General features: G+C 47.6%; 6 protein-coding genes and 1 long non-coding RNA gene across 10 annotated transcripts; 3 read left to right on the top strand and 4 right to left on the bottom strand.

The window, feature by feature from the left end:
• Window positions 1-7,661: 7,661 nt before the first annotated feature.
• LOC125748086 (uncharacterized) lies at window positions 7,662-10,036 on the top strand. The gene is made up of 3 exons (XR_007399461.1): window positions 7,662-7,702; window positions 9,430-9,601; window positions 9,948-10,036. It is a non-coding gene; the product is annotated as an uncharacterized LOC125748086 (long non-coding RNA).
• Window positions 10,037-10,112: 76 nt separating this feature from the next.
• On the bottom strand, window positions 10,113-21,090 carry LOC125748062 (PARP1 binding protein). Its single transcript, XM_049023873.1, has 10 exons — window positions 20,720-21,090; window positions 19,763-19,996; window positions 19,557-19,676; window positions 18,416-18,586; window positions 17,676-17,830; window positions 15,205-15,382; window positions 14,938-15,119; window positions 14,303-14,375; window positions 11,794-11,923; window positions 10,113-11,228 (listed from the first exon to the last, which is right to left on the bottom strand). The coding sequence occupies exons 1-10, from the start codon at window positions 20,867-20,869 to the stop codon at window positions 10,915-10,917; spliced, it is 1,707 nt and encodes a 568-aa protein (XP_048879830.1). The 5' UTR covers window positions 20,870-21,090; the 3' UTR covers window positions 10,113-10,914.
• Window position 21,091: 1 nt separating this feature from the next.
• On the top strand, window positions 21,092-35,869 carry nup37 (nucleoporin 37). Of its 2 annotated transcripts, none has more exons than XM_049023882.1 (10): window positions 21,092-21,223; window positions 23,003-23,198; window positions 23,346-23,470; window positions 27,226-27,298; window positions 28,189-28,283; window positions 32,085-32,175; window positions 35,012-35,193; window positions 35,328-35,378; window positions 35,501-35,594; window positions 35,683-35,869. In XM_049023882.1, exons 2-10 carry the CDS (start codon window positions 23,043-23,045, stop codon window positions 35,794-35,796), a joined length of 981 nt encoding a protein of 326 aa, XP_048879839.1. In that variant the 5' UTR covers window positions 21,092-21,223; window positions 23,003-23,042; the 3' UTR covers window positions 35,797-35,869. The 2 variants fall into 2 exon arrangements, with proteins under 2 accessions (XP_048879839.1, XP_048879847.1); XM_049023890.1 differs by having other exon boundaries at window positions 21,132-21,219.
• A 2,950-nt stretch (window positions 35,870-38,819) lies between these two features.
• On the bottom strand, window positions 38,820-47,215 carry th2 (tyrosine hydroxylase 2). Of its 2 annotated transcripts, none has more exons than XM_049013405.1 (12): window positions 46,765-47,215; window positions 46,472-46,643; window positions 46,210-46,298; window positions 45,966-46,033; window positions 45,655-45,705; window positions 45,165-45,310; window positions 44,512-44,647; window positions 44,086-44,155; window positions 43,936-43,992; window positions 41,316-41,411; window positions 40,628-40,761; window positions 38,820-39,557 (listed from the first exon to the last, which is right to left on the bottom strand). In XM_049013405.1, exons 1-12 carry the CDS (start codon window positions 46,990-46,992, stop codon window positions 39,398-39,400), a joined length of 1,407 nt encoding a protein of 468 aa, XP_048869362.1. In that variant the 5' UTR covers window positions 46,993-47,215; the 3' UTR covers window positions 38,820-39,397. The 2 variants fall into 2 exon arrangements, with proteins under 2 accessions (XP_048869362.1, XP_048869371.1); XM_049013414.1 differs by having other exon boundaries at window positions 45,165-45,259.
• Window positions 47,216-48,651: 1,436 nt separating this feature from the next.
• Window positions 48,652-62,274, bottom strand: pah (phenylalanine hydroxylase). The gene is made up of 13 exons (XM_049007095.1): window positions 62,115-62,274; window positions 60,252-60,359; window positions 56,747-56,930; window positions 54,890-54,978; window positions 53,977-54,044; window positions 52,821-53,017; window positions 52,541-52,676; window positions 51,735-51,804; window positions 51,319-51,375; window positions 51,149-51,244; window positions 50,558-50,691; window positions 50,026-50,141; window positions 48,652-49,808 (listed from the first exon to the last, which is right to left on the bottom strand). Exons 1-13 carry the CDS (start codon window positions 62,157-62,159, stop codon window positions 49,765-49,767), a joined length of 1,344 nt encoding a protein of 447 aa, XP_048863052.1. The 5' UTR covers window positions 62,160-62,274; the 3' UTR covers window positions 48,652-49,764.
• Window positions 62,275-66,727: 4,453 nt separating this feature from the next.
• On the top strand, window positions 66,728-68,556 carry ascl1a (achaete-scute family bHLH transcription factor 1a). The gene is made up of 2 exons (XM_049016079.1): window positions 66,728-67,523; window positions 67,674-68,556. The coding sequence occupies exon 1, from the start codon at window positions 66,920-66,922 to the stop codon at window positions 67,496-67,498; it is 579 nt and encodes a 192-aa protein (XP_048872036.1). The 5' UTR covers window positions 66,728-66,919; the 3' UTR covers window positions 67,499-67,523; window positions 67,674-68,556.
• A 2,611-nt stretch (window positions 68,557-71,167) lies between these two features.
• On the bottom strand, window positions 71,168-115,447 carry LOC125751726 (uncharacterized). Of its 2 annotated transcripts, none has more exons than XM_049030916.1 (15): window positions 115,230-115,447; window positions 110,466-110,534; window positions 102,557-102,740; window positions 99,138-99,551; window positions 98,554-98,883; window positions 96,279-96,431; window positions 92,477-92,692; window positions 90,439-90,542; window positions 89,390-89,480; window positions 83,294-83,521; window positions 78,863-78,933; window positions 78,655-78,765; window positions 78,234-78,331; window positions 74,851-74,920; window positions 71,168-73,460 (listed from the first exon to the last, which is right to left on the bottom strand). In XM_049030916.1, the coding sequence occupies exons 1-15, from the start codon at window positions 115,404-115,406 to the stop codon at window positions 73,230-73,232; spliced, it is 2,547 nt and encodes an 848-aa protein (XP_048886873.1). In that variant the 5' UTR covers window positions 115,407-115,447; the 3' UTR covers window positions 71,168-73,229. The 2 variants fall into 2 exon arrangements, with proteins under 2 accessions (XP_048886873.1, XP_048886881.1); XM_049030924.1 differs by having other exon boundaries at window positions 71,168-73,457.
• Between the last annotated feature and the right edge of the window lie 469 nt (window positions 115,448-115,916).

The following is a 115,916-nucleotide window of genomic DNA, read 5'->3' as shown; positions in this document are numbered from 1 at the left end:
ATAGCATTTTTAAATAACTGTTAAGGTGCAGGGTGGCAAATGACCGCGTCGGCATCTACATTCGCATTTATTTATGTGCCATGTATGCACACACATGTGACTGCGTGGTCACTGGACTGGCCATCTATGACCCACAGGGGCCCCGTAAATCCAGGCCTGGGTTCTGTTCCCCAGGCAGCAAACGGGCCGGAGCTGCATGATAAAGTGATACTTCCTGAACAATGGCGTGTACCGCCAAGGCAAACAGGGCGCTGTGCGGGTTCACCGAGGGGAGAGTTGCATGTTCAGCTTTCAGTGGGATCGCCGCAGTGACAGGACGGGGCCTTTCACCCACCGTCAGCACATTTTAATGAATATATAGCGGAACAATCAAGCCCTTTTAAAAGACGGATTGGCCACCTGGCCCAGCGTCAGTGGAGATTACCGCTATGACCGTAGAGTAGGGATTTGGCAGCTTCCCACTGCAGCTCTCCCGATGCTCATTCCATTCAGCTGCCTCTAAGACTTATTATAGGACCAATTATTAGGCTCAATTAGTCCAAATTACTGTGTAAAAAATATTCAGCCATCAAGTGTTTAGGGGGACTTGCAAAGATGTTGGCCAACCATAAATCGCCATTGGTTTCTCTACCTGGAGATTGGGTTTGGATGAGGGCTGAGGAAATCCCCTGAGCGGGTCGTGTCCCCACATGGAGTTCAGAGGGTGCTGGTCACCGCAGCTGAACTCGAACTGCGTCAACCTGGCAGTGACCCGGCTCCAGGACCACTGACTGCCCCCGACACATCGCACGCACAAACGCCGCCGTGAACCACAACGACCACGATGTGAAGCACACCATTAAAACAAAAAACAATCATTTTTCACCCGATACAGTAGTTTTTTTGTTACTTGCCAAGTAATACACACTGGTTACGGGAATTACATAAGCATTATTTTGCTAGAGTTTGCTATGGTTTTATATTGAAGCCCAAAAAAATAATTACTTGCAAGAAACCGCAAAATGCAAAAAAATAAAAGATTACATGATTGCTTGTGGGGAAAAAATGTGACACTCGTAGAAATACTGTTAATTCATTCAGAAAAACGTATATATCATGGCGAATATAATGTGAAAAACCGGGGCAACCATCAAAACACTGTGCATTTCATAAGTAAGTTATGGCGGTTCGGGGAGCATCCAAGGTCAGCCTGACTCTAGCATCCTCATTTGCTCTCCTGGAGATTCTGGAAGGCGGCAGGTTCCAGCGCCCCCTCTGGTGGGAAGCGAGTAGGGCAAGCTGGTGTGTTCATTTGTACTCTGGGTTGAGTGCACGTGAGGACACTGCATCTGGACCTGGGTCATGTTATAAAAGCTCTGGGCCTCGCTGCTTACGTTTGCTATTGTCTTTTAAACAACCTTGCGGTCGACCTGACGCTCTTCATCGCGGCATCTTCTTTACCTGGGCGGTTTGAGGGGAAAAGGGAATCGGCCGCGAGGCTGGCTCACTCAGTGTTGTGAACAGGGGATCGTATCCTTGTGACTGATGGGCACTCAGGTTACCACCTAAGAGACTGGCACAGCACTCTAAGGCAACGCGAACTTGTAAGTGCCCTGCTGGTCCCAGGTCAGATTTATGAGCTATATAGATACCTCACTGATGCTTAGAGCATGCACTGGACATATAAACTGTATTTGTTGGTATACATATTTTAAGAACATTCTAGAAACATCTCCTTCACGTCAGCTGTTCACAATAAACAGGTTTTGGCATTGGAATGGCCATCTAATATTCTGAGTGTGGGTTTGTACATTTTTGATGAGCAGAACATTTTCTGGTAAATGTACGTATATTTTTTAAGTGTGCTTTGAGAGAAACTTCTTGAAGTGTACTTTCCATCTCAACATCCTTTCCGTCAACAGTTCTGCCAATTTTGTGTATTTTTTTTTTCTTGCGATAACTTCTCAAAGTCTCTCAGTTTGCCGTATGGTCAGAACACAGTTCATGGAACGTGGTTCAGATGGCTCCTGTCTGCCGTAGAGACTTGGCGCAAATCGGGTGGTTTTTCAACTGGGACGTGGGCGTGGTCACCCCACAAGTGCCTGTTGACAGACATGAAGCTTGCAGCTCAGAACACACAGTTTCCTGTAGACAGATACAAGCTGATGATCAGCTCTTTCAAAGCATTTGCTGTCAGTCTCTGTAATCGGACCCATTTATGACCGTAATGTTAATAAATAATAATATACAGTATCTTACTTTCACATAAAAATTGCCAGATTGGAAAAGGAGTTTTGTGTCTTTAACCAGTTGATCTTTGACTACTCAGTGCCAGATGTTCTTCCATAGACCAGAACTTACAAAAGTAAACACTTTTTGTATGTCAAATGTTCCCAATAGTTAAAACTGCACTGCAAAGAGCTGGAACACCATCAATGTTGTGTGGATCTTGAGCAAATCCCACTGCACAGTGCTCTCAGGTATATGCGCCCTTCAGCATCATTGGCTTAGCTGATTGACGTAAGGGATAGAGTGGTTTTGGACAGCCTTTGGAGGGCTCTGACCTCAGAGTCATTTCGGGTCGGCACCAGCAGAAGCAGTAGCACCTCTCTCTTCTCACTCACCATTTTTCACACGGAGGCCCCCCCTCCCCCGCCGCTCCCCTCCCCAACCCTTTTCTCTACACGGCGTTCACTCTGCAGTGGAAATTCACTGAAAGCTGATTGTGGCAGGAGACTGTTGGCGCAGCTGCAAGCTTTACGAACCCATGATGTCAGAGTCATGTTTTTCTTGGAGAGTCTCTCATCGGCGGCATTGTTCCTGGAAACCGTGGTCTGTTCTCTGGGCAACAAAAAGAGCCGGGCCCCAAACTCGAGCGGCTGCCCCCACTCCATGCCCCTCACTACCACCCCATTATTAAATGGAGGCACTGGCAGACCCCACACTCCCATCAAATGCAGTTATCACTAGTGTCATACCACAGAAGTAGCTTCTAATAGGGACTATAATCTGTCCTCAAAGGTCAAGGGTTTGGTTGGTGCAGTAAATGGTGTTGAGATTTTAAGGCATATCATTGGCCGGAGGTCACTTAAGCTGATTCAGTACGCTCAATCATTCTTGCCCGTCTCTCACCAATGGGAGGACAGTGTCCTTGTCTAAAGGGTGGTCCTTGCACTGCTCGGCTCCAAGGCTCCCATCTACAGAAGATGGGTGATTTCCCATCAGTGCCCAGAAACCTGGTACAACAGCGGATCTCTACTTTCAGCTACAGCTTCTCATAACCAAGTCAATGATTAGAGCAGAAGCAGCATCTTACTCTAAAGAAAAAAGCAGCCCTATAGACTCAACAACAATCCAACAGCACCCAGCAACCCTAAAGGAGCCGGTGAGAGTCAGGAAGTTCCGAAAAACTCATGCTCATGCCACGACGACGGACGATGGGCTGTTACCGATCCAGAATTCTGGGGCATCTTGGTTCGCGTTCACCTCCGGGCTGGATGCCAAGCCTTGCTCAGCCTCGGCTATTCTGTATTGCAAGGTGAGAAGACCTTGCAATCCTCAATTACAAGAAGACACCTTCCTCTGTGAGTAATTTGGGAACAGTATACTTTTTTTGCATGATTCATTTGTACCCTGCTAGGGGTTTCACTTCATTTTTTTTTTACTTTCAGTCAGCAGTAGACTCTTAAAAACAATTTTGATCATTGCAAAGAGAAGAACCGTTTCTGAAGAAAGACAGGAGTCAATATCGCCGTCAATCACGGTCACTGCAAAGTAATGAGAGAGAACATGGAGAAAGTTTTAAAGAGAACATTTCAGAGTCAATGTCATTTGATCCTGTGAGTAGAGCTCATGCAGGGTTAGTGGCATGAAACAGCTCAGTCTGAATGTCTACGTTTCAGGTGGTATGGGTTGGAGGGCACTGGGAATGGTAAAAGCGGACCCTCCTTAATATGGGCTGGAACATCACATGACTTGGGCAGGACCAGACAAAACAACACAGATGGTGATAATAATTTGATGGTCAGTCCAGGTCAGGGGATGGTTCTGCTGAAGTTTTCATTTGGGGGGATGGAGATTCTCACAGTCAGCTGGCCGGCAGCCAAGAGAAACACACTATGAGAACTTGCTAACACGCTAACTTTCGAATCTCCTCCTCACTTCAAAGAGGATCCAGCAAATATGATCTGCAGGCATGATGAAATCACATCTGGCTCTTTTAAGATTATTTTACACATTTCTTCTCTGCCCTAATGTTCTTTGTTTGGGAATTATGGTAATGTTTTTCCTAGAAATTTATCTCAGGGAAAAATGGAAACCACAAGATAAGAGCTTCGTCTTTCTTGAGGGTTCAGAGCGGGAGAAGGACCCTGTCCAAATTTCATCTGCAATCGAGGCACAGACGTAGCTGTGGAGGAGAAAACAATAAGCAAATTCTGAAGGCTTGGCTTGGTGTGAGGCTTGCAAATGAGTGGGAGGACTGTGGTGCAAAAGGGGTGGTGTGTGGGGTGGCTCAATGAATTGGGATCTTGTGCCTGTGACCAGAATGTTGTGGGTTTAAATCCCAAGGTCAGCAGAATGATTAGGCCCTTGAGCAAGGTTCAAAATCCCCACTTGTTTAATGAACTGGCTGACCCTAATTTCTCCATTGTGTAATGCATTGGGTAAAAGCATCTGCAAAGTAAATGACATGGAAACTACATACACTTGATGACAAAAAATAAAAATTACAAGCCGCCACAGTTTGGGTGGGTCATGTTGACATACTTTTCTGCAGATTATATCAAATGTCATTTTATTGGGGCCAGTGGGAGTGGTGGCACAGCTCAGCAAACATAAGACACCGAACTTTTTAAGAAAAACATGTGCCACCCCCCAAAGGAACAGGGCTATGGTGGCTGGGTGCCACTTGGTGTACAGTTAGATCTACCACCCTGGGATCATGTAGTCCAGGGGTGAGCAATCTTATCCAGAAAGGGCTGTTGTGTGTGCAGGTTTTTACTGTATCTCCCTAATTAGATTACTAATTAGAGGACTGATTGGCTGAAGAGTCCTCACATCTGGGTTTGAGCAGCTGACCTAGAAGTTATCCCAAAAACCTGCATACACACTTGTTCTTTGAGGATAAGAGGAGGATTAGCCCACCCCTGGTCTAATCGGTCACACATGAATTCCTCTACACTGGCCTCCACAACTGTCACCCCACTAAGTTGCATTAGAAAGGTGGTATCAGCAGAGAAAATCCATTTATGTAACAGATGCTTTTGTCCAAAGTGATGTACAGTTGAGAAAATTGAAAACTGAGCAATTGAAGTCAAAAGCCTTGTTCAGGGGCCCAAAGGTAAAATCACTCAGCCAACTCAGGGATTTGAACCAGTAACCTTCTGGTCAGTTTTAACCCACTGAACCGCACACCGCCACACCACACAGGAGCCACAATTTCTGTTGTGAATATCTGTTATGAAAAGCGGAGAGGGAACTTACCAAACAAACATCCATTTTTGGAGAAGGTTAGAGATTGAGTGCATACCGATGGAACAATATGGGAAAGTTAAAGAGAATAAAAAGCCATAATGGAGAAGTTAGAATAAAAGCCTTCAAAAGCTGGACACTCATCTGAGAGAGAAATGAAAGGATGGATGGAGGTCGGGAACGGACTGGTAACATGAGTGAAAATCAACCGGATCATTGAAGCCAAGCTTATCGGCGATGGAATGGGAAAGAGACGATGGACCCAGAAAACAAGAGTGCGGTGATACAAAAATAAAGGGATAAAACAGCATTTGCTGGTGCAACAGATTGGAAAGATGGCGGGTGAATATGGAATGCAGGAAAAAAGCAAATAATAAAGATGTTACAGCAACAGGGACTTGTAGCGCAGATTTGGAGTTGAAAGAAGAGAGAATGTTGGTAAGATGGATGGAGAGAACAAGAATGGAGGGAGAGAGAGAGAGGTTAGATCAACAGTGGTAGGGGCCCAGAGGTTGCACCGCTCAGTTGCTGGCACAGAAGTCTCCCAGGTGACTGGTCCAGCCCTTCAGCAGAGCCCCTCTCTCTCCAACACAAACACTCAGAGAATAAAAGCAGAGCAGTCCAAGGAAAATCACTTCGGTCCAGTTTGATGGCAATTATTCACATCTCACCTTTCTTTGCTGCCACTGCAGCTTCTGTGGTGTTAATACGGCTGGGTCTCATTTCATGTTCCCCCGTGAGCAGCTGCGGGTAAGTCATGGTGATAAAGGGCCATAGTCTCCTTAATAATAATGCCTGGCAGGTCATTCTACTAACTGATGGTCATCGTGCCTCTGACTGCAGGAATCAAGCGAGATTTGGGATAAGGGGAAAGGTGCCAGCTATCATGTCAAGGATAGGCAGGACATCTTTAGAAGTCTGTCCTGTTTGCTATAATTGCTGAGAAGCATAAAGCCTCTCAGACTGGAATGAAATAATGATGGAAATAATGATTGTACCCGGTGTTGGCGGACAACACCAAAACAGGCCATGAAGAAGACCATGAGTAAGGCTACAAGAAGAAGTGGCAACTGACAAGGATTAGTATAAGGGCCTGCTAAGCAAGTACAGCAGTGAGTAGGAGCTTGAATCTCTATTGCACCAGACCAGAGCAAAAAGACATGAGAATGGGAAATACTTCTGAATTCGCACCTTAAACTACACAAAAGGCCCAGTACACAGCTGGAGAACTGGCTTTAGACTCGCAGGACGGTGCATTTCCTATGGATCACAGAGATGATATATGTGAAACGAGCAGATTTCTGGCTCTCGTTCCAAAAACCCAAAGAGCTTTTGCTTGAAAGGGTCATAGGTCAAGCCTTTGTTCTTGCTGCTAGTCCCATCGTACCTCAGGTTCTGAAGCACGTCCAGCATTACTTGTAGGAGCTCCTTCTACAATGCAAGTCATTCATCTTCACAGCACGAGCCCTTTATCTTGTAAAGGTGAAGATATCCTCTTCAAACAATGTAAGTTTCATATAAACCCCTACACTGTTTATGTTCTTTTCATACCTAGGACATAAAAACTGCCTGGCCACGTAACCCCCCCCACCTCCCACCAACAGAACCTGAAATAGGTTTGTGATGAACCCATCTTAGAATAGCACTGTGGAAACACCTTGCAGATATACCGCGTCATCACTCACCAGGGGGTGAGCCAATCACGCCAGCCTGCCTCTTTATCACAAAGCTACACCTCAAGTACGAGACCTACTGCACACATAATCTAGATGAGATCTGTTCCTTCATTGTCATCCTCAATAGGCCCCTGCAGAGCCAACCCTCCTAAATCCATTTGACTATCTCCGTTCCCTTTCAACCTGCCCCGTTTCACAAAAGCACAAACACTTATAATACACTCTTCTCTGCTCCTTCTCTTCCTCCACAGCCAACGGTATATAAAGTCTGACCCAACCCACGATAATAAAAATCCAGGCATAACTTCCTTGGCATCGTCTTTATGTTTCAAAGTCATCACCCGTGCACAGCAAAAATGACAGTTTGTTCTTTCTGCCTTTTTTTAATGGTGGCTCTGTTCTCCATGTGCTACGCACATTCTGCATCTTGGACAGAGGCGGACGAGACTGCTGGCTCTATGCAGACTGCCAAGACTGTGATGGATAATGTCCTTGATGGCATTTCCTCAAGTCAGTGGTCTATCCCAGCGAGCAGCTTATGGGACGAAGGGAACACAGAGGTTCTTATCTTCACAGTAAGTATTCCCTGTTCAGGGGTCTGCAACTGTTTTTCTGGGGAACCTTAACTGTGAATGTGAGTGTTCTCTGCTACAATCTATTATTTCCTACTGTCAGGATAGATATCAAGATGGGTATCGAGCATAAAGCAAGGACAATGGTTTGGTTCCAACATTCTTAGGGACCAATCGACTGTATCACGAAATGAGATTTGTTGCTTGTTCAATTTAAGGTGCTCCAGTTTAAATGGATTTCATCTTCGTTCACTTACATTTAGCTTGGACTACCTTAGATCCAACAATTTATTGGGCTAAGCAAGAAATTGCTCTCCCTAAACACACATGATATGTGCACAATATCACTTCGGGACATGTAGATACTGTCCATACTCAAATCTACACCCTTGGTATAAAGTAGGATGATAATTCCTGAGTAAATGATGGACCTGTCATTCTGTCCAACCTTTTTCGCTGTGCTACCTGGGATAGGCTCCAGGCACCCCAGGAAGAAATGGTTAGAAGACAGATGGATTAATGAATAGAATACTATAGTAGCTAAATCAAGTTAATTACATTCAATTGTGTCATCTTAATCCTAAACAAGGAGTGACTGGCTTACTTAGCGATTGTTCTGAGTAGCACCTAAAACCACCTGGATTTCAGCTGTTCCAGACTAGATTTAGAGTCTCCAGCTGCACTCAGCCATTATTTTGATGACGACGTAATACAGGCAGAGCAGACTGAAGCACCTGGTCCAGAACCCTAACTGCAATGTCATCCATCGGTTCAGCTAGTTTTTGTTTCAAAACTGCAAATTTGTCTAAATACTGTCAACAAACCAAAATAAGATCAAACTGACCAAGACAGTTCACAAATGCATTTATTTTTGGATCGGATTGATAAATCGAGATATTTTTTTCAACATTCTTACGTAATTGACTTCCTACAAGACAAATGGGGTTTTTATGTAATTTTTATTCTCAGCGGCTGGATAAGATGACTGAACAGATTTTGGCTTAATTATTTAGCATATAATAGACTATTCTATAAAAAAACACTCTAAAAACAGCTCCGTTTTTGATTGCAGTTCCTACCTTATGACCCAGAAGCTTATCACAAGGCTACAGCTGTCAGGGCAAATAATCGAAACGGCTCGACAGCAAGTGAAGTGAGGCATCGCAAGACGGGAGGGTGAGGTGCAGTCGCTTTTGGGATCTTGTAAAAAGTGGCAAGCGTTATGGAAAACTCCGTCGCTGTTAGACAAATTTCTTCCATGCAGCCTTTCATTAGAACGGACACCAGAGGTTCAGACATGGCAGCTGCGATTCGTTCCAGTCACATGACCACAGCTAGTTAGGCTTTTAATGCAAGAGTGGGACTCCTCATTAAAGCCAGGATTTGGACAGCAAACTGCCTCAATCTGGTGCTCCCCGTCCTCGTCCCTTAATCTAGCAGCTACTAGGATATCACTGATGACTCAACCAGCAACTTCCAGCTGAGTTTGCCCACAACTTGAAGGCAGTAGATGAAATCTAGCTGTGTTCACTGTTGTCTTACCAGGTCTATGAGAATGGGAAAAAAAACAGCCAGTGGACTAATGGCCTTGAGCATAACCACTGATGTCTCCCAGCTTGAACAACCAGGAGGGCATTTTCAGATGTGACCGGGATCTGGGCCTTGCAGGCACGACTCGCATCGCAGTGAATGCGACGCATGGATGAGCAATACCATTTCCTATCCCACAGGACCGCGGTCGCCAAGGCGACCCTCGGGACGTGTCCCTAAGAACAAGCCGACCCAGAATGTTTACTTCCAGCAAGTTCCAGGAGGCAGACAATGGCGAGCCCGAACGGGCGAAGGATAAAGAGCAGAGAGACACTGGCGAGGTTTTCTCGGTCGTCGGAGGAGACTTTGATGGTAGGATGAATGGGGGGGGGTGAGGTTGGGGGGGTGGCTAGCAACAAATATATGCTGCTCTGGCAATATGTGCCAAAAACTGTCCGTTAAAAGCATTGAGACTGAATTAAGGTCAGTTAAGGTCCGTGAAACAGACTCCACAGTCAGGATGTTTTGTTACTAGGATAATAAAATGTGCAGAATTGGAAAAATACGATGAATTCCATACCAATAAACAGCCCACGCCTTTGCCTCTAAAAAGGAAAGAAAATACGAAGCTTTCTTGACCCTGATATCAACACTAACAAATTTCATTTTCCGTCCAATAATTTGCTAATTGCTTCTCTTGTCATTCTTTTCACCCTAGTGCTCAGATGCATGGTGGGACGGGTCTATAGACCCTGCTGGCAAGCGTGACCCAGAAGGGGCAAAGAACACAATGCGACACCCCCCCCCCTTCTATTGACACGCCTTCCCGTCCACTGGAAGGACTTCCACCCCCCAGTTTTTTCTCACTATTAAAAGACACGTGTGACAAAGAATAAAAGCGTTTATTAAAAAGGCGTGAAAACCTGCAAACACAGTGGCACAGGCTTGTTTTGTAGATCAAAAAATGGCCGAAATCACCATTTTAATGTTGGCACGCTCTACGGAAAGACAAAAAGCTAGAACTTTTCTGGCAGAGGACTTAGGGGAGGGGGGACACAGCTTTTTTGGATGGGTATCTGAAAGTCGGAGGGGGGGGGCTGGGTTGCCCTGTACCACCCCTTTCACTGATGTGGCATCAAACAGATCCACTTGGATCCCGAGCACATAAGCAATTACACTTTCCAGATTGCCTCTCGGACAAAGACGTGGGGAGATCACGCCAATCTACACGCCATCACAACCTCACCCATTGCCACAGCAACGTCGGCACAGATGCACTCCATGGCACAGACAGCAACCTAAAAACCATAATTTATGCAGTACTTTCTTTTAAGAAAAGAAAATACACATGTCTAATATCAGTTAAACCAGGATTGATCTAACACAGAATATCCATTTTCCGCTCAACAAGCGCTTCCAGAAGTCCTTGCAAAACAAGGCTGGAGAGAGGATGAGAAAATGGCTCCCTTTCAGTCTCGGAGACCGTTGTGTCACTCGGGGTAAAAGGCAATCAGGGAAAGACATCACATGTTTTACAACGTCCGGCTTCAATGTCACGCCACCTTGTTGTGTGGGGCTGAGGTCACCGGCATCGAGCGGGACAGCATGGGCCCGTCACCGATCGCCTGTGGGGAACCGGGCGGAGGCAAGGCGGGATGTGTGGGGGGTGGGGGGTGGGGGAAACCCTATACCCTGAAGAAACTGGTCAGCTTGCTCTGTCCAGATATCAACTTCTGCTTGCCAGGGGCGGCTCTGTCACCGCTCTTCCCTGGGCGTTTGGGGGGCCGGGCTGCTCTGGGGACACCGGTACCCAGGGTACGCTTCTTCTGGGGCTGCTTCTCCACCTCGTCTTCCTCCTCTGCCCTCCTCCTTTTGCACGCCTCGCCAACGTCCCCGGCACCCTCTCCGGCTGTCCCAGGTCGGAAGTTGGCCCCCCGCGACCCCAGCGGCACCCTCTTTCCGACGAGGCTGCTTGCCGACGAGCCTTTTTCACACTCGGCTGAAAAGTGGAGAAGGAAAAAATGTTAAAAAAAAAAAAGAAATTAAAGAAAAGGAAAAAAAAAAAAAAAAAAAACTTGGGTTAAGGAATATGACGAAATTGCTGACGTTCTCCTCCGGTTTAACAGGCAGTCTGTTTATTTTAAAGATCTGAAACAGAGCATTTGTCATATACTCTGATGGATGAGAGCTGGGGTTCCCACAGAAAGAAAGCAAGCGCAAGCACGTGTGATCTCTGGGTTTTTACTACGGCGGTGGGGGCAGCCAAGGTTTACAGGATGGGGAATTGTTTAAAGGTTGATCTTAAGTATCAGTCCCAAAACGGAGCCCGGCCTGGGTACCTGCCGAGCGTGTGGCGTCAAAGGAAAGGGGCGGGCCTTGTCTAAGCCTCGGGGGAGGGGGTGTGAGCTGGCGGGGAAGTAAGGGGGAGATCTTTGTGGTAAGATTTCCAGTCGGCAGGGTCATAGAGTATAGAAAGTAAAACATAACATAATTGAGGGTGTGGGGGTGTGTGATTAGCATAGGTGCCGCCTCATCAGACGAAGCGCCGATGAGGTCGGACGTACCTGTGGTGGAGGGCGCCGCCCCCTCACCCTCCCGGCACCCACGGGTGGGAAATCGCAGCACGCGGCTGAGATGCGGCTCCTCCTCGCCGTAGGTGCAGGCAAACTGGGAACGGATGACGTGCCCACTCACCTGTGAGCCAGAAACGGAATAGTGCGCTGTAACGTCAGCTCGCAGACCCCCTTCCGACCGAGAACACGCCGTCCTGGCTGGATCTGACTCAGCGCAATGCCTCGTTCGGAAACCTGCCCCCCCAACGTGCTCCGGAATTAATTATCATTATTCTTACTGGAAGGCTGTTCTAGACTCAGAGGCAATCAATTTTATAAATTTTTAGAAAACGTCATTGACTGTGCCCTACACACAGACCCACACAAGCAAAGGTGCGCTGATGCAGCCTTTTGCAGAGCCCCGCTGACACCCCTTCTGATATCCGAAGGTTATCAAACCCCCCCCCCATCCTAACATTTCCCAATCTGTCCAAACAAGGGTGCCCATCACGCCCCCCCCCCTTTTGGGAGGAGCGTCCTCCATCCCAGAGCCCTAAGGGCACACGGCTGCCTACTCTTTATCCCTACGTTTGATCTGGGCCTGCTCAGAATTATGGGGGTTCTCGGGTCCCCCCCCCTCCGGGCCCCTCAGAAGCAGGGGTATCACGGGGGGGCAGGGAATCACATAGCTGGGATTGGGTGTGGAGCGGTAGGATCAAAGGCCGGGAGGGAGATTGTTCAGGCTGCTCTCCTCAAAGGGCCAGCTAAAATAACAGCGACCAGCGGGCTGTCCTGCTCAGTGCCCGAGAAAAGGAAACACACAAGCTGCCGCTGCCGCACCCGCCACTGTCCGCCGCCTCGCCACTGTCCGCCGCACCCGCCACTGTCCGCCGCACCCGCCACTGTCCGCCGCCTCGCCACTGTCCGCCGCCCCCGCCACTGTCCGCCGCCTCGCCACTGTCCGCCGCACCCGCCACTGTCCGCCGCCTCGCCACTGTCCGCCGCCTCGCCACTGTCCGCCGCACCCGCCACTGTCCGCCGCACCCGCCACTGTCCGCCGCACCCGCCACTGTCCCCCGCCTCGCCACTGTCCCCCGCGCCCGCCACTGTCCGCCACTGCCCGCCGCCTCGCCACTGCCCGCCGCCTCGCCACTGTCCGCCACTGTCCGCCGCACCCGCCACTGTCCGCCGCACCCGCCACTGTCCGCCGCACCCGCCACTGTCCGCCGCACCCGCCACTGTCCGCCGCACCCGCCACTGTCCGCCGCACCCGGGACATTCAGGGAAGACACCACACCAGTTCCACTATACATTCCTGGTGTGCAGTTCACACCTAATCCAATTACAGCCAGAATCAGCGGGAGGGTACAGCTCCGGTCTGGGGGGGGGGGGATGGGGGGTCGCGTCCTCGAGTGAACCCTGCGGATCAGGTGTTCCGAGTCAGACAAGGTAACAGCGCCCGTGAGTGTGTGTAGGTGTGTGCGTGCATGTGCAGAGTCCTCCCCCACTTGCAGATCAGGTCCCAATAACAGCAGGTGCCGTCCATTACCCTGTAACCGTGGAGCGTACGCACACGCACGCACGCACACACACACACACACACACACACACACACACACACACACACACACACACACACACACAGCCTGGCAGCCACATCAAAGTGAGCGCTGCGGCTACGGGAGATGTGGAGACAGGTGCATCCTGTTGTCTGCACATGGGCAGAAAGAAAGAAAAGGGGAAAGAGGAGAGCAGGAAGGCAGGGTACAGGGGACCAGAGCATGGGTGCATTTCAAAAGCCTCAAGGATTGCCATTTAAATGCTTCTTCAGTCGTGGCGAGGGACGATGTCACCTCCCGGCCCAGAAGCCACACTGACGTCACTGTGCTGGGGTTACAGTGACACACCAGCTATCTCTCCCCTCAATGCGTCAGCTGGCGAATCGCGGAAGGAGCGAACTGGCAGTGCCGCACCGCAGCACGCCCAACACGCCCGGACAGGCAGCCAGCCAGAGGTCAGGGGGCACGGTCAACATCTGTCACTGCAACCAGGCGCGGCCCCAACCCAGACGCCGGCTCACCCCAGCCGCCTCTCACTGGAAACATCCCAGCAAATTATTTCTCATGTAAAAAAAAAAAGAAAAAAAGAAAATACAATTTATTTCTTAATTAATCGAGGCAGCTTGCGAACGGGGAGAGGGGCTGCATGTAAATCAGTGGTGGCAGTTTTAGTTTCAGCCTTAATTCGTTGATGAATGGCGGCCATTTCAGATTGAGGCTCATTTAAAATTCTTTTACAACTTGGCAATAAACGCCATGCACAGCGGCAGGCCAGACTGGGGGTGCTGGGCTGCCGGCAGGAACGGCGCGACTTCACAAAGCATCAATTTTTATGGAGTTCGCTGCCACAACACCATGACATTGCAACCCCGTCTGACAGGAAGTAGTGGGCGGGCAGACAATCACACCAGTCAGTATTGGGGGCGGAGCATCGCGGGCGTGACTTTGGGCTATGACGGTACCTTGGGTTTGGCCCTCTTTTGCACCCGCTGCCTGAGAGCCTGCGGAGAACATCCAGTCGCAGCTTCTGGGGATCTGGGGAGACCAACAAGGTCAGCGCCAGTACATCACATCAACGAGGCCCGTCACAAGAGCAGCTGTTCCTGTCTGGTTCTGCTGGGCCATGGTCCGCGGGCTTCTGATCTGCCCAGGCACACGCATACTTTCCCGAGTGATCCAATGTAAAAGCGTGTAAAAATCCAAGGAGGAATGTCACAAACCCAGCAGTATAAATGGAAAATACGTAGAACTGATATATCTAACATATAGATATTATAATATATACCCATTAACAGCCTGCGGCAAGCTTTCGCTCAAGGGAGTTTTACTTACACAAAAATGGAGGGCAGAAGAAAAATGATTGGTCCAGATTGTGAAGGAGGTGGGTCCAAGGAACTAGAGGAAGCAGGATCAAGATATCTGATTGACTGGTGCCATCTCCTCTAGTTACTTGGACTCTCTTCCTCAACAATCTGATTGGTTCAGAGAGATAACCAATCATTTTTCTTCTGAACATTTTTGTGTAAGCAAAACTCCCACGGGCCAAGCTTTCCTGGAGGGCAGGCATGGTGGTTTAAGCTTGCACACTCAGGCATACCGGAAAAGAGTGAGGATGCAGGTTTCTCCAATGGCGTCAATGGGCGCTTGGTCTCTGTACAGAAGTTCTGCCTTGTTCCTACAGGGTGCCGACAGTGCCTCCTCATCCAGCAGAGCCTTCAGCACTTTCACTGTAGCCCGGCCACCGTAGGCGGTGGCATGGTTGATGGCGTGTACTTTGGGCTGGAGAAAGCATACATAAGGAAAAGGTGTGCACGAGAGCTAGAGATGGAGAAGATCCCACTGGCCATGGAAGTAGCTTTTTTACCCGGGCGGGGCTGATGCCCGAGTCACAGGCTGCCCCACGTTGAGCATCATAGATCTGGCACATCCTCCTCTTCAGGTCACATGCCACCACCTCAGCCACCGCCGGCACGGGATGCTCGCTGCTCAAGCCCTTCACCAGCGTCGCCCTGATGACAGATACTAGCTTCTCCCCTGCAACACTGACCAAACAAGACATAGGGGAGAGAGGGAAAAGATCAGAGTGAAAAGGGAGCCGCCGACTGAGGCCCCAGGGCAGAGGAGTCAAATGAAAACACTCAGCGTTAGAAAACAGACAGGAGGCCGAAAGCAGCCAGACCGCCACAAATCTGTTAGCGCGATCTAAGCGACCGCGAATTCCTCAGGACACTCCGGACCCTGCCATCCACTTCCTGGCTGCCCCAGTCCCTGGACTCAGAACCACTGCCTTCCCAATATAAAGACTGGTCAGCAGCTTTCCTTCCACTATGCTGGGAGTAAAAACAGGTTGGGGAGTAAACTGTCAGAACATTTAAATGTAGCTGACAAGTGGGGTGGGGCGGGGGGTGTAAACTTTTAATGGACCAGCTGCTCTTTAATAAACTGATGATATCCAGGCGTAAAATCATAAGGGCCATGCTGAAATCATAATCAGTGGCCTCTACAAGATCACTGTGAAAGCTCTCTATAAGGGCCATGCTGAAATCATAATCAGTGGCCCCTACAAGATCACTGTGAAAGCTCTCTATAAGGGCCATGCTGAAATCATAATCAGTGGCCCCTACAAGATCACTGTGAAAGCTCTCTATAAGGGCCATGCTGAAATCATAATCAGTGGCCTCTACAAGATCACTGTGAAAGCTCTCTATAAGGGCCATGCTGAAATCATAATCAGTGGCCTCTACAAGATCACTGTGAAAGCTCTCTATAAGGGCCATCCTGAAATCATAATCAGTGGCCTCTACAAGATCACTGTGAAAGCTCTCTATAAGGGCCATGCTGAAATCATAATCAGTGGCCTCTACAAGATCACTGTGAAAGCTCTCTATAAGGGCCATGCTGAAATCATAATCAGTGGCCTCTACAAGATCACTGTGAAAGCTCTCTATAAGGGCCATGCTGAAATCATAATCAGTGGCCTCTACAAGATCACTGTGAAAGCTCTCTATAAGGGCCATGCTGAAATCATAATCAGTGGCCTCTACAAGATCACTGTGAAAGCTCTCTATAAGGGCCATCCTGAAATCATAATCAGTGGCCTCTACAAGATCACTGTGAAAGCTCTCTATAAGGGCCATCCTGAAATCATAATCAGTGGCCTCTACAAGATCACTGTGAAAGCTCTCTATAAGGGCCATCCTGAAATCATAATCAGTGGCCTCTACAAGATCACTGTGAAAGCTCTCTATAAGGGCCATGCTGAAATCATAATCAGTGGCCCCTACAAGATCACTGTGAAAGCTCTCTATAAGGGCCATGCTGAAATCATAATCAGTGGCCTCTACAAGATCACTGTGAAAGCTCTCTATAAGGGCCATCCTGAAATCATAATCAGTGGCCTCTACAAGATCACTGTGAAAGCTCTCCACACACAACGCAAGTCAGCCCTTCCAAGCGAGAAATCGGGATGAGGTCTTGTTATCCAGCACGTCCAGCTTATCATCAAAGCTGCAAGAAACATAAGCACTCGTGGATGGGGTGGGGCAGCTATCACAAAGTGTTTAGAACTTTGAATTGTGGGATGTTCTCTCCGGCAGCCGCCTGGCTTTGGGAGTAGAGGCTTACAGCTGCAGCTTACCAGGCTGTTAGACAGACACGAGTTGGAGGGAATCTTTCTGGATGAAAAGGCATCAGACTCCAGCAGAACAGCGCCAGGCCCCCTATCCACCCCCACAGAGTGTCTGCGGCATCCTGGCAGCACGACCTCTCATAACAGCTGATCGGGTTACACACCCATTTCACCTTCATCATCCGCACTTCCTATTGTTGGGCCGAGAACGCGGTGGGCGGTCCAGCCCTCGCACGGCATTCTCTCACCGTTTTACCAGCAGGCCGACAGCATTGCAGCCTCAGGCCTGGCATCACAGTCTAATCCCAAGACTAACGTTTACATTCACGGAGATCATGCGAGCCCAGAAGGGCACGAGGGGGTAAGAATCAAAGGAACAACATAGAACGTCCAATAACTGACATCATTTGGAGAAAAATAAAACAAAAAATTGCACTTTCCTGGTTCTCCATGACCACTAAAGGATGAGTATAAACCTTTTGAACAAGAGACAAAGCAAATGAATGGAGGACAGAAAGCCCACATTGCTGCACAGCATGTTCCTTGATGCAGTTTAGATAGCACTTCAATTGTTCCAACGTGTCTTTAGTTATCCAAGTACTAAATATGTCTAGTTATCTAAAGCCAGGAAAAATGGCAGCCAAGGGGTAAACTGGGGGGTGGGGGGGGGAGTCCAGCACAAGGGCACAGGGTTCAGTAAGGAGTACCTGGGATCTGGGGTCTCTCCCATGAGCTCCTGCAGGTGGTCTGTGAAACGGACGAAGTCTGACAGGCCCTTGAGGTGCCCCCTGAGCGGGTGAGAATCGGGGGGTGCATAGCCCTTCCCGCCAAGCTGGATCGCCCGCACAAACGACAAAGCAGCCTGCGGCGAAAACACACGACTCAATTACGTCTCTGATGTCAGACCTACAAAGGCAGGTGTCCTGCTTAATACCTAAATGTGTTACACTAACACTGAGGTCATGAAAGATGGATGGACTGATTAGTTAAGCTCAGCGTTTCCCAACCTGGTCCATGTTTTTGCTTCCCCCCAGCTCCCTGTTAGACAGTCCACATTTTTGCTCCCTACCAGGAGCCGGGGGGCATCAAGACTGTGGACTGTCTGTGGGCCTCCAAGGACTGAGTTAGGAAACACTGCTGCAGCTCATCCATAAGAATCCTCATAGTTTATTGGAGTACTTCATATTAAATACCTCAACCAATGGTTGTAGAGCAAGGCCTATGCTAGCTTTTAATTCTGCTACCTTGAGATTATAGGCTCATCGTACTACTGTAATTGTTAAAGGATCCAGCAGTTTGGGTTCTGAAACTTCCATTTGACATTTTACACAGCCCACCACTCCCAGCCCCCACACCCACTCCCCATCGCAACAGGCTCACTGAAGCGGACAGATTAAAAAGCACTGGCTGTGAAGTGCTGTGACGTCGATGCTCGCCGTTCCCCCACCAGAAAGAGGGAGGTGCCGCTGGCGCGGGCCTGCCGCTTCAGGTCGGTGAACGCCACACAGCCGAGCCCCCTGCAGGGGGCGTCGAGCACCTGCGCCAAGGCCAGGTCGTTCCTGGTGTTCACCAGCAGCTCAAGGTAGGAGCAGAACAGCCTCCGCAGCGCCCCCTGTACCTGCGGGAGAGAAAATGCACCCGAGCCCCATCAGGACTGCACACACAGATAACGCCAACATCAGCTTCCTGTTTCCGCAGTACTAAAACTTTCACCAAGTGAACATACCAGCTCTGTCCTATTATGGGTGTAATTCATCTATCTTGCCGTCACCCAGGGGGCCAAAGGGGAAGAAAATCAAGTGGCTCATGAAGTTCTTCTCATCAGCAGCCACGTTACACGTTTTTAATGAAGCTCCTCTTCCAGCAGTATCGTGTACAACGGATGAAACACACACACATTTGCCCAACACCTGCACTCACCCCCCCTCCCCCCACCCGATATAAATCACACTCCTGCCTGGGGCCCCTCCCGTTTCAAACACATTGCACTTTAAAGCATCCGCCCAGTAACCGAAATCACATTTCACTCTTAAATCCTAGTGCCGTGATTTAATGTTCCAGCTAACAGAGGTGAGACATTTCTGTAAAAGTGAAAACTGAGTAAAGGAGATGCTTAAAGATTTAGGGGTGGGACTCAGGGTGGAGGGGGGGGGATACCATTTCTGGGGAGCATTTAAAATGGCCATCGCTAATATAATTACAACATTAAGTTGAGTGCCCTTAATCGACATACAAAGCTGAAGAAAAAGAAGCCTCAGGAGAGTGAGCGAGTTAGCAGTTATTAGTTATGACATTGAAGCACTTCTTCTCTGAAGGGCAACACCGACATAAAATATACACATTAACCAGGAACGATTATAATGAAAAGTTATTGAACCACAAAAGGAGAAACGAAGAGCAGGGGAGAGTGTGGACCTGCTGTTACAACCAGAAGGTTCGGATGCTGTGAAAAATGTCAACCATAAAAATGTAAAAAAGTAACATTAGGTACTGTACCTGTGATAACAGCATTTATAGCAATGCCAGAATTGGGTAGTAAGAGAAACACCTGTAACATTCAGTTAGTAACATAAAAGTGGATTAATGACCTGTAAACTATATTGGCTGGTGCTCCTGGATGGAGTCTGAGGGCAGTCATGGCTGGAGGGGGTTTGGAGACAGTCTGTGCTGCTCTCCACGCTGCCTGACAGGAACTGCAGCAGCTCCACCTGGATGAGGCAGGGGTGAGGTGAGGTCAGGTGACATCCCATAACAAGAGATGCGAGACTCGATGCGGGCCCGCAGAATTACTCACGGAACTCAGCGGTTCGTCTGGGTCAGACTCTGCCCTCAGCTGCTGGTACATCCTGGACACATCAATCAGGTCCAGCGTGTTGGTGCGCTTTAGGAACGAGTCGTATTCTCTACGGATGATGTCATAGTTTTCCGGGTGAGCGGAGTCGGAGAGGGGCAGGTGGAGTTTCTCCCTCAGCAAGCGTTGCCAGGTGACGATGACATCACTCAGAGCCACAGTAAACTCTCCAGTCTCCTGCCAAAGGGCAAGTGCATCAGTATTGACTCCAAAATGGCACTAAAGAAGAGAAATCCTATTAAATATTAAATATGAATAACAGTGGTAACCTCCCGTCCTTGAGAACTGCGGAATATTTCAGCTTATTCTACCGCTTAATTCAAGTTATTTCTGAACCAGCGGCATTCACATATATCAGGTGAAAATGAATTAAACCTGCAAACATGGGAGCTTCTCTGGCTATCGAGTTTCACCCGCCCTGTTTTTGAAGGTGATGCTGACATCTCATCTAATGTCATCCTCTTAACATCTCGCCGATATTAGCTTGCATCCAATCAAACTCCCTCTAGAAAACGTTTTCTACAGAGATAAACGGTTTCCTTATATTTGGGGCAGGATCGGATCGTCACACCCTCTAGCGTTTAAATATGACAGTTCAAAAATGCATCCCTACCTTAAGAATCTATACAAGAACTACGCGAATAAAATTGAGAGGAAGCTATTTTGTGCTACACACTTAAGTGTAAGGGGCAGATCCCACTTACACATTCAAGCAAAAATTAAAACAAAGCTGAGGCGTGTTACTATAATGAAAAATAATGCACTGATTAGTGGACAATTAAAATACTTTGTGACCGCTTTCATGTCATTCCGATCACATGAACCCGAAATAAATTCATAGGAAAAGCACGGCACTATTGCCGGTATTTTGTGGTAGAAGTAAGCGCTGACAGAAGCTACCGTCTTGTTAGCCTCGGCCATGACGAGCTGCAAAGCAATGAGCATGCTGTCCGCCCCTCTGATCGTGGTCATCTCGGACTCCAGGACCCTGTGACATTCCCTCCTAAAAACCTTAACCACTGTTTTCAGGCTGTTCTCCACGCTAGCCATGGTCACTCCTTACGTTTTACATCCAATGGATTTATAAATCAGCGTGAGTCATCGGCAAACGACAATTTCAGTTAGACAGACACAATAGATCGCCCTAGCTTAATTCAAAATAACCTAAGGGAAAATAGGAATTTCAGAAACATTTAAAATAGATATGACTACATTTGAACCAGCTACCCGAACAAACAACCGAATCGAACCAGCTGCCCAATTGGACTGCAGTGTTTGAATTTTTAAAAGCCCCCGCGTGCTCATGCTTTGACCAATAAGCACGAAAAGACCTTTAACCCGGAAGTGAACCCGTGCACCAATGAGAATTTGACCATTTCCAGTCTGAACCCTAGGCGCGTGTAGGTATGGTAATATTGTTTTGAAAGTGGCATGTATGTTATTTGAATTTAACCTAGTGGTATAATTCGCAGTGGAAAAATATTACTATGGAATCGAGTAACGAAATGATCTAACTGCTGTTACTGTTTAGCTACCCCATGTTTTAGGTTTATTGTCTCGTTAGCAACTTGGTTCAATGCGATACGTTCAGTACTAAAGGAATAAAACTTTTATATCACTGTCCAAGTTTTCCACGATACCGCACACCCATATGGTTAAATTTTTGTGTCTGGGGGATACCCAAGCGATTTAAATGGTTTGTGTGAGTTTTGCCATTGAAAGTTATCTACTAAGTCTGTTAGCAAACCAGCTAACTCCGAAATGTGTTCTAGGTAACGCTATGATAATATTATACATTATACATTACAGGAAGGATATAGACGTCAGAATATATTAAATATAAACCACTGTGTATCGTACTGTTACTTTGTATGACAGGTTTACTGACAGATATATGCCCCCCCCCCCCCCAAAAAAAAGAAATAGGAATGGAAAAGAAATTCAGTTAGACTCCTATTGGAAATTTCCATCAAAAGCAACAAGAATTTTTGAAAGTTGGCTTATGTATAAGTAAAAGTAGCTTTGCCTGTTTATAGTGTTTGCTGCGTTTGTAAGGATCCGTATTGCCTATTTTTTTCAGTAATCATGACCTATGCGTGCACAACCCATTTTATATATATTCCACCGGACTGATCTTTGTCTTTCGAGAAATTGTTAGCTTTAGTGCGCAACAGAGTTAAAGACGTCTTTTGAAATATTTGAAAGTCACATTAAGTACGTGTTTATAATAGGAATATCTCGAATCATTGTCCAGTAAGTGTTTGTCTACGTATGTGTGTATAATATATATGTATGGGCGTGCGAGTGAATGTTACCGTCACTGTTTCTCCTCCATGTGTCAGGGAGGGTATATTACTGTACAGAGTTAACCTTGGAGTCTGATTTTTCCGCGGTGTGATGTCACGTTTTAAAGCCGTGTGACAGACTTAGATTAGTGCCGTTTTACAATTTTTTTTTACACTTCTTAAAAGCTTCCATGTGTGTGACTTCTGGACCCCAGGGAGCGCAGTGACGCAACACACGTGTGCTTGGAAAAACAACTGCTCTGGCCAGGTTCAGTGAGTGCTGGGACAGTCCCACTCACACTGCTGAGGTGGCCATAGCTATACAACTAGTATATGGATGTTTATGTGGACAAGAAAGGACCAGTCCTGTTAATTTTTTTTCCTCCCATTACTGTGGACACCAACATGGTTCTATGCAGAGAACATATGGACAAGGCAGAACGTAATGCAGAGCATTGCTGTAATGGTTTGTTTGACATCTGGAGCCAATGTCAGATAATTGTGTTGCACTGATTTCCCAAATGGTGTTGTAAAGTCATTAACTCCTGCCTCGTTATGAGCTTCAAACTTTGCTAGACCGACCGACCGCAACCGTGACCCTCAGCAGAACACGTTATGTTTCCATACGGACTCATTGTTGACTGGCTCTGATGCAGTTGGACTTCCGCTGTTTGCTGTTTGTGAGGGTTTTCCAGCTTGGTTGGGGGAGGGGGGGATCTATCTATCTCACTTGTGCATTTACAGTACTCGAGGTACACTTAGCAGGTTAAGGGATGTGTGAGCGAACCTGCACTTTGGGATTGTCTCAGTCGGGCTTCCTCAGCATGGCTGGGGTCCTATCCTGGGTAAGACTTTGCGGGAGATCCCATTGAAAGATGTGTGTCTCGTATGTCTGCAGGTGATCTGGGACTGAGAGAGCCCTGGAGCCCGGAAGCAGGATGAAGCAGGAAGGGGCACGCAGTGCCAGCTACACGGTGCCGTGCGAGGACTACGTGAGCGTGGTGGAGTTCAGTCCCTTCCAGAGCGGCGTGGCCGGCAACCTACTGGCTTATGGGGGGAGCCAGCACGTGGTGGTGGGCACTTGCCGCTTTCAGGTGGGTGGCAGGGATGTCCCGTTCCAATCAGCAGAGTGGCAAACATGGCTGCTTGCAGGGGGTGCAGTTGATGTTTTCCACCTGTGAGTGATCTGTTAATTCCTCAGTTTTTTTTCTTTCCCGGTGTGTGTGCGTAACCGGGCGCAGGAGGAAGACGCAGAAGTGGAGGGGGTAGAGTTCACCACACTGCGCGTGTTTCATCATGGGGTGCCTGTGGATGGTCTCGCCTGGAGCCCCGAATCCCGATTGGACCTTTTGCCCCAGCTGATCAGGTGATTGGCCTTCTGTCTCTCTGTATGATGTGCCTTTGCAGAGTATACATGTTGGTGTTGTAGTACTCGAGTCCGATCTTGACACCACTTTTTCATGTGCCTGGTCTTGTCACGAAATTGAAAGCATTTCTACTCTGTCTTGAATCAGTCTCTGACTACAACATTTATATTTCAGACTCTTAATTTAAGAGCGAGACATGAGTTTTTTTTCTCACCACAGTGACAAACTTTTGGAATTTATTGTGAGTTACTCGGGTATAAGGTTAACTGCTGTTTTTAGACCTTTCGTATGAGTTCTTTGATTGGCTCGCCTTATCATTACATGATCAGCTTTGCATTCAGTGCTGAAAATTTGTGAACCTTTCATCCATCCATTTTCCAAACCGTTTAGCCTACTGGGTCGTGGGGGGTCCGGAGCCTATCCCGGAAGCAATGGGCACGAGGCAGGGAACAATCCTGGATGGGGGGCCAGCCCATCGCAGGGCACACTCACACACCAATCACTCTCACACACACACCTACGGGCAATTTAGCAACTCCAATTAGCCTCAGCATGTTTTTGGACTGTGGGGGGAAACCGGAGTACCCGGAGGAAACCCCGCGACGACATGGGGAGAACATGCAAACTCCACACACATGTGACCCAGGCGGAGACTCGAACCCGGGTCCCAGAGGTGTGAGGCAACAGTGCTAACCACTGCACCACCATGCCGCCTCGTGAACCTTTCAGAATTTTCTATATTTCTGCATATATATTCGAACATCATCAGATCTTCACGCAAGCCCTAAAAGTAGGAGAGCAAGATTGAACAACCAAGAGAAATTCCATACTTGGTCATTTATTTGTTGAGGAAACGATCCAATCTAACAAATCTGTGAGTGGCGAAAGTTTGTGAACCTAGTAGGTAAGTTGAAGGTGAGATTAGAGTCAGGTGTCGTCAATCAATGTCATGGGTGTCGATCGATGTGATGACAGTCATTTGTTAATGGGCAAAAAAAGCAGGTTTCTGTCAAGGGGTTCATCTTCAGACACGTTTGTGCCATTATCAGTGTTTCATGCCACGGACAAAGAACATTTCAGAGGACTTCAGAAAAACATTTGTTGATGGTCATCATGCTGGGAGAGAGTATGGACTGCGCCAATCCACAAACAGACGGTGTGCAAATGGTGGAAGTTTAAGACTGTTAATCTCCCCAAGAGTGGTCGACCAACAAAGTTCACTCTAAGGGCAAGTCGTCTAATAGTCTGTGAGGTCACAAAGGAACCGAGGGTAACTTCTAAGCAAGTTAAAAGCCTCTCTCACATTTGTTAATGTTCATGAATCCACTTTCAGAAGAGCACTCAATAACAGTGATGCGCATGACAGGGTTGCAAGTAGAATGTGACTGCTTTCCAAAAAAGCATTGCTTCCTGTCTGCAGTTTGCTGATGGGTGTGTAGACAAGCCTGAAAGTGAATGGGGTAATGTTGTATGGACAGATGAGACCAAAATAGAACTTTTTGGTTCAAATAAGAAGTGTTATGTTTGGAGAAAGGAAAGCACTGCATTCCAGCTCGAGAGCCTCATCCCGTCTGTGAAACATGGCGCGGTCGTATCGCGCTTTGGGCCTATTTTGCTGCATCTGAGCCAGAACAGCTTGCCATTGTGAATGGGACAATGAATATAACAGCGAGTTCTAAAGGCAAATTTCAGGACATCTGTCCGTGGACTGCATCTCAAGAGAAACTGCATCATGCAAGCAAGACAACCAGCCCAAGCACATAAGTCGTTCTACCTAAGACTGGTTAGGGAAGAATAAAATGAAGGTTTTGGAGCAACCAAGTCACACATTTGACCGTAACCCAATGGGAATGGTGTGGAAGGACCTGAAGCAGGCAGTTCATGTTCAAAATTCCTCCAAGCTAATGTGCAGGACTGATGAAGACCTATTGGATACGTTTATTCACAGTTATTGCTGCAAAAGGGGGACAAAGGTTCACATACTTTTGCCACTCAGATGTATGACATTGGATCATTATCTTCAATAAATGAATGACAAAATGTGATATTTTTGTCTGATTTGATTAATTTTGTTCTCTCCACCTACTTTTAGGACTTCCGTGAATATCTGATGATGTTTTAAAGTAATTTATGCAGGAATGTGGAAAATTCCGAAGGGCTCACTAACTTTCAAGCAACAAGTTCCTCTCGTAGAAAAAAAACAGACACACCGCAACTCGTTTCTCTTTTTTGTTTTTCATACATCACTGAGCTTATAAAAATGAAGGGGGTGAATGACTGTTCTGTTCTGAATAGAGTTGCCACCCGTCTCATATATTACAGGATTGTTCCATGTTAAAAAAAATAACATACTGTGTTCCTTTCTAAAGCAACTTAGGACTCGATGTGTCTCTTACTATACAAATGTGCGGATGATCCTCCCCCCTTGCTTTCAGGACCTGATTTGTGCATACTTAAGCACCTTGGGACCCTAATTACAGTATGTGCTAGTCATGTTGTTTGTTTCAAATAAACAGTCAAAATAACCAATAAGATTAGAACTCGCATATCTCTTACCCTGCAAGGAAATTTGATCAGGTTAGCAAGGTTTAGTGTTGGGTATTTGTAATTGAATAATAATGTTTGAGATAAAAGGATTATAATGCATAAATAAAATTTCACTTTTAATTACTAGGTGTGATGGTGACAGTAAATAAGTATAAGTAAAACCATGGTCTCAAAAAGGGACTTGATTTTTTAAATTATTATTATTATTATTTTTGGTCTTGACTATGTCTTTCAAGGTCTTGGTCTTGACTATGTCTTTCAAGGTCTTGGTCTTGTATCGCACTGGATATCTGTGACCTTGTCCTCATTTGTAATATATAAATTACAGTCTTTGTTTTATGGGGGCAGTGTGTAGCACAGTGGGTTACGACACTGTCGCTTTTGTTCAGACGGATGCAGGTTCAAATCCCATAGTCAGCAGCCCCCTTCCCAACCAACCCTCTTGCATATAGAGGGATGGTGAGGAATGGTAGACATGTAGGCCAGACTAGGCATCCATAAGCATTGCTGCCCTTTCTTCCTGGGGCACTTTTCCATTTCATTCCCAGATGCTGCGTTAGTGTCCAGTTGCAGTGCATATGCAGTGTGGTGTGTTTTGATGTTAATAGCCTAACAGGCCTCGTCCACCTGTTTACCACCATTGGCGTTTCTTATTTGGACAGAGTTTAAAGGGTTGCGCGTAATCCAGGAATCCATGCGGCGATTCTACCCAGCGTCGTGCGGAGCGCGTCGTCTGCGGGTCTGCATGCAATCACGCGAGGCCGAAGCTGTCCCTTTGCCGAGCGCGTCGCGCATGGAGTATGTGTTTTCCTTGTCAGAAGCGCGTTGGGTGTAATCGTGTGAGTGATTGCAGTCGCCGGTGTGCGCGGGGCCTGATTACCCAGAGTGCACTCCCTGCGGCGGCCCCTTCCAGAGTGCTTTCCCGGTGTTTATCTTTGTAATTAAATTCTCACAGGCAGCCGGTTCGTCACTGCGAGCATGCAGCACACTCGCACACGCTAGCAGGGTTGCTCTGCGGGGGAGCGATAGCAGGTCCGCAGTGTTCATGAACCAGAGATTTGCACACGTGGATCTCATGACTGGGCTGCGAATATGACATCAGGAACAGTCCTCCGTTTTCACAACTGCCCTGATAGTTTTCTTTTCTTTTTTTTTCTTTCTTTAGCCTTTTTTTCTGAGCTGTTCTTTTCTCTCCCTCTTGTGGCAGATTTTGCACAGCGGCGGTGGATTGGAAGCTCAGGCTGTTGACGTCAGACCTTCAAGACAGACACGAAATACAGGTACTAGTTCCGTCCCACGGTCCTTTGGCTGGTGGCTGTTGGCCTATAGAGATCTATATCGTTAATTGAAAATTACAAGCAACTCCAGCGTCTCATTAGGGTTAGCTGTGGCCCTGTAAGTGTGTAGAACACATGAGTTGTCCATTAATCGAGTGTTTCCCAATCTAGTCCTCAGGGGACCCTGGACAGTCCACGTTTTTACTTCCTCCCAGTGCTCCTGTACCAGGTATTCGGTGTTTCTGATTGGTTGGGAGCTGGGAGGGAGCAAAAATGTGGAATGTCCGGGGTTCCACGAGGACTGGGATGGGAAATGCTCCAACCACTTACCATGAGCAGGGTTGTGGGCCATCAGTTTTGCATGAATGAATTTGTTTTATTTACTTATATGTCCAGGGTCTTGTAGAGTGGTGCGGTGCCACGGTGGGCAGCACTGTTGTCTCATACCTTCAGGTTTGCGGTTCGAGTTCCACCTCTCTGCATGTGTGGAGTTTACATGCTCTGTCTGGGTTTGGTGAAATTGCTCTGGCTACTGTGATCTAAAGCAGGTCTAAAACCTGGCAGCTGGGAATCCCTAAGCCTTGGGGTTCCTAAGTAATGGGGCGACACGCACTGGTCTAAGGACATGCAGGTAGCTTAAATGGCTTCTCTAAATTGCCCATAGTAGTGATTGTGGCACGTGTGTGTGTCCTGCGATGGACTGGCATTCCCCTGCCGTGGGTCACATGCTACCTGGGGTAGGTGTCAGTGCACCCCTCCCCAATGTCCTGGGCTGGTTAAATGGATGGAAGCCTGATGGATGGATAGGTATTAATAACACGGCAACAACACTGACATTCCTCTTAATGCAGAACAGTATTTGTGTTCAGATGCTTCTTCCCCTGCTGGCCTAGGTGATGGAAGGTCACACCGACTACATTAATGGCCTGGTGTTCGAGCCCTCGGAGGGAAAGCAGCTCGCCTCTGTCAGCGATGATCTCACCTGCAGGTTGGTCCCACCTGCCGCTGTGCACTCGCTCTCTCTCTCTCTCTCTCTCTCTCTCTCTCTCTCTCTCTCTCTCTCTCTCTCTCTATCCATCCTTTTCTCGCGCTCTGTCGAAGGGTGTGGTAGTAAACCTGAGCCCACATAGTGAGTGTGAGCTCTGTTCTGTGTTAATGGTGCAGAAAAGTCCGACGCCGGGCTCCCATAGCGAAACCGGAGGCTCAGCACAACAAGGCTGAGCCGCACCGAGCTGCATCCCCCACGCCGCTCCGCTTCTCTGGCTAATTGCTTAAACGTGGAAAGGCTCTGAGGCGGCAGTTGGGTCTTCCTCTGGGGTAAATTGCTAACATGCCGGCTCGCACGTCGAGGCGGCAGGAGGAAAAAACCCGGGAAGTCCGCACCGCATGTCATTCTGCTTCTTGTGTGCGGGGTGGTTTTTGCAGCTGTGCCAGCAGCTCATGCCTCAGCATCGCCCCCTGGGGGACCGGAGGACACCTGCATGCATCTTAAGGAAACAGGATTAGAGGAAGGGGGAAGGGTGGGTCCTGATTTCAGCAGTTTACTTAAGACTGTCCCACTGAGCTTTGCATTTCCTGCTCCTAGCACCTGCGACACACATTAGTGATACGGAGTTAAAAACTCTGACTGGGCTCTGACTGTCTGTGAACATGCAGCAGCTGAGAGCCCAAGAGGGCGGTTGGTTCACACGGGTTGCGACCCCTGACCTTGTGCAATGAGGTCACCTGTTCCTGCCTGTATCACAGCGTGAAGCAGCTTATCTGGAGGCAGTTGGCTGCCGGTCTCCCGTTGTCCCAGTCTAGGTACGGGAAGTGTGGAGTTCCCAGGAAAGTCCAGGAGAATTAGGGGAGGTGTCATGGGGGAGTTTCTGTAGTGTGGCCAGGAAAAACAGAAGAAAGGCGAAGGAGCATGTGGGAGACCAGAGCCGTTTTATGTGAATGTGAGCTGTAGGTGTGCATGAGAAGGCGGAGCCTGACGTGTCTGAAGTGTGACGCTGCTCTCAGGAGATCCTGCTAATGGTTAGGAAGCACACTTGTTATTCGGAGGTCACTTGTCTCCGACTAGCAAGGTGCCGCCCCCAAGCGCTGCTCCCTGGGCTCTGAATTAGCTGCCCCCTGCTGTGTCTCATATGGGTTAAACGCAGAGGACACATTTACACATTTTGTTGTTGTGCACTGTGTGCTGTTGTGTGTCAACAATGACAATGAATCACATTCACTTTACTTTCGCTTTTGTGGTGGGGAGCCGGGATGGAGCATTCTGGAAGTGGGTTGGTGTAAGAAGACTCTGAAGTTCAGCAAGTTTGGTAGAGCGGACAAGGATGGAGCGGGAGGGGGGAGGCGGGCTGAGCCAGCTGCAGTGTGCTTGGGTCAGTATCCTCCCACACATGGTCCCCCGCTGATGGGCGGAGTCAGATCGGTACCCCAGCTGCTTCCTCCGCCACACACATCACACAGCCCCCCCACCCGCATCAAGACCCCGGCACAAACCTGGCTGTGCTTCTCAGCTTTGCTTCCCAAGAAGGGCTCTTTGTCTTGAGAGTTTACTGGATGTGAGAGAGTCACTTCATCAGTTCCTAGACAGCGCTCAGATGTCGAAAGAGGCCACGGAGTGTCGATCTCACATATACACTGCTGCTTACTCAAGCTCTTTGGTTCCTCTGATTCAGCAACAAGAACCTGATTGGTTCTCCCTATGCAGCTGATGTCTGATTGGTCTTCCCCGAGACAGAGAGGTGACTGGTTAGCAGTCCCATTTGTTTTTTTCCTGCTGACATTTTTTTTCTGGGTTGCATGACAGAAGGGTGATTTGTTGGAGGAGGTAGAAAGCTGGTCCAATGAAAATTATTATTGTTAAAGACGATGGATGTTTGGCCAATCACGTTGCTTAACGTTAAAGATGATGAATGGCTTCCCAGTGCACATGGTCACTGTTTGCACTGCATGATGGATAATAAATATTATTAATCTTGTGCTCTCGGGTCCGTCGGCGGGTAATACGGCTTATTGAACAAATTCCCACGTCCTCCGCTTTTGGAAAAAAAGCGTTCTGCAATCCCAACACTCTCGCAGCCTGTTTCCTCTCTCGGTATCCTGGATGCCGGCTGTATTCTGTGCGTAAGCCGCACTCAATGATGGCCATGCATGAGTTATAGCCAAGGCCTGCTTCGGTGGTCTGCATCTACTGCCCCACCATCCATCTCTGGTGGTATGGGGAGGGGGGGGGTGTGTTCTTTTATGGCAGCTGTGTGAAGGTCTGGAGGACAGGGGTCTCGGCTTTGTCTTTGTCAGCGGGAGTGACAGTGTCCCGGAGTGTAGGCTTAGGTTAAATGTGTTTGCTTCCTGTGTGTGTGTGTGTGTCTGATTATGAGAGAATACACCACTCACCTTTTTCCAGCGTGTGTGATTCTCCTCTTTGTCTTAACAGCCATGTCGGGAGCCATTTAAAATGCAAGACTGTGCCATGAGATGTTTCTGGGTCTCTCTCTTCGATGGAAGCGCGGTTGTTTACGGGAGGCCCATCCAGCTCACGGTGCCCGGCGGCAGAAACCCGGGATTAGAAGGCCGGCGTTTCCATGCGCTCTGGGATGCCGCCCGCGGGCCTCATTGGAAGCAGCCCTCCGCCTAATCACTACATGCTCTGGAGATCACTCCCAATTAGCCAGAGGCTTGTTTTTTCCCAGAATCCCCAGAAGCCCCGCGGCTTGTTCGGCAGCCCCTTGGGCTCGGCACGTGGATGCACCGCGGTCACATGCGGTCGGAGCCGTCTGATGTGGTGAACATTCAGAGTTTTTCTTTTTTTTTTTTAATCCTACTTTCCCTGGAAGATTTCCTTGTCACGGTTTGATTTATGTCTCTGCGTAGACTTCTGAAAAGCACATCCTAGACTCCCCCCACCAAACAGCCCAGTACTCTTCCAAGACATCAGATTAAGAGAAAATCCTTTTTTTTTTTTTTTTTTTTTGGGAGGGGTGGGGACTGGAGGCATGGAGAGTTCAGGGGATGGCTCGGCCCTCCCAAAGCTAGATGGAGGGTCTAGCTGGCACTGCGGAGCTTGGAACTGCATGGAACATTCTGGAAAGTATGACCGGGGGCCGGGGCCATTAAAGCGTCCGAAAACCTGGCTATCGAGTGCAGGGGGTGCGAAAGTGCCTCTCTGATTGGCTGTCGTTATTTTTAGTCTTTGTTAATCTCAATAATCCTTCGTTTTCTGTGCCGTCAGCTGTTCACATCACCGCACACTTCCGCCGCACCGGCGACGGGCCCTGCCTTGTGATGCCATCTTGTCTCTCGAGGCTATTTTTAGCTTTGTGTTGCCAGACCACCAGCCGCCCCCCCCCCCCCGGTCTCTATCCATACGGCTAATTCAATCTCGGTTCGCTTTTCTTTTCATTTGATTTGTGTTGTGCTTTCTGACGGCTTCGCCATCTGTATTTATATAATTTATGTTGGATTTGATTAAAAGTGGGCGGCCATTATCAGCCGGCCCGAAGCTCATTGCAGTCTCGCTGGAGTGCAACAGTCAAAGACCGTAGTGCAAGACGGGCATTCACTAGTGAATCAGTTCGGAACGTGGGTCCGCGTTCTTTTGCTTCTCAAGTCTGAGACGGTTCCGTAAAATCTGAAGGAGCTGGAATGGCTATCATGTGGATCTTCTCACCTGAGCGCAGGTGCAGATCGATGTCGTTCTGAGACCCGCCGACAAGCTCCATCCTCCTACCCACAGAGGAAACGTACCTCTGAGCCTCCCCTCTTTCTGACCTGTCTGCCATCTTCCACTGGTCCTCAGACTCTGGGATCTGGAAGGAAACCAGACGGCCTCGTTCCTCCTGCGCTCCCCAGGGATGAGTGTGTGCTGGCACCCAGAGGAGGTCTACAAGGTGACTGTCTCCTCTCATCATGCATTTCTTCACCCTTCCTTCTTCATTTTCCCTCTTTCCATCATCCTCCTCTCTCCCTACCCTCTTCCTTCTCCCCCTTTCCATCATCCTCCTCTCCCTGCCCTCTCTCTTCTCCCCTTTCCCACCATCCTCTTCTCTCCCTGCCCTCTCCCTTCTCCCCCTTTCCATCATCCTCCTCTCTCCCTGCCCTCTTTATCCTCCTCTCTCCCTGCCCTCTTTATCCTCCTCTCTCCCTGCCATCTCCCTTCTCCCCTTTCTCATCATCCTCCTCTCTCCCTACCTTCTCCCCTTTCCCTCCATCCTCTTCTCTCCCTGCCCTCTTCCTTCTCCCCCTTTCCCATCATCCTCCTCTCTCCCTGCCCTCTTCCTTCTCCCCCTTTCCCATCATCCTCCTCTCTCCCTACCCTCTTCCTTCTCCCCCTTTCCCATCATCCTCCTCTCTCCCTGCCCTCTTTATCCTCCTCTCTCCCTACCTTCTCCCCCTTTCCAACATCCTCCTCTCCCTGCCCTCTTTATCCTCCTCTCTCCCTACCTTCTCCCCTTTCCCATCATCCTCTTCTCTCCCTACCCTCTTCCTTCTCCCCCTTTCCATCATCTTCCTCTCTCCCTGCCCTCTTTATCCTCCTCTCTCCCTACCTTCTCCCCCTTTCCAACATCCTCCTCTCCCTGCCCTCTTTATCCTCCTCTCTCCCTGCCCTCTCTCTTCTCCCCTTTCCCACCATCCTCCTCTCTCCCTACCCCCTTCCTTCTCCCCCTTTCCATCGTCCTCCTCTCCCTGCCCGCTTTATCCTCTTCTCTTCCTGCCCTCTCTCTTCTCCCCTTTCCCACCGTCCTCCTCTCTCCCTACCTTCTCCCCTTTCCCATCATCCTCTTCTCTCCCTACCCTCTTCCTTCTCCCCCTTTCCATCATCCTCCTCTCTCCCTGACCTCTTTATCCTCCTCTCTCCCTGCCATCTCCCTTCTCCCCTTTCTCATCATCCTCCTCTCTCCCTACCTTCTCCCCTTTCCCTCCATCCTCTTCTCTCCCTGCCCTCTTCCTTCTCCCCCTTTCCCATCATCCTCCTCTCTCCCTACCCTCTTCCTTCTCCCCCTTTCCCATCATCCTCCTCTCTCCCTACCCTCTTCCTTCTCCCCCTTTCCCATCATCCTCCTCTCTCCCTGCCCTCTTTATCCTCCTCTCTCCCTACCTTCTCCCCCTTTCCAACATCCTCCTCTCCCTGCCCTCTTTATCCTCCTCTCTCCCTACCTTCTCCCCTTTCCCATCATCCTCTTCTCTCCCTACCCTCTTCCTTCTCCCCCTTTCCATCATCTTCCTCTCTCCCTGCCCTCTTTATCCTCCTCTCTCCCTGCCCTCTCTCTTCTCCCCTTTCCCACCATCCTCCTCTCTCCCTACCCCCTTCCTTCTCCCCCTTTCCATCGTCCTCCTCTCCCTGCCCTCTTTATCCTCTTCTCTCCCTGCCCTCTCTCTTCTCCCCTTTCCCACCATCCTCCTCTCTCCCTACCCTCTTCCTTCTCCCCCTTTCCGTCATCCTCCTCTCCCTGCCCTCTTTATCCTCTTCTCTCCCTGCCCTCTCTCTTCTCCCCTTTCCCACCATCCTCCTCTCTCCCTATCCTCTTCCTTCTCCCCCTTTCCATCATCCTCCTCTCTCCCTGCCCTCTTTATCCTCTTCTCTCCCTGCCCTCTCTCTTCTCCCCTTTCCCACCGTCCTCCTCTCTCCCTACCTTCTCCCCTTTCCCATCATCCTCCTCTCTCCCTACCCTCTTCCTTCTCCCCCTTTCCATCATCCTCCTCTCTCCCTACCTTCTCCCCTTTCCCACCATCCTCTCCTCTCCCTTCCCTCTTCCTTCTCCCCCTTTCCCATCATCCTCCTCTCTCCCTACCTTCTCCCCTTTCCCATCATCCTCCTCTCTCCCTACCCTCTTCCTTCTCCCCCTTTCCATCATCCTCCTCTCTCCCTACCCTCTTCCTTCTCCCCCTTTCCATCATCTTCCTCTCTCCCTGCCCTCTTTATCCTCCTCTCTCCCTGCCATCTCCCTTCTCCCCTTTGCCATCATCCTCCTCTCTCCCTGCCATCTCCCTTCTCCCCTTTCTCATCATCCTCCTCTCTCCCTACCCTCTATCTTCTCCCCCTTTCCATCATCCTCTTCTCTCCCTACCTTCTCCCCTTTCCCCATCATCCTCCTCTCTCCCTACCCTCTATCTTCTCCCCCTTTCCATCATCCTCTTCTCTCCCTACCTTCTCCCCTTTCCCCATCATCCTCCTCTCTCCCTACCCTCTATCTTCTCCCCTTTCCCATCATCCTCCTCTCTCCCTACCCTCTTCCTTCTCCCCCTTTCCATCATCCTCCTCTCTCCCTGCCCTCTTTATCCTCCTCTCTCCCTGCCATCTCCCTTCTCCCCTTTCTCATCATCCTCCTCTCTCCCTACCTTCTCCCCTTTCCCACCATCCTCTCCTCTCCCTTCCCTCTTCCTTCTCCCCCTTTCCCATCATCCTCCTCTCTCCCTACCTTCTCCCCTTTCCCATCATCCTCCTCTCTCCCTACCCTCTTCCTTCTCCCCCTTTCCATCATCCTCCTCTCTCCCTACCCTCTTCCTTCTCCCCCTTTCCATCATCTTCCTCTCTCCCTGCCCTCTTTATCCTCCTCTCTCCCTGCCATCTCCCTTCTCCCCTTTCTCATCATCCTCCTCTCTCCCTGCCTTCTTCCTTCTCCCCATCTTATGCTGTGTGATTATTGCTATGAGCTTCATTTCGATCATCTCCTTATTGCTGCCCACATTCTCCATCTCAGGCTGTTTTCCGTTCATCTTTTCCAGTTGATGGTGGCAGAGAAGAGTGGGGTGGTGCGCTTCTACGACCTGCTTAACCAGCAAGCCATTCTCTCCCTGGACAGTGGGCACACTCCTCTCATGTCTGCTGACTGGTGCCTCACCAACACTATCAAGGTGGGAGCTGTGGTCGGTAACGACTGGGTCATCTGGGACATCACCCGCTCCAGGTAACTGTGCAGTTTTAGAAATCACGATTGGCAGTGGGAACTTGATGATGTGTGGGAGTGACTGATTGGCTGTTGGTGACAGCTGTGCCGAATTGTCATTGGTACAAATGATCATTTGCCTTTTTATTCCACAGTTACCCCCAAGAGAAGAGGCCGGCCCATGTTGACAAGGCCCGACTCTTTAGGTAAAGGATCCTTTCTGTTTCTTTCAGGTCTTCTGTAAAGAATGGATGTGATCACATGCAGACAAGATCATTAAACACTTCTGCCTTACAGCTCCACATGCTTGGTCATTGTTCTCCCTCAGGTGGTCCAAGGCCAATGAGAATCTATTTGCCACCACGGGATGCCCTGGAAAGATCAACAGCCAGCTGCTGGTGCATCACTTGGGTCACCCACAGGTTAATTGCCTTTTAATGACACATTGCTGCATATGTGTACTGTATGTTTGACTTAACTGTTTTAACACCTTTCTCATCTGTTTTTCAGCCTGTGATGATTGGCTCCTCAGTGGTTGGGGCGGGGCTAAGTTGGCATAGAACCCTCCCACTCTGCGTGATTGGGGGAGACAGGAAGCTGTCCTTTTGGCTGACGGAAATGTAGAATAACCTGTCGTATAATGTCTTTGTTCATAAAAAAAAAAAAAACAAATCAATAAAGTATTATTTTGTATGTACCGCATGGCAAATTGTATACATGACAAGATAATTCTGAGGTTAACCTTGTTTTTGCTGGATATATCGTTAACGCTAACTCCAGGCTCGGGGTAAACATTCAGGTGAGGTGTGTCCACAAGCAGGAAAATGCTCACGCAAGACAAGCCATGGGGGGACGTGTGCGCGCGCGCACACACACACACACACACACACACAACCACACAAAGCCAGCTTTGGTGTTTTTCCTAGAATGATGGCTCCCGGCACTTCCCCGCTTCACCGAGCCAAGCGGGCGTGGGGTTGTCTGCGGGTCAGGGGGGTGTGTGAGCTCGCCACTGCCAGCACGCTGCTCTGCCGGTCAGCAGGAAAAGCCGTTAGTCATGCGAAGGCACGCGGTGTCTGCCAATCCCCCCTCCCTTATGCAGCACAGCTCCCCCTACAGGCAGGCCTGCACACAGGCCACGTAGCATAAGCATATGTACATCTGGAATCAACTTTTTTTATATGTAGCTCATCCCTGACAAACACAGACATACAGGGAAAACGCATACATGTGTGTGATCCACTCAGCCGCCTGCTTCCCCTTGGCTGCGGTGTGTTTCTTGGTAATCCCCTCCTGTCTGCTCATCTCAGCATAGGTAAAACACCTCCGGTATCTCCCATGGTTTGCATGACTACATTTCCCCAGAGCAAGTGGTCAGACTTAATCCTAATTTCATGCTTAACAGTGGAGTTGCTCTTGTAATTGGACAGTATGGCTGAATTTCGTCTCCCTTCTGTCTGCCTGTGCACATTTTATGTCAAAGACACAGCACTCTGTGTGCATCCTGGGGCACTTTGACACTGGAGGAGTCTGACTGGGGCACAGGGTCTGATCCAGGGCTGAATCCTCTTCTACGAAGATCTCAGAAAACTGGGAATTGGGATTCTCTGAAGTCAGATCCCACTAGGTGGTGGAAGAGCCTGCAAGAATTAGGCTTTTCGGAGAAGGGGGGAGCTGGAGTGGGTTCCTGGTGGCTGGGCCTGCGTGAGTGACACCAGCCCCAAGGTTCAGTCACCCGGCTGCGTGACTGACGAGTCGGAGGGCAGCCAGTACCCAGAACGAGCCGGGACAGGGCAGCACTAAGACAAACAAACAAGCAGCATGGGACCTTTGACCTGCGGCTTTGAACGTGCCTTTATGCACGTATGACCCATGTTCCGAGTGTTATAGTCCAGTCCCCCAAAGTGTATACATAAGGATGGCCAACTGGCCAATACTCTCACTGAAATTATGGGAAAGTGTCTAAACACGCTTTATGTGTTTGACCTCTACGGCAGCGCTGCATGCGTACACCAGGTTCCCGGTTTGTTCACATTGTCCAGTCCAGTTGAACAGCACCCACCCCCCCTCCCCACAAACCCAGCATGCAAGTGGGAGTTGAAACATTTGCGTGCGGAGAAGGAATCAACGTCAAGCGCGACCAAATTAACCGGAGTGTGCAGAAAGCGGTTTCCAAGGCCGCATAGTAACATCTTTTACGGAGACTTAAAATGAGGAGAAGAAGGAGGTTTTCTTAGAAATATGAGTCATCAAGTATCTGTCTTGATCAATATTGCAACTCTGCTGTAACCCACGAGCTCCCTCTGGTGGCAGATATACCAACCTGCTAAATTAGACAGCGATATTTGCCTTTTGATACACAGTTACCACTTTTGCCTATTATTCCTCCCCATTTCTAACAAAAGCATCTTCGGGGAGGCATTTTAGTTTTCTGTTCAACTGAAGGTGGGTCATCAGCATCAAATGGATCTGTGTTGTCAGTGACACTCGTTCGAGTACAGCACTTGCACCACCCAAACTCATGTGCAGTAAATACAAGGAGGTCTTGTGTTGTCCTGGGCTATGTAGTAAATATAGGAAGGACGTCCCGTGTCCTGGGCTATGTGGTAATTACAGGAATAAGGTCCCATGTCCTGGGCTATGCAGGAAATACAGGAGGAAGGTCCTGTGCACTGGGCTATTTAGTAAATGCAGGAAGGAGGCCCCGTGTCCTGGGCTATGCAGTAAATACAGGAAGAAGGACCTGTGTTCTGAGCTATGCAGTAAATACAGGAAGAAGGACCTGTGTTCTGGGCTATGCAGTAAACACAGGAAGAAGGACCTGTGTTCTGGGCTATGAACATCTCTTAATCGTATAAACTGTTGCTTCAGTTTCTTTTTACTTTCACATGGCACTGTTCAGTCGACCAGTTAAATCCTCTGTCCTTCAGCCATTGACTGAACATTTTGAAAACTTGCATGTTCTGTAAGTAAGTCTGCTTGAAGAGGAATGAATCGAAGAGCTTAATGATGCCAGGTGTGAGGGAATGGATGTCAAAGGATTGGCTCAATTTGACTAAAATCCTCCTGATGTATATTTAGCTGGATATCAGGTTAATGACTGTTTATGTCTAGTCTTTCTTCTCCAAAGGGGAATGTTTGATAGAGATCATAAAGCATGTTTTTCTGTGATCTTACAGAAAAACGACTGGTCACAAGCACCATGTCAGGGTGAAGTCCTGTTAGAGGTTCCAGTGGACCTGCTAAATGCTGTAAAACATGGATAAGCTAGGTGGGGGCGGGGGGGGGGGGGGGGTCCATCTGCGAAATAATACTTTGTTTACCGTTGAGGCGCAAAAAAGATAACACTCCCTTTCTCTGTCACACACACATGCAAATGCTAGCATGTGCAAAAAAAAGGAAGAATTATTTTTACCAAATGCAGAAATTCACATACTAAAGGTGGACACAGAGAGAACAAAAATACTGTAGTAAGTGATCTTTCAGAAAAGATGGAGAAAGCCGTCCTGTCCGGGGTGTACCCCTGGTGCCTCTCCCATAACCCGAACCAGGATTAGCAATCGGAAGATGGACAGATGGAGGGATGGATGGATGAAGAAAGTCAAACAGAAAGGAATTTCATCAGAGCATTTCTTTTAATTCATAAATATTTTTCCGTGGCATGTACAGGCGTGTAGCGTGTGTGTAAAGCGTGACTATGCTAGGTGTGTAGCGTGTCTGTAAAGCTTGACTATGCCAAGCGTGTGTGTAAAGCATGACCATGCCAGGTGTGTAGCGTGTGTGTAAAGCATGACCATGCCAGGGGTGTAACGTGTGTGTAAAGCTTGACTATGCCAAGCGTGTGTGTAAAGCATGACCATGCCAGGGGTGTAACGTGTGTGTAAAGCATGACCATGCTGGGGGTGTAACGTGTGTGTAAAGCATGACCATGCTGGGCGTGTAACGTGTGTGTAAAGCATGACCATGCCGGGTGTGTAGCGTGTGTGTAAAGCATGACCATGCCAGGCGTGTAACGTGTGTGTAAAGCATGACCATGCCAGGCGTGTAACGTGTGTGTAAAGCATGACCATGCCAGGCGTGTAACGTGTGTGTAAAGCATGACCATGCCACCACTGACTAGTTAAGGCTCGACATACTACACAGGAACTTATATCTCACAAGGAACATCTGTGGCAGCTGATCATTGCTGACTTGAAACATACATTTCCCAGGTTGGTGGTCTCCCTTAGCCCAGTTTACCCAGGGCACAGTGCAGGATCTTCAGCTCCTCCCTCATCTGCTTCAAGGCCTCCTGGATCTTTCTGGGCTGGTCTAGGACCTCCACGGTGCAAGTGAAGGGGTCGTAGCGGACAGAGTAGGCCTTGTGGATTGTTGACGAGAACTGACTGCAGGACAAACAGCTTAGTTAGCAGACAGATCTGTGCATGCCTGCAGGTTTAGGGGCCACTGTTGGCCACTAACTATTACTATGTAATAGTAGGGGGGGGACAGGAGGCCCTGAACTGACATGTATGCATGTTTTCACTGGACAGGCTATCATGTGCATCCCATCATAAGCACACTAAGATGTTTAGCTACATGATTTGCATACAAACACACAAACATAAATAGAAAACATGGCAAAACACACCCAACCACACAGGCATAGGTGCTTTTAGTGGGGATGTAGGAGGTGAAATTGCACCCCCTACTGGTCAGATGAAAATGCTATTTGAACATATTAAGTTCAATATACAGACACTTCTCTATTTACGAACTTTCAACTTCCAAACTTTCAGACATACGAATGAAGAGGACTGTAAGTCCAAATTATGTTCATTGGACTCCTGTTTCCTGTCCGTAACAATTTTTTTTCCTGTGCGCCAATTCCGCCTGGCACGACTTCTGGCTGTTACTCCCGCCGCTCAGCAGCGTAGCATGCGAACTCCCAGCATACTAGTTCTTAGTACTTGCGTATACCCTTAAAATGATGTTAATAATAATAAACACTCTATTGATCCTTGTGGGGAAATTGTCTTTTATGCCTCCCTCAACTTGCTCTTTTTGTAGAGTAAGTTGCCCGTGAAGGACAGCCACCATGGGGGTTAACCAGGAGCCTTGCTCAAGGACCATCAGATGTGCTGAGGCTGGGTTTGAACCAACGACCTTCTGATTACAGGCATACCAGCTGAGCCACACGCTGCCCCACTGAATAATGACTTACGAATATGTCAAGTCACGAACAGCCATTCAGAACGTAACTCGAGTGTCTGTAATTAAATGACATTATAAAGTTATATTTGAAAATGTGGCTTGTGTTAGTCATATCATTGTGTAATAATAATTTATTGCAAGAGTATTGTTTTATTACAAATGTATTTATCGAGATGAATGACTGGTTGTGCTCTCTCACTTTGCACCCCCTAGGAGAAAAGACTAGAGTCGCCTGTGCACACAGGTGTCCATCTGCCCTCACCGGAGCTTCATCTTGGCGTCCTCGAAGCTCTCTGACACGAAGTAGACGGGCTGGTACGTCTGGTCCTGGTACGGCTGGACTGCACACTCCTCAGGCGTAAAGGGCCTGTACTCTGGCTCATTGGAGAGGGCGTACTGTGGGCATAAGAGAGTGCTAGTCAGGGGTGCAGCAGGGAGGAACTCTGACTTTTTTTAACAGATGCTTTTATCCAAACCAACATATATTTTACAAAAGCAGGGTCAGGCAGTCCCAGGAGCAATTTGCAGTTAAGGGCCGCGCTCAAGGGCCCAATGGTGACATCACTGTGCCGACCCCGGGGTTTGAACCAACAACCTTCTGGTCACAAACACAACATCCTGACCCATTAAGCCACACATTTTCATAAATGGACTAAGAATCAATAAACTCACCAATAAGTTTGTCAGTAAGACCACAATAGGTAATTCTGCTGAACAATATGTCTTATATTAGCCAAAGGCCAGAGGTGGGGAACCTGACCCATGGAGAGCCGGCGTGAGTGCTGGTTTTTGGGATGACCTCTCAATCAGCCAATAACAGAGGGTCATGGATCAGGTTCTCCACTCCTGCCAATGGTAAGCAGGAGATATTTAGTGCCAGGGCTGCCCATTGGCAGAAAAAGACAAGCAAACACTGCATGTTAATGATATGATAGATGTCGGTATCTCACCTCGAGCTCCCCGTAGGAGGACAGAAGGCCGGCTCCAAACGCCTTTATAGCCCCATTCTGTTTGCAGAGGCCGAACTCCACCGTGAACCAGTACAGCTGGGAGGCAGAAGTACAGCAAATCGCACCAGCATGAAAATGACGACACAGGACGCATCCAAGGCAGAAATGCAAAAATGCACATAGAAAACAGCATATTATACTGCATCAAGACCATGGACACATACGAATGACTGCAGGGCGAACCTGGGACATAGAGGGAAGCACTAAATGTCAGGCCCTCTCTGATATGGAGGACTGTCTCCCTAGGCATGCTTTATGAATCCAGTGTAGCCATTGTCATGTTCTTCACTTTTTTCCTGGAGGTGCTGGGGGAGAGATAGTATCACTTCTTCGCGAATGGTATTGAGGAAGTGAAAAATGTTGTCCAAACTGTTCTACTTCTGAATGAGGTCCATCATTTAAGGGGCTTGAGGAGCACCTTCAGCCAGCAGCTCATCTCCTGAAAATGCACAGCTGAGGTCTTCAGCTGCTTCTTTTTTCAATGCTCTCAGTCCACCACACCCCCACCCCCCAGGCTTGGAGGACTGTTGCATCGCATTACGTAATAACTCAACAAAAGCTTACAAATAGACAGACTACATGATAATTTTATATTGCTACATTACCCTATTATTATTGTTGTTATTATTCAATTAGTTACATTCTACTGAGTTCTTACATAATGCAGCATTATTACATAATGACTTGTTACAAGGACGCTAATTAAGCTCTCTATCTGTTTTGCTCCATCTGCCCTGGGTTACACCCCTTCAGCTTTTTTCAGGGGGGGTTCATGGCCCGGTACTTATTCATGTTACCTCATACCTCCAGGACTGGACATTCCTCTCACAGATCAAAGACAGGCAGCTAAGCTAATTGATAAGTGGCCACTGCTGATGTTTTCTGTATGTGGGTGCATGTATGTACGCGCTCTGTGAAGGACATGCACGCATTACCTGCCCTGTGAAGGACATGCACGCATTACCTGCCCTGTGAAGGACATGCACGCATTACCTGCCCTGTGAAGGACATGCACGCATTACCTGCCCTGTGAAGGACACGCATGCATTACCTGCCCTGTGAAGGACATGCACGCATTACCTGCCCTGTGAAGGACATGCACGCATTACCTGCCCTGTGAAGGACACGCATGCATTACCTGCCCTGTGAAGGACACGCATGCATTACCTGCCCTGTGAAGGACATGCACGCATTACCTGCCCTGTGAAGGACATGCACGCATTACCTGCCCTGTGAAGGACATGCACGCATTACCTGCCCTGTGAAGGACATGCATGCCACCCGGGGCTCCATGCATCCCTCCTATAGCCATAACTAGGGCATGTGCTTAAAAGATAGATGGATTTTGTACTTCACTTGTACCGCCTACACTATACTATACTATACTATACTACACTATACTATACTATACTATACAATACATTCATGCTCCAACTCATATTCCAGTCACCACATAACTGGGGTACATGCAATGGACAGGATGCCAGTCCACTGCAGGGCACATACACACTATTTATAGATGCAAATTAGCATAAATGCATGGAGCAAACTCACATGGATTGAGAAGAAAATGCCGACTCCAAACACAAGGCTGAGACTGATTCAATCTGCTACCTGCTAAGCCATTATGTCACCACCGTACTAAGTGCTTACTGGTTATTACTTATTATTATTAACTATTGTTCTGGGAGTGATTTATTCTGTTCTGCTGCTGGACATTAAAAATTCCCCCCAAGCCCCCAGGATCAATAAAGACTTTAACGTCTTTTAAGTATAAACCAGAAGGTGACTTTACTAGAGGTTACTCTAGTACTGGCACTAGAGGGCAGTAACACGTAGTGTTTGTCTGTCTAACAAACTCCTAGGGTTTTACCAAGCCTCACACAGACCCGCTAAACCAGGGCTCCCCCATTCCAGTCCTGGAGGGCCAGTCTGCAACACAGTTTGCAGATTTCCCTGCTGAAACACACCTAATAAAACTGGTAATTAGCTGATATCTGAGCAAGATAATCTGTACAACGTGTGGCAGACTGGCCCTCCAGGCCCGGAATGGGGGAGCCCTGCATTAAACAGTCCACTGTTTGCCTCAGGGGCGTCAGAAGCATTTTGAATGTGGGAGGGACACACAGGCATAAAACTAATATTTTATGTTAAATGTGGGGGGGTGTCATTACCTGCGCATCCAGCCCTCGTGTGTGCCACGCCCCCTGACCATCCACATGTGCTTCCCCGATTGTGCCCAGCTGTTTCCTGTCATTTCGGCTTGTCTGGTGTATTTAGTCCACATCTAAGTCCGTATTCCCCAGATCCGTCATTGATGTCAGTCGCTGTCATCCCTGTCTCCCCCAATAAACCTTCGTTTCCCTCAACCTCGCATGCCTGCTTCCTCCTTCCCCGCGTCTCGCCTGCTCACCTGATCCCGGCGCATAACAGGGGGGGGTCCAAACCAATAATTATGAAATGTGTGGAGGACACGTCCCCCTCAGATTTAATGGCGGCCATGCTTTGCCTATACGGACTTCATCACTGCCAATATTTGTTAAAAAACTACGTGACTCACTGTTGACAGTTTTTCAATGTCCTCATCAGAAGCTCCCAAAGAAGCGAGACCAATTTCCTGGGAAAGAAAAACAATGTTCTCAATCTCAAAGTTACTTTTGTCCAGCATTCATTACCACTGAAACCTTCAATTAGTATATAAATATTTTACCTGGGAAAACTGAGCAAATTCTTTATCAGCCAGCATGGGGACGTGGCCTAATAACTCATGACAGCAATCTCTGCGGGCAGAGAACAGCGTCTTAAAGCAACCGTCAGCACAAATTCAAAGGCAAATGCAGGAAATTTCAGGTCCATAGAAAGCAAATACAGACCATCATTTTGTTTCAACCAATCAGTTGAGCATAAAGAGTCACAGTCACAGAGTACTCAGCTGGTTGGTCGAAACAAAATCTTGGTCTAGATTTGTACTCTCTGGACCAGAAATCTCCACCTCTGCAATTACAAAAAGGTTGTGCAGATTAGACAATGAGTAAAGACATAACGCTTGAGCGAACTAAACTATACTAACTACTTGTATTTTTTAATATGCCACCACTGCTTATAACAATTACGATAATAATAACAGTAAACGTACGGTTCCGGGGAGTGCATCGGGGTGGATGAATGGCGGATGTACTGCGTGCACTGAAACACTCTGAATGCCAGGCTGGCCAGAAAATCTCTGGCAGACAGCAGACCGGCAACTGGCCGGAGCTGGAACCCCGTCCTCTCTGCAGAGACATCATAAACCTGAGACCACGGGCAGTGACATCATCACAAGGAGACGCATATTCGGGACGCTGAATAAAAAAAAAAAACACTTCGAATTGCGTACAAGCATTGTGTAGCTACATCGTCTGGTCATCTGGTTATTATGCAAAGTCACACTTCCTAATAAAATGGGCATCACTAAATGATATGGGAAATTATTTTAAGAAGAAGATCACAATTACTGGTTGATAGTCAGTATAGGTGAGGTCAAGGGTAAGTTTTAGGTTGAGCATTGGTGGGGCTGAGGTCTCTACCCATTTAAGGGGTCCATGTGGTTGTACTGGCTGGTTTTGATTATTGGGGGGATTATAACCCCCCATAATTTATGCCCATGGGTGAGGATCCTGTGGAATGACCTACTAAATAGGCGGACTACTTCAAGCACAGTAGAGGTCTTGGAGATATTGTAATCTTCCTGTGGCTGGGAAGTGCGCAAGTCCAGGGTCGAGTTCTCTATCCCGAGAGGGGTGAAGGTACCTCTGAGGAAGTCAGAAACCTCTCTCAGCTGTGGGATGCTGCTCTCTCCATATCCACACTGCTTCTCTAGCTCCTGCAGGTTCTCCAGGTGCTGCCTGCACGCATGCATGGGGTAAATGCCGCTCAGAGTGCGGTACACCTCCTTCCTGTCGAGAAGCATTACTGTGACCAGCACCACTTCATAAATACTCAATAATATTCATATCATTATGATTTACATTAGTGTTTTAACCGCTACAATTGTCATCATTGTCATTACAATTTTTATAATTGTGGTCAGGGGCATAGGAACCATTAATGGGCATCATCAAAATCATCATCTCCGATATTGTGATCAGTGTAATCATTATTAATTTAATATGATTACCATTGCCAAAAATGACTGGCACTACCGTCAAAATGACCATCATTAGCACAATCGTCATCATCATCATCTGATTAGCATTAGCAACATCTTGTTAGACTTAACCATCATAATACGAAAACGGACCAAGTGGCGACTTCCTCTAGAGTGTACTCCACCCTGGGTAACGGCTCTCCCCTAAATATAAGGAGTAAAAATATGTGAAACACCGAGCAAACAAACAACATATAGATAAATAGCAATTAAGCAATGCATGGGGACGGTGCAGCTAACAATTATACGATTTAAATTGTAAACTGCAGTTTAAAGACCGAGTCTCCAAGTTCACTAAAATTTATCGGTATAAAAACACAGTATCGATATTTTTTATGAATTTGCAGTTAGGTTATAGTTCATGTAGCTTTCGCGCATTAAAACCAATCCTAACGCAAACTTACTGTTTGTAGGAAAAAGCCAGTTCAGAAATGGCGGCCCTTCTTTTTCTGTATTCTGGATCGTTATAACCCTGATTTCAAGAAGGGAAAAAAACTCAGCGTGTTTACAACAGAAATAATTAGGAATTTAATAGCCTATTAGTTCTCCAATACATTCCAAAAATTCTAAAGGTTTAGCATCAATGAGTTAATAATATATGTTTATATGAATGAATTTATCACATTTAAAACGGTTAGATATACGTACAGGGTGCTCCTGGTCTAGATCCGGATCATATTTTGTAATTAAGTGATTACATTTATCAAGATCCCAAATCTTCCGTGGAAACCAGGGAACTAAAGAACAAATAAAAACATGCAAGTTAAAATGTATTTGAAAATCTAAATGGAACGTGTACTGAAATTATTTGTAGCATAAATGAACAAAAATGCTTAAACAATGATTGTGGCTATAATTGGCTAATAATCATTATAATAATGATAGCAGTCAAATATATACGCATAAATACCCTTTTCCTCTGCTATCGTGCGCACGTCGTCTGCGACTTTTTTCAGGGAGTTTATTAGGACATCAGTGTCGGAACTGTGAACTTCACACCTCACGAAGAATTCAAGGTCCTCCACGTTCTTCGACTTACGAGCCGGGCGAGTTTCGATGTGATGAATGTTGGCTCCAAATGTCTAAAGAAAAAACGGGTGGAAAAGCACATTTTGGGCAATAAAAATGTTAGATTTCTATAACATCTGATGCGGCAGTTGTACGGTTCTGGACGCAGGAAAAATGCCGAGTTATCTCATATACCTCGAAAACCTTGGTGGTCTTGGACAGGCCCGCATTTTTCTCGTGGTTGAGAGCGAAAAGGATGCTGAGGGTCACCTTGCCGTCCTTTTCCTCGAACACAAAGTTGTCTGCGCAGCGCGACGGACCCGGGGAGGGGGCGCCGCTCTCACGCTCTTTCCGGGCGTCTTCTATGAGGCTCCGTTTTCTACCGGAAAACGGAACGTTTTGAACCCCACTTTCGGTCTTCATCGAGCTTCTGTTGCTGCTCAGACTTTTAATATTCCCTATAAATAATGCAAGCAATAAATGCAGCGATGACAAGCAGACTCAGTGGTGATAGTCAGATATACCTTAACTCCTTAAAACATGAAATAAGAGAAAGCTTTTCTTTTATTTCATGCCTTTACAAACGTCTGTCCAAAATAAAATAACTTGTTGCTTGTCAGTACCGCTACTTAGATAGCTGATATTTATTAGGTCCTCTTAGCTATATATGTAAATGAATTACGTAAATTACGCGTGATTTACAGGTTAAGTGCGTCATTATATTGTACGACACAGCGCTGCCACACAGCTTTGATTTAAATTAAAATAATCCTTTGATAGAATGGCACTAGCTGAGGTCTAGTTTTGAATTTATGGAAAAACAAACTCAACAAATTTCAGCAGTATAATATTCACTTCTCGCGATTAATTCATGCTGGGAGGGTATATTATTTATTTAGAATTGACACAGGCTCGCATTAGTTTACATTTTTAAATTGTATTATTTGTTTTTATATCACAATCTTACATTTTTTACCTCCTGCAACCTTATCATCCACGCAGACTACTGAGATCAGCGGACCACCTACATTAGTATAGTTACGAAATCTAAACCGAAGCAAAGAAGTGATCGGGCGTTTGCAGTCATTTGCCCCCCAAGCTCTGGAACGAATTACCCCTCCATGTAAGGCAGCCCCTTAGATGACGTTGTCATCTTTTAAATCTCACCTCAAAGCATATTTTTATTCCTTTGCTTTTAATTCAGCTTGGAAGCCTTCTCGTCATCCATGTAACAATTGTCCAATTATAAATTTCGTTTATGAATTACTCATTTACATCTCCAGATTTAATTTTATGTGTTTGTTTCAGCTCCATTTCATTTGACCCCGCTTAGATCCCAGGAGTTACTTGCTCTTGGCGATGTGGTTATTTTTTTATCGGGCCACATCCTTCTATTTATGTTATTATGTATTTGTTTCGCCTCGTGCCCATTGCTTCCGGACCCCCTACCCCCCCCGCGACCCAGTAGGATAAGCGGTTTGGAAAATGGATGGATGGATGTATTTGTGTCTTATTGTCGTGTTGGCATGTGACACACGAATCATATTGTTGAGCATTTTGGTCGACTGCGGATGTTTGAAATGTGCTTTATAAATAAGCTTGAAGTCGAATTTGAACTTGAATAAATACATATGTGAAATAAATACATATCGGCCAAACGATACCCCTGAATATATGGAAGAAGCCTTATAACTTAATGCAACAGACATTTTAATGAATTGGTCTGGTATGAACATATCAGCCCCGAACGTACTTGCCTGGTTTCCACGGTTCTGAAACTGTTCCAAATTTCCATATAGCGCATTAAACGGTGACTTTTCAAAATTTCACTTTCAGTATATGTATGATTTATACTGATAAAGCACCGTCAGCATCCTATAATAATCTTGTCGCTCAATTATCTCCATAAAAGCAACATCATTTTACAATAACTCACTATTAAGAATTGCCAATCACCAAACATGAGACGCACCTAAAACGTAACTTTATAAAATGGGCATATATTTCAGTGTGACGTCAAATTATCGTGGATTTTAAGAAGTGTTCATTTTTATAAATCACAATGGAAAAGAAAGATCACAATGACAATATTTCGATTTTTTTTATTGTATGGCATTACATTTCATGCAAATATTATACAAGCTATAAAGATTTGTGATTTAAAACATAAGCCTCCCATTTGTAAACCTGTTTGATGCCATTTAAAGACTAGAAAATCAAATATTTAAAATCTTCCATTGTTGCTTTCACCTAAACACTAATTATCCCCAAATTATATATACGCCATTTTATGGAAACGAAATTCAAAAAGGCCTACAATGATATATAAAATTTCTGTTTTTCTGAAACTCTGATATCAGGATTGCCCAGTTTATAACTCAACACGAATGGTATTTTAACTAAAGGTTTATGTGTTGCATAATCTAACTGCTCTAAAATCGTCGACTGAGTTATAGACAGGCCTACATCACCCCAAAAGCAGAATTTCACGCTGAAATAGAGTATACAGAGTACCTCCAAACCATCATATCTGATAGCTCTATCTCGAGCACCCTTAGGATCTAAAGAGACCTCGGCTGGATTTACAAAATTACTGCTATTATGTGCCAGAACAGCCATACTGTCGTCTGCGCGCGAAGAAAAGGTGAATCAATTCGAATTAAATGCGAATAGCAACATTGCACTATTTTAAAGTCTTTCCAGACAAGAAGCGAAAATGATCCGATGTTATCAGCGATTACTCACCTTCAACCCATATTTTTACTAAAAAAATATAAATGCCACGTTGCTTGTTGACTGGTGAGTATTATATTTTTAGCCCTGTGTTTTCCGAAACGGCTATCCCTATAAATGATATTGCATTTCATATAAAATTAAATAATGCTATGCATTAGATTGTAATCTTATACAAATTTTAAAATAAGGTGTTCTGTATTATACTGGCATTTATGATTATATTCGTTACAGAATTTAAGGGCATAAAAGTAAAGTTAAGAGAGGAACAAACTAAATTTCTTAAGAGGTTACCTAAGAAGTGTGAGCTATATAACGTCGGTTATAGCATAGATTCACGGAAAAAGCCCTGCAGGTCAGTTTGTCTAGCATTTTAGCGATTGACAGATAAGCGGTAGGTTGAGTACTGCAGAGATCGAAAATCCACAGTCGGAGATCTGCTGAGGGACGTCACAGAAATTTTCATTTCATTTTGCGAAAGGCATTACACAAGACGCCCATCTCACCTGAAACGAGAAAAGGGCAAATATGTTACGGACATTTCCAAAAAGGCAATGATAGCACTAATAATAATAATAATAACACTAATACTAATAATAATAATGCCAAGAAAATTATAGTAAATAGGACTAATAATTATAGTCGTATTCTATTCCCTGTAGTGTGTTTTTAAATGAATCAGCTTGTGTATATTTATGTGCGTGGCATTCGCTGTGTGCGCACCGTTGATGCTCTCTGCCAGGTTGCGGAGTTGCTGCATGCTGTCCAGCACCTCGATACTCTGGGTGTAAGGGTTGTATCGCAGCGAAAAGGGCTTGGGTATGGTCGCGGCGAACTTCCTGCGGGAGCAGCCGGAAGACACAAAAGGTAAAGAGAGTAATGAAAGGTGAAGAGATGGACGGTTATATAAATTTCTATAGTAGGGTGACCGTATTTTGCTTTGGGAAAAAGACCGCAAATCGCGTCAAAGCAACGCAAATATACAAGCTGAAAGTATTCTGGCTGTAGAAATCAAATATTACTGTCAAACAAAGAGAAATCCAGGGCATTGCAGACATTTTTTAGGTCTCCAAAGAGAAAACAAGTCGGGGGAAAAGACGTAATGCATGGTCACCCTATACTATGGATAGTATGGATGGTGTCGTACTCTACAATTACTGTGATATTTAGTGATGCGATCGCTTATTAGTATAAATGACTGCAGCTATAATTGTCCAGTTTGTACCGCACAAATTTAAAGCGCAATTATATATACCTGACTTTCTCTTTGGCGTCCTCAAAGCTCTCGGCCACAAAGTACAAAGGCTGGAACTCGGTGATGGGATATTTCTGAACGCTCGTCTTCTCCGGTTCAAATGGGAGCAGTTGTGGTTTGTCCGTCAAGCAGTACTGATAGACGAAGCACATGTATACTTTATTTTGCGATTCTGGTTGCTAAACAAATACATAAACTAAATCAATTTATTAAACCGTTTAAGGTTCTTTTGCATATTACAAAGCTAGATTACCGAAATTTCTATGCTACATGACCCTTTTCCTTATCGCAGTCTGACACATAACTGAGTCAGTAAGCTTCACTGAGAATTTACGTTTTGCGTAGCAACATGTCTTCTCAAATTCCTCCTATGTGTAACATTTTTCTCTGAACAGAAAGGGTCAGTTAGGTTATGTGAATGGACTCTATCTTCCGTGTTCGTCTCGACACCATCAGTGTGATGTATTCCATCCACACCACACAGTGAGTCTTGGTGCAAAGACCTGAGATACTGAACACAGTAGCCTGCAACCCAGCCTGCAACACAATGAGACCAAATCCACACTTTTGCCCCCAAGAGCCGGTGCTCACTTGCAGCTCTCCAAATGACGACAGCAGTCCAGCCCCGTAGGCCTTGATCACAGAATCTTGCTTGCACAGACCGAACTCCACTGTGAACCAGTACACCTGCGGGTCGAGGCAGGCTGTCAGGAGCAGGGAAGCTTTGGTGGAGGAGGATGTTAAAGGTCATTCATACTCACGGTCGCAAGCTTCTCAATGTACTCATCAGGAGCTCCCAGAGAGGCAAGACCAATTTCCTGCAGAGGTGAAAATCAGATAACTCCATCAGATGCTGTTAAAGTGATGAGGTCATCAGCGATGCTGTTCTGTATCGATTATATACCTCAGTGACATGAAGTAGTGATGGTATAGTCATGCTGATCTATATCGACTGTTTTCTATGCTGGTGGCCCACTGATGGTATTCAATATGAAATGTAGATTTAGTGTCTGTAGTAGAAGTGCTCTACACCAGTGTTTCCCAGCCCAGTCATCAGGCACCCACAGAAGGTCCACGTTTTTGTTTGTCTGTAGGTCCCCGAGGATCGGATTGGAAAACACTGCGCTACACTGACACTTATCCACGGTGATTGTGCATATAGTTCTGCTTATTATACCTGTGAGAACTGGGCGAAACCAGGGTCCGCAAACAGGGGGACGTGTCCCAAGAGCTCGTGACAGATGTCACTGTGGGGAGAGAAGCACATTTGGGTCAAAGCTCTCATGCTCTTTTCTTCATGGTACAAACAAGTGTAGCTTTATACTGCATGTGAAACGTTTCCACATCTATTCATAGTCTAATAGATCGGCACAATGTACAATATTATTATCAACGTCGCATGTTATGCATGTGCAATTGTCACATCCCAAAGACCACGACAGTCGGCTGGTTTGAGACCATCAATAAATTATCCAATAAATCTGCCATACACAACAAAACTTGGCAAGCTTTGCAATTTTAATGATTGTTCCTTTTCAAGATTATGCAGTGTATGCTAAAAAAGTCAGCGTACAGTTTGCTCGCACTGCTTTCACACGAGCTCTGCATGTACTCTCCCAAGCCAATGAAAATCATGTGAGTCCTTGCTGTCAGACTCACTGGGAATCCATAGTGATAATACTGCCAAAAGCGAGTGATTTGTGTGCACTACTCTGCGTCTATTGGTACAACTCACAGCAACACCACCAACTTATTTGAGAGACACTGTTTGGCTATATTTAGAATGAATTTCAACTCCTTTTTTGTCTTATATATATTGTGACACTAATCTTAAAAAATTCAAACTTCGCAATATGGATTTTTTTTCCAAAATTGTGCAGCTCTATAGTTTACGCTAAAGTTGTTCTTAAGTTCTATGGTCTAGTTTAGTGTGAGACATCAGTACTGACGTAAATGGACCAGCAAGACGGTGGAGATACTCACGGCTCCGGGGTGTACATGGGCTTGGACGAGTGGCGGATATACTGCGTGGAATGGAACACCCGGAATGCCAGGCCGGCGAGAAAGTCACGGGACGAGAGGAGCCCGGCCACGGGACGGAGCCGAAATCCTGTGCATGCTGGGTGACAGAGAGAGGGATTATGGGTATGAGCGCGTTTGTGTTTACGGGTGACACAGAACGCAACACAAGATCCAGCAGGTGCTTAGACTTTCAAACGTGTGACTATATGACGTGACAGCCTGAAGCTTCCGGTTCCCCTACACTGCAGGAAGTTGGAGATGTCCTCCAGCTGTGGGATGTTTTCCTGCCTGCACCCGCAGTACTTCTCCAGCAAGGGGAAGACGCGGTTGTGTTCCCGACAGGCGTGTGTTGGGTACAGGGTCTTCAGCTCCTTGAACACCTTCCCCCATGTGACCTTCTCCTCCTCCGTGTACTCCACCCTGGGGATGACCTGACCGCTGCACACAGATAGAAGAGCATGGCTACAAATTCTGGGCCCCCTAACAAAATGTCACCTTGTACCCCCCATTAGGATCGCCACTTTCAGTATGAAGATATACGAGTCCGCCACGGTAGATAAATTATCATTTTTTGTATTCAGGGGCCCCTATAAAGTGCCGGCCCCCCTGAATCTGCCAGGGTGTCCACACACACACACACACACACACACACACACACACACACACACACACATACACACAGATTTGTATTCATACATTTATGGGGACTCTCCATTAATTCCTAATCCCAACTATGATGACCGTAACCCCTACCCAGCCCTAACCATAAGTCACGAAACAAAATACAAGTCTTAGCATTTTTAGTTTTTCGATTGCAGTTGCAGATTTTTATAAAACTTAATTTCTCCCTGTGGGGGGAATGGTCTCCACAATGTCAAAATAATAGGTTTTTCCTCACATTGTGGGGACATCAGTTACACACGGACACACAGCCACATAATTACACATGTGCACACAGCACACAACCGCACGCACATGCAAACACCTTCGCAGTGGGCGAGGACTAGGAAGCACTTCATTATTCTATTAGGTGGCGGAAGAGGCCCACTGCTATGTAAATGTGCACTGCTCCAGTGCCGCTTTGTACTGACGCAGCATAATACCCCACCATTATGATAACAAAGCCCGTAGCATTAAACCGCCCCCCCCCCTCACTGTCTGCAATTTGTTCTCCTTTTGTTTAGGGGGGGTAATTTTTCATAAGCAGGCTCAGCCGAGCGTGAACGTGAATGGGGAGGGGAAATCGTTGAGGGTGGGTACCTAGGGATGAAAGATCAAACAGCAATGATCGCTTCTCAACCCCTGTGTGGACATCAATGGGGGGAAAGAGGGAGGAAACAGAAGGAGGAGACAAAAAGAGCGTGGTGCCCATAGTCTGACTCGGGTTTGATAGTTACTGTCTGTAGTTATAGGCGATGTCGGCAAACTCTTTCCTCCTGGCTCTGTATATGGGGTCTGTAAAGCCCTGAAATTCAGACAAAAGCAATCAATGCCCACTTTCGGTATCCATACCTGCACACCTCCAGCAGACTGGCAAACCGCCTGTCATTTGATAAGGCAGAATTTCGTGTCTCCTGCCACCACGGGGGAGATGAAACGCGTTCAGAAGGGGACCTTTTGTGGTACCCTCTCCTGCCTGTGTTGAATGATGTTTTTTTTTCTGTTTAGCGACGGCGGGAACGGGAGCAATCATCTTTAATTATAGGGTCGTGATTAAAGTAATGGAATCAATTTGCACGCTTGTTAACATAAGAATGGAGAGCGGGTGAAGGGCTGTGATCGCAGCGTGAGTCACGCAACATGCAACGCGACACCCCCGCCGACCAGCGGTGGGGTGCCTGTAGAGGTGGGTGCGAGCAACAGGAAGTGACGGGACGCGCAGCAGGAAGTAGCCTTCAGCTGCTGCCTACCGTAAGCCTGCCTTATGAATGTGACTGTCACCTTTCCACTGGTGCCTAAGATCCAGTTGTCAGATTCTTAAGCTCTGCGCAACATCGAGTCTTTAGCGTCTTTCGGAACACAATGATGGGAAGGCAATTAGATCTAATAATTGAGGCAGCCAAAAGCTGCAGAGAAATGGAGAACATTCTCAACTTTAGGATCCTGCCTCGTTAAATTAACTTTGATCCTGTGGGTTTTAGAGTTATTTAACGATCTATCAGCACCGGATACATCAGCAATTAGGTGATGAGGCTAAGATTCACCCAATGGTTTGCACATTCCTTGGCATTGTATTCAAATCAGGTAAACGCTTTAAATTTGTAAGGGGTCTTGGGGAAGGAAAATCCAATCTAGCATCCTCTTCCTTACAGGATGATCAGCGTCGAGCTCCGAACCGTAGCTCAGGATCTGATTGGCGAAACGGTCCAGGTCTTGGATGGTAACGGGGAACCAGGGCACTGCGAAGACAAAGGATGCCGCATTCCTGAGTTTCACACTGCCGGCGTAATAACATCATGGTTGACGATGAGACGTCATTCACTCAGGCTTCAAGATGAAAATAAATCGATTGAGAAATGCTTAAATAAGCTGGTCCAGGAGAGGTCAGTGTTGCACAAGTGATGCTGTTTAACCACTACGTTACAATACAGTCTCCTTACGTAATTAAACATATTTATTCTGAAACGGTTAACAAAATCAACAACAGCTTTGTAAATAGCAGGTTATTTTGACATCAACACCACACCTTCGAATTCATTCCACTTAACAGGTTTGGTCACGGTGGAATTTTTGAAGCAACCAAAGTTTATAGTTGAGCCTAAAATATTTATACCTCAACAATCGCTTTCAAGAAAATAAGCTAAGAGGGGCAGCATGTGGTTCTGTGGGTCGGGCCTCTGCCTGTGATCAGGAGGCCACTGGTTCAAAACCAGCCTCAGCATATCGGCGTCGATCAAGTTTCATTTCATTAAGTGGCATGATAATGTGATGGAGCACAACATGTTTTCCAGTCGTTCATAAGCCAATATGAGATTTTCCCTTTTTGTTTATTTCTGCACTCAAAATAATGGTATGGTACTAGATCTAGTTTCCCTCAATTTATCCTACTTCCATCCATCCATATTTACCCATAATATCATTTATTCAGTTTAGCACCACGGTGAGTGCAGTGTGACTGATTTCTGTGCTATACAGTTACAGTAACTTTCCATTTTACAGATAAAGCCCCCCCCCCTACATACACCCCTGCTGGAGGGTCCATCTCCTTATGGCCAGTGTAAGGTCACATCCCTGAGAATGACTGTCACCCCCCTTGCCCCACTGGCCCAGGAGTCTCCAAACTGAGAGGGGGTAGGATTTACTGGGGGCTCAGCTGATATCCAGCTACATTTGTGCAACACTGCACACAGACCCCGTCTAGCATGCGCCTGGGGGCAGACGCCCAGAGCAGGAGGGTTTACAGCCTGTAAGCTCCCTCACGTCTAGCTTCCGACACACACTTCACTGGCAAAGGCCACCTGGCAGCTCTGCGGACAAAAGCAGCCCCAATAAGAGGCTTCTCCACAATCATAAATGCATTTTATTTGATCGCATAAAACAGCAGATTAGGCTGCATGTAAACTCACTGGGGTCCTGCCCAGTGTGGAGCTGCTCTGAGGAGACGCTTGTCTGTTCCCTGGGGTCGGCAGCGACCCCGTCATGGCTCCTTTACTTTGGGACACTGGTACTCTGTTCATCTCCATGGGGCCTGTTTGTCCTCAGTAGCTAAACTAATGTCATTAATGGAAACAACCAATAATCTGTGAATAAGCCCACTGGACAGCCTAAGTCCCCTCGGGGACATTTATCTCCCAGCCTGAAATTCTTGGTGTCTGGCCTGCGCTCTGCTCAATCACTACCCAGGCTTCAAGCCCTTGGGCTATGATATGGTAGGGTCTGCTAATCTTCAACCGTCAAAGGCAGGTCCATTAAACCTCCATCTATGCCAAGCCCCCTATAGAATTTAGATTGAGGCCAGTAGTTTTTAGAAATCAGCAATGGTGCATTAGTATCATTCTTAAAAGCTTGTTGAGTTCTAATTATTTTAGGCTCAACTATAAATTTTGATTGGTTCAGAATTTTCACTGCAGGCAAACCTCTTTCCACATAAGTGTGCCAAAGGTTGAACCGTGGTCTTCAGCCGCGACATCTAGAGATGCACTAACGTGCACACACGCACGCACGCACCAGTGTCCTTCAGCTTATCGCGTGACAGCTCGTGCACTTGGCCGCTGATCTGTGTGCGCAGTCCCTCGATGACCTCATCCAGGGTTTTGGCACAGCTGCTGTCCACGCTGATGAAGAACTCGAACTCCTTCTTATTCAGGCGTGATGGCCGCGACTCAATGTGTGTCAGGTTGATGCCCTTCTCCTGCGGGTTGAAAAGGACACTCGCTACCAGGGCACAAGCTTTCCAGGCGTGAATCCAGAGATGAGCACAGCTATCCTATCAAGATGGCTGAAGTCCTCATTGTTGTATATACAGTCAGGCTACAGCTGGTCCATTTAATACTATTTAGCTAAAGTAATGAATTGCTTATCTTTAACTACCATTAATACTTGGAACACGCTTTGCCCATTTTGAGGACATTACTACATAATGTACACCATGTATTCATGTTGGATTCTCTAAAGATCAGACACCAAAAATAGTTTTGCAACTTTCAATCAGCCCTCTACTGCACCTGAGTCCACCCACCAGGTACCAGAGGTCGCAGGAAGGAAAACCTTTGCTACAGTAAAGGGCTGAAGAAGTAGGATCATCTCTGTCTGGAAATCCAGTGGCCCTAGTATCTGACTCTGAAGAATTTCAGCAATAATAAAGTTGAAACAGTTCACAGACAATCATGATGAAGACAATGCAACAGTAACACTTTACTTGAAGATGTCATCTATAATACATAATACATACCTTCATAATGCATTATAATGGTCAGTATAAGAATTAATAAAGCATTACAGCATCTTCTATTGACAGCCATAAGGCATTATAGTGTTGATTATAATACTTCATAAACTCCAGTGAAGCTCTCATTTATAATGCACTATAGAGACCTTCATAATGCATTGTAATGGTTGGTAGAATTAGCGATGCTTTGTACTGTATTATGAAGGTATCTATAGTGCATTACAGATGAGAGCTTCATAGAACATTCATGATGCATAATAAACATGATGATAATGTGTTAATGCCTTTTTATAAACATTTATAGCCATGTTTATAATGCTTCATAAATGCTTTATAATGTGTTATGAGTGTGTTCCTAGATTCTTATAGACATGACATTCATAGAAAGTATTATCAATACAACAAACGCAAAGAAAATCCAGCCCCAAACACGGCATGAATGTGATTGAGGCGGGAGTATGGTTTTGTTTAAGGAAACTGACTTATATGGGATTTACGAGTGAATGAACGACTGTGTGATGAGGTGGCGTTACGTCTGGCTGTTGCGTGTGTTTGCTGTGGGTGAGAGGAGGAGCCTGGGCTCATTTACCTTGTAGGCGTTTGCTAGAAACCGTCCTCTGATTGGAGAGCAGAGAAGTGGGAGCAGCAGCTAGCGAGCGGCCATTGGGCATTTGGGGGGGGGAGGGGGGTGTGTGGTGACAATAAGACAGAACCCTGGCATGGGAGTGAGTGATGCTGGGGAGCGTGGGGGTGGAGGAGGAGGTGGCGTTGTGAGGCAGAAGCTCATTGGTGTGGAAGAGTCTTTCATGTTTACTGTAGGACAACATTCGAGTCATACTTTGTATCGATCTTAGGTGGAAATGGTGGGGGAGGGTGATCAGACAGACACTGGCGCCACACAAAAATGTGTTTTTGCACATGTATTATAAATGTGTATAAAGTCATGAACCAAGCCATGCAGTCAGTTTTACAAACATTTGCGAAGGAATGGGCCATTCTGAAGAGCTTATTGAATTCAAATGTGGTGCTGTCATAGGATGCCACCTTTGCAATAAGTCTGTCATCGTGAGTTTTCTTCCAAGGTCAACTGTATGTGGTATTATCACAAAGCGGAAGTGTTTAGGAACAACAAAAGCTCAACTACGGAGTGGTATAGCACGTTAAGTAACAGAGCAGGGTCGCAGAGTGCTGAGGTGCGTGATGCGTAAAAGTCCCCAACACTGTTGACTTAAAAACTACAGAGCTTCAAACTTCCTCTGGCATTGATCCTGGCACAAAACTGTGCACCACAAGCTTCATGGAATGGGCTTCCATGGTCGAGTAGCTGCATGCAAGCCTCACATGACCAAATGCAATGCCAAGCGTCAGACAGAGTGGTGTGAAGCACACCGGCACTGGATTCTGGAGCAGTGGAAACGTGTTCTGTGGAGTGACAAATTACACTTCTCTGTCTGGCAGTCTGATGGATGAGTCTGGGTTTGGCAGATGCCAGGAGAACGTTACCTGCCTGACTGCATTGTGCTAACTACTGTATAAAGATTGACGGAGAAGGGATAATGGTGTGGGATTGTTTTTCGGGGGTTGGGCTAGGCCCCATACTTCCAGTGAAGGGAACTCGTAATGCTTCAGCATACCAAGATATTTTTGGACAATTCTAATGCTTTCAACTCTGTGGGAACAGTTTAGGATAGACCCTTCTGTGTTCCAGAATGACTGAGCTCCAGCTCACAAAGCAAGCTCCATAAGGACATGGATGTGCGAGCCTGGTGTGGAGGAACTTGACTGGTCCACTCAGAGCCCTGACCTCAACCCCATCGAACGCTTTGGGATGAACTAGAATGGAGACCGTAAGAAAGACCTTCATGTCCAACATCAATGCCTGACCTCACAAATGCTCTTCTGGGTGAAAGTCCATAAATTCCCACAGACACACTCTAAAGGAAAGCCGTCCCAGAAGAGCGTCAGCTGTTATACCTGCAAAGGTGGGACCAACTCCATATTGATGCCTATGGATTTAGAACAGGATGTCATGAAAGTTCACATACTGTAGGTGTAATGGCCAGGTGTCCCAATACTTTTGTCCATATAGTGTAGTTTTGGCACAGAGCTCCGACAATGAGCTCAACACTTCTGTAGGCAAAGCATACAGCTGAAGTTAGCGTCCAAAGACCAAGAAGCACCATCTGTCTCTAATGTACAGCTCATCCTATCAGCGTCCGCAATCCTACCACCACTCCCTCAATCCAACTGCAGCAATTAACTCTGCTGTAAGTGGGTGGAAAGCCAAGATAGCCAATCATGAGCTGCCTGTATAGGAGGTTGAACAATAACAGGAAACATGACCAAAAATGCAACCAATCAGTGCTTGGCAAATCCCCACCCTCACCACTTTCCTGTGCAATCAAATGCATGCATATTTTTACCCACATAATGATTTGTGTCCCTGGACAGTGCCGCCGGCACCCCATTTCTTGAAAACGGATGTCCATATACAAAACTCTCTTGGAAAAAAACACAGCTTTGTTGTCTTTCCAAAAGTCTGTAGAAATAACATCTCGATGTCTTACTGAAAATACATCGCTTAAATTCACCGTTGTGACAATACAAGCGTAACAATGAACGGTACACATTTTTTACGTGCGCAACACCATTAAATGTCTCTTGCTGTATTGCATATTGTCAGTTTTAAGCATCTAAGTTGTATGTATTTCTATTGGTATCTGCATGCGTGTGTTCATGCCACACGTGTGGGCGTGTGTGTGCATTTACACGCACATCACCTACCTCAAACAGTCGAAGGGCTTTGGCCAGAGCCCCCACCTCTTCTTTCAGGGAGAAAATGCAGGATACCACCCCCACCTTGGTGGTCTCCTCCTCAAGGTACATGGAGTTCTGCCAAAAAAGAATGAAAGAAAGGCACACGGCACTCAGCGTTGTCACTCGTGAGCTGCTGTCTCGAGTCACATTAATTCCTGCGCTCCACATGTAGAGTCAAGTTAGAAAACTAGCAGCATAATAATACCCACAATTTATCTACTCGGAACGCTGCCTGTTGTGGCCGTAGTTAAGTTGTTATATATTGTGTGGCATTGCACTGTTATATTAATGTACATAGCTGAACAGCAAGCTGAAAACCCCCGTCAGGTGCTCTTCTTCTGCTTGCGGACCACGCTGGAATCGAGCCAGCCACGACAGAGGTAACAGGGACCACAAGTGACGCAACAGGTCCTGACAAAAGCAATGTCCAGCTGTCCAGGCACTGCCTGTTTACACTGAAGAATGATTTACAGAAACGCACAGACTGTCTCTCTGCGACACGTATTTTAAGGCGTAACCAAGCGATTTGAAGGTGACATTTAAAGCTGCATACCCCTGTTTCCCCAAAGGCATGTTATATTCAAAGTCAGGGCAGCAAAGCAGCTGGGACACAAGACAACGATGGCTACATGTTCATATCCGGTGAAGATACGTAAATCTCGTTGCACTTAGATTTCTGGGGCACAGTATCAAGATGAACTCTATAGAGAAAGACACATCATTGACATTTGTAGATTATGGATAACGACTGCAGCTTATTTTTTGATAAACCATCTCTTCACGTACCTGCCTTGGTAAGACTGGCCATACGGCAAATAATGTTAGGGAAAACACTACCTAACTGAAATTCATTTGTGCACAAAAAGATGCAGTAAATGAAGATGGGGGAGGGCGGAGGAACATGCCCCCCCCACCCCAGTTATATGAAGAACGCAAAACTGTCAACCACAGTAATACTGAATTTAAAAAATTCCATTGTAGAAACGTTTCACTGAGAAATATACTACGTTAATCAACAAACTAACCCAGCTATAAATAATAATAAAAAAAAATGAAAAAGTTGTGAATTGTTTAAAATCGGAATGGGCTATGTGATTAGAATAATTGTGTTAGTTACATGAGCCGGGCGAGAAAATATTCACACTTATCCTGGCTGTTAGTTGAGTGCAAGTATCGGTGATTATGAAGATGTTTGTATTTTCTTTTACAAAGTTATTAGAAAGTTTCACATAAATGATCTTAATAAAACTTCACCTGGAAGAAAATGCAAGTACCCCCGATAAATAAATAACCAAAAAATGTTGAAAATTCTCCAATATCCTGGCTGCTATACAGTACCTCAATTTCTCAATAATTCTGTCTGAGTTTTATGAATACATATTATTCAAATGTCAGTAATATATCACGAGGCTGTTGGCTTAATTTTTTTGGCAAGTACTAAATAATCGGTCAGGGCAAGGATTCATGCATCATAACTTTATGCTTTTGTTTAGTCATTGAAAAGTGTCCCTCCTGACCAGTTAGGGCTGTTTTTCCAGTCAGGGATAGGGTTAGGACAGCTATTCAAAGTGCAATACAGCGAGACTTTTTGTAGTACTGCAATGCACGGTCAACTTAACGCCGTTTTCCGTATATTAAATTCTAGTCAAAAGTGGCTATTAATAAATATGATGGCTATTAATATCATTACTTTCCTAGTATTTGCTGCATAATAAGAGAAAAAATCATTTTCGGTAGTTCTTACGAATGCAGTGCTAGTTAAATAATATAAGCATTCCATTACGTTTGAAATTTATTGACATCATTTTCATTATTTGTATGAAGCGTCACCTGTACGCAATTATCCAAGCTGGTCTTGCGGAATCCAGCGTCCATCTTCCAGCTTCAGTAGTTCTCTTCCAGCAACGTCAGATACTGCTGTGTTTTTGTGTACCTCTCCCACCTCGCGCCTTTTAAACTGCAGCACGTGACACCACACCCCCTTTTCTCCGTGTTTCTGCTGCTCTTGGGCTTGTCTTGAGCTGGGAAGCCGACTTTGCGGCGCATCTGCTTCTCATTGCTCACATATGGGTTTACGGACATGAGTGGGTGCAGCATAAACGTTCCTCTAAGCTCGTAAAGCAACCAGACACCATCAGTAACAGTGTGCAGTATCAGGTGTTATGCGATCTCCCACAAAGTGCAATGTTTGTAATATGTTCCATGACTCGATAATTAATACATTTCTCATTCTTCAAACTGGCATACTTGTGTACTCTAATCTTATAAACAAAACAAGCGCGAACTTGCTGGACACCGCGTTATCGTAATGCCGGCTAATGATTTTCGTACTTGAGGCTGTAAGATTATGACAATCTATGGTATGACTTTTGTTGTAGGACACTTGTCGTATTATTTTAATACAGACTGCAACTTTTTGAGGTTATTGAATGCATAACGCTCTTTTCCGTGAGTGTGTGTGTGTGTGTGTGTGTGTGTGTGTGTGTGTGTATGTGTACAAAAAAAAAAAAGTTGCACTTTCTCAACAGTGTTCGGATAGATGGTATTCATAGCTTGGGTCCTTATTGAGCTAGTATCGGAAAAATTCATCGCAGCGTCTTGAAGCACTTATGTAAGTCGCTCTGGCTAAGGGCGTCTGCCAAATACTGTAAATGTAAATAACGATTTAAGCAGAGTTGGTTGTCAAATACACTTAATTTGTGCCCTGCAAGCGGGGGTGGTTCTAAGGGGTTGTTAGGGTCTCATATCAATACGTGTGATTATGGCCACCCCCGCCACCCAAACAAGCAGGTAACTAAGCCTGCTTGACAATCGGCTCGTCACCAGTTTAAGTGCTGTTATGCTGTGGAACAAACCATTGCAATTTAATGACACTAGATGGCAGTAAAAAATAATATTTGGAACGTTGTCAATATAATCATGATATTTAATGCGAGCACTGTTTCGCTAAATTATATTTACGCCCAAAGAACAGTCACGCACGTAATTTGAGCGTTAACTAATCATATAAAATGTTATAGGCCTAGAATATTTTGTAAAGCGTTATTCAAATGTACCACCCGTTTCGTAAAATCGATCTTTATGTTTGAGTGATTGGCTTGTCTTCGACGGTGTCTTTTTTTTATAGTGTTCCAAAATAATTCATACATATTTTAAAACTTATTAAATTATTCATTCAGTGATAAGTTGACTTATTAGTCGACAGTAAAGTGACTTGCTATTTCATAAGAAGGCATATTGAAACCCATAAACGCCAGGTGTTCGGAAGCACCTTCCATAGAGTTTGCAGATTCCAGTATTTTCCCTAAGTAATCCATATGGAATGCTATGTGTAAACGATAGGTCTTATGGGCATGAAACAAATAAAGACCAATAAAGATTTGTTATACCACTTTGTCCTTGGTTTTATTGACAATCTGATGGGTAATTTTCTAACCAGTTCCTCATATTGAGCTAGATTAGGCTGTGAACAAATAACTATGACATTTTAAAGAATAAGCGAATGCTACCTCAAGGCTTTTACCCGTCTCTCAACGCATGTGAGGTTGTCTGCTAATTGCCAAAGTCCTCTTGAAATACACAAACGAAAAACGATGTTTTCATGTTTTTAGTCTTTATTGGATCTTTTCATTTGAATGTTTTCAACGACAACGCTCGCGTAGTCGAGCAGGCAGTTCTTTATGCAAGTAGGACACTTATTTTCACAAGCCGATAGGCGGCGCTTGCGTTCTATTTTAAGTGGCTGGCTTGCTTCAACAAGTGCGAAAGCTGTTCTTTAAGAGCCGCATATAGCATGACTGATTTTGTAAAGTGTTCAAGCTACGGGCACCTGGAATCGCACCTGCCTCCTCTCTTCCCTGTTTAACAAAATAAATAAAAGACGGCGCCTTCTTAGTGCGGCCATGCGGTTTCCCCTGGCTATTTGATCAACACATCTATTCGGATTTTTTTATCAGTTACAAATCGCTATTTTAAGGAAACAAAAGCAGTTCAGTGTAAATGCCATCTAGCCATATGTGTCATGGAAATCACTACTTGACCCAACATTTGAGATGCCAGCTGAAGTTTCAAATACATAAAATAATTTATTAAATTATTAAGTTATTAAAGTGTGAACTATATTGTTCTCGACATGACTAAAGCTTTATGAAAGGAATAAAATGCAGTAAAATATAGACACTCAGCATCCCAAACAACTCCATAGTACATGTTCTGGACTGAAAGTATATTATCATGGTTTTCTTGGCTTAATCAGAGCCAAGCGCGCGCCCAGTCGGGAGGGGGGCGCGTGGCTGCACAAAGGGACACACGACCGGCTGTAGCCGCAGCTCCCGACTTTCGTCCAGTCCACTTCAGCCCTCAACAATATAGTTTCAATCTCCCTAGCCTTTTCTCCTGCGCGTTCAACCCACAGCTAATCTGCGAACAAACTGGAAATTAATGCAGGAATACATCCGAATAGAGTAGCCTATATATAAAAATATTTGCAATAAATTATGAGCAGACCCGGGTTTATGGACGGTGGGTATTTGCATCGTTTGATTAATGATTCATTACCAGTATGTGAAACAAAAACATACTACGTTCAAAAGTTTTAGTAGAAAACACCTGCTTCTAAAAGGAAACCAAGCAGTGGTTCGACAAGAATTGGACGCATCAGAAATTAAGTCAACGCAGTCTTAACAAGTAGCAAATTGACAATAAACACGGCACATTTTTGCAGACTGTGAACGGGACAAATGGATACTGAGGAGTTTTGATTCGCAGTTTCGTTCGTCCAAGCGACGGCCGACTTGTCAGAAAGTAGGCGAAAAGGACGGAACTATTTCTATACAAACTCAAGCGTCCAGTTGTCATATTAATTATTACACCAAGCCATGACTGGAACCGTCCAAATGGACGGATCTCTCTCCCTCTGCTTCTGGGGGAAACGTAGAAGAAAGAAAGTCTTTACACAGCGCTAATTGGACTTTGGAACAGCGCTGACGGCGCATAGTAGATAGGTTTCAGAAAGCCGCGCTATTGTGTGGGGGCGGGGCATGGGACTGAATAGAACCCACGCTTCTTTTCTAAACTCTCTTGCTGTGCCAAAAAAGAAGAAAAAAGAAAAGAAAAGTTGGAGGATTGGGGGGAGGTCTTGAATGCTGGCTTGATCTTGAATGCCCAGCCAACACAGAAAAATTGCACAATTTATTGTATTTTTTTTCTCTCTCCCCTCCAGTCATTCATCGTTGCCATGAGTAGAGTCGGTCGGTTTTGTTCACCGTGAAAGACCTATTCTTTTTATTCTTCCTTTAAAAAGAAAAAAAGTTGTCGAAATACAGAGTATCTCGCCCACTGTAACAAAATAGGGTGTAACAAATCGTACACAAAACTACTTCTAATGCAAGGTGTTTTAGGAGCGCCGCGTAGCTTTGCCTCTCCGTTCCGATGATTAGTTTTAGTGAAAGTGGAAAACGCATCTCTAGCGGACAAAGCGCTTTTCTCTGGGGGAGTCCCGTGTGGCTCTAAAGCTCTACGAAATATACGGGCAACTTAAGATCTCTCTCAGCCTGCATGACAAGCATCTTATAAAGACGCGAGGCTTTCGAATTTAGCAAATCCGCTATACCTGATGCAAATGAAATAGGAAGAAAAACAATCTCGTTTTGACTTCGATAGATTTTATTCAGCACTTTTGGGATACCGTTTTCTACATAAGTGAATAGAAAGCGCTGTCTTTCAGCACTAGTGTTGAAGGACAGTTCGCAACTCAAAGCCCAAGTAGTCGAACGGCGTTGTCTCTAACTTTTTTGCTTCTTTCGCCCTTAACTATTTAACGTTTGCATATGTGTTCTTGTAAGTGTTTTCACAGAATTTGATATCGATTTCATCTAGAATTCTTTCAGCAGTATAACTACTTTGCCTGACAAACCGCCACTAATGTTGTTTGTATATAAACAATAATTAAATGTAAGAGACATGACATTCTGCTGTTATTTCAGAACAACAAATGCAAATGTATCACTCTGCAGCCATTATTCAATAGTTGGAAGGGAAAAACGTTTTAAAAATGTTGCATGGAATCAGATGGTCATAAACTCCCCGGAAATATACTCCCAATATAACAATAGGCCTATATATTTTGTTGAATATTAATTTCAAAATGATGGATGTGTAAAATGTAGGCAGTTATGTGAAGATTTGAAGTGAACATCGCAGTCAGCATTTACGCCTTTCAGCTGGACGCCAGGACGGCATCTGGTTGGAGTCTGGCGGCCGGTCCCAGTTGTGCTTTGGCGACTGTTGTTTATTCAGGGGCTGGAGTGGCACGCGCCCGGCGTACGCATTGCAACAGCGTTCGAAGCGCAAGGTGAATACAATAAGCGCGTGGAGGCGTGGCCAAGGCCAGCGCGTGGGGCTGCCAGTGTGTTGATAAACCCCGCTAGTACCCGTTCACAGCACTCATTGCAGTTTTGGGAGTGTGCACGGCAAGAGCCCACACGACTGCCAATAAAAAGATTGAAGTGTGCACGTTGAGTTACACGCGAACGCCACGAGCTCAACGTGCTTCCTTCGAGCAATCCAAAGAGGACTTCGAGGTGTCCTTATCCAATTTATCTTTTTCTCAGCCCTCAAAGGAGATCGCCTCTAAGATGGAAATAACTGTCAGCCAGCAACAGTTTCTTCCACCTGCCTGCTTTTTCACCGCTGCTGCACAAAGCATCCAGCTGAGCCCGACCGACAGCCAGTGCAGCGGGAAATCCGTGTCCAAGCAAGCGAAGAGACAGCGCTCCTCCTCACCTGAGCTGCTGAGATGCAAGAGGCGGCTCAACTTTGCGGGCTTTGGGTATAGCCTGCCTCAGCAACAGCCACACGCGGTGGCCAGGCGCAACGAAAGGGAGAGAAACAGGGTGAAGTTGGTCAACAACGGGTTCGCCACTCTCCGGGAGCATGTCCCTAACGGCGCCGCCAACAAGAAAATGAGCAAAGTGGAGACCCTGCGCTCGGCTGTGGAGTACATTCGGGCTCTGCAGCAGCTCCTGGACGAACACGACGCAGTTAGTGCTGCCTTTCAGTCCGGTGTCCTTTCTCCCACCATTTCGCAGAATTACTCCAACGACATGAACTCTATGGCCGGCTCTCCGGTGTCCTCCTATTCATCTGATGAAGGATCTTATAACCCACTAAGTCCCGAGGAACAGGAGCTCTTGGACTTCACCAGCTGGTTCTGAGATCTATCAACTATTTGTGTAACAGGTTGGTTGGCATTATTATTATTATTATTATTAGTAGTAGTAGTAGTAGTAGTAGTAGTAATAGCAACAGCAATAATAACAAATAACAAACCCAATTTCTGCTTTTAAATGTAGGGTATTTTGACTGACTCTCTTCTTTTGTCCTTTTCAGAAATTTTTTTTTTTTCCGCGATTCCTTGACGTGCGTGAAAGTAGCGCAGCACACAGGAGCCCAAACGCCGTCCAGGATCATGCAGCACTTCGCTTTCGCTGCGGTCCACTGACCGATGGGCCGAGCTCGGTGGAGGACGCGACCCCTGAATCCCGATGGTGCTCGAAAGAGGCGCTAAGAAGACATGGACACATACCACTGACAGCGTGGGAAACAACCTCTTGGGTCATACATCCACGAATGCGATTTCCTAACATGACTCTTATTACAGTATAATGCTATTCAAACACCATAGAAATGCTCGCAAACTATGCTAAAACCCCAATCAAAGAACTTAAAACCTTTTGTAAAATTTAATGACGTAATAATTGTAACATGCTTCCATCTCTGTGGATTTTATTATAAGAAATTCTATTTGTAACAAACATATCATTTTTAAAAAATATATTAAGCTATTTTTGTATATAAGAGACATTTATAGAACTTTTGTACACATTGTTTTAATTTGTATATATCTTGACGATATGTATGGATATGCATTACCTCTGCCTATTTAGACGTGTAGTCTATATTGCTTCGCCAATAGCGATTCTGTGCATGGTGTACGAAGTTTCAAAGAGGGGCGAGAGGCTCTGTGTAGCTTAGCACCGACGTGTCTTATTTAATTAATAGGAAGTACCTGTTATTATGAAGTATCTCGGAGTTCACCATGAACAAAGTTTATGCAGCTATTTTCCAAACGCAGATAGCTATGGAGTTACCTATGTCCGGCATACTCTCCATTGCCTTCATTGCTTCTGGGTTTATTTTGAAATAACGAGAAAGAAAAGCATATAACCATTTTTTCTATATTCTAATTTCGTAATAAATTTTTGTAAAGTAATCATTGCACGTTGTATTGAAATTTGTTGAAACATATTTAATGTACATCACATTCGCTCAGTCATAGTCAGGCCCGTTTATGGGTGGTCGGGTGGGCGTGGCCCCCCCAATATTTAATTTAGATTAATTCATTCCCACAACCTCAATGGGAACTGAACTTTGAATTCAAATTATTACGTTATGCTCCCCCCAATAGCATATGAAACTCACTCCCACGCCACTGTCATCATCATCATCATCGTCGTCATAAGCAGAAGCACAACACACAGGGATGGATTACGGACCTGGCCAGCGGGGCCGCTGCCCAGGGGCCCTTGGGGTGCAGGGGGCCCGTGGGGCCCCTAGCCCAAAACAATTTGCAACGCTTATCAACAATGTATTTTCGTTTGTCTATTTTAGAGGGCCTACATTCTTTGATCCTCTGCCTACAAGGGCCCCTGACCCTATAGGGAGGGCGTTTGGGTGCCAAGGGCCCTTGAATTGTGGTGGTTGTGGTGGTGGTGCTGGTGGTGGGGGGGGGGGCCCTCACGAACGTTTTGCCCAGGGGCCCACACAACCCATAATCCGTCCCTGACACACACAACGCAAAAGCAGTATAGCACCAAAGTAGGCTGGTTATCTTACATTCAACCCAGAATCCCACTGTCGACACTGAAAACTTTAATAATCTCTTCTATAAGGGACACAGATACGAGGTTTCGGCTATGCCAGAAGAACAAAATGTTAATTCATACCAAAACGTTTTTCTTGATTTAATATTGACGCAGAAGTTAAAGTCGCGGCGCTTTAATTTCCATGAAATCTTTCCATGATAGTTTCACATCCCCAATTGCTTCAAGTAACATTGTGGATCTATCTATATGTAATTAGGTGATTTTATATATTAAAGGGATCACCGTTGTTAAATGAAGGATCTAGTCCCCAGACATCTGCCGAATTACATACATTGGGAAAAGGTAGCATGTTCAGATACCAGTGGCATTTTTCATGTCTGTTAGCCGGTCTTCTAGAACCTCCATCTTTTTCAATAGGCCCTATTATACAAATTGTTAATGACATAAAGCCCCGTATCAAAATAGACCCGTCGGTGTTCATTTTATTGACGCAAACAAAAATCAGTGAATACAACAAACTGGATCTTGTCGTATGCATATTTGACAACTGTTTAGTAATTATTATTTCGACATAAAACCATTGGAAGGTTAAATGTAACCGAAAAAGTTATTTTGGAGGCATCTCGACAACAGAACGAAGGTAAGAAAGTTTGCATCGTTACAGCAGATATATTTTCTTAAGAATGGTTACAGCTTTATCTTTTTACTTATTAATATTTGAATACATTTAAAACACACGGTCCTTTTATTTTATAATAGTTGAATGTACAAGGCGTGCGCCTAGATAAATGAGTAACTGGAGGTTGTATATCCGTCGGCTGTAGTGGGGACTCTAAATTGGCTGGGCCCCTCCCCCGACTTCGGCGCGAGGTTACCTCCACCGCGAGCCGCTCAGTGCGTGCAGGCAGGTTGATTGTGGGGAAACATCAAAGAGGAGAATATGGTTGTTCACACTCCTTATCTATATATGAAAGATGCATTGCACAACATCACATAACCCACAGTTTATTTTTCATTGGGCACGATTGAGATCAAACATGATGCGCCTCATTAATGAATATTCAAATTTTATTAAAAAAAATAAAATAAAGCAACCTTGGCGTTTCGCTATGAAATATTTATATACACAAAAGAATTCACGTAGGCATCGGATATCGGATATAACCTTATATGCTCGCCTTCACCTATCAAAGCAGCACAGACCAACAACTTACTTAACGTCTCAGTAGCAACAAAAACGTTTTGCCAGGAAGTACGTTTCTGCGTAATGCATCGTTTCCTGTAAGGAATCTTTTCCACCAGCTTTTGGCGAAATTTACGAAAGCAGAATCGTTTCCCCAGTTACACGAACACTGCCACACGGGACATGGCAGCGGTGGATCAGGTGTGAGACACTTGTTTGGCTAAACTGGCTTGGGCGTCCATGCAGCGTTTAACTCACATGGTTAAAAGCCACAAAACATTACTCAGAATATGCTTGTAAGGACATGATTGCCTTGTCAGGTGGCGTCATCCATCCTCGTAATGGATTTCACAGTGGACTTTGCATATTGCAGCTTTTGATCATTCGTCATTTATACATATCGGAATTGCAATTACATATGCAGTCACATACACAGGAGGAGAGCAAAACATTTTTTTTGCTCAATCAAGCCAGAGACAGCCGGCCAGCTTACTCTACAAAAAAAGAGCTAGTTGGGGGAGGCGTAAAGACAGTTTCCCCATGGGGATCAATAAAGTATCAATAATAATAATAATTATTATTATTATTAAAAGAGGGGTGCTCCCTGGCTTGCACCATTTTGCACCATCATCATTTTGCAGGTGAAAGGCAAGACAGTTTCATTCATTCTTAGAAAATACCCTCATCTATGGAAAGCCTTGCATTTTGGTTTGGCCGAGTTCAACTGCACAAGTGACGTCAAGCAACCTTAAAAAGACTGGTTTTGGGAGGTCAGGCACTGTATGGCTCTCCGGTTACAGCAGCCATTGTCCTGAGCTCTCGCACCAAATGAATGTAATGACAGGCTTAAGGAGCATTCAGGCTGGCTGAATGCAAATCAAAGATAAGTGGAACTTTTATTCTTTTTTTTTAAGAGCCGTTTTTGTTCATTTCTCCTATCTCTACGGGCAGAGTCTGAATGTTAAACATGATTTAACTGGCTTTATTTTCCTCGCACTGCATTCAGGCGCTGATTGCCTGCCTATCCTGGCCCGTGATTAACGAGCTGTGGTGCAAATTTGGGGGCCATAATGACGATCCGCACGCATCGGTATAAATGCACATTCCTTGCTGCAAATTTGCCAGGCTGTTGCCAGGGGAACGCAGACAGCGGCCTTGGTAACAGACAGCTAAATTGTTATCTCACCAAGAAGTGCAATGCTCAGCAGTGAGACCTGCACCGCTGCAAAAAAATATATATTCCACAATCTAGGAAAAAACTAAACGTCTATCCAGACTACAGTCACACAGCATTTTCAGAATTGCTAATGGCATTAATGCTATTTGCAGAAATCGACAAGTGCAGATAATCTTTATCTACCTCATGCAAAAGTAGTGGACGACAGGGCAGAGCACAGGGCCCGCCAGACTGCAAACTCATAAAACGTACGAGCGATAACGTCCTGTATATCTTTCATAATCCCATAATACTCTTTTTGCCTTTATAGTCACTTGTGTAATCATTACAATTCAAAGAGTTTGGAAACATGACCATGACCCTCTTTCCAGTTAATTCAGACTAAATTTACTGTCTTTATAAATCATTACAAACAATGGAATTAATTCATCCATTCTGAGCTCCATTGCAAATACAGCGGCCCTCGATTTGTGGAACATTAAAAATAAGTCAAAAGACCTGCTTTGCAATTCCACAGAAGAAATACCCTTTGAATTATTTATTGCCAAATAGGACCTTTCTTGACAAAAATCTATTATGTTTTTCTTACAGAAGAAAATCTAAACAGTTGCTAAGGCATACCTGACAACAGCCAGAGAACAGGGCTTTCATGCCCTCTCAACAAACACCGAAACAGTGAAATCATTGAAGAAGCATTGTAATTCTGATCTTTGGGATCATTAGCAACCTACAGTAACTCTCTTGTGAAGTTTGGCTGCGGGGGGTCTCCACATTAGAGCTTTGTTTTTGTTGCATTGACCATGTTAAGGAAGTGACTGTGAATTCGCCCACCTTCTCTGCCTCTTGGAATAGAAATAAAAATTGCAATTGCGTGCGTGATCCTAGTCCACCTTATACATTTTGGTCCATTTTCAGCGTCTCTGGACAACGACAATGAATTATTATCACTTTTTAATTTAGGCATCGATGAAACTCAACGAACTGTAAGGAGCTGCTCTGTCCTGGACGTCACACTTCTCCATTATTTGCAGAAGTGTGAGGGTATGAACTGGCTGCAGACCGTTGCTAAGGGAATGTATTCTGTACTAGGTCATGTGGATTCTAGCTGCCATAATTATTAAGCAAAATCTGACTGATCTTGCCTGGTAACATGTTGAATGTTAGGAAACAATTACACAATAAGTGAAATAATAAATCCATTATATCCGGGAGGTTACTTTAATAGTAATTTATGAAAATGAATGACTTCTTCATAATAATAAAAATAGCATTTGCATGATTTCATTGTTGATCTGTGTTGGTCTCTCGCATTTTGTTGGACGAAAGCAGAGGTTGTTACCCTATAATGGAGATATAGTAAGAGTTAGAGTTGACTTTGAGTTTTGAGAGCAGATTGGTAGAAGCATGAGCTTTATTCTCTGCAGGCCTTCAATGCAAATTAGAGTGTTTCCTCTGGTAATGTCAGAAGGTGACATCGTTAAGTGGGGAAGGCCTCCATTCACGCGTGATGCGCAGTGTCTCTGGATGAACTTAATCAGATTAGCAACATTTCAGGGAGATTTATCCTGTAAGTTGACCTCATGTCCAATACGTCCTACGTTCTAGAGGGTTCATCGTTATTTCATCGTCAACTAACAGGAGAATCCATGACCATTGCTGAGGTTTTCAGGGACTTGACTGAAGTTGTCCGTCATGGGAGGTTAAAGGTTTCTGGACTCATCTAGTGGATTTGAAACAACTGAATTGTGTATGAGGACAAAAAGTGGGAGGTGGGCCAGGAAGTCGAGCAGGTCGAAGGAGTGGACGTGGCGGAGTTCCGCCCTGACGGCCTCCTCGTGGTCCTGGCTAATCCCACCAGCCTTCAGCTCCACCAGCAGCTGGTCCACACTGATGCTTCCGCCCTGGGCCTCCACCAGGAACAGAAAGAGCTGCTGTGGAGGGAAGCAGCATTAGCGGGGGGTCGGGGGCGGAGCTTTGTGGTCAGGTGATAAGTTTGGACCAATGGCCCATGTGGGGCAGTAGAGTCAAGAGTCAGAGGAGCCGGTGTCCGTGTGGACTCGTTATGTAAATGAGTGCTGGGCAGCAATGTGTAGTTTCAATGGTTCCATCAATTACTGAAAATACTTATAATAATGTTTTAAAAACTTGCTGAAAATGGCATGAAGTGTCACAGGTGCTGAATAAAATGCATGAAGAATGTCGCCAATGTATAACTGTGCCTGCCGTCTACACAACCCTAGAAGCACCTGTTCTAACTAAAGAAAGGAATATTAATACACAAAGATTCATGCTTGACTGTATCTGAATGGGTCCCTCTTTGAGTTGGGCAGGAGTGGAGCAAACTCGGGGCACTAGGGCTTATCTCCAGCACAAAACGGGCATGCCGCCGTCCTGTAATTTAGCTACAGGTTAATTGCGATCTAGCTGCATCCTTTCATAGCAGGAAAATATTCTATTGTGTGCGAGGAACTGAAATGGTCCCCGGTATTTGTGTGTTTGGCGGAGCGGTGGGGGTGGGGGGGTCAAGTTACGGCGGTCCGTTTGTAGCCTTATTTGTGTATATGTATGTATGCGTGTGTCGTGGGCGGGGACCTGGGTCAATACACCACCGCCTTTGTGGAGTTCTGGATAAGTACACCTGTCTGTACAGTTAAACGCTCACTGTTTAATGAAGAGGGTTTGGGAATGGGGGGGTGACCGTCTTCTTCCAGCCTCACAAGTTCTTTAATATGGTCCTCCTGTCACGCCCCCCCCCCCATTCCAGCTGTTTGGGCTCCACCCACCCCCTTGTCGCAGCACAATGGCCCCCAGCCCAACATGATATGGCCGTCCTGCATTGCCCTCCCAGTTCGCCAGAGTCGTCTGATTAGATGGTAGGGGGATGGTGAGTTCACGACTGGGCTCTTTAATAAGATTAGTGCCCATAATCCCTGAAGCAGGAGGGGTGGGGGGCTGCAGGGGTGAGGGTGCGGGGCCGAGCAGAGCACTTCTCATACTTCATCATTTCAATACGCTGACTTGCTGCACTTGAAGAACAGCTAGTTTTACTCAGCTAGGAAGTCTGGCTAATGACTGCCCAGATCATTTGGATTGCTCTTCAAAGTCTTTATTTCACTGCAATTATTTCTGTGATTTTTGACTCACAGAGTTTGGGGATCGTCAGGGGTCCACACATCACCCCTGAGACGAATCAGAGCAGGTAGAGCTGGAGACACACGGCAGGATTTCGGAAAGTCTAACTAGGGCAGACGGCTGTGATGGAGGAAGAGGAGCAGAGGCTCCTGAGGGTTCGAACCCGTGGCACTCCTCTCCTCTTCTCACCTTGGCTTTGCTCAGCTTCAGCTCCAGGGCCTTGAAGTCCAGCTCGCCGATCAGAGAGCGCATGAAGTCACTGGAGAAACAGCAGTGCGTTTGTGACGTGTAAAAACACTCCGGTGAACTAACATTTTTCCGTAACTGGTCTTACTAACACTCCTGAGGTGCTGTGTTATTAGTACAAAGGCTGTCTTCCATTTGCATTTAATGTAATAGCATTAGCTGAATGACTATAAAGAACATCCTGGAACAAACCCTGAGATTCTTCACCTTGCCATGTTAGCCTCCTCCCCCAGCAGCGCATGTTGGGTGCTATAGAGGAATATGACGCCCCCCTCTGTCCGACACGACACCTGGTTTCACCCTGAGCACTTCCCACGCCACCCTTGCCGGTTTGAAACTCGAACGTGCGCCATCCGTAATGGGGTGGAACACGCTTTCGGAGGCAACACGCACCGTTGGGCGTAAAAGTATGGAACACTGCGAGTCGTGAATCCTCCTTCCTGCTGTCGTACTCCGCAGCCCCTCTGAGCGGAGTCAGTGTCCCGCCTCTGAATGAGCAAAATGTCAGCAGATTTATTGTCCTCTATCTCGCTTTCCCCCATTTCTAAATGGACAAATATTGGGACCTCGCTCCTGTCTTCTCAGGGGGCCAGGCAGCAGGGCATTGGGGCCGACCAACATCCGTGAGTCGGACTGATGAGCGAGATATTGACGTTTTTTTTCCAGCAGGACACGCCTGAACGCTCGTGACGTTAAGGACTCCTGCGCCCATTGTGCCTGTGCGCGGTCCCTTTCCTCCCAGACAACGCCTCGGGATGCCGGGACCTGCTGCAGTAACGGATAAAAGTGATAGAGGGGGGCATGGGGGCGATTGAGGCGCACTCCGGGACGACCGTCCCAAAACGACTTCACTCGCGTAATTGGGCAGAGACACGGGAGGCTCCGTCGGGCCTGTGGCACGCTGATCGCCCACTGGTCTCCCCCCCCACACGCGCGAATGAGCGCTGAATGACCTGTTAAAGGAGGATGCCCCCCCGCCCGGTACAGTGCCACTGCTCTTAGGGCATGCCTGAGTGCCTCTCTGCGCTGCCATTGGTTGGCATGCTTGGGGTGGGCGGCGGTCAAGGTTTGAAGGATACGAGGGCAGACAGCACGGCTAATGATCATTAATTGCACTTGGTTTGCAGTAAAAGAAGCCAATTGAGTGTCCGGGAATGACAACGCCCTTGGATAATGACAGGCTAACCCACTTCTTTTGTTGGCCGACTTCAGGCCCTCACGCCCCGCTCATTACCGCCATGAGCAAACCGCCAGCTCCGCCATATCCCTGGCTTGCGTAACACGCAACGTTTCTGTGCCATGCTCTTTTTTTTGGGGGGGGGGGGGGTCACTTTCTGGTCTGACCCAGTTAAATTGCTTTGGAGGGGAGGGACAGGGGCATTAAGCCTGGTGATTTGTGGTAGGGAAAGACGGAAGCCTTTGGTGTCTTGTAGAAAAATGGGAAATGAGACCAGTGCATTGTGGGTAAGGTTGAAATTAGGCTACCGTGTTGTGGATATAAGGATCTAAAGGGGAATAAGTGGAGTGCCGTGGGCCTGAGGAAAGCGGTGTGGGTGTGAGGCAGCAGCGTAAATGAAAGTGAAGGTGGCGGCAGGTGTGTATTCATGCTTTTAGCCGTCTCAGGTTTCCCGCTGTTGCTGAAAAAGTATCCCGATTCTCGGTGTGCCTCAGAGCCACTGTGGGGAACCGGCAAGAATAATAGCAGGGATTTAGTGTTCCACTGGAGGCTTCGCAGCAGCCACTGCAGCCTGACGACAGCTTCCCTGCCAGCTGACGGCCAGGACATTTCATTATCCCCCTATTACATCAGGCTAACATTTAGGGCAGCTTATTTACACACACACAGCAATGACTGTGCTCCATCTGCACGCAAAATGATGACTCGCGCTATTTACACAGATATGAATATGGCTGCTTAACTTACACACACATTCACGGTGCATTGCTGATGAATGTAAATGTGTTCAGTTTAACCACTCAGGCAGTTATAAATGTGCTGGGGCCTGTGTCTGGTTCTCTGGGTTAGGACAGGATACATTTTTGAATAAATTTCCGTAGATTGAGTGAGTTTTGGTTCACAATAATGTAACTTGTGGTGAAGTAGCCTGACTTTAGGTCATGGGTGGTCTCATCGCAAAAACAACAGAAAATGGACTGAGTGAGTTTTGTGAATTTGCACTTCAGTCGTTCCAGGGATTGGCAGACGCTGCTTTCTCATCCCTGGATAAAAGTGTCTGCTAAAAGAACAGATGTCAACGTGAAAATCTATTGTAAATCTATTGTAAATCTATAGTATGTGTTGCATTGACATGAGATGATTTGTGTTGGGCATTTCAGGTCCAGAAAGTACAAATCCAGACCAAGATTTTGTTCCAACCAACCAGTTGAGCATAAAGAGTCACAGTCACAGAGACTCAACTGGTTGGTGGAAATAAAATCTTGGTCTGGATTTGTATCTTCTGGACCTGAAATGCCCAACACTGTCCATATGTGCCATTTGACACATGCAGGGTGTCTGCTGCCTTGCCCCCAGCACCAGACAATGAATCTATCCCTCAAACTCTGGCATCATAGAGGAGCTCCGTTCCCTTGTCTGCTAACGAACAGAAGTGTAACGTCTACCAGGAGAATGACTAAGGTCGTCTGTACAGGCCTGTTTCTGCCTGTTCTCATTGTGTCTGATTGAAAGCCCTACTTTTGATCTCTGATTCTGGATTGTCCAAGGGAGCCCATTTGAGGGGGACTAAGGCTGACTGTCTGTGGAATGTTTGAAGCTGGATCTCCTACAGCAAACCTTCCATTGTGGGGGTGGGGCAGGGTTCCATTGGTGCTTAGGTCATGTGACCCACAGTGGGGGAATGTGGCATTAGAAGTGGTGGGTCCCATAACCATATGGCCAGTAAGAGACAGATGGAATGGGAGGGGCAGGAGGAGAAGGCAGAGTAGGTGGGGGTGGTGGACTGTAGATGTGGCGATGGCATGGTTCTTGGTTCGTGGCCAAATGCAGACGTGTGATTGGGTGTTTTGCACAGCACATATTCTCCCTACTCCAATGAGAGGGACAGAGCTTCTTGTTTGAGCTTCTGATGGAAGTGTACACCTCACACGCTGGGGACCTGGGCACCCCCACTCCCCCCCAAACAAACATACTGACATATAAATGGACGCATACGCAGCCATGCACTCAGACACAACACCCGCTAACAAAAGGTAAGGAGTCACCCATGACAGGGTCAGCACCCCAACACTACAGCACCTCTCTAATATATGAGTGGGCCAGTGACCCCTCTCCCCCCCTCATTGTGTCCCAGAAGGGGGCGACTCACTCCAGGGCAGCCACTTTCTGTGCCAGACTGGCGATCACAGCGAAGAGCTTGATGTCAGTCAGCCCATCTGCCACTCGGAAGTCCACCAGCTCCAGGATCTGGGAAGGACAGACCAGTCAATATAATGGCAGCTGATGCGGCTTGATTTGAATCTGAATCGGTGTGTGTGTGTGTATGGGTATGTGAGCCTGAGGAAGTGTGTGTTAGTCACTATGCATCTGTCACACTTATATAAGCAGTGGCGATGCTTGCCACCACTCAAATCACACATTTGGGTCAGGCCCCTGAGGATTAGAGGGACCCCTGCTGGCCACAAACAGTCACTACACTAGTGAGGGAAAGGGGCCCTGAAGTGGCTTTTTGAATGGGGGCCCCCACAAAGAACATGCCCACCCCTAGGTACATGTACGTCAGTGATCACCCGGCACACATAGATCTCCTCCTCTTCAGACAGCACCTCCGGAGGGACGACCTCCTTCAGAGCCAGGAGCACCTGGACGCAGGTGAGGTAGCCGTCACCATCGCCGTCAACCTGAAGGGGAACATTTAGGCACGGCCCCCGCGGAGTGAGAGGGAGATGGGAGCGAGGGAGTGAGAGAGTGAGAACAGCAGGCTTGCGCCGCACTCACCGACTCAAAGACCCTTTTGTAAGTCGCCAGCTTCTCCTGGCTGAAAATGCAGTATTTTGCCAAGAACTCAACTGAAAAAAAAGCCGGCAAAAGAAAGAACAGACCTATTAGCCAAAACAAACAATCATCTATTCTGGGGGAAAACTAGCCACTAACAAGACCAACACAAACATCAACAAAAGCCACGCGCAAAACCAGCATCTTCAACATGAACGCCGATATCAGTGGCAAGACACACAGACCCCCAGTACCAACCGGCGCACGAGATTCGGACCTATCAGAGCTGCGTTTGCATATACAGGAAAAACCCTCATCCACAATGGAAATATCTATAGGCATCCACCCACATGCTCCAACTATGTTTGTCCACCGCAGTGACACTGGCTGTCGGGGGGGGGGGCACGTCTGCACTTTCTCTCTCCGCAGAGGTCAGATGCTCTCAGAGAGCAGGAATCTGTCATTCTGAGAGTGATGAACCCCAGTGACCTCTGCTAACCAGCCCCTCCCCCAGTAACTGGAACATGACCAGCGCTTTGTGCGGATGGAGAGAATTATTACCTTATTCAGCACTGAAATTTACTGTTATTAAGATTGAAAGGCAATCCGTCTTTGTACTAATTTGTTCATTGTTTACTGGTCTTTCTGCAGCTCCAGTTTAAAGTCGATAAGCAGAGAGGAGATTTTAACTGGGTGATTCCTGAGGCAGATCCGAAACGCACACAGGCCGCTGGTGACTGGGTCAAAGCTGAGCATGAACAGGGGCTGCAGGGGAAGGCTGACCTTGGTGCGCCCACCCCCCCCCAGGGGGCATTTGGAACCCAGCCATTCTGGGGCTTCACACACACCCCCAGAACTCACTGCTGGACCACCGGGGGGGTTCTGACGGTGCCCGGCTTAACTACGGGTGCTGCAGAGCTCACTAAGCAAAAACAAAGAGCGGAGGAGAGGTGACAGCGAGGGAAGCGATGAGGACGGCGTGGGGAGCACAGCAGCGGGACGGGCAGCGTTTCGATCCCGCCGATGACCGCGGAGCTCACTTAATAATGGATCTATTCATGAGCGCCACAAGAATGGACACAGACGCCGTTTAAACCCACTGAGACCTAAACCCCAGGACCTCTGCGCTGAATCCGCCATTTATCCGCTAATTCCTAATGAAAGTCAGGCCTTGCCTGCTCCCTCTTCCTTTTACATGCAAAGCATTATATTCACATCTAGTCAACTTTACTTGTTAAGGGTTGATTGATCAAAACGCTGAGTCCTACTCCGTACATCTGTTTGCAAATAGCGGCCGCAGGCCCCACCCACCTGCACCCTCATCTTTGGTAACCCCCCCGCCGATGCACATCCATCCTTGACCCACCCTATCAAATCACGGTCACGATCAATGTGGCAGGGAGTCTGGGTGACACACAGCCACCCCAAGTGGGGCCCCCGCCGTAGACGGGTCTTATCGGAGGAGCCCCTTGCAGCACGGGGGGGGTTCGGCGGGTATGTGCAGCTGCGCAGAGAGGTACACATAGAAATGAGGGGGTAGGCCCCGACCCCCACCCCGGTTTGGGAAATGATCCCAACAAAAGGTGCAGTGGAGTGCGAGATTGGTCAGAGACCCGGGGTGTGGGCAGGTGGAGGGGGGTGGCAGAGCGAGGCCCTGTAGCCTTATCTGATTCCACTTCAGTGCATCATGCTTTTTTTTTTTTTAACTGGAGTGTTAAGGCACACAGGTTATTCTTTTGGTGTGAAGTCTAGCAGAAAATACTAATCAAGAGCAGCACCGCCGGAGAATGGCGGCGTCTATTGGCGAGCAGCCGTCATCTGTAATGAAGACGGAGGCAATTCTGCGGCGATTGAGGTGCAGAAGAATAGGGATCTGATGGCGGTGGCCAGGGGAGGGACACTCGTTTGTTCCTGTTTGTTTGTCGTCGTCCCCCCCCACCCCCGGCCCGACAGGTCCTCGAGCTCCTGCAGTCCCAGCTTCAGCTCTGCTGCTCATAAATACAGAGTCACTGTCATCAGTGTCCAGTCAGTAGGAGAGATTTTTCTTCATTGAGTTAAAATTTGGTTTCGTTTTTATAATCAAACAAAACAGAGCTGCGAATGTAGACAAAGATGGACAGACAGGCTGCAGTTATTCTTATAGCCTTATTTATTATTTGGTGGATTGAGCTGTATTCATTTTTTCTTTTGCTTTGGGGCTGTGGGGGGGGGGGGTGTTTGCTCAATTTGTCAGGGTTGACCTTGTCACTAAAGAACGAGTGGGGGGGGGGGGTCTTGTTGATTGGGAAGGTGGGGGAAAGGTAAAGGTGGAGGGGTGGGTCATAGAGCACCGGCCGCCGTGTGAACATCGCCGCCCTGCTGTCAGCAGTGTGCCACACCCCTTTTGCTCCGTCCCTGGGGTAGGACGACAGACAAGTTCCAGGCCCTCATTCCCTCCATGTAAGTCATACGCACAGCTGCCTGTCAGCTCTCCGCAAGCAGTCATCTGCTGCTCTGCAACCCCTGACCACCTCGACAGCAAATAGGGCTGCTCTTGCCTTGACGCAGGGGCGGTGGAGGGGGGGGGGGGGCGATGGCTGGGGTGACGAGGCCTCATAATGGAAGCTCTGACAGATTCCCCTATCCCCAGGTGAGGACGTTTGCTGGCGTTTTTGTTTAACTGAGCTCGTGTCAGGTACACCAAGGTATCCCGGTCCCAAGGCTGAGCAAACAGCAGCCACATAAAGGCACTGTACCGTGCACTCACACACACACACACGACAACTGACTCGCACGTGCAGACGCCGGCAAAGGAACACACACTCACACACGCAGGCCCGAACGCACAGTAACACGCAATAACCCCAGGCACGCACAGTTAGGCACAAGGAGTGTGCCCTTTGTGAGGGTGGAGGGCCTACTGCTGCCGTGAGCCGCCCACACGCCCCCAACCGCATCAACGTACTGCTGATATTTACCTGGGTGAGGGGGCGGGGCGGCAGTCGGCCAGGTGTTCCACATCAACTCTGACACCCATTCAGCGGTAACAATCGGCACCAATCAGGACGCACTGACTCACCGATGAGACCGCAGATACCCCCCCATATCCCCCCCCCCCACACACACACACTTTCACATACAGAATCCGTCAAAACAGAGCACTCCACAGCTTCACCGTTCAGCCACACTTCAACTCAACAGAATGTTGTGCTTTTTAAAAAGCCTGAATAACTTCCCCCCCTTATGAAAAGGCAGCTGAATAGGATGGGACTGGTGGGGGGGGCGAAGAGGAGGCTGAATAAGGGCCGCTGTATTCGGGCGCCCCCGTCTACCTCCTCTGACCGGCGCCCGGCACGGAAGTGGAAGATGCCAATTAAGGCCAATTAACGCCTTTCAGTGCCTAACAAGGAGGCGCAGACGAGCAAACCAGGGACATGTCACACATCCACAGTGAGGCAGTGCAGCACTGCATCGCCACTGCGTGAATGCCGCCCGAGCAGCTGTACTTCTTCGAGGCTGTCCAGTATGTGTGTCATGGATGAACCACAGTACGTGTGTGTGTGTGTCTGTGTCTGCGTGAGGAATTAGGGATGCACAGTCTCGATGATTCCACGGGCCCCTGTCATGGTCATGACTGGCGGCCCCGTTTGATATACTTTCATGGGGCCCAAAATGTCCAGCAGCAGCCCAGCTCAGATGATGCTAATATAATAGAGCACATGGAAGCAAACTTTCTCAGAGCTGCATAAAAGCACCTGCCGTTCTCGACTTAAGTCAAACTGACTTAAGGTAATCAACACTTACACAAAAGTATCTGAGATATACAGAGTTCAACATTAATGCAATAAAGCATCATAATTGAATTCTTTATGTTACTAGTATATAGGCAGTTCCCAGGTTAAGAATGTCCGCTTACTGACAACTCGTATTTACAAACATACTGCCATAAAGACTATTATATCAAAAAATCAGGTATAACACACTGATTCGTAATAACAAACGCACATACACTTCGTGATGTTCGTGAAAACATTGTGCAGCTTCAGTAATAATTCTTATTATTATGTACTGAATTATAATTTTTCCGACAAACCTATAAATTGAACTTAAAGATGTAAGTAACCTGGGGACTGCCTGTGCTTTTGGGTTACGTGTTTCCATAAGGTGTCTTGAATGGAATAGGAAGGTAAATTTCACTTACATAAGGGTTGGTGGAACAGATAGCTTAGGTCAGTGAAGAACTGCCTGTACATCACACAGACTGGACAGGGCTCTTGTGCTTTATTGCAAAGATTTATTGTAAAGATCTCTTTTCAGTTGGGCAGCATTCATATTACACAGGTAGGCACAGACACAGACGCACTGCACACACAGATAGGCACAGACACAGACACACTGCACACGCAGGTAGGCACAGACATACACGCACTGCACAAAGAGGGAAGTGCTACTCACAGTCCTCAAATCTGGATGGGCCCTGGCAGTGTTCAGGCTTGGGTTTAGTCGTCCCAGCTTCCTGGAGCCTGGAGTAGATGTACATAGCCCTGTTGGTCCCGGCTTGGTCCCAGGCTTCCTGATCCGGGCCATGTGCCGCCCAAGTTGTCCTCCTGGCCAGGCACCAGGCTCCAGTACCATTCCCCAGATCCCCATTTCCGTGGTGGAGTTCCTTCCCCTCAAAGAGGGCTAAAAAAGGGATAGAGCCTCACTTGGTACCTGCAGAAGTTCATGGAGTGAAGCAAGCAACAGGAACTAACCTCCTCTCCCAAGGCTGGGTCGCTCCAGTCAGCAGTGAAATCTGTCTGGTCCTGAAATCTAATTTCTTGGATTCCAGTAACAAATGGCTCCTATGTCATGTGTGTCTTTGACGTATGAATGAGTATTATGATGCTCTTCTCTACCATGACACTCGGGAGAAGATGTGGGAAATTAGGATGAGGAAGTTATCTGGTATTAATTTAGTACAGTACTCATATAGGACTAAATTATAGAGAACCAAAAAAAAATCACAACCTCCAGGAAATCATCTGGTAGCCCGGCTTTAAACCCACATTTACACCCCCTTCCATGTCCCTCTTAAAGCCCCTCAGAAGACAACACACCATTCTGAAAGGGGGCCCCTATCTCAAGAGGCACCCATCTGTTAATTACGTGACGGATGACTAATTAAGAGCCCATTATGCGAGCTGTATGGGTGCGATACACAGCACCTCCCGCTGTTAGGGAACACTGGAATGCCTGACTTCATTAAGAGATTGTAGCTGGTTAAGAAGCGGGTAGGTGGATGTTATGCCCATACAGGTATGCAGCCACCATCTAGTCCCTAAATGGGGGGGGTGGTAGAACTGATCCCAGACAGCATAGGGCTGGGATACATCAGTCCATCACAGGTGATGTAATCACACTCAAACAATTTAGAGAAACATTTTAGCCTAATTGCATGTCTTTGGGCTGATCAGAATGCCTGGAGGATTCAGGAGAACATGCAACTGTAGCTCAATGTAATCCAGCTCTTTTTGAGTTCTAAGCTGCAAAAGTGTTCAGGAAAGTGTGAGGCAAGGCTCATGGGCGACCTTGGTGCTGCTCATGGATAACATAGGTGCTTCTCACGGGCGACCTTGTTGCTGCTCATGGATAACATAGGTGCTGCTCACGGGCGACCTTGTTGCTGCTCATGGGCGACCTTGGTGCTGCTCACGAGCGACCTTGTTGCTGCTCACGGGCGACCTTGGTGCTGCTCATGGATAACATAGGTGCTGCTCACGGGCGACCTTGGTGCTGCTCACGAGCGACCTTGGTGCTGCTCATGAGTGACCTTGGTGCTGCTCACAGGCGACCTTGGTGCTGCTCATGGGTGACATAGGTGCTGCTCACGGGCGACCTTGGTGCTGCTCATGGATAACATAGGTGCTGCTCACGGATGACCTTGGTGCTGCTCACGGGCGATCTTGGTGCTGCTCATGGGCGACCTTGGTGCTGCTCATGGGCAATCTTGGTGCCATTCTGAAGGCTGTTGCTCAGTCTGCTCTTTTAGCATCACGCATTTTCGCAGACCTTGTACACTCTCAGAAAAAAGGGTAAAATGTGCACCTTTGCTTGTCACTGTACCCTTGTAATTGTACCTTTTAAGGTACAGAAATGGACTCTGTGGAACATCCCAAAGATACCAACAGCATTAACATATCATCAATTGTACAGAAATGTTCCTCAGAGTGCATTTCTGCAGTTAGAGTATAACTGGCAGACCCTGGTGGGTACAGCCCCAGTGACAAGCAAAGGATTCAAATTTTATCCTTTTTTTTTGTACAGACGACTCAAAGAAAAAACCCAGACATCAAATTCGAAGCTGAGCTAGAGCAAAGTGAAGGTGGGGGGGTCACAGCAGGGTAGGGTATTTGGGCCATGCTCGGCGTGTGTATCCAGCACCCTCCAGCCCCCCGCCTGTGTTCCTCCACCACGATAGACAACCACATCCCAGATCCTTGGTCCCAGACTTTCATTAATACAAACAACGTGCCACCATTTGTTCCCCCTGTCCCTTTTTCCGCTCGTTAGCACTCCGGGTGGGGTGGGTCACGTCCCATTACGCGGCCTCTGTTCCGATGATCCCGTCTCAGCTGCCAGGCGTGATGAATACCCCTGACAGCGCCGCCCCGGTGGTTGACATCACTCATCACGGCTTCCTACCTTGAATGATGGTTCTTACCGGCATGGAGGCACAGGAGATGTGTGGGCATTTAAGTATTTTTACGGTCAGTGTTCAGATTTAATGACTTGATCTTTTGCTGTACTGCCCGTAAATTTTCAAATGCTTGACAGCCCTATCGCTCAGGCTCACAGAGCACAATGTGACAAACCCAGCATCCGTTTTATAAAACTCTGGATTTTCCTTGTCATGGTTCAGGCTGTGCCTTTTAGTCCCCTTATCAGCAGGAATTAACTGCAACCAGGACTAAGCAGAAGAGGCAAATATCTTCTGGGCCTGGATTTTCAATCTGTCCATTTCACAGATGATCACTGAAAAATGGATTTTTTTTCCATCCATCCATCCATCCATTCATAACCCCCTAGTCTTATGCAGGGTCATGGGGCCACATCATTAAAAATGAGAAAATGTGTCTTAAACACACCAGACGATATCCCCAGTTTTCTTCACCTCTAAACTCGACGTGTCACTATTGTCAGCATTTTATTTGGTTAACTACAGCTGGGGACAAGACCCTAAACCCCTTAAGAAGTATCTAGAAAGCACACATGGAGCAGGTTGCCATACCAACGAAACCATCTGAAAAACACAGATAGCTGGATTTGGCTGAGAAAGACTGAATCAGATCCTTCACAGGCCCAGTTTGTCCCCTGATCTCCTTAAAGGGGAGAAGAACGACACACACACACACACACACACACACACACACACACACACACACACACACACACACACACACACACACACACAGGGCAAAAGAGAAAGAAGATGTCACTTGTGTCTCTTTCATTGTGCATCTGAAAAAAGGATGACAGCCAGTGAGAGAATCGGCTTGATCCCCAGTGATGCCACACTGCACCTAATTTGGGAGGTGCAGTGGGGGGGGGGGGGGGGGGGGGGGCTAGATTATTCATGGGTTGATTGTTCTTTCTGGGGGACCTTCTTTCCCCAAAGCGTCACCCTCTCCATCATCAGCCCTGACAAGTGTCAGTCAAAGACTTGGTGTTCAGGTTTGGATTTCTTTCGGGGGGGGGGTTGGATTTAGAGACAATGGCCAACGCTGCCTCAGTATCGGGGTGTGAAGACAATGCTGACTGCCCGGGTGTCAGTGTGTGGTCCGGGGTGCTGAGGACCGTGGGGGGGGGGAGGGCATCCCTTGCCCTGAACACAGCTAATCTCTGCTCCAGTGTCTCTCTCTTTCACTTCCTTAATCTGACTGCCGGCCCCCCGGAACAATCCGCCGGGGTCAGTCTAGATTAGTCCCCTTTGTGGCTCGCCGATAGTTACATCTATTTACACTTTTAACTTCGCTGACAGCTGAATGGTAAATACAGCAGCGGGTGCAGCCAGATCCTCTGGCCTGGGGGACTGCAGGAGCCCATGAAATAATTAACTCCCCAGGGGAGGACAGGGGCCCCAACGCCGTCCGCGGGACACCGAGAGTGCGGCGGCCCGGCGGCCTCTGACTTCTCATGATGCCTCCGAAGGGGTAACGGTGCTGGCCGGCTCGTCACAGCGCCAAGAAAAGCACGAGGGGGGGGCATAAGAATGTGGGGGCCACGTTCATGCATTGCATTTAAAGTAATTTTTGTGCAGTGCAGTGTTACTTTTGTTTCCTGAGCGTAAGAGCACTGGGCCTTCAACATGTAATAGAAAACAACCCACAAATATTATACTCAAAATTACAAAATGCCACGCATCCTTTCTCTCTCAGACATGTGTACACACATACAGTTATTACTATCACACTCTTTCACCAGACATTCTCCTCACTCACTCGGTAATCGGCTGAGCACTCAGTTCCATATTAAGCCTGATGCAAGCTCCTGGTTTCTCTCTGCATTACGTTACTGTTCTATCTGCGTTCTGCTTTCTGATGCCACACACACTCCCAGAATGCAACGGGGCATCTTCTTCTCAGTTTGCTAATGGCAGGAACACTGGTCACTTCCACCCATGTCTGACTGGATCCCGGACCACATGACAGGTGCTTTTCTACATGTGGAACCCAGCATCCCTTTCTAATCATGCTGTGCCTATTTCAGCGGTTCTGTTTGGGAAAACCACTTTGGGGGCTCCACGCCCATTGCTGTACATGCTCAGTCCATCAAGAGACAAAGCACTAGGCCTGATACAGAAGTCCTTGGCCCAAAGGAGAGCCCTGCCCCAAAAAGTGGGGAACAGGTCATCAGCAGTATAATGCTTGTAAGCAGTAATCTGCACTGGGTGGATGTAAGGGCTCCCATCCAGCCTGAGTTCGCCCCCCAGGCCTGACCTCATGGCACCATGACTGGAGGGGCAGACAGGGCTGTAATCCCTGCTTTTGTCCATCATTATCTGAGAGGGACCAAGGGTCTGTGATGAGACAGAGCCAGCGATCAGCATATCGGGTGCCACAGCCTGCTCTCGCGTCCGCACCTCCCTACACGCAACCACAGGACACTGGTACACACACACACACACACACACACACACGCACACACACACACACACGCACACACACACGCACACACACACACACACGCACGCACACACACACACGCACACACACCCATATGGATGGATGGATGCATGGATGATAAAGAGGTTAAGATAAAGACAGTAGAGGACAAAGAAAGACAGAGGCGAACCACAGGAGAGGCAGGAGCAGGGGAGGGGTCACAGGGGTACTGGCCTTAGTTGAAAGCTGATTGGCTGCAGGAATGCTCCCCGTCCTGTCATGCAGTGATTCAAAACATATTATTGGCTAATGCTAAGGTTGGCTCCTCTATATAAATTATGGCTCCACTATATGAATCATGGCCCCTCTTGTGCTGTAAAAAATCACAGGGGGCAGCAGAGAGGAAGCAGTGGCAGCCCGCTGGGTGCCTCTCCCGCTTAACTCCTCGCCTGCCGCCTGCGTACAAAGCACTCTGGAGGTCGCCCCCCCCGCCCCCCCCCCCCACAAACATTTACATGGATTATGTGTACCAGCTAAAAATGGGCCTTCCAAGGGGACCAGAGAGTCCTAACGGCCACTGCACTCAGCGAGGGTACGAGCAGGGATATTAAGTTTGGAAGTGGTGTGAAAAATTTGGCTTCCGGTTTTCAAATGGGGAGGGGGAGGTCGGTTTTTGTGTCGTCCCCTATCAACATGTAAATCTTATCTCTCGCACCACCTGGTCCTGGGATGCTGGACTCAGGTTCCTGCATGTTGGCTTTCACTCTTGCTCTTAATGAATGAACATTTCTCCTTTGCCCAGGAGGGGGGGGTGTGTGCTGCTGTCATCCCTCCCCCCTGAACTGGGCCACGGGCCTCAGTATAAGTGATGTCACATGGCTCCATTCACTTAGTTTGTCCCACAGCTCAGTGGATAACGGATGCAGTACAGCAGCTCAGTGGGTAACAGATGCAGTGCAGCAGCTCAGTGGGTAACAGATGCAGTGCAGCAGCTCAGTGGGTAACAGATGCAGTGCAGCAGCTCAGTGGGTAACAGATGCAGTGCAGCCGCATAATGGAAGAGGAAGCTGGCCATTGCAGTGCCCAAACGCAGCAGGCTCTGCGGCACCCCGGGGGCCTGTACCTGCCTCCGTGAAAGAGTTGATCACTGAATGAATGGGCAAAATACAAGGAGCAGTGAGTGAGTGAGTGACTGAATGCGGGAGCGAATGAGTGAGTGAATGACTAAGTTTTTGACTGGATGATTGAGAACATGAATGAACAAGTGAATGAATGAGAGAATGAGTGAAGAGGCAATTGGATATCAATTAAACATACAGTTAAAGTGAGAACCGTTTTTTGTTATTTAGCATTTAACTTCTTTTAGTCAAGACCCAGAGTGATTAAGATGACATCCGAGGCCCCATACCTGTGGACTTGCAGGCAGAACCTCGATTCCGGGAATATCCAGACAGAGGCAGCCTGGAGCATGGAGAACGGGCTCCCTCCTTGTTCTGGATCTGCAGCAAACATACACACTTCACAAATCTCCTCGTAAGCTGCCCATGGGCTCCGAACCTGCAAACCAGCCGCAGAAGAACAACACTGCAGTTCCTCATGGTCATGCTGCATCGGGATGCCACCCACCAACAGGGGGCATAGGGGTTAAGGATCCAGACTGCTCTAGAAATAGATAAATCTGACTTGTTTTTGATAAAAGCATAATACAGTTCACCTGTAACTTGCTTAAGATATTACTAAGTCACTGGTACCTTTGGTAAGATTCTTCCTACGGCCACTTTGTCAGGTCACCCTCACCCTGCCGGTAACAGCGAGCTGAATGAATCCCGTATCAGAATGGAGGTAGACAGATAATCCACCCCAGCAGCGCCCGTAACCTGCTGTACCCCTCCCCCATCGACCTTTCACCTTGCCCCGACTCTACCTGACGCTGTCACCCACGCTATCCCCAGTCAAGACTTCCTGTCAATGACCTTTGTAGCCCGGTGAGCCCCTGGCCCCCCAAAAGCTTCCCATGAGTCCCATCCACACCCGGGATGGCGCCAAGAATCCTTCTGTACCTGCAGAGTCCCAGCTCACAAATACCCCATTCATGAGCGCCATCCACATGGCAGTTATAAACACCAGCGGTGAAGCCAATATTTTATCATGAACAGAAGATAATTCTTGGGTTTTGAACTTCTGACATACACTTCCATTCGTTATGAATACAATGCGAATAGATAAGCTGGCAGTTTTCTTTGTTAATAAAGGTGAACGCTTCTTTATTTGATCACTATCACCTGTTATCAGTTATCTTACGCTGGAGCGACGTTTGAATGAGGCTGATTGCTGCCTCGGGATTTCCCTCCAGAGCAAACCTTTTACAGCTTGTAATCTTTCGCAACTGTTAATTGCTCACAGAGTGGCACAGGGTTTAGGCACCTGAGCAGGAAACTGGACCGACCCGAGACTCACCTGCCTGCTCTGACTCCGCCCACTCTGACCCCGCCCACTCTGACCCGGCCCACTCTGACCCCGCCCCTCATCTGCCGTGCTGGAGGCTGTCGCTGCACTGGATCCTGCCAAGAGACGGACGATATGGGAGAATGGGAATGAGAGCGAGGAACAGAGGATGGAGAAGGACGATAGGAAAGGGGAAAAGAGGAAGGAAAAGGAGAAGGTGGGAGTAGTGAGGGCGGGGGACAGCACACAGCAATAAAGCTTTATATAGGGGATTTTTACTCCCCCCCACCCATACACCCCATCTGGGCATATGAGTGTGTGTGCTGGCCCTAGTGATGAGCTCAGCTTATTAATCTCAAAAGCAAATGTTTATGCAGTAACACAACCTTCTTGAAGCACCTGCTCTCTGAGAGCGGCGGCAGGTGCAGCAGGACTGAAGGAACGCGATGTTCGCTGAGGAACAAACGCCATGGGGGCAAGATGGCTACCTCCGGCCCCCCATGAAAGGTGTAGACGATACCTGGATACCCTCAGCGCCCCGTCCCGCTCGGGGAGGGCGGACTCCCACATTCCAGAAGGGCAGAAAGAGAAGCAGGCGTGTGTCTGTGTGTGTTTGTGTGTCGTAGGTGTGCATGGACTGTTGCGGTGGCCAGTCATACGCCTGGCATTCTCCTTGGTACACTGGAACAATGCTACGCTCATTATACAGATATACAGATATACAGTACTGTGCAAAAGTCTTAGGCAGTCCAAAGAAATGTTTAAAGCTGTTTATCTGGGTAGCAACTGTTCTTTGGTTTAGAACAAAAAACACAATTTAACATTAGAACATGTGCAGATTAAGAGTAACACGATAAAAACTAGTAACCATTTCTTCTGTTTTCTAAAAAGTTACTGATATCTAGTTGGATGGCTAGATGAACACCGCTTCAGTTCCCAAACCTCTCCTCAGGGGCACCTCAGCCGTTCCATGATTTTGTTAAATTTCACCAGCAGCTCAATTATATAATTAAATATGTTGGTTTAAAAAAGTCAGTGACAGATTGACTAGCTGTATGAGGTGTGCTAGTGGCCAAGTCAAAAAATACATGGCTGCACTGGACGGTCGCTGCAAATACTGCGATGATTTTAGCAAGGATTCTGAAATGGCGAAGCTGACACACTTTGACAGGCATGATATCATAGTTTTACACCAACACGAGGATAATCTAAACATCATTTTCTTTGCCTGCCTAAGACTTTTGTACAGTACTGCATAAACAAATGCAATAATATAAAGACTAACTAAGATCTTTACATAAAAAGTCCCATGGTTTGGCCAATTTTCTGAGCCAAATACAAGACAGAAGATAAGGACATTGAGTTCTGGACTGTCTAACTGGACAGTGGATATTACTGGATCAGAGCCACTTCCCTCAGCCTCTCCCTAAATCTGTCCAAACTAAATGTCCCGTTTCCCAGTTAATCATAAACTCGGGCTGTTTGATCTTCATGGCAGCGGCACATCATGGGCTCCATAAACCCCAGACCGGCCACCTGCACCACCACCCCCCCCCCACCCCCCGCCAAGCCGCAGTGAATCTCAGCCGATTTATTGCTTTACAGTTAATCCCCACGCTCCGCACGCGTGCCCGGCCCAAAACGGCCCACCTGAGACGAGATGACAGGCGGCCGACACCGGGTTCAAAGCCCGCGATGGGCCCCCGGCACGTCAAGGCCGATCCCCGGCCCCCACCTGCCCCCCGCTTGCTAGTGCTGCTGTGGTATTCCCCTACCCTGCGGAGAAGCTCCGCTGAAACGGGACACTGTGTCTCGCTAACTGTTGCTTCTGCTCAGCGCGACCTGCTCAGCCATGCTGGGCAGCTGAAAAAGCCAAGCTGTTTGTGACCTGTACCCCCCCCGACGCACGTCCTGTGGCCAAAAAACACAGCGAGTGGGCCTGACATGCAAATTCAGCTCCCTGGTGAACTGTCATGATCAGTCGACGGGATTGGATCCCCGGGAATGTCACTCAAACCACATGCAGTGATGGCGAGAAGCACAAGGACACCTATGGCCCTGTGGAATAATCCGAGAGCACTTTGGGTCCCGTCAGCCGTCTCCAGTCCCTCGCCATCGTTATTCTGCGATGCCTGCTCTGGTGCCGGGGGGGAGATGGACCCCATGGAAGGGTGTCGGTCCAGGAGTAGGAGCCGTATGTGGGACAGGGAGGCTGAATCGCTCGAGTCACAGCCCAAAGCCAGGGAGGCTGCCAGCTGCGACAGCTCTTTAAAAGAAAGCAAGACAGACCCACTAATCAGAATAGGAGGAGAGTAGACAGCTCATCCCACCAATCAGAGCAGGATAGTAGCATATAGACCCCCCCCCCCATCCCATCCCATCAATCAGAATATGCGGATGGAAGTGAGACTGCCCATCCCACCAATCAGAATAGGAGGACAGAAGAGAGACCGCCAGTCCTACCAATCAGAATAGGAGGACAACAGTGAAACAGTATATATCCCACCAACCAGAATATAGCCAAAATACCATTCATGAGGGGTGCATGGTGGTGCAGTGGTTAGCACTGTTGCCTCACACTTCTGGGACCCGGGTTCGAGTCTCCGCCTGGGTCACATGTGTGTGGAGTTTGCATGTTCTCCCCATGTCGTCGTGGGGTTTCCTCCGGGTACTCCGGTTTCCCCCCCAAGGTCCAAAAACATGCTAATTGGAGTTGCTAAATAGCCCGTAGGTGTGCATACGTGAGTGAATGGTGTGTGAGTGTGCCCTGCGATGGGCTGGCCCCCCATCCTGGGTTGTTCCCTGCCTCGTGCCCATTGCTTCCGGCATAGGCTCCGGACCCCCCCACGACCCAGTATGATAAGCGGTTTGGAAAATGGATGGATGGACCATTCATGAAAGGCCTGCCTCAATATTAAATGGCCAGAACCACAAAAGCACCACACACTGATTGCCAGGGAACCACCAGCAGAAGCTGAGGGCAAAGTGGTCGCTGTGTGACATCAGGCTGCAGGCGGAGGTTCAGGGCCAGCGAGCTGCTTCCAGGGGCTACAGCTCTGTCTCTGTCACACCTCATTGATACAGTATCAGTGCCGGCGCTGGCTCCGAGCCCATGCAAATCTCTTCTGGCGCCCAGGGGCGTGGGCAGTTCCGACGGGGGATTTCACAGAGCCGTTACGGGGTCAAAGGTCAAGCCATGCCACTCTCTTACCGAGCCCAACTTCCTCAAGCAGATCACAGCACTGCGGCGCCTTCTCTGACCAGGCGAAAGCAAGACACGCTACTGACACGCTACCATATACAACGCTGTGAGGGTGAACATGCACCTTTAACACTGATAACTGAGAAACCAGGGCCAGGCATTTGGGGTTAAGGGCCTTGCTCACGGGCCTAGCAGCAACGTCACTCTGGAGACCAGGGGATCCGAGCCGACAACCTACTGATCACAGCCGCAGTGTCCAACCCTACTGAATTACACATTACTCACAAGTGCATGTATGCACGTGTACTTGTGTGTGTGCGTGTGTGTGTCTGTGTCTGCCAACAGAACAGCAGGAGCAGCTTCAGACTGACAAATTCAGGGGCTCTAGAAAGGATGTGGACGAGACCAGAGGCCATTGTTGGAGATATTATGTTATTATGGTCTGGATTACTCCCCCACCCAAAAGAGCATTCCAGCTTCCTCACAGACATCACTGCTACAATCCGCCCTGCACGGCACTGGGCTCCGTTAGCCCACCGGCGTCTCCTCAATCTTTTAACTATCTGTCTGCTGTACAGTATGTATGAGAGTCACTGACAAGTGGGCATGAATTCCCTGTATGTGCAAACATTCTTAGCCAATGACCCTGATTCTGCTTAATGATCAGGGCCAGGTGAAAGGCTGGAATATCTGGTAACACTAGAGGGAACACAAATAATGTAGTATTATGATATTACTTAAGGATCAATTAACCAGAAAATACAGGTAAATCTTAGTCACATACTAATCTCGTGTTTATTCATCATTAAAAAATTGTGACAAGTCTTTTATCTCGAGCAGTTATTGTATTTGTTATTATATCTGTAAACCTCTGTGAACTACTGAAGGAAGAAGTTATGAGTAACACAGCTGAAATACCGATCTCATGTTTGTTCTGCATTAATGAATCATGACGCATCTTTTATCTCAAGCAGTGGCTATATTTGCTCATGATTTGTACTTCAGTGCCCCGTCAAGTAATGTGTTACCTCTGGTGTGAACTCAGCTCAATGTCCGCTGGTAGCACAACAGAGATATTGAAGTAGGATTATTCAAACCAGAACCAGTTCAAAACTACAACATAAATAATATCACACAACAGCTAGTGATAAGATGAGCTGCGTGGGCTGCCCTGCTGTCCAGATTGCATTTATATTAAATTCCATATTTTATTCTTTCCTATTATGCAGAGGCCAATGCTGGACATTTAACAACAAAGTGTCTCATTAGCAGTGCATTATGGGTAACAAGCACTTTAAAATGGGTGAACATAGAGTAATCAGTGCTATACCTGTATTAAAACTCATCTGACAAGCGGTAGGGAGGAGGCCACAGGAAGTTTTTTTTCCTTCCAACAGGTACCAGCAACTTGAGTTAAGGAAACCGCAGGTAGGTTAAACACCCTGCTGAAGCTTAGCAGGATAATGGCCTCTTAGGATTTCCGTCAGAAGGAAATGAGGCTCAGAGTGAGTGATGCTCCTCTTCACGGCTGACTGCTCGCCCTCAGGACACACACACATACGCACATGCTCAGACGCAGAGGCAGCGTGTGGCTGTTTATCCTCATGCACAGAACCGTTTCGCCAGGCAGCGTGACAAATTGCCCCAAACACACACACACACACACACACGTGCGACAGCACCAATGCCACCCGAAGGCCAGCTCACGTCAGGAAGGAGTGTCTGACTCTGGGCCCTGGAAGGGACTAATAAACAACACCCTGAAACAAAAGACGCGGCTAAGAAGGCGCAGTGAGGTAACAGTGTGTTTACTCAGATTACTCACACGTTTCAGGCAGGTAGGGGCGACATAATCACACAGGAATTTTTCCAGCCCTCTGTCATGCTAATTGAAGGGCAAATTTCGAAAATCACTTAGTCTGTATTCTGTTGTTATTCAGATGAGACCACCGATGACCGAAAGTTCTTCCTCCACGTATGTTACATTACTGCGAACCAAACCCATTCAGTCCTCATGTACTCAAAGAACTTTCATTAAAATTTCCAAAGCTCACCACGTACTCATACGTTTCTCAAATATGTATGCTGTGGACTGAGTGAATTATGGGATTTTGATCTTCAATTAGTTAATATATAAGAGAGATATATCAGCCTATCTGGACTGAGGCTTTGATTCCTGTTCCCCACCCTGAGTGTGTGGATTTCACCCATTCTTGTGCTGGGTACTCCGCTTTACACAGTCTAAGACACGCAGTGTGGTGGCCTGCCTTCCTTACATTGCCTGAAGTGTCTGCTTTATACGAGTCTGCCTGCCCCAACCCCCTGCTTGGGTTAAGCTCTAGGCCTCCCTCCTACCCAGTAAGTGGTCAGAGGATGCATATATGTCAGTCTGTAAAGTTTACTGGAGGGCTCTAATTTACCTGTGTATTTAAACAAACAGAAGGTATGTATATGGGGCATTGGTCCCAGCTGAATGCAGATTATGCCCCCCCCCACCCCCACCTTAAAACATCATAGAATTGCCTCGGGGAGTGCCTGTGTATCTCCAGTCGGTATACCCCTGTATACCTTGCAGGGGTGGATATTGGGTAGGCTGGTCCATAAATACGGGTAGCTGTCAGGTGTATTAAAGGCATTACAGAACCAGTACCTCCAGCAGATGAACTGTGGTCTGGATCATCCCCTGACAGCTCCTGGGACAGAACGGATCCGGTGTGTGGGGCGAGGGCGTCCAGCTCGTCGAAGTCGTCCGAGTGGGCGGGGCTTAGGCTGGAGGAAGGGGACCCCCTGACCTTTCTGCCATCTGGAGGGAGCCAAAGGGCACGGCAGTCACATGAGGGCCCCTTCAGACCCCCTTGCTTGGAATTATGGGTAGAGGGGCAGCACTGAAGAGAAGCCGGCATTCCCATTCCCTGTCCTCCTCCCCAGTGTTTAACTCACATGTCACCCCCTACCCCTTGTTTAACTGGCCCCAAAACAAACAAAGAGGCATGCAGCTAAGGACAGCCGCAGGAGATCCTGATTCCAGGGGAGATATAACTGTCCGAGGCCCCAGCTGACCATCGCAGCCCCATCAGTAAGTGATAATGAGCACATTCCTCCCCCAGGGCAGATTGGGCACCTTGTCCCTAAGAGCGACACGTCAGCTGGGACCTGATCTCCAGCTCTCATTACCCTGTCCAGACACACACACACACACACACATGCAGACGCACACAAACACACACACACACACACACACAGCGGAGCCCCAGCGCTCCTCCTGATGACAAAAGGAGGACTTGACTCCATACTGGCGGCCATACTGCTGCCTTTTCAGCCAGCCCTCCTCTCTGACCCAGAAGCAGCATTCTTCCCAGGCAGCACATGGGGGGGAGGTGGCAGGACACAGTTAGGGGCAGACAAGAGGCCCGTCCGTCACCCTCACGCCCTCCCCCCCACCCCCCACAATAGGCAAGGTCTCCCCACATTGTCAAGTGCAGCTACGCACTGAAGACAGCGTTCAAAGGGGCTGGCCAGGAGGTCAATGGAAATTGTCACAGAGTGACACGGTGACATGAAAGGGAGGCATACATACACCCCCCCCCCCCAAAAAAAAAAGGCTCACCCCATACTGGGGACTGAGGGCATTCTGTCATGGCATCCCCTAAGTGCCTCGCCATCTTCCAGGTTGTTCCATTGTCTGAAATTTTATTCCAGATTTGACCATGAAGAATGTCTCCGGCAGTTTCTATCTGGGTGGAACCTTGTCCTCTACACTAAGGGTTCTCAGCACTCGGTCCCCGGAACACTGTGGATACAGTTGCCAGCCGTCCCATATAATGCCGTGTCCTGTACTAACCCAGACCTGTATGCGAATTGTCCTGCATTTCCATATACATTATACATGGTAACCCCTCACCTTACTGGTCCATGAAACTTTTTTACAATCTAAGCCAGTCCATGGACACCAAAAGGCTGAGAAGACCCCCAACAAGGTAGGTAGAAGGTATCATTCCTACCTTAAGAATCTGTCCAGCAGATGTAAACATCCCATATCAGTTTTTGAATTAGCTGTGTAAAACTTCACAATACAAGCCAGCCAGCGCTGACACAGCCCAAGAGCCTCTCTATGCAGACCTCTGCTAATGTACACCACACACCATGGTCTGAGAGACTCTTATTTTGACATAACAGTAGAGCATCAGCAGCCTGCATGCAGGACGCGGGTTAGATGGCCTTCCAGTGCCCTCGATGAAAACCCTATGCCACGCACCCCGCCCCCCCCCCAACCGGCACAGGAGGCCCACGGTCACCACTGACGACCGAGAAAGTTCTGGCACAATTTCTCCATTGTTTATCCTCGTACATACAACTTCCTGCAAAGATCAGTTGCCAGCGATCAACGGTCTCTATCGCTCCCTGACACACACTCTTTATCCCGGCGGCCATGGAGAAGGCCAGACCTTTCCATGCCGGTCTGGGCTTAAACCCTCCCCGGTGACTCCAGACTGTGGTCCCTGTTGATTTATAACTCCCAGCGACATGTCTGCCTCTCTGTGACTGGCAAGGAGAGAGAATGATGGCCGCGGGCAATGATAGCGGCTTCCACTCCCCCAGTCTGCCCCTGTCCCCCATTGTACACCGCTCCAGCTTTGAAATGATTCCACTCTACCAGCTCTTCATCAAAAGGCTCTTTCTTTCCGTGATTTTGTTGAAAAAAGAAAAGCTTTCAGAGTAATTAATTATGAGGGGAACAAAACTGGTCACCCCACAAATGCAGAGATGGGGACATGTGAAGGCCTTTCTGAAAGCCGGGGCTTTGATTTCTCAGCCTTCTGCATTTCACACTTTGTTTCTGGGAGGACTTCCCACCGCATCTGCACCCCTTCCCTGGACACGGACATGGCAGAGATGCATACAAGGACTGGAGACCCATTCCTCACCTCTGAATGGAGATATTGGGGGCAGAACAGGCCAGCGAGGAGACACAGAATCTTGCCAGATCTTCTTGGAAGGCAGGAATGCCCACTTTGGACCAGATATGGTTTGAGAAGATTGTGGGGTGAGGCTGACACCTCCATCCATGCAGAACTCAGGTTCGTGCCAGGGCGGGGATGTAGGTTCCCCATCACGGAGACCAAGCATCATGACCGGAGGTGATTTGCTGTTGATTTCTAAAGGTGGGAGGGCAGGACCTGCAGGCGTACTGGAGGGCGACTGTGAGAGCAGTTGGGACAGATTTACGTTATCCGCTTCCTCGTCTTTACTCACACCTGTTGAAGACAACACAGGAATGAAAGCGAACCAGATCCCACAGGACTCCTCTGCTGATGCTGATCCTCCCTATCAGTGTGCTAAGGGGGAATCCCTTAGGAGCCACACGTTATATAAACCTGATATGGGCGGGGGGACCTCACCAACAACAAACATCTTGGTGCCAGCTTTGCTAATTCCAGGCAATTCAAATAATCAGTCAAAATTGATTAGGGAGCAATGTAAACAAGACACAAAGACTAAGAGCTCTTACCGGATAAGACACTACTCCCCCTACTGGACAAACTGGTACTGCGGCTGAACTGACTGGATCCAGGCTGGCTGAAGTCGGACCGGGAGATCATGCAGGTGTCTGGTCCACCAGAGATCGCAGTAAAGGTGTCCTCACGCTCTAGGCTTGGGGGAGTCCGGAAAGCTCTGCCGCTCTTTGCTCCCCCTTCCACCTCCTCTGGTTGAGGAGTTGTAGTGCAGGGAGATGCTGGGACAGATGGCAGTGGGGGGAGCAGGGCAGTCTTCAGACTCACAGCTGTGGTGTGAGAGACGTCCTCTGGCAAGTTAGGGACCTCAGGAAATGGTCTCTTGGGAGCGGGGGGGGATGGAACGAAGGGCACGGCGTCAGCACATTGCCCCCTGTTGGTGGACTGGAGCCACAAGACGAACTGGGGGTCTGCAAAGAGAAAAACATACCATCATATAACTGGGATATGAAGGCAGCACCTTTTAGAGAGTTATGAGGCAAAGGGAGCCATTTTGCAGCATCGAGCAACAGAAAGTTCTTCCACAAACAGGCGTTCTAAACCACCTGTCACCACCCGTGGATTGGAGCGGGAATTCTAGGAGGTGGGGGGTATCAGGTTTCCCCGCTCAGCATCACTGCACACCACATGGACAGATGACAAGCTGTACTTCATCAGGTTCACGGCGAGGAGCATACTGGCAAACAAACCCACTAATCGGGCATTGTTTTAGACTGCCCTAGCAATGGGGTCCTTAAAGACACACATATGGGCTACAGGCTGCAGTCATTATGGTCTCGGAGCCAAACCAGTCTATCCAGCTGCTGCCTGTGACATTTGTTCTCTCTCTGTTCATGAAGTTACGGCACAAGCGACTGTTCCCCCCCACCCCCGCCCTGCCTGGCACAGCCGTGCCAAAGCAAACAGACAGGCTATGGGGAAGGTAAATGCAGGGCTTCGAGGCCGAGCTGGGCCACTGGAGAGGTGGAGAGAGGATGGCAGAGGATGGCAGAGGATGGCAGAGGATGGCACATCCTGTCCCGTAGCAGAGTGTCATTTGCCTTGTCAAATAAAGGGCGTCTACATCTAAGAGAAAGAGTCACGTTTTAAGGTGACTGATTACGTCCTTATGCCTAAGGGCGGAGCTTTTGTCCTCATACTCAGCTTATTGCTTTATTACAACAGTTTTTTTGTGCAGTAAACAATCTCATTGGCTGTTTCAGTTGTCATTCAAGGAACGTAGCTAGAAATTCTGTGCAAAATGTTACCTTGTGTCCTCTGCGCAGTTTGACATATAATGTTACGTATTCAGGGCCACCCTGTAAAGTGCTGCCCCCCCCCTTGAATCCTCCAGAGTAACTGAGAAACCCGTGCTGTAAATCATCACCACGCACTATCTGTCACTGCCAGGTTCGAACCAATGGGAGGAGGTAAAGTTAAACTCGGTGGTGACTGACAGTGCATTTCTCCAATGGACTGCTGTTGATGGAGAGTCAGGCCCACATGGGAAAGGTCTACTCTGTTTGGCAACATATCAGAAAAACACAGCCACACTCTGCATTGCTATTGCGTGCTGTGCGATGTCATGAAAGAAAACCACAAAAGCTTAGCATCTCTCCACATTAAAATAATTACATAAAAATCTGCTGAACATTAATTTTGCCAATTTTCTGCCCTGATCGTGCTCTTAGCTTACATATCTAGCACTTCCTGCTTCGGAGACAGAATGTGTAATTAACTTTATGTGCAAATCTCATTACTGCAGGCCTTGCTCAGAGTTTTAGGGGGGGGGTGACACAGTCTTCTCCCCCACAGGATAAGCCTCTCATCCCCCCTTTCATCTACCCTACTGGTAACAAGACAACAAGGCAGCGGGTGTCGGCAGAGGACTCAAGCCCAGCCAATCAGAGCCAGGAGACATTTAATTCAAAGTAGCCAATCAGGATCGAGCTCTTCTCTTCAAAGACGGGAGAGCAGAGAAGTACAGGGGTGAGATGAGACAGATAAATCCTCTACGTTTGTGTTTCTGCTGTGTCCATGACTGAGTGAGCTTGTAAATATGTGCGTCAGGATTAAACCTAGAAGATGTGTCCAGTATTATTTATTTTTGGGCGGCAGACATCCTCCTCTTCCTAAGAGTCAGTAAAGCATTTTTTTTCTTCTGCACAGGACATGTCTATGCCCATCTCTACCTGCCACTGTATTAAGTCCAATTGTCCATCAAAAAGGACAGTTAGGGCTTTAAGATGACATCATAAGTGTGGGGGTGTCCTTTTTGCCATCCTTGCTGGTGATTTACATCTTAAAAAAGTAGAATATGAGTATTCAAAAACAGCAAGGGATTCTGCAGTTGTACCATAAAACAAAGTAGCTGGAAAGAGGATATTGTTCCATAAAATACCTTGGAAATTGTGAAAACTATATAAGATTCTTGTGAAGCCTTTAATCTGACACATCTCGTGCTGTTCCGTGTGTGTGTGTGTGTGTGTGTGTGTGTGTGTGTGTGTGTGTGTGTGTGTGTGTACATCCCACACATCTCCAACACCATACTGCCTCTTCACTTTAACTTTCTGGTTACTCCATTTAAACGCAGGATAGCACAGCCTGTGGCTTCAACACCAAAAGTGCCAGCTTGCTACCAACTACAGACACACACCCACTCAACCCGGCAAAGCGCGAGCAGAAGATGTGGAGGACAGGCAGAGAGGCAGCGCGGAGGAGCGGACAATCCGCTCTTGTTCAAGGGGTTACATGATGGAGGCGAGTCAGGCCCGCTGGGGCCCTAGAGGCAAAGGCAGGCAGCATTGCTGCACCACTGGCCCCACAATGCCCAGCTCCAGTCCATCTGTTATAAGAGGGGCTGCTCATGAATGGCATGTGTCACAACACAAAAGTACACTGACCACCCCCGACTCTTTTCCTGGCCCTGCTTGACCCCCCCTCCGCAAACCACACAGCACGTTTTTCTGGAGGCGGGAGTTGTAGCCTCTAGCTGAGGACCCGACCACCATATGGTTGAATAATTAGTTTTGGACTCCAGTGCACAAAAACGTGACCCCCCCCAACCCCCATCAAACCAACTGCAGCTTGACAGAAAGCCCTGCCCTGCAGCGTTTGTATTAATGGTGGGGCGGGGGGAGGATTATGGGCACATGCCGATGCAGTGGCTGCCATCAGGGCCTGCCCCTCCCCCAGTTTAGGGGGTACCCCTTAATGACAGCTGGGGCAAAATGAAGCTAATGAGTGTTAAAATCACATAACCGTGGATTTAATCAAGAATCATGATACGTATGTCAAAGGATGGATGACACTTCTTATTATTTCGTCCTCCTGAAAGAGCTTTTCACTTGCATCCATCATGTAAGCAGCGAGATCTTCAGTCACAGATGATAAGGAAGACAATGTGGGTAACTTCACTGGCCGACAAGCAGCTTACTTGCGTGGTCATGGGTCCGAGGCACCCTCGGGGCGCTATCCACCGGCGCGCAGCTCAGATGGTTAGAATCCATTCTGGGGTAAGAGCTCAGGAAACGGGGTGGTCTGACGTATGCAGGACAGGCCTTCATGTGGGCCAGGAAGCGAGGGCATGGACATGGCGGCCTGTCTGCTGGAGGAAGGTCCTGCTTCACAGAAAGAAATGGAGAGAGGTGAGGGGGGGGGGGGGGGCAATGGCAGAACTCATATCTAGGAATTTACAGCCCCATGTTGGCTGTGCATTGGTGGCTGGTGTTGCTCACATGTCTAGAAGAAAACTAAAGAGTGGATGGAACATGCTAGCACCACTCAAAATCAAGGCTCTCTGTAAAGCCTCAAACTTCTGTATGAGGTTTCAAGGTTTTCTGTGAAAGCTCAAAGTTTTCTGTGAAGTTGCAAAGTTTCCTGTGAAGCTGGCAACAAGCTAAGGATCATTTGCGAATTGTGGGGCATTACAAGGTAAACCCAAGCTCGGAAATGATGAGTAAACTTAACTGTTAGTTGGCTGAATGGCTTCACATGAAGCACCAGGTAACTGCAGGACCTTGGTGATGTACCACTCAACAGTGCACTTCTGTTAATTTAGACTCAAGCACCTGGCAATTCTACAAATCTACATAATGATAAAATAGTCAGCTAAGGTAAAAAGAAAAAAGTGTCATTACTATTTTATGTATTCAAACACAACTTTAGGAGTTATAGTTACTGGTGACAAACATAAGCTATTAGTGACATGAGCTTGTAGCTTAGTAACAACCTCCTCGAGGTGAATACAGGAACGACGTGGACTCTGCCAGACTCACAAACAGGATGCAGGGATTCACAGTTAACTGTTCCCTGGGTTCCCCTCTCACAGTCAGCAAATATGTGCAGTTCTCTCAGTGAAATCTGATGTCTGCAGCAGGTGGTTGATACGCTACAAGATCTTTGCTCCTCTCTACTGCCCCCTAGTGTTTCCTAAGGAATTTGCTCCCCACCCATGCAGGCAGGGAACAAGCAGTCCACCCCCATTTCTACGCGCTTCTCTTCAATATTCTTCCATCTCCGGGTCCAACAAGAAAAGAGCATTTGTGACCAAATCTATAAATCTAAATCCTTAACTTCCCTTACGGACACGCAGAATTAGGAGGCTCCCCCATAACTTCTGGCCGTCCCACGTACAGCCTGAGGAGGAATCGCTTAGCAGAGACAGGAGCCGATGGTTCCGCAAACAGGCCCAGGTGGGAGAGGGGTGCTGAGCTGCCCTGCGTGATGGATGGTGCAGCACACGTCAGCCGTGCCTGCTGCCTGATGGGACACTATCAGGACCAGCCCCTGAGCACCCCCATCCCCCACCCCTGCCCACTGGCACTGTAATTCACCCAGCCCCCCACCCCTGCCTTTTACAAAGCAAACACCCAAATGTAATGAAGTGTTACCACTGAGACACGCACACATACATATAATGTTTATTTATGTTTGACTTTCGGTACTTCTTGGCCACTTAAGCAAAGTTCATCCTCTCCCTTTCTCATTCTCACTGTCACTTGTTCTTGTGTGCGGCTGACAGTTGGTTTGGGGGGGGGGGGAGCGGGCACTTTTACAGAGATGCACTAAAACAGGACAAACACTGCTTAAAGTTCAGCTCGCCTCCCAGCCGGCCCGGCTCTGGTGTCGCGCACCTGCACGCCTCCACTCCGAGGACGCCGCTTGCGTTCGTTAAGCTGAAAGAGACGGGATGACGCTCAACTCCTAAACTAAGTGACTGGAGCACTTCGAGCCAAAATGGCAGACCATCGTTGAACCAAAATGGCTGAAGCACTTCAGCCCAAATGGCACACTCCTAAGCTGGGGCAGAGGCCCTATCCTGTACGATTTTAGCAATGGAGTCATCATTAGGCGTAACAAAGACCAGTTCTGCGGTGTTGCGGCTGGGTAAATACGCAGAAGCCCTGTTGTAGGACTAATGCAGGTATACTGTAAACGCTATAGCGACTGACGTCATGTAGCAGGGAGGATGGGGAGCCTGAGTAATCATAATGGCAGTTGGTGTAGAGAAATACAGGGGATCATCCCTAATACGACCATAATCCATTTGAGTTCTCCAGTTGCTTTAACTCTGAAAGGAGTCCAGGTCTTTCACGGAAAAACACACAGCCACATCCCAAGGTTCACAAAACAAGGCGGCCGGGCCGCCTTCCCATCATGCCGCGGGGGACAGGTCTCGACAAGCTCCTCGCCACTAAACAGGTGGTCGTCGGCTACAGGTGGGGATACTTTCCTAAAAGTCCACACCCCTGCTCTTTCTACAAATATGCCCACGAACAGGCGGCCAAAACACACACGTGCCCATTCCACGTGGAAGAATGAGACTGTGCAGGCGTCAAACAAACATAAGCTGGAGACAATGGCGGTGGCTTTGCTTCCAGTAAAGAACGGCAGTAACCTCTGGTAAACACAGGTACCAGCAGGGCCGGCCCTGAATGTTCTGGTGCCCTAGGCAAGATTATCCTGAGCTCCCCCCCCCTACCCAGAGCAGCAAAAAAAAATTGTCAGTTCATGTATATTAAAAACATGTCAGTATCACAGGGAATGTGTCAGTATCTGGCAGCTAACTAGTTAACTTGTGTCTGATTCACAAGAAAAGTAGTGAAATATTAAAACTTTAATGTCATAGGATGGAACCAGAAGTATCTCTTCTGATTTTTTTTTACTAGGTGGTCGCCTTTGTCGCCTATAGGGCGGATGGTCCTGGGTACCAGCCTCGGCCGTATAAGCATGTGGGCACCTGTACAGTCTTCAGCTTCCCGCAGACCCCAAGGAACCAAGGCACCTCTGGGGGTCCCTTCTGGAGCCAGGAAGCCAGACGGGACCGTGGCGTCGGGAAGGCAGCAGGCAGGCCTCGGCACACACTCCCCAGATAACCGCATTAATGTCGTTTGTGCTCGACAGCTCCCCAGCATCTGCGCAGAGCAGCGGAGCCCGATGTAGGAAGTCTATTAGTTAGCGTCGCAGATGGCCCGCGGAGAAGAAGGCAGCGGTCCTCCGGCTGCGCACGCACACGCGCACGCACACGCGCATACAAACTCATAATTGACACTGACACTGGATGAACCTTCTCGGCAGGACACGAGCAGCTCTCCCTCCCAAAAAAACGGCTTGGGGGGGCCGAACAGAAGCCAGCTTCTGTCTCGCGGCCCCCAGGAACAGTGAATTCCTCTCAAACCCAGGAGGATAAGAAAGCCAGGCTTAGCGCTAACAAGGTTAAACCTCGTGCAGGACTTCCCGTGGCGGGGGGGCGGGGGCAAGTGACTTTTAAATGATGGAGATTTGTGTTTCTGCAGGGTGTAATTAGTTGCGTCGGCTTTGGGGCAGGACAGAAGGGTGCATTGTGGAGTCCCGGGACCCAGGGGAGTAAATCTGATTATGGACTGGTGTCAGAAGCCAGGCTCAGCGGCAGTCTGCCGTTCAGACCACGCAGCTACTTTCACTGACACACAATGGCTCTCCTCTTCAACCCCCCCCCCCACACCCCCCAACCCTTGCACCCAGCCACAAACTCATCCACAACCCCATCTGCAACCCTCATGCAAGAAAAAAAACCCACCATCAGCTCCTAATACCATAAATACGGCACTTTTGCCGCATGCATGCGATTCAGAGGCGATTGGAGTGACCCATCTTCGGGGGATGAAACCCTAAAGAAATTGTGGAATGTAAGGGACACCCAGAAGTGACTCTGTGGCTCGCGGGGATGCTGGTGTGACTGTCAGATCACTGCGGTCCTGGGTCCTTCTGACCTGCTTACCGCATCCCGTGTTCCGCTGGTCTGATGGTGACACAGGACCAGGCGCCACCCAGGGTCTCCCAGTCCTGACACACAGAGTTCCTGTATCCTGTACTGTATGCAGCTGCCCCCGCTTTATCCCTGTCTGACTCCTCATCCAATGGCTGCATCACCAGTGGACAGAGAAAGACTGGGAAAACCTGTATTGCAGCCATGTCTGAAAATTTCATATTTCAGTATTTTTAGAGTACTTTAATTCTTCAGTGTGTAGAGTGCCAAACATAAATTCTCATACAAAGTATCAAAATGCCTTTCAGGAGAAATAACATCTACTTCATCGCTATGAAAATAAAGAAGAGCAAGCCCAGTGAAGGTGTGTTTCACTGTGTAGGGCTTGGAAAATGGCACAGTGAAGGTGTGCACCACTGTATAGGGCTTGGAGAAAGACTAGGTGAAGGTAAACATCACTGTGCATGGTTATGAGAAGGACATAGTGAAGGTGAACGTCACTGTGTAGGAATTTGAGAAGGGTACAGTGAAGGTGAAAATCACTATGTATGAATTTGAGAAGGGTACAGTGAAGGTGAACATCACTGTGCAGGGATATGAGAAGGGTACAGTGAGGGTAAACATCACTGTGCATGACTATGAGAAGGGCATAGTGAAGGTGAACATCACTGTGCAGGGATATGAGAAGGGCATAGTGAAGGTGAACTTCACTGTGTTGGGCTTTGAGAAGGGTACAGTGAAGGTGAACATCACTGTGCAGGGATATGAGAAGGGTACAGTGAGGGTAAACATCACTGTGCATGACTATGAGAAGGGCATAGTGAAGGTGAACACCACTGTGCAGGGATATGAGAAGGGCATAGTGAAGGTGAACTTCACTGTGTTGGGCTTTGAGAAGGGTACAGTGAAGGTGAACATCACTGTGTATGAATTTGAGAAGAGTAAAGTGAAGGTGAACATCACTGTGCAGGGATATGAGAAGGGTACAGTGAAGGTGAACTTCACTGTGTTGGGCTTTGAGAAGGGTACAGTGAAGGTGAACATCACTGTGTATGAATTTGAGAAGGGCATAGTGAAGGTGAACATCACTGTGCAGGGATATGAGAAGGGCATAGTGAAGGTGAACTTCACTGTGTTGGGCTTTGAGAAGGGTACAGTGAAGGTGAACATCACTGTGTAGGAATTTGAGATGGGTACAGTGAAGGTGAACATCATTGTGTAGGGCTTTGATAAGGGTACAGTGAAGGTGAACATCACTGTGTAGGGTTTTGATAAGGGTACAGTGAAGGTGAACATCACTGTGTAGGGCTTTGATAAGGGTATAGTGAAGGTGAACATCAATGGGGGCTCAATATATGTCACTGTCACTGACAAATGTTACTACTAAGCAGATTTTTCTGCATATCGGTAATCTCAATGTGCCAAAATGTTTTTCTTTTTTTATCTTTCTGATTTAGGGTTACTGGAAGCTCGTCACAGTGCTTTTTAGTTTCTGTGTATGTCACAGTGTGTGTGTCACTAACAGGCGTATTTGTAAGCAGTTAAATATGGAAATGGGCTGGCGATGAGCAGGCAGGCCTTTGTCTCCTGCTCTCCGCTTGTTTAACCACAGGCCGCATCAGCCCCCACCAACCCCAGCCTCATGGGGCCCATGGCAACGGCACTGCTAGCGGAGGAATACAGAAGGAGCGTGTGTATCAGTGTGTGGATGGGGGTTGCTGGGAAGGGGCGGGGGGGCACTTCTGAGAAAAGGGTCGCCTGGGTTAAGTTCTGATTGTATAAAATGAAGAAGCGGGAAGAGCATCCCAGGAAATAAAGACATAATAGGTGAGCCGATTGTGTGTGTGAGAGTGAGCACGAGTGACAGAGAGTGAAGGGAAGCAGGCGGGGTGACGGAACCTGTGATTTATGGGTAAAGCCTGGTGTGTTTGTGCTCGCAGACCCACAGGAGCAGCTCTGGACATTTACAAGACAGTATTTTGGTAAGTTGCACATTTTATTTGAGGTGACATATGAGGCTGACACCATATGGCAATAAAGCGACATTGCACAAGCTCGGTAAAGAAGAACTACTCCCGGTGCAGCTGATACAGTAAGGATAAAGTACTCCCTGTGCAGCTGATACAGTAAGGATGAAGTACTCCCGGTGCAGCTGATACAGTAAGGATGAAGTACTCCCTGTGCAGCTGATACAGTAAGGATGAAGTACTCGCTGTGTAGCTGATACAGTAAGGATGAAGTACTCCCTGTGCAGCTGATACAGTAAGGATGAAGTACTCCCTGTGCAGCTGATACAGTAAGGATGAAGTACTCCCTGTGCAGCTGATACAGTATGGATGAAGTACTCCCTGTGCAGCTGATACAGTAAGGATGAAGTACTCCCTGTGCAGCTGATACAGTAAGGATGAAGTACTCCCTGTGCAGCTGATACAGTAAGGATGAAGTACTCCCGGTGCAGCTGATACAGTAAGGATAAAGTACTCCCTGTGCAGCTGATACAGTAAGGATGAAGTACTCCCTGTGCAGCTGATACAGTAAGGATGAAGTACTCCCTGTTCAGCTGATACAGTAAGGATGAAGTACTCCCTGTGCAGCTGATACAGTAAGGATAAAGTACTCCCTGTGTAGCTGATACAGTAAGGATGAAGTACTCCCTGTGCAGCTGATACAGTAAGGATGAAGTACTCCCTGTGCAGCTGATACAGTAAGGATGAAGTACTCGCTGTGTAGCTGATACAGTAAGGATGAAGTACTCCCTGTGCAGCTGATACAGTAAGGATGAAGTACTTGCTGTGTAGCTGATACAGTAAATATGAAGTACTCTTGAAACTATGAACTGTTTTTCTGGAATTGTCCAATTTTTTTTATCAGACTGCGATAAACTGTGGATAATTGACATCACAGCAACTGAAACCACAGATACATGGGTCCCACTGTACTTCCCACGCAGTGGTATAGTAATGGTGAAGTACTTCTTGTGCATTGACACAGTAAGGGCGATGTACTCCCTGTGTAGTGGTATAGTAAGGATGAAGTACTCTCTGTGCAGCTGATACAGTAAGGATGAAGTACTCCCTGTGCAGCTGATACAGTAAGGATGAAGTACTCCCTGTGCAGCTGATACAGTAAGGATGAAGTACTCCCTGTGCAGCTGATACAGTAAGGATAAAGTACTCCCGGTGCAGCTGATACAATAAGGATAAAGTACTCCCTGTGTAGCTGATACAGTAAGGATGAAGTACTCCCTGTGCAGCTGATACAGTAAGGATGAAGTACTCCCTGTGCAGCTGATACAGTAAGGATGAAGTACTCGCTGTGTAGCTGATACAGTAAGGATGAAGTACTCCCTGTGCAGCTGATACAGTAAGGATGAAGTACTTGCTGTGTAGCTGATACAGTAAATATGAAGTACTCTTGAAACTATGAACTGTTTTTCTGGAATTGTCCAATTTTTTTTATCAGACTGCGATAAACTGTGGATAATTGACATCACAGCAACTGAAACCACAGATACATGGGTCCCACTGTACTTCCCACGCAGTGGTATAGTAATGGTGAAGTACTTCTTGTGCATTGACACAGTAAGGGCGATGTACTCCCTGTGTAGTGGTATAGTAAGGATGAAGTACTCTCTGTGCAGTGATACAGTAAGGATGAAGTACTCCCTGTACAGTGGTACAGTAAGGATGAAGTACTTGCTGTGCAGCTGATACAGTAAGGATGAAGTACTATTGGCCAAAATTGTGGAAACACCTAGTATTTTTGGCATTATGTTTTAAAAATTACTACATGAAGGTTGCCAGTAATATTTATAAATAGTCAAAGAATGTTACAAATATCATGCACTGGATAAATAAATAACTGGAGTAAAGTTCTGCGATCTCTAAAAACTGGAAGCGCTTCCACAACTTTGGCCACTAATGTATGTCCCATGCAGTATCTGGGAAAGGATTAACAGTAACAGTGCATGAACTGTGAAGGAAAGTACCGTAAATGTGCTGCATATTACGTTAAAATCATGATTTTGTATGGTGAAGGAGAAGAGGTGGCCACACTGGGGAGCAGGGTGCACGGGATGAGGCTGTGGCGAACTCACCGTGTGGCGATAAAATCCTCTGTCCCACAGGATGGCCTTAGTAACGAAGGAGAGATAAGAGGGAGGAACCTGAAGGACAAAGAGCAAACAGTCATCCACAAACGTCCGTATGAAGCTACAGGGTAACAAGCATAGACGAGACCACACAAAACCCAGCTAGTATACGCAGATCTATGACGTGACAGAATCTCATACACACACCGAGCTACACAGCAGCCTCATCCTCCGTTTCTAACCCCAGGTGGGAAATCCAGGGTGATGCCCTCCTGTTATTGTTTACTTAACAAAGTGATTCTTGAATGGGAGCACGTTGTAGCAGTATGGCAGGACACAAAGGACCCCGTCAGGGCGGCCCCGCTTCTATGCTGATGGATGTAGTATTGAGATGTCTGACTGTCAGGCAGCCCCACCAGTACCATGCTGGGATCAATATCTAATCCCTGGGCGGTACACACAAGCGGAGGCCTGGGACACCTCATGCGCATCCATCTCCTTCTCTATCTCCATCTCCATCTCCATCAGTCCAAGGAGGTCTATCAAAGGAGTCCCTAACCCATTCCTTCTGGGGTCACTGCACTGACCCGGGAGTTCATCGCTTGCCAGGCCCCCACTACCTGCCTCCCACCAGTCGAACAGCCGGCCGCTGACATCGCGTTTTGTCGGGGGGGCGCCTCGGGGGTCAAGAGAGAGTCATCCATCTCCCCCAAGCTCCTGGCAGCCAGCAGAGACGATGTGTCACTGATGGTGAATGGGGCTCCCCCACCCCACCACCATCTAATTCAAATTACAGCTTATACCCAGCAGGGGGCGTCGAGAGCAGGAAGCGGACAGCAGGGCGGGAAGGAAAGGACGGATGAGGGAGAAATGACGGCTGAAGAAGATGAGAGCGAGGTCACAGGATGGGTGGGTGAAGAATGCAAGAAGAAGATGTTGGGAGCCAGCAAGAATGAAGAGAAAGATGAAAAGAGGGTGAAAATGTGGAGAAAAATGAATAAATTACTTATAAAGCAAAATGTTGAGAGGATGAAGATAAGAGGAACTTATTGTTGAATCTTGCTGGGCAGAGGATACCCACTCTCTCTGCATGTATATCATTATTGTCCTCAGTAGAGGACATTATGTTTTTACTCATATCTCATACTATACATGCTACCTCTCTAAGTCCTGTTGTTTCTTAAAGAGGACAGTTACAGCTTTAAGATGACATCACATGTGTGGTGGCGTGACCTTGCCAACTTCCTCTTCCTGTCAAATGAAACGGCCAGTAGGAAGGCTGCAGGTTTCATTTCAGAGGGAGATGCTTGCATCACTCCATAACCTAGCCTTCCCAGGGGGGATTCCCCCTGAAGGTCTAGGGAATAAAGTAAGCGATGCCCCAGGATGGATCAGCATGACCACGTATACGCCTGTCTCGCTAGATACCAGGTCAGGGGGCTGCCATCTTGAGACCCTAATCTCGATTCCTTTCCTGAAGTCCAGTCTCACCACCAAAGCCTCCTTACCCGCACAATGTGGATTCTTGGATGAATATGTTTGAATTCTAGACAAACGGTGCGTCTTCGAAAAACTCCTGTTAGCAAAATCTGTCCCTAACCTCTCCAGATTAACTTGCACTTCCTGGAAAATAATAACTTGGTAACTTGAATGGTTACCATTTGAAGCATGAATCGCGGGCACTCTGGACATAACAACCTTGTTGTCACTAATTACCTACTGAATGTAAAATCAAGTACATTTAGACACCAAGGACTGGGGGAGGGGGTTTACACAGAGCCTGAAAGCAGCAGGTGAAAGGAACACAGGCCTGGGAGGAGGGTGGGGTGGCAGGACTTGAGCGTAACTAGCGGGTGTTAATCGCTAATGACTGTGAGAGGCAGGGTGTAAAATGTGTGTGAATACAAAGGGACAGAGCACAAAAAACTTGCGGAGAGAAGGGGAGAAAGGAACTGGAGGGAGCAGGAAAGGTTGAGGGCAGCGGTGGGAGGGGGTCTGACCCATGTATGGGTAAAGTACAGCCAGGTGCTCAGGGTACCACCATCGCTTTTAATGGATGTAGCCTCTGCATGCCTGGGCTTTTGGCCTCTGCATGAATTTTTCCCACATGCAGCATCAAGTACCAAGTGTCAACAGAAAGTTTCTGTGGAGATTCCATCTAAACAGGGTTTCCGCGCAACAGATATTCCCTGAAACATCTACCTATAGCAGCCTTTGCCAAGGCTTTGGTACTACAGACTGGTGCCATGTGTGCTAATGGAGACCGAGAGTGACGGCAGCTTGGCAGATCAAGGCCAGATATCAGAATCATACCATTAAGGGACCTACTCAAGGATTTGGTCAGAAGCCTTTATTAAACATGCACCACCATATACGGAATCAGTCATGTGACCCAGAAAATGACCCAGAAAATGTCCACTGGGATGGATAAGCTTAGTGGAACAGCTCGCCCCACACCCCCACCCCCACCCCCCCTGGGACACCCACACACTGCTTCTGGGATAGCCTGCAGCACATATCAAAAACGACATCGACGAAGCGAGCGCGACATCTCCACACAGACAATCGCCCGCTAACTCCATTAATCCTAAAAGGGCTGATTCCTCTTTGAATTTGCTAGGGTCTTATCTCCCCCAACATGACTCCCAGCCCCACCGAGGGTTCGATCACGACCAGTGACGCGTCCCTCTTTCACTGTTTAATTCAGTCGATCAGATCAAGCAGATTACTGGCGGGATGGGATTTTGACTTCTGGCCCAAGGGAGACCCCAATGGCGCACCCCCTCCAAACACACACACACTCGCAAAGTCAGGACTGTGGGGGACTCTGTTTACCGTCATAACGTGTGGACCAGCAGGAAATGGGCACGCAAAGGTTGCGGAGGAAATATGTTCCGTTTTATCAGTAATGAGAAGGAGGAGGCGTGAAGATCGAATTACCCGCTGGGAGCTAATAGCCGCAGGGGTGGATGTTCTCCATGCCTCCTTCCCTCTCCTCTATCTCCCTAAGCCCACTGAAGCCCAGGCCCAGCCAGCCATCTGTCTCCTTGCCTTCTCCTGACCCTTCGAATCTGGACGGCTCATTCTTACCTGATTAGCTCCCACCTCCCAGGGCAGGCTCGCATTAATAGACATTCTCATCAGACACCTTTAATCAATGGCGGCTCCGTTGGACTCCGTTGGACGGGGGAGGGGCATGTAGGCCTGGGGAACCGGATCCATGCAATTTCTGCTCATGTCCCTCAACCCCCCAACCCCCACCCCCAAGTAGGCCCTGCTCAGTCAAAAAATGGAGACAAAAAGAGCAGGAGCACACCGATTCACTGGAGGGGAACGTTTAATGAGCTTCTGATGCCGGCTGTGTGGCCTGGTCCCCGTTTAATGGAGTCCTTCCTCAGCATCCCAGTGTGCAGCGGCGTGGGGGGGGGGGCAGGTCATCCAGGAGGTCGAAGGATGCTGCAGAAGCTCCGTGACCCCGAACACAAACACTGAGCCACCGACCCGACCCGCCCGTGACACTCCCCACCCCGTTTCAATATGCTCACCGGTGGGGGGGCACCATGAAACGAGCAGGCGCTGACTTTCCAGCCACTGGGGTCTTTTCAGCAAACGGGCCGGCAGGCCGGACACAAAGCGGCGGCCACCGGCCAACAATGGGCACCGGCACAGCTATACGCCTCACGCTAACCTGCTTAACATTCATTAGCGCCTGGGAGCGGCGCAGATGCCAAGACTTTCGACGCCCACCCCATATCGGGCCCCTACACCCCACCCAGTGTGAGGACCATTCACTCCTTGGGGTCCCTGCCGATCTCTGAGGCCTTTGCCAGGCTGTGGATTTTAGTCAGCCCACCTGGGGACGGGCACACGTGCGGGGACTCCCCCAGAGGGGACGGCGCTCTGCCGGATTAACTCTGCGCCGGTGTTTACAGCAGCGCCACTTCGTTGTAATCTCTTTTCCATTGAGTTTTGCCTTTCAACACAGTGGCGATTTAATGTTAGCTGCAGGCCTCAACCAAGCAAATCCGTGGGTCTGGTGCAACTATAAGGCAAAGCAGAAAGTTCTTCTGCCTAAGGAGAGCTGGCTGTCCCTCCTCCTGGTCAGTGATGGACCTTGCCACCCTCTCTATATCTCCAGAGAATTGCTGAGTTTACCTTTGGCATGTGGACATCAAATGCTGAGGCAAGGTACCACGACGGAAGTTTCTGAGTCAGGTATTTGCTCAAAATGCCACAGTCACCTCTGCTAGCTCCCATCAACAGACATTATCAACAGAGCCAAGAGCAGCTAAAAGTTTACACTTTGCTTTAGCTCGTTTTTTTCCCACATAGTCACCGGCATAGCACACAGTATGGCCTGTTCTATGGCTGCCAATGCTATATCAACTAACTAGTACCTTGCTAGCAACAGCCAGGTCCCTAATACTGTAAAAATCCCAAACTAATAGAAACAAACATTGAAGGCAATCACTGAAATTGAGATTCCTGTATATAAAGTCTGCTACTTCTTTATCTTCCGGTACAGTTTTTTCCAAGGAATATACGTATTTCTCTTTTTACAATGGCTCCTGAAGGCAGAAATGCAAAGAAATGTCTTGTAGAAGTGCTGCTGTATAAAAGCAAATCAGCAGGCCTTGTTACCAGGGCAACAACAGGACTGACAACAAACAGTCAGCACATGTACTGTCGGACACGCGGATGAAACCCACACACGGAGAAGCACACATTTCTGGTTTTGCGCACACACATGCAGACTTAATGCAGACTTACGGTTCTGGCCCGGCCATGGGGGCCAGCCGGACCCCGGGTTCGGCCCCGTCCCTCTGCTGGGTGATGCTGGTCACAAGTCCTCTGCTTCCTTAACATTCTCCTCATACTTCCACCCGCAGGACTCGACTCCCAGCGGCATCTCCCCGGCAGCCTGCCACTCCTCGCCTCCGTTCCCATATTTCCTCTTCTCTTACTTTCTTTCGGCCTCCCCTTCTCTCTGTCTGTCTGTCCCTCTCTCCGTCCCTTCTCTGTTAATCATTAAGTATGTTAAACCAGGCGTAAGCTTTCGGTTCTACTCCAGTTAGCGCGAACTCACACTCCTCCAGTGTGACATTGCTAACACACGCAAACAGCACTGCTACGTCTCGAGCCGTGGCAGGGTGACAGCCAGGGGCGTAGCCATCAATTCTGGACCCCCCTGACGAAATGTCACGTTGGGCCCCCCTCCCTAGTTTTACATCATTCTACGTATTCAAGGACCCGTGTAAAGTGCTGAGAGCCCTGAATCTGCCAGGGTGTCCGAAGACCAATCAGACAAGCAGCCTCATCTTCAGGGCGGTTAAAGAGAACAGCTGTCTGTCGAAATCTCCCATAAAGACTCATAAAGATTTACAAGCAGACCACTGCAGTGACAACACGCACTGTTACTCGACTGCTACTCAGAACTGCTGGTCCACACAGCTAGTT

The sequence above is a fragment of the Brienomyrus brachyistius genome, chromosome 1 (genome assembly GCF_023856365.1).
Source record: "Brienomyrus brachyistius isolate T26 chromosome 1, BBRACH_0.4, whole genome shotgun sequence".
In the NCBI taxonomy this organism is placed as follows: domain Eukaryota; kingdom Metazoa; phylum Chordata; class Actinopteri; order Osteoglossiformes; family Mormyridae; genus Brienomyrus; species Brienomyrus brachyistius.
This window is presented reverse-complemented; position numbering and strand designations above follow the sequence as displayed.

Coding starts and splice junctions, on each gene's coding strand:
- LOC125751726 (XM_049030916.1), bottom strand. CDS start 115,406: ATGGGAACGGAGGCGAGGAGTGGCAGGCTGCCGGGGAGATGCCGCTGG. Junction 90,543..92,476: donor ATTATTCCACAGGGCCATAG/GTGTCCTTGTGC, acceptor GTCTCTTGGCAG/GATCCAGTGCAGCGACAGCC. Junction 78,934..83,293: donor CCCATCCAGATTTGAGGACT/GTGAGTAGCACT, acceptor CTTTTTTTTCAG/TTGAGTTCTTGGCAAAATAC.
- ascl1a (XM_049016079.1), top strand. CDS start 66,920: ATGGAAATAACTGTCAGCCAGCAACAGTTTCTTCCACCTGCCTGCTTT.
- th2 (XM_049013405.1), bottom strand. CDS start 46,992: ATGAAGACCGAAAGTGGGGTTCAAAACGTTCCGTTTTCCGGTAGAAAA. Junction 40,762..41,315: donor CCTCCTACGGGGAGCTCGAG/GTGAGATACCGA, acceptor TTATGCCCACAG/TACGCCCTCTCCAATGAGCC. Junction 39,558..40,627: donor GACGCCAAGATGAAGCTCCG/GTGAGGGCAGAT, acceptor TTTGTCCTGCAG/TCAGTTCTCGTCAACAATCC.
- pah (XM_049007095.1), bottom strand. CDS start 62,159: ATGGACGCTGGATTCCGCAAGACCAGCTTGGATAATTGCGTACAG. Junction 56,931..60,251: donor AAGCCCTTCGACTGTTTGAG/GTAGGTGATGTG, acceptor TTCAACCCGCAG/GAGAAGGGCATCAACCTGAC. Junction 51,245..51,318: donor ACATTGAGAAGCTTGCGACC/GTGAGTATGAAT, acceptor CTCGACCCGCAG/GTGTACTGGTTCACAGTGGA.
- LOC125748062 (XM_049023873.1), bottom strand. CDS start 20,869: ATGGCTAGCGTGGAGAACAGCCTGAAAACAGTGGTTAAGGTTTTTAGG. Junction 14,376..14,937: donor TGCATCCTCACTCTTTTCCG/GTATGCCTGAGT, acceptor TGGTCTCCCCAG/ATCCCCAGAAGCTGCGACTG. Junction 11,229..11,793: donor GGCGGCGCCCTCCACCACAG/GTACGTCCGACC, acceptor TCCACTTTTCAG/CCGAGTGTGAAAAAGGCTCG.
- nup37 (XM_049023882.1), top strand. CDS start 23,043: ATGAAGCAGGAAGGGGCACGCAGTGCCAGCTACACGGTGCCGTGCGAG. Junction 23,199..23,345: donor TGGGCACTTGCCGCTTTCAG/GTGGGTGGCAGG, acceptor AACCGGGCGCAG/GAGGAAGACGCAGAAGTGGA. Junction 27,299..28,188: donor AAGACAGACACGAAATACAG/GTACTAGTTCCG, acceptor CTGCTGGCCTAG/GTGATGGAAGGTCACACCGA.